Genomic DNA, 144,179 nt, shown 5'->3' with positions numbered 1-144,179 from the left:
TCTATAATAGATGGATCGAACTCGCCAAATTCACGAACGTGCTGCAAAGAAACACGTCTTGTCCGTCGCACAGCATGCTTGCATTGATTACAAGGACATAAGACCCTCGTTGAGAGATAGGTGTTTCGGTTGGACGGTCCCACATCCTCGTCGCTACTCATAATGAGGATAAAAAACTTATAACCTGGACAACAAATTTAATATTCTATTGGCATTCTTCGTCTTATCTCTCTCTCTCTCTCTCTCTCTCTCTCTCTCTCTCTCTCTCTCTCTCTCTCTCTCTCTTTACCTCACATTCTCTAGTCATGTCCAATCCTCGCACACCTCGGTCTAGAGGTGCATGGAGATCAGAACCACCGGGTTATAATCTCGTCTTTATTGGTCAATACCTATATTTGTGGGTACAAGAAATCTACACACCCACGTCTACATGATACTGCATGTAGTGGACAAAACCCCTTTGCCTCTTCTCTAGCTGTAGCACTTCACAGCATCTTAACATCTTTTCACGGTAGATCTTTTCACTGTTCGTCTAACTCTAAACCCTAAACCGTAAGTAATTCTTGCTTCTACTCGATCTAACGTAAATAAGCGTAAATCTAAATAAACGTAAATCTAACTAAAAATAAACCTAAATCTAATTTAACGTAAGTCTACATCTAACCTAATCTTTAACGTCTTTTGGGATAGTTTCCTACGACGTTAAAACTCTCTTCTTCTTGTGTGTGTGTGTGTGTGTGTGTGTGTGTGTGTGTGTGTGTGTGTGTGTGTGTGTAAACCTAAATAAACCTAAGTCTAATCTAATATAACATAAATCTAAATCTAACGTAAATATCTTATGTTATATTAAAAACAAAGAACTAAACTAACAGAGATTATAAGAACCTTAAAACTGATTTAACACATAATTTTTCACATAACTCGGCAAGAGTTGGCATTCTCATCACTAAAGATATGAGAGTTAAGTTCCGGCGGTGACGCTGCCTCATCTCCATCCACATCTGATGACAGCAATTGGCCCTTTAGACCGTTCTTGCTCTTGTTACTAACTTTGAAGTTGCTGTTGAATGACTAGAGGTTGTCTAGATGGTCATTGTGTCGGGGATGTAGTGACTCTTGCCGCCCTGAAGATCCACCTTCTTCCCTATCTTCTGAAGACATTTCACCAGTACTTTTGGATCGACGGAGCCCACCATGAGTGAAGGCAACAATACCCTATATTCCATTGAGGGCTTTCTTCACCCGCTTCAAGCAGGCATCGCAGTCTATGGAGACCTAAATCTAATTTAATATAACGTAAATCTAAATCTAGCGTAAATAAACGTAAATCTAGTTAAAAATAAACTTAAATCTAATTTAATGTAAGTCTACATATAACCTAATCTTTAACGTCTTTTAAGATAGTTTCCTACGACGTTATAACTCTCTTCTTCTTGTGTGCGTGCGCGTGTGTGGATGTGTGTGCCAATAAAAAGAGATAAATGGTATAACCTTTCTATCACCCATGCCAAGTATGATAGATTGATTATGCCATTTCCCTCTTGAATAATAGGTCTTGAGTTCAACTCCTCGTCGGCTAGATCTTTAGTTCTTTTAATTTTAATTAGTTTCCTACGACGTTAAATTAGTTTCTCTCTCTTTCTCTCTCAATGTGTGTGCGTTTTTTTGGATTATATGCATGTTTTCTCTCTCTTTTCCTCTCTCAATGTGTGCGTTTTTTGTTTATGCATGTTCTCTCTCTCTTTTCCTCTCTCAATGCGTGCGTTTTTTGTTTATGCATGCTCTCTCTCTCTCTTTTTCTCTCTCAATGTGTGTGTGCATTCTTTGTTTATGTATGTGTGTGTGCGTTTTTGTTTTTGTTTGTACTCTCTCTCTCTCTCTCTCTCTCTCTCTCTCTCTCTCTCTCTCTCTCAAAAACACTATGTGTGTGTGTGAGAGAGAGAGAGAGTGAGAGAGAAAGAGGGGAAGGGAACATGAGAATGAGGAGAGGGAAGGAGCATACCTGGCTCTCCTTCCTCTCCTCGTGTGTGTGTGTGTGTGTGTGTGGAGAAGAAAAAGAGAGAGAGAGAGAGAGGGAGAGAGAAAGAGGGGAAGGGAACATGAGAATGAGGAGAGGGAAGGAGCATACCTGGCTCTCCTTCCTCTCCTCGTGTGTGTGTGTGTGTGTGGAGAAGAAAAAGAGAGAGAGAGAGAGAGAGAGAGAGAGAGAGGGAGAGCATTACCTGCTCCTTGCTTGAGGGCGCCGAAAAACTCAGATCTGAGATCTGAGTTTTTGGGCGCGCTCGGTTATTTTTTTAGCCCAACCGGCGTCGCTATGAGCGTCGCAAATTTACAAAGAAATTTGAGACGCTCATAGCGATGCTGGGAATGTTTTTTTTGAGCGTCGCTGTGTGAACGTCACTAATATGAATAGCCTCTTGTAGTGTGTGGAACCATAGGTTTATGTGCGAACCTAATCTATGTGTGAAGAAAAAGCTTAGAGATAGTATTTTTAGGAAAGAAAGAAAGGTGAGTCAAAATTAGGATACTTCTTTCTTTATCTCTTTCAAAATAGAATGGGAACTTGTAAGTATAGAGCTTTTTAGAATCGCGCATAGGATTCGTGTACCCAATATATATATATATATATATATATATATAGAGTTGCAACGACGCGCGAGCTTTTCCTTCTCCTATTCTTGAAACCTCTTAGTATTCTTAGCACCCCCCTAGAACCTATATAAAGGACCCTTCTCCTCTCACTTTGAACACACACATCTACACAAGCGGAAGCTCTCTTGCAACGACGCGCTGGAGGAAGCCTCTCTCCCTTAACCTCTCACCTTCAAACCATCTCCATCTCCAATCTTCGACGTGCCTTCACCCGATTTGTGAACACTCTCTCTCTCTCTCTCCAACAATGCGTTTTTCTTTTCTCCATTCCGTAGCTATGGCTCTGAAGCGTGTAACGCGAAGTTCTAAGGACGCCCATGCCGTTGCACCACCAAGGAAGGTGGGAAGAAAGGTGTCTACTCCGAACGTATTTCATGCGGAAGCATCAACCGAAGAAGAAGTCGAAGCCGTCCAACCTCCAGCACAGGAGTTAGCTGCACGCGCTCCAAATCTGGTATGACAAATTTATAATTATGCATAGTTGACCGATAAGATGAATTTAGACCTTACTTTAAACCGACCGGAAACGTGATTGTTCAATCACATAAAACAAGCATATGTTTTCATAGATTAGTGAAAGAACTGTTTATATAAATTGTCACTGTTGTTGGATTGTTATTGTTTAATCAATTGTTATTGTTTGATAAACGGTTTTTGATTGATAAGAAGAATTGGTTGATCATGTTTGATGAATCATTAATGAGAAGAATTATTGAAAGAATATATTTTGTTCTCGTGGGTAGCGAGATGATTCCGCGGATAGCGGAGATTAAGCTGAGGTTATCGTCTCTCTTTGTTCCTCGCGAGTAGCGGGATGCCTCGCGGTTAGCGAGATGCCTCGTGGGTAGCGGGATGCCTGGCAGTTAGCAAGATGCCTCGCGATTAGCGAGATGGGAAGGTTGCACAATTCGCAGTTAGTAAATAAATCCTTTGCAAAGGCTCTGTTGGTTAAACAGAGAAAGTCCGCGGGTAGCGGCAAAATCATGAGAAATTGAAAAAGTTGTTTTTTTTTAATAATAGGGTTGCTTTCATTAGCATTGTTTGAATTGTTTTGGTATTGTTTGAAGGGCTGTATAAAAGAACCTGTGTTTGGAATTAATTAAGGAACACTGTTTGTATATGTAAAACATTGTGGAAAAAAGTGTGCGTGTGGGGTGGAAAGTGGGGACTAGCTCAGGTTGCCAGTCAAGGATGGGTGGACTCGATTAGTCGAGTACTTTTCACTTTGTCTTAGTTAGTTAGAGATTTATCCCATGTCATATTTTGGATTTAAGGATGGCGGTCGTGCCTCTTAATCGCGGGAAAAAAGGTGTTGTTTTTGGATCCTTAATATGTGAAAGGGATTTTCTTCTCTTATAATGTAAGATCTAAAGTCCATAGAACCTTTAACCTCATCGACCTGGCTTGTGGCGTAGGGTCTTGCAACTACGAACCCAATAGGTGGAAGTCTTCTTCTCTTTCGTTGCTCGTGTCCTTGCTTCGCATTATCGGAGTAGGGTGTCGTCAACGGATTTAGAGGATAAAGAAGACTATCTTCCAAGTGGCCCCGATCTTTTAGGACGAGGACCTTACAGTTGGATGGCTTCTATGCAATCAGAATATGATGCGCTTATAGAAAATGACACATGGACTTTATGTGATTTGCCTCCTGGAAAAAAGGCCATTGGTACAAAGTGGGTTTACAAGTTGAAACACAAGCCAAATGGTGAGGTTGATCGCTATAAGGCTCAACTTGTTGTAAAAGGCTATGCACAACAGAACGACATAGATTATGAAGAGACTTTTACTCCCACTTGTCGCAATACTGTGTGTTTTCTATGTGTAGTAGCAGCACATTTTGGATGGGATGTACATCAATCAGACATTGTTACTGTTTTCTTGAATGGTGACATATTTGAGGATGTTTATGTAATGCAACCTCGCGGTTTTGTTAAGAAAGGGCAAGAGGATAAAGTGTGCAAATGTAAGAAAGCTTTGTATGGGTTGAAGCAGTCTCCTCGAGCTTGGTATGAGAAAGTTGATACTCATTTAGTCAAACGAGGCTTTTGTAACAGTCCAACAGAAAGCACTTTGTATGTAAAGCATGAGGGTGATGTACTTCTCATTGTTGTTCTATATGTGGATGATTTGTTGATCACTGGTCCGAATGAGACACACATCGTTGAATTTAAGACTGATTTGAAAGCTACCTTTAAGATGAAAGATTTAGGAATGTTGCATCAATACTTGGGCATACAGTTTAAGTAGTGTGATGGTAGTATTGCCTCGTGTCAAACAAGTTATATAGAGATATTTCTCTGTAAGTTTGGACTTGAGGTTTGTAAACCTATTGCCACTCCCATGGTGGAAACAGGTTTGACATTGAGTCTTCATGATAGTAGTGATCCTGTTAATGTCACTCTTTACCAAATTGCGATTGGATGCCTTATTTATGTATGCAATACGAGGCCGGATATTCAGTTTGCACTCTGACAATGAGTAATTCTTTTTTTCCATTAGCATGAAGAATAGAAGTTTACCTTGTGTCACCAATATATGGAATTATTGCGTCCCTTAATGACTAATTACTCAGAATAGGCAAAATATGATCTATCCACCAAAAATTGTTTGCCTTTCATTATGTTAGCTGTATTCGTTATTGTCAAAATTTTGATGAGATTTTCACCTTAATTATATTGGCACATTTTCTCGTCCATATATTTTTTTCCATGAGAATGAGAGTAAAGTACCTCACTATGTAGCATATATCATAGCAACTAATACATCTCACTTGTTTTCCCATATCAAGGCAAAGCTTTAGGCTTTATTGATTTAAAAGAGCTTGTATAACTAACCGATTGAAAAAAAGCTACAATATGTCATCAATCTTACTCAGGGCAGTGGATCATGGCATTGGCATTAAAGCCTTACAAGAAGCAATCTATTTGTGTGACGACATGTCCAATGGGTTAAAGGTCTTGTGGTTAGCATGCCAACAAATTGCCCTTGGTCGTGCTCAAAAATTCTACATTGCTCTCCTAGGCTCTATGGTTTGCCCATATTTGTCAGGCAATGGCATAATTTATGTCTACATGTTCCACAGACAAGGGTGGACCCTCTTGATACACAAAAAGAGATGTAATTTCTAAAGGAGTTGTATGACACATCATAGGAATCTTGTTCTAATGAAGGAGTAATGGCATTTTTCAGGGTTTTTTGTTCAAGTTTGATCCACTAAATAGTGGATTATTATGGATTTTTATGTGTAACCCACTAAATAATGGAGTTCTGATGATGGATTATTGAGATCATGTTTTCCTTTTATAAAGACCTTGATAATCCGTATAGAAAGAGAATTGCAAGAACTTACTTTTTTAACAACTTAAAGTTTCTAGGCAATGACACATTGGCAGGCGCCCCAGCCATTGGTTATTTCTTTTAAAGGAACACTCTATTTTTGGATGTAGCTAGAGAGTGACTCTAGGCCTTTTCGAAGACATAAATAACATAGAGCACAAAGGTGCGTCCGTTATTGGCACTAATAATACTAGCAAGGCATAGCCACCCTCACAAAACATCATGCCAAGGCTCTCTTTTGAGGTTCATTTATGAAAGTCACATACATATATTGGGTTGTTGGCCCTCTCTTTGAAGGGACTCGCTCATTTTTTTCTTTAATCGACCAAATTCGCTCGAGGTTTAGTAGAGCTCGCATGGTGGGACAGGGAGAAGAATACGGTCGCCTACTCTAGAGGAGATTACTTTGTGAGGCGATATGTTTTTGCAAGCTAGGACCTAGAAAAGGCCGACCATCAAGTATCCTCGGGGGCCTCAAGGTTATTTAGTTGACTTTCAATGAGATGGTTCACATCGGGCAAGCATATTATAGTATTAGTGTCAAAGTTTGGGGGAGAACCCAAAGCATTTAGGAGCAATGTTAAAAGAACATTGGTTTTTAGCTTTAGGGTTATTTTATAGGTTTTAGGCCAGATTACAAGCCTAAGAAAGAGGTTGAGAAAGGGATCTTATGTGAGAGAGAGAGGGGGGGGGGGGGGGGGGAGTGGGGGATAAAAATGCTCAGAGAGGGGCTTATGAGAGAGATAGAGCAAGGGAAAGTGGGAGCTGAGAAAGGTTTTTAGTTTAAGGGTTAGTTTATTGGTCCCAAGCCAAGCCAATAGGCTTGTGTGTGGGTGTATTTTGCGGGGGGGGGGGGGGGGGGGGGGGGGGGGGGGGTGGGGGGGGGGTGGGGGGGCAGACAGAGGGAAGCAATGGATTGTCCCTTCCATGGCTTCTCTCTTTGAGTTTCTATTCTGCCATTAGGGCCTCTTCTTCTATCATCAAAACAAGCAAGCTCTCTCACTCTTGTCATATGTGTCCATGCTCTAGCCAGGTAGCATAGGTTCCTTGGATTGAAAATTTGAGGTTATCATTTATCTTGTGTGGTTCCACTATGCTATGATTGCACAATTTCAAATCATGCAAGATCGATCAGAGGCCAACCATATCATCAACAGATCAACATTGGCACCAATAGGGGCTCCCTTATGAGCTCCTCTCAGACTTTTGGACTCAACTAGGGGTTACCCATGCTCACATGATGACTGATTTTTGATGGTTGGTTGCACAAAGTGAGATAGAGAGGAGGCTGGTAAAGCATCAACAAAATTCAATGCTTACAGACTTACGACAATGCAATAACGAGATATGAGACTCACAAGCCTGACTAGATATTTGAATTTGAAACTACAACAACGAGAGCCCAACATAGAAATCTATTTTAGTTTTCTTTTTTAGTAACGCAAATTTTGGTTTTACTAATTGGCCAAGTATATGCACACCCACTCACCCACACGATATCTCTCGTGGATTTGGCACTAAAGTTTGAAAAAGAAGTCTCCTTTTATTGAAAAATTCCCTATAATTTGGCTTGTATACTAACGGTTCTTCACATGCACTAAACACCATGTCCAACAAGTACATGTGATTCTTCAAATTGAAAAGATGTAGGATTTTTTCTAGTATTCACCATTCCAAAGTGAATAGCCAAGGCCTTAGCCACAATTTTTATAGCTCAAACTTGAATCTTAAGAAAGAAAATTAAAATTTTAAAAGAGAATAGGAAGAAGTGAAGAACAATATGATGCAGGTGGTTGATCGAGCTATACTCTCTCTTCTCCTTTGTCGACCGTCTCACGTAGGTTTAACAATTTTCCCTCACACAAATATTGCTTAGTTTCTCTCCTATGTGCTTTCTTGCAAGGTCTATAGAAGAAGGGGGAGAGATCGAGGATAATTTCTATGATTATCTCTTGTGTGTCATAGCCATAGATTGTGTGCGCATGGGGAGCTTTTGAGGAAACTTCTCAATCATTTAAGGTAGTGTCCACACGAAGGACATCTATATCAATTACTTTTTAGGACAATTGTGCCTCGTGCATGGTCACACGTGCATTGATTATCTCTGTGTTGTGTAACTATGCAAGTCTTTGCAACTATGCCAATTTCGGCATTATTGCATCACTGACATGTAATTGGTAACTATGCTTCATGCCACCACATTCTAATAGAGAAAAAATCCTTATTACCGTCCATCAATTAGGTAGCTGATAGAAATCACATCGCATGCTCACTTTAATGCTCAAGCTAAATGCTCAAGCTAAATTTCAGCAAAAAGACAACCTTCCTAGCTTATACATCCTTGAGGCTCTAATTTACCATCATGTCATGCATTTTCATGTACCATTACATTTTTATTAAGAGACTCACAATCAAGAAAACACAACTTATTTGATGCAAGGAGATGCCAAAACAAGATTTCCACCTGGCACAATCATCCTTTACCTTACAGTGTCAAGTTATCTCGAATGGAGTCCATGTCTAGTGGTAGTTGTTCCATTGTGGAAACTCACTAACTACAACCAAAACAAGACACAATCTAGAAACCACAACATGCCATCAAAAAGACCCCACCTAGCACAATAATTTCCTCAACCAAATCACCACGAATGGAGCTATTACTTGTTGACGGTTCATCAATGATGCTTGACCCACAACTTTCAAGGAATTTCAACCTACCAACTAGACCAAACCCACCATCCCTCTCTCTCTTCTCTCTCTCTCTCTCTCTCTCATACACATGCACGTGCACGACCTTGAAGATAGGACCAATAGATTTTTATATCTTATCTCTAATGGTCCTATCTTCAAGGTCATGCACGTGCGTGTGTGTGTGTGTATGTATGAGAGAGAGAGAGAGAGAGAGAGAGAGAGAGAGGGATGGTGGGTTTGCTCTCTTATCTCTATTGGTCCTATCTTCAAGGTCGTGCACGTGCATGTGTATGAGAGAGAGAGACAGAGAGATACATACATATACATACATACATACATACATACATATATATATATATATATATATATTTATTTATTAACACCTTAGGAACAGTCTTAAAAGATGTAATGCCACTTCTTTCAGACGAGTCTTGAACTCAATATGTACAACTCAGGGTGGGGAGGGTGGGACTATTGAGCACCTTCTTTTTGGGAGGGGAACTACAGTCCCAAATCATTGTTGATCATAGACAGTCTAATCCATTTGGGAGAAAAGGTATGGGTTGGATGGGATTTGACACGAGAGGAATGTCTTACCACTATTCTCCTGCACCTGATTTGTTATAAGACGGAAATAGTAGCAGTATGTTGAGAGGTTTTGGCCCACCATCGATTTTAGTTCACACCGAGTTCACTTCAAGTTTACGCAGACCACCATAATGCGATGCACATATATCTAGTTCTAAACACTGTAAATGTTTTGAAATGGTAGACCATTTGGGTCTTCTGCAAGCATTACAAACCCCAAACCCCCTTCTTTCCGCAATTTCAGAGGGGATCTATGGTTGGAGATTGCATGTTGGCAAAGATATATGGTTGAAACTCGCATGTTGGCAAAGATCACAACCATTGATCCCAAATGTGAACTTGAGGTGAAACTCAGACACCGTGAACTTTCCATGAACTTGCACCCCGCAAGCACTAATGCCCTCTCGAGTGCCACGTCTACGCAAACCAAGTAGCAAAGAGGCAAGGTAGCAACAACGTTGTATGTAGCTTGCTTCATAATTTGTGACAGTTAATGTGGCATTGTTTTTTTTTTCGACACACCAGAGGGCCCACAGGGGGAGGTGCATCACCATGGCCACCTAATTGATGCACCATGTGTTGGGAACGACGGAGAGAACTCATAGCAACCAGTTAGGAAGCTCCTCTCGTGACCCACCCCAGGAGGAGGATGCACTCAAGTGTCCAAGGGCAAGAGCCCTAGCAACGTGAGCACAAGGTGCCCCTCTACAGTGTGACCCAACGGGGGATTTGAACCCAAAACCCGTAGGTTAAGAGTCCAAAACCTTAATGTTAGACCCAACTCTTTGGAGACTTCATGTTTCAGTGTTGATATTCAATCAATTGTGAGTAAGTTCGTTGTCATCTAACATCAGCATCTAAAACGTGCTTGTTTCGCCTTTATAACACACACACACACACACATACTTTTTAGTGCACGCACACCACGCACACACATTCATCATCCATCATAACGTTCTTTGAGCCATGATAATCAACCCTCGATAAGAAATTTGTGGCATGATACTGAAAAGAGCGTGTGCGGTATTGTCATGGTTTGTGTGAGCAATCAATTACAAAACCGGGAAAATGAGTTAGGGGGACATTGCACTCTTTGAGTAAACTTGGAAATGATATTGCTTGCATCCCTCTTCCCTTTCGCATCTCACCAAAAAGACAAGTGTATAAATTGAGGATTGCCACAAGACACTATCTATGTTGAGATATCTCATCCATCATGACTACTACTTATCTGATTCCCAAGTACTGGGCTCCACAACCGTTGCTCTTTCAAGGTTCAAACGCATCATGGCAATGGTATACCCCCCACACACAGGGGGTAATTTGTAAGATGGGAAAAAATAACTATATATTGTGATGCTCACACGAGATGAAAGGTGTTATAGTTTTTAAAAAAGGGGGGGGTAGAGAGGGTGCAGTTGGCTCACCGCTATACAATGAGAATTAATTTGGACCCTTGAGAATCTCAACTTTGCATTGTAAAAAGGTAAACTTCATCTAGGTTTTCCAACTCCAGGACATTGACACCTTTGTCGATGTGTGCAGCCTTTATTTCCCTCTCTCCAAAGGATGAAAGGAAATGAATGAAACATTTGTTTATTCCAATTTGATAAGCTTTAAGATTTGATTTGCAGCTTTTGGTATTGAACATAAACTTTACATGCTCTCTCTGTTGGGATCCTCGTGAGAGGGAACTTTTTCCCACGCGTGCCGGCGGTCCCTCCTTGCCCCTAGCGCCCCCACATGGGTTGTCCCTCATGCGGCCCGGCGGTCCACGTTCCCATTTCTAACCTAACTCCCGCTAACCTAACTTCTCACCGTGGACGGCACTTGAGGGGGACCGAGGCCCGTTTGGTGAATTGCCCCTCTCCGCGGCCATGCTCCCCGCGGGCCGATTTGACGACTCGTGGACCCGTCGCTCCTGTGAACAAAACATGACTCCGGGAGCCCCCGAGAGACTCTATGCAAGTGAGAGCCCCGCTTGGGCCGTGGCCGGGTCCCCGGGGGTCCCGTGGACCAAAACGGCCCGGGACGCAACCGCGGGGCCGTTTCGGCATTTTGATCAGATTTTGGAACCGCGGCTCCTGGACGGGACCGACGGTGACTCCTTGAGAGGGATTTCTACCTCAAGGCCATGGGGCTTGGGTGGTTTGCCTGAGCGCCCCGAATTAAAGGACTTATAAGGGAGTAGTACTCCACTCTTGGTGAACCGTGCGCATCCTGCCGGGGTAGCCAAGAGGGGGCCGGTTGTTCAACCGGAGCCGGGGTGGCAGTCCTCACGTCCATAAAACCATTTACCTATTCTAGGTTGGAGTTAGGTTAACCCAGTCTTCAGAGGCGCTGGAGAGGCCTCCGTCCCTTTTGTAATCAACTTTTTGAATCAATACAAAGCGCCCGTCACGGGCTTGTTTCAACAATCTTGTCTCGCGCGTCCCTTTGAAGTACTTGCTCAACTTGTTGTGAAGTCGGCTAACTTGTGTTCAGGTGAAGGATCGGCGAACGCGCGCGGCCCCTAAGTCCCATTTACGGGCCGCTCTTCAGGGTCCCGTAACACTTGGTATCAGAGCTAGAAATTCAAAAGCTGGTCTATGCCTAACAGAGGGGGACAAAGACCCGCCGAAAGTGACTCCAGTAGCACTCCCCTACCCGCCGCAAGATTAGAAGAAATTGCAGCGGACGGTGTGATTGACTCTTGGGAGTATTCCAGGTGGATACGTTCTCAAGGGAGATTACAACGCCTAGACCCTATCAGCGAAGCCGGGCCAGAGTTTGAGTCCGCGCCTTCGTCACCCAACGAAATGAGTCACGCAGATGGAGACTCATTTCATGGGGAGAGGAACGACCCTCCCCGCAATGACAGAATGGAAAGGTGGGAGGCTATACTAGAGTCTCAAGCCGCGCTGGTTCAACAACTCGTACAGGTAAGTCTGCTGAATGCTCAGAATGCCACAGCAGACAAAGGAAAAGGGCCGGCAAGCACGTCGGGAGCTCCCGCGAGTGGGAGTGATGGGATGGGGAGTTTCAAGCCCATCAAACCCACTCCCTACTCGGGTCAACGGGACTCAATGATACTAGAGAAATGGATCCGCGACACAGAGAGCTTCTACCGCACAAGCAAAATGGAAGAACATTTATGGACATCCGTGGTGTCTCATTTCTTAGCAGAGGACGCTTACAGTTGGTTCCTCTTAGAAGAGAGGAAAAACCCCTACATGTCATGGACCCGCCTCAAGGCTGAGATGCGGGACTACTTCGTTCCGAAGAATGAAGACTTCAGACACTTAGACGAATGGAGGACCATCACCCAAGGCGAAAGCAAGCTGCAGGAGTATGTGTCCAAATACAGGCAGTCCATGCTGAAAGTGGAACAGATGACTTGGGAGAGAGTGAGACTCCATGGTTTCCTCTATGGGCTAAAAGATTGGGCCCGTAGGGAGATCGAAAAGCAGAATCCGGTCGACTACATGGCGGCGCTGGCCATGGCAGAAAGGCTGGTGGACTCAGACTTACGCCGAAAGGGGGCCACCAACTCAAAGTCTGGGGGAAGTGGGCATACCCCTTCCAACTCGAACAAAAATCAGTCTTCAGCTGGGCCCCAAAGGAGCGAGCCCGCAGGCAGCTTGTCAAACCAGCCCCGACTGTACGGGAACTTTCGCAACAATGCGCCAAGCAGCTACAGCGGCTCGTCGAGTAGCAGGAACTTCTCGGTGAACCAGCCTGGAGGGGCCCCTCAGCGGACGCTGCCTTGGAGGGCGAATCCTTCCCGCCCATGCCGTAACTGTGGGGGTCCTCACTGGGATAATGATTGTCACAAAGCTAGCTCTCAGTCTCGAGCTCACTCCGCTTGGGCCAATGAGACCAACGTTGACAGGACAGGATCTTCACAAGTGCAGATCACTGAGATCACGGAGCAAGAGTCTGAAAGTGGAAACAAAGAGTCTACCGAAGGGACGGTCCGTGTAGGAGCCATCAAAGCTTCTCTACACTGCCTAGCAGCTCGTATCAAACCGATCCCAAATATGTATGTCAAGACGGTGATCAACGGGCAGTCACAATTGGCGATGCTCGACTCGGGAGCGAGTCACAACTTCATCTCACCATCGTGTGCCAAACGCTTGGGAGTAAAGACCTGCAAGCCCGGAGGAGGACGAAGCATCTCAGTGGGCTTCGTACAAGGCGAAGACTCGAACACCGCGATGGCTTACGACGTGGCGGTCCAAGCAGGTGAATGGCGAGCCAAAGTGGACTTCATCGTCGTGCCCATGGATTCCTACGACATGATGTTTGGCTTGGCCTGGTATGACTCCTACGTGATGGGGTTGTATGCCAAGGGCATGAATCAACTGATGCTGGACATGAATGGTAAGGGGGTGATTGTCCCGATCATCCGACCTATGGACACGCCTCCTGCCCGCAAGACTACTCAAGAAAAAGCTCCGCCGAAACCACAACCTTACGTGCCACCTCAAGCCCGAGGGCAGGTGAACGCAGCTCAAACTAAGACACCAACGCCGACAAAAACGGAAAAAGGGAAGACCCGAGTTAGCTGGGATGACCTCGTCCCAGACTCAATGTGGATCTCACCAAAGCAAGCAGAGAAGGCTCTCAAACAAGGGGCCCAGGTTCACTGCTGTGTGATGAAAGTAACACTAGCAGATTCAGATGAGGAGTGCACTATCGGGGATAGTCGTATCATCAAAGTGATTGAAGAATTCAAGGACGTGGTACCGCCGCAGCTTCCAGCTGGGCTCCCACCTAAGCGAGCAGTGGATCACAAGATCGAACTAGTGCCTGGCCATTCGCCGCCAGCCCGTCCACCCTATCGAATGGATGCCACACAACTACAAGAACTGAAGAAGCAACTAGGAGAACTACTTGAAGCAGGTTTTATCAGGCCCAGCAAGTCCCCTTACGGGGCCCCGGTGCTTTTTGTCACAAAGAAGGACGGCTCATCCAGGCTCTGCGTCGACTACAGAGCCCTGAATAAAATAACCATCCGGAACAGGTACCCTCTGCCGCACATGGATGATCTAACAGACAGGCTGGCAGGGGCAAAATACTTCACTAAGGTCGATCTGCGATCAGGATACCACCAGATTCGGATTGTGGATGAAGATGTGCACAAGACAGCTTTCAGGTCACGGTATGGAGCTCACGAATGGCTAGTGCTTCCCTTTGGCCTCACCAATGGAGTAGCGACCTTCTCAGCTGGAATGGATACAGATTTCGGCGACATGCTGGATGAATTCCTCATTGTGTACCTGGATGACCTGCTAATCTACAGCAAAACTTTTGAGGAGCACGTGGAGCATGTGCGACAGGTGCTCCGCAGACTCAGAGAATGCAAGTGGTACGCGAAACTGGAAAAGTGCGTCTTCGCAGTACAGGAAGTGGAATTCTTGGGCTTCTTGGTCACTGCAAATGGAATTCGTGTGGATCCTAAAAAGATTGAGGCCGTGGTGAATTGGTCTGCCCCCCGAACGGTTACACAGGTACGCGAGTTCGTGGGTTTCACTCAGTATTGCCGAAAGTCCATCAAAGACTTTTCGAAGATCATGGCCCCCATAACAGACACCACCAAGGGTTCGCTAGCGTTCAAGTGGACAGATGAGGCCCAACGAGCTTTTGAGCACATCAAACAGGTGATGTGTTTCCTACCGGTACTTAAACTCCCAGAATTCGACAAGCCATTCGAGATTCACACCGATGCCTCACGCATCGCACTGGGAGGGGTACTAATGCAAGCTGAAAGACCAGTAGCCTACATTTCGAAGAAGTTTACAGACCCACAGAAGAGATGGGCTACACACGAGCAGGAGATGTATGCAGTGGTATACTGCCTTGACCAATGGCGTCACTACGTATTGGACAAGCATACTAAAGTATACACAGATAATGTTTCTCTGAAGTATTTCCAGACACAACCTAAGCTCTCTCACAAACAGAGTCGGTGGCAAGATCAGCTAGCAGAATATGACATAGAAATCATACATAAACCGGGCAAGCAGAATGCAATGCCAGATGCCCTCAGTCGCATGCCCGAGGTGAATGCAGTCAGCATAATAAGCAGTGATGAAGTACTGGACCAGATCCGCGAGGCCAGTAAGACAGACCCCGCAGTATTACAGATGATGCAGAGTTGGCGACAAGGCAAGACTTCCGTGGGGCTGTTCGACCTGGGGGATGGGCTATGGTATGCCCATAACCGCGTGTATGTACCAGATGATCCTACACTCAAAGCAAAACTACTTTGGGAAACCCACGACTGCAAAGTTGCAGGACACGGTGGGCAAAAGAGATCCTTTGACAGGCTAAGCCGTCACTTTTTCTGGCCAAAGATGCAGGAAGATGTGGTGGAATATGTAAGAACGTGCCCAACTTGCCAGCTAGTCAAGGCACAACGAATAAAGCCAGCAGGGCTTTTGATGTCTATGCCTACACCATCTCGCCCCTGGGATGTGATAAGCATGGACTTCATTGTCGACTTACCCGAAAGCCACGGATTCACTACCATCTTCGTGATCGTGGACTACTTTTCAAAGCAGGCGCACTTCATTCCCGCAAAGCCGCCCCTCACAGCCTACCAGACGGCGCGGCTTTTCTTCGAGCATGTCTTCAAGAATCACGGACTCCCACTGGCCATTGTTTCGGATCGCGATGGGCGATTCTTAAGCGACATGTGGCGGGAGTTATTCAAGCTCCTAGGCACACAGCTCAGGTTTTCTTCGGCCTATCACCCCCAAACAGATGGGCAGACGAGCGAATCAATCAAGGCATCGAAGATTACATCCGTTGCTATGTCCAAGCAGATCAAAAGGATTGGGCAGACTTTCTGGAAGTCCTTGAGTTTCAATACAATAGCAGTGTGCACTCGGGGACAGGATACACCCCGTTTGAACTAGCCACAGGAAAAGAGGTGATTACGCCCATGGCGCTTGCATCGGGCACTATGCATGCAGAAGATCAGGATGCTGAGCAGTTTTTGACGGCTTGGCAGAAACGTTTGGATGTAGCCAGAAAGCACTTGATGAAGTACAAAGATAAGTATGTAGCCAGACATAACGAAAAAGCACGAACAGAGTTCTTTCAGAAGGGTGATTTGGTGCTGGTAAGTGCCCAGAACATCAACCTTCCCGAAAACTTAACACCCAAATTCAACCACCGCTTCTATGGCCCATACCGGGTACTGCAAGATTTCAACAACGTCTCCTACAAGCTGGAGCTACCTTCCAACGTCAAGATCCACAATGTTTTTCACATCAGCTTGCTCAAACGATTTCAGGTTGATGGGAAATATGGCCGCCATGTCCCCCTACTAGACAAAGGAGTAAACCCCTTTGAGCCAGAAATTATCATCAAACACCGTTTCAGGCGCAACAACCTAGAGTTCTATGTCAAGTGGAGAGGGCGGCCAATGTCAGATTGCACTTGGGTACCAGAAGATCGAGTAATTGCAATGGATAAACAGTTGTTGCTTCGGTACTACAGGATTCCGGACCTCAAACACATGCCTAGGGCATAGAAGACCACAACCATGTACAGCAAGTAGTATAGGATGCAGTAGTTTGTCAGTACAGTTATGCTCAGTTTTTCAGCAGAATAAAGATGCGTTATGCGACAATTATGCGATGTATGCACTATGTGGTCAAATGCTTTACAATCTTGACGAGGACGTCAAGTTCCTTGAGGGGGGGGAGAATGTTGGGATCCTCGTGAGAGGGAACTTTTTCCCACGCGTGCCGGCGGTCCCTCCTTGCCCCTAGCGCCCCCACATGGGCTGTCCCTCATGCGGCCCGGCGGTCCACGTTCCCATTTCTAACCTAACTCCCGCTAACCTAACTTCTCACCGTGGACGGCACTTGAGGGGGACCGAGGCCCGTTTGGTGAATTGCCCCTCTCCGCGGCCATGCTCCCCGCGGGCCGATTTGACGACTCGTGGACCCGTCGCTCCTGTGAACAAAACATGACTCCGGGAGCCCCCGAGAGACTCTATGCAAGTAAGAGCCCCGCTTGGGCCGTGGCCGGGTCCCCGGGGGTCCCGTGGACCAAAACGGCCCGGGACGCAACCGCGGGGCCGTTTCGGCATTTTGATCAGATTTTGGAACCGCGGCTCCTGGACGGGACCGACGGTGACTCCTTGAGAGGGATTTCTACCTCAAGGCCATGGGGCTTGGGTGGTTTGCCTGAGCGCCCCGAATTAAAGGACTTATAAGGGAGTAGTACTCCACTCTTGGTGAACCGTGCGCATCCTGCCGGGGTAGCCAAGAGGGGGCCGGTTGTTCAACCGGAGCCGGGGTGGCAATCCTCACGTCCATAAAACCATTTACCCATTTTAGGTTGGAGTTAGGTTAACCCAGTCTTCAGAGGCGCTGGAGAGGCCTCCGTCCCTTTTGTAATCAACTTTTTGAATCAATACAAAGCGCCCGTCACGGGCTTGTTTCAACAATCTTGTCTCGCGCGTCCCTTTGAAGTACTTGCTCAACTTGTTGTGAAGTCGGCTAACTTGTGTTCAAGTGAAGGATCGGCGAACGCGCGCGGCCCCTAAGTCCCATTTACGGGCCGCTCTTCAGGGTCCCGTAACACTCTCAACCTCTCTCTCTCTCTCTCTCTCTCTCTCTCTACCCCCGCACATTCACAAACTACATATTTTATTTTTTTTATTGTTCAACTTTCTACGCGTGGCTGCAACCAATTTGGTAGCTCCAATTCTCTTTAGTTATGAGAGGGGAAACAAATTCTAATGGATAACGGGGTTACCCCTCTCCTGTGGGCCCCCTCAATGACACTACGATATCTGAAACTCTCTGTTCACGTTGCCTCCTTAGCGGTCTGGGTTTCAAGAGCTTCTATAATGCTTTGCAACCACCTATATTACAAAACCAACCATGCACATTACTCCGCTTATAAAATAAGTCTCGTAAGCACACAAGCCTGGAGAAAGAGAGGGAAAGAGAAGAGAACTTTTAACATCATAGGTTCAATCCCAAGAGACATCAATCATCTATCCAACGATTCTCAAAATAAAAAATACTGTTACTCAAGAGGAGGGAAATCGGATAATTGATCTACCCCACACACTTTTCTCTTTTTGTTTTTTCGGGGGTTGGGGGGGGGGGGAGAGACCCATCAATGCCTGGACTCGGTGGATAAAAAACTCTTTTGAAGCCAACCTTTTGTGCTGCCACGACAGACATTTGTCCAATACAAGGTGCAGCACCCAACCATGTTGACAAATCGACCACATCCACCCAAGCCCTGTGCGCGATTTTGACGAAACATGTGTATACTTAACATTCTGTCTTGTTCTCTACCTTACAGCAGAGGGAGAAGATAATGCGACCACTGGAGCTGAAAGTGCAAGAGCCAGAATGGAAGGGTCTATTGACTTCACTGTTTCCTTCATATGATAACATAAACCTTCATCATAAGTCCGAAAGATCACGAGGACAAAAATCGAAAGTCGCACTGAAGCGGAGTAAGTGTTCAGCTGAACTACTTGAAACCCTCGTGCGAAAAGCCCCATCTCTACGAATGCAACCCACCACCCAAATATTCTTAAATTCCTCCATGCTCCTTAGAGCCAAATGGAAAGGAAAGAGTGAAGAGAAACGAAATAAAAGCAATTTAGGGCAAAATCTCTTAACAACTTGTTTAGTGCATGGTTATCGTAGCTTACATCCACATTTAATTTAATAAACATTACTAAAAGCATTGTTATCGTAGCTGCCCTGTCATCTGAATGGGCTTCCTGATGTCCATCTTTGTACATGACAATCAAAAGCTAGACTCGTCATGGTACATGCAAGAAACTGCATGACCGCATGCATGCCCAGATCAACAGTTCTCATACAAAATTGAAACTCTCTTCACATAATGTTGATGGAGTCCACGATAATCACAACTTAAAACAAAACAGACATTCATGATGCCACTACAACAGTAGGGGCCAAGAGAGGAGGCTTATTTTTTTACAGCATGTTCAGAGAATGCCAAGTGATCATGGCCCTTGCTCTAGTTCATCAAGCAGTCATAACATTAGTCCACACTACATGAACTCAAAACACTTCATTTATAGTAGTAGCATCCTTTAGTAGTATCATCTATCTAAGGTTAACTCCCATACATCATAGTATTATAAGGAACAAAGTTGACGCTAGCGGAGGAATAGGTTACACCAACCACCATCAATGGCAGGTTAAAACCCTCGTTCAGCTGACTACGTTATCTTTCCACTAAGCAAACGTTTTTAATATTAGAGGAAGCTTGAAATAAGTAGCTACTTGACTTTATCATCTCCTGTTTGTACCAGTGTATGGTCCAATATCTCTGGGAAGCGTGAGAACTTTTTTGTGGCTACAAGTTAGGCAGAAACACAGTCCTATATGGGTTCAGTGGCCTGTAATCTTTCTATGTGAAGAGCTGGTATGTTTGAAAATTACCAGAGTTGCAAGGAATATCCCTAGGGTGTACCTATTTAAGCCCCGTTTTTCACTGGGAGAGGCAGAGGTCGGATCACACTAAGCTAGTACAAGAAAGTTACAAAAAGAATTCTAGCAATATCCTTGCAGATACTCATTTTTCCCTTCTTGGCTTTCTGGCAGCCTTGTCTTCCTGCTTACAAGTAGGAGACTGCAAAGGAAAAATGTCCCAGTTCTCCAACACTCCCTTGATTGAACCATTCCATTCTTTGTTCCAAAGTTGGCTAAGACTCACTTGAGTAGACTATCCTCTTGCCAAACCGTTTCTTTTATGAAACTAGTTTCATCCGACTCATCATCTCCACCAGTCGACTTCCAATAAGCAACCTACGCAGGAGTCATCATTCCCTGTATTGTCTGTTTTAGGCAGTACCTCTTCAATTCAAGAGGCAATCCACAACAATCTCTCTCCATCTACCCATCCAAGTTAACATCCAAAAAGGAAGCTACTCATAAAAATGTACCCCAAAAACCTTTGGTTGTACGATTGAAGAGTACCTCTTTTTTTGAACCTGAGGGGGTTACAAGCAGTCAAAATATCTACCTCATACGTTGGGGACTTGGGGCCAACCATAGGAAAGCAAGCAACTATTTGAATCCCACAGATGTCCTTAGTGCCTGTCAACAACCACCACTGTAGAACAGGAAGGAAGATGCTTTTCTAAATCGAGGCTTCAATAAAGTTGCCTCTGGAGAAAGCTAATCCAAACTGCCAAATAAAAGCAAGCAATTTCTTCTCATCTCGAGGTCCTAAAAAAGTGTCGAACTTGATGCTATTGCCCCCTTCTTTGTAATCCTTTTAACCCTTCATAGGAGTCAACAGATCATATGCATTAGGTCCTAGAAGTGTGTTGCAAAGCTGAAAGTGTGTTTCCTTCAATTATGAAGGCATCCCTCCTCCATACCTGCCCACGATCCCACCTTGGTAGAATCCATAAGGGTATCCCTGCATGCGAGGCATCGTGTTGTACATCCCTCCAAGCAAGAGCCCTCGCAACGTGAGCACAAGGTGCCCCTCTACAGTGTGACCCAACGGGGGATTTGATCCCAAAACCCGTAGGTTGAGAGGCCAAAACCTTAACATTAGACCAACTCTTTGGAGACTTAATGTGGCAATGTTGATATTTAATCAAGTGTGAGTCATTTCATTGTAATCTAGCATCAACATCTAAAACGTGCTTGTTTCCCCTTTATAAAATACTAGTGGATGAACCCATCTTCCAGAAGGAAGAGAAGAAGAAGAGACATCTTCAATCGCAAGAAACATTTCCAGGACAGAGAAAGCCAAGGGCATGCTTTGAAGATAAAGCAATAGATGCAAGTTATGAGATCGTATATGCAGATAACTTTATCTCATGGATAGAGGAAAGCTAAGTAAAACATGACACAAACCACCATGATTCATGCTTTCTAGATATTGCTTCCTGGCCCTTTGCTGCTCTTATTGACTACATCCTACACTTGAAACCCTCTCAGTGCAATTGTTGAAAACAACACAATGCTATGGTTGAGACAAACCCTCGCTCAGCATTTGCTAAAAAGAGTTTATTGCTTCCTGCACCTTTTCCTCTTAGGCATATCTTGCTACAAAAAATTGACCATGCTGCCTTGAACATGCATGCCCTCACTATACCCCCAATCACACCAAAAAAAATCCTATGTCAACCTCTCACGTAGTGCAGCATGCATTCAATATGTAATCATAGGTGTTTGCGTTTGGAGAGAAGAAAATGCTTCACATCCAATAAAAACAGCCATAGCTTCCTCACCCTACCCTTTGCTAGACATATTGTCCAATCAATGCATTCCAAGAGACTACGACTTGAAGAGGGAGCTCTCATGCATTTTGTAGAAACCTTGTTATATGGGATGCTCTCTTGTAGCACTTTTAATTTTGTACTTTTGCCAAGTATAGGAAATCTTTTCTCTAGAGTGAAAAGAGACCACTGCGTCATAATTTGTTATTCTTGGGTGACATCTTGAATCAAACACTCTCTGTTTCATTGAATATATCCTCTGATGAAGGTATTCCAAAAATTGGCATCTCAAACGGGAAGCTCATAAAAGAAAATCGTGCTTTGATTAATACTAAACCAAAACATGGCCACATCTAGAGTAAAACTGCAAATCTGCATTTGTTGAAAATGGTGCAATACTTCTCCTCTTTGCATCTAGAAGAAACTATTGCTTTAAATTCATTAAGAAGCATGAATATGTTGTTGTACATTAATGTCTCAAATAATGCCACAGGCCTTAAAAACATAGAGCAAAAAAACATTTTACAATAGGTCCTCAAGGACGATCATAGCATGAAAATGCACGCTTGCATCAAAGGTGTGCATAATGCCACATGCTTTCAAGATTGCAAGGATAGAGGATTCAGCCAGCTCAAGAGAAGATCTTGCTTCCTATTCAATAAAACAATCAAGAGATTCCTCACCCTTTTCTTGCTCTACAAGAGATACAAACAAAATGAATGAAATTAAAATGCTCAATCTCGATGACACTAAAAAGAATTTGAGTCTAAATAGAGAACTGAAATAATGACAACTCTACATTTGAGATTGAGAGAGAGAGAGAGAGAGAGAGAGAGAGAGAGATGAAATGAAATGTTATATTAACGTCTTCAAAAGGCCAAAGTGACCTATGAGACCAAAAAGTTACAATGTGGTGGATCTGATACAAAGTCAGAGTAACAAAATGACAAAATGACAAAAAAAATATACTATGGAATCCTAGACTGCTAGGCGTGAACGGGGCAGAGCAGCTAGCTGGGGTAGCTAAATCACAAGAGATCCAGCATCGGTCGCTGGCGGATCTCATCAATCTCCTCCATGGTCAGTAGTCTGACCGGGCGTCGTGCATGTCGTGCCAAAGTGATCTAAATCCTCTGATGCAACCTCCGTCGGTGTTGTGTAGTCCTCCGCGGTCGTGGGCGTCTGGATCTCCCCAGCTCAGTCGATCAATGTACCTCTGGTGTAAGGCGACGAGCTCTGTTGTGGTAGTAGCTCCTCCGGGTGTCCAGTGTCTGCTCTAAAGAAGTCTGTGATGTGTCTCTGAGACTGGCTAGCCTCTCCTCTCATCAGGCTCTATATGTGTGGGCGCAGCTCGAGTAGAAACAAACCCAAGCATCTCTGATCCTCGTACTGTATGACTCTGGAGAGTGGTCCAAAGCCCTCTCTAAACAAGCACTGGAAGCGGCCTCGTATCTCGTAGTAGACGGGGCAGTGGCATGTGTAGGCATGAGTAGAAACAAACCCAAGCATCTCTGATCCTCGTACTGCATGACTCTGGAGAGTGGTCCAAAGCCCTCTCTAAACAAGAAGTGGAAGCGACCTCGTATCTCGTATTGCATGACTCTGGAGAGTGGTCCAAAGCCCTCTCTAAACAAGCAGTGGAAGCGGCCTCATATCTCGTAGTAGACGGGGCAGTGGCATGTGTAGTGCAACTCTGTCTCTGGCTCCATGCTGCACAGGGGGCATGTCCTGGCCTCTGCTGGTACTCCACTGTATCTCCCAGTCTCGATCCGTAGCTGGTGTGAAGATGTGCGTATCTGGCAAATAGCACATCATATCCCATGAGACAAGTGAGTGTCCATGTATCTAGGCCTCGTCACAAAACCGTCCTCTATAAGCTAGAGAAGATGCTCTCTGTAGAAAGCCATCTTCGTGCCCACCTCCTGTGCTGGCTGTATCCATGTCCTCCTCATGGCTGGTTGAGCCAGGTCCTGTCGGATGAGCCTTGTGATCTCAGACTGTGTAAGAGTCAAAGAGGGTGTCTCTAATGAGTACTAGAAGGGGGACAATCTCTCTATGTTGAACCCATGCGCCTGAAACCATGATGTCATTTCACCATACCAGCATGTTGTATCTCCCTGCATGGCTAACTGTCGAGAGGGATCAAGTGCAAGGCGGGCATATCTGTCTCTAGGAAGTTCCCACATGCGGTGTATGAAGGAGACAGATCTGGTAAGCGCCTCGACTACCAATGGGGGAGCAACTAGCTCTGCTCGGATACTGGCACGTGGTACTGAAGCCTTGGCTCTAGTGAGCCGCGAGATCATAGAGACCAGAGGCTTCTCCATGTCCCCCCACCCATCAGTGCAACCTGTCCTCTGTGATGATCCAATGAAGGTCTCCATATCTCAGCTCCATAGAGCAATGCAAACGCCACTAAAGCGTCAAATAGCCAGAGCTTCGTCCGAGGCTCCTGAAACTGAACCTATGAACACATCCTCTCCAATCTGCCCAATGCTGCATGGGCTCTGGTCAGTCTAGTCTCTACTGCTCTTCTTAGTGAAAATGTTGGTCCACTAAAAACCACTCCAAGGTAAGTGTAAGCATCTGTATACTCCACTGTCTCCTGGCCGTATGTCAATGCGGGTGCTGACCTCCTCATCCACTGTGGGGTGGTATTAAATACCATGACCTTGGTTTTACCAAGGTTAACAGACAAACCACTTTCGTGGGCAAATCTATGCAGAGCATCGAACTGACGTTGCATCCCCTATGGAGAAACGGAGATCAACACAATATCATCAGCATAGAGCAATAGTGGAATCCATGTCCCTGCCAGCTGTGCACCTCTATCACCATCTCTCTCAATGTAGTCAGCAACCTCATCCACATACATACCAAATAGAGTAGGAGAGAGCGGGCAGCCCTGCTTCACACCAATAGTGGAGTGAACAAGTGCAGACAAACCCTCTAAGGTGCCCCACTAGTGACCTGTACAAAGCCATGATCCCCCAAATGAGCTCTGTGGGTACTCCCATCTCTTGTAATTTGCGCATCAATCTAGCTCTGGGTACTGTGTCAAATGCTTTGCGAAAGTCCACAAAGCTACAATAGATCCGTCTCCCATGTGATCTGCCCTCCTCAATGATGGCTCTAAGTGTCGAGATATGGTCAAGAGTAGAAAAGCCTCTCCTGAAGCCTTCCTGCCCAGCTGCACGTATCCCTTCCCTCTCTACCCATCTACTCAGCTGCTGCTCAAGAATGGATGCTAACAACCATGCCAATGTGTGTCCAATCATGATAGTGCGATAATTCCCAGGCTCCATAGGGTCTACTGACTTGAAGATGGGTACAATCGTAGAAAGGCTCCAAGTATCAGGTAAGCCCTCACACATGGCATGGTTAAACATAACTGCTAGAAGCTCTGCTAGTAGATCTCTGGCATGCACGAAATGATCAACCACTAAGCCATCATGATCATATGCTCTCCCAATCCTCATCCTGTCAATGGCCTTCCTCACCATCTCAACGGTGAAAAAAGCACATGTGTGTGGGCATGGATTGGGGGGTTGGGGAGGGGCGGCTGTCCAGAAACTGTGTACAGAGATGATGCCTACTGGCCCCAAGTCTCTGTAGAGGTAATGGCAGGCGGGGACTGCTCATGAAAGAGCCGCCACGCCTCACGCGAGTCCTGACTCAAGAATAGCTGGTAAAGATCAAGCCTGCTCTAGTCGAGCCAAAAATGCCCTTTTCTTCCGCCACACTAGGCGTCGGAAGTCATTCTGTGTCTACCTGTGAGTGAAGTCTCCCAAAAGCACCTCCCTCTGAAGTCTAGCTCTAGTCTCGCGGCATTCCGCATAATAACAGCTATTCTAGGGCATGCTCCCAGAACGGCGTGTCTGCTCAAGCTGAGTGTGTGGGTATGCCTCTGCTACTGCATCATGTAATGTATGTGTCAGTGTAGTAGTAAGCTCCTCCAGAGGTCGTCCTGGCTCCTCAATGCACAAGCGTCTGTATATCCCATCTATGTATACAGAGTCCGTCTCCCGCGGATAATCATCACCAACTTGAGGTAGCTAATACCTCTACAAATCCTTGAGCAAGAGAGAGCTACCGTAGATGACGCTAAAATGAACGTGAAAATAAGCATTCTCAACATGTAGATGACCTTCCTCATAAGTAGATGATGCATTGATCACCTTTAGTGACAAAGGTAGTTTCAAACTGTCAGTTGCAATTTCCTTCTTGAATGCCAAAGACAGATTCAACTCTGGTGCTGAAAGGGGCTTTGAGACCACTTTCCTGGCATATCAGGTCATCCAAAATAAGGACAATTCTTAGGTCTCTTAGGGAGCTTGATTTTGTGTATGAGTTGGTGGTCAATGTGAAGTATAAACCAGAGAAGTGTTGTGCATTTGTTGAATTGGTGAATGATCGTCTTTTCAAGGCTTCACTGAGATTGTACGCAAAGGATAAAGCAATATTTCATGGCTTTGGGTGTTGAAGAGGGCCTTGTTCCATTTTCTAGGGCTGAAAGGCAATGCTCTTTTTCCGAAAGGGCTACTCAAAATAGGGTGGAACAGCAGACAATGAAAGCGATTCTGATTTTTCATAGGATGTGTGCACAAAAACCTAGGCATCTTTATTTGACTAAATTAATGACCATCAAGCAGGGGCAGCACATAGCACAGGCATGAGCAAAACATTGTGCAGAGAGAGAGAGAGAGAGAGAGAGACCCTTGATGAAGCCTGCTTTTCGTCGTCGATCTCTTTGCGCAGAGAGAGAGCGGTTCCATTTCTTAATTTGATCATTTATGGTTTTACAGATGGCACCCACGTGGCGCTTTCTCGGAAACGCTCTCAATAGTTAGACACACACACACACACACACGTTCAGCATCCATCGTAACGTTCTTTGAGCCGTGATAATCAACCCTCGATAAGAAAATTGTGGCTTGATACTGAAAAGAGCGTGTGCGGTATTGGCATAGTTTGTGTGAGCAATAAATTACAAAACTCGGAAAATGAGTTAGGGGGACATTGCACTCTTTGAGTAAACTTGGAAACGATACTGCTTGCATCCCTCTTCCCTTTCGAAGTGTATAAATTGAGGATTGCCACAGGACACTATCTCTGTTGAAATATCTCATCCATCATGATTACTTCTTATCCGATTCCCAAGTACTAGGCTCCACAGTCGTTGCTCTTTCAAGGTTCAAACGCATCATGGCAATGGCACTACGATATCCGAAACTCGCCGTTCACGCTGCCTCCTTAGCGGTCTGGGTTTCAAGAGCTTCTATAATGCTTTGCAACCACCTATATTACAAAACCAACCATGCACATTACTCCGCTTATAAAATAAGTCTTGCAAGCACACAAGCCTGGAGAAAGAGAGGGAAAGAGAAGAGAACTTTTAACGTCATAGGTTCAATCCCAAGAGACATCAAAATAGTTACTCAAGAGGGAAATCGGATAATTGATCTACCCCACACTTGTTTCTTTATTTTTCGGGGGGGGGGGGGGGGGGGGGGGAGAGAGAGAGAGAGACCCATCAATGCCTGGACTCTGTGGATAAAAAACTCTTTTGAAGCCAGCCTTTTCTGCTGCCAGGGCAGACGTTTGTCCAATACAAGCTGCAGCACCCAACCATGTCGACAAATCGACCACATCCACCCAAGCCCTGCATGCGATTTTGACGAAAGATTACTGGCAATTTGACATGTGTATACTTAACATTCTGTTTTGTTCTTTACCTTACTGCAGAGGGAGAAGCTAATGCGACCACTGGAGCTGAAACTGCAAGAGCCAGAATGGAAGGGTCTATTGACTTCACTGTTTCCTGCATATGATAACATAAACCTTCATCATAAGTCCGAAAGATCACGAGGACAAAAATCGAAAGTCGCACCGAAGCCGCAATGTTCTTACAGTGGAGTAAGTGTTCAGCCGAACTACTTCAAACCCTCGTGCGGAAAGCCCCATCTCTGCGAATGCAACCACCACCCAATTATTCTTAAATTCCTCCATGCTCCTTATAGCCAAATGGAAAGGAAAGAGTGAAGAGAAACGAAATAAAAGCAATTTAGGGCAAAATCTCTTAACAACTTGTTTAGTGCATGGTTATCGTAGCTGCCCTGTCATCTGAATGGGCTTCCTGGTGTCCATCTTTGTACATGACAATCAAAAGCTAGACTCGTCATGGTACATGCAAGAAACTGACTATGGACCCATGACCACATGCATGCCCAGATCAACAGTTCTCATACAAAATTGAAACTCCCTTCACACGTAGCCAAGCAACCACAATGTTGATGGAGTCCGAAAACTTTGTTGCTTTCATGGTTGATTAGTGCAGTTTTGGATCAGAATAATCTGAGAAGAACAATCAACTGGTTTTCTGATACCACTGTAACCGGCAAATCACCTGACAAGGTGGGAAAAGCACTGCAACAACACTGTATTGAAGTGTAAAGAACAAACTGAACTTGAAATAAATTGTGGTCAAGACACACAAAGCGCAGGAGTTCCACTCTTAGAAATACAGGCCCCTCAACAAGGGGCCCTGGCGGTATTTTTTATTATATTAATTAACTGTTGAGGTTTCAACTGTTTGGTGTAAGCCAAGTCGCATCTCTAAGTGCTAATGGCACCCTGTCCTCTTATTTATAGGCACTTGGCCCCAGGAGCCCCAAAAGCAACTTAGAACCATATGTTATTTAATTGTGCTTAGAAGCACTTAAAACATCTGGTTTTCAAATTAATGCCGCCCACAAAAGCAACCCACTTACAAATTCACGGCAGTAGCCTACAGCCAATCGTGTCAGTTGCCATACAGAGGCGAAAATTGCACTCAATTTTTCGGGTGGTTATACAGCATTCCATCCCTTCTACTCTGCTCTCTATCCTCTCCGCTGACCTGTTTAGATGGTGGACACTAGCCACTTATTATTTTGTGACAATGATCCCCAAAGGCAATAATGTCAACACTAAACCTGCAATCGGTGAAGGTGGTAACAACTATTCTAGAAGAAAAACGTTTCACAACCTGGGCATAGGCCAGCCAGCATCTGCTACCATCAACAGCCATAGGTCACAAGCAAGGAGCATAAAGAATTGATGACGAAGATGAGAGATAAGAAGCTCCAGAAAATGCCAAGAGCCCTCCAACCAATCTCGTAATGATGAAGCACCAATAGCTCTAAGAAACAAACCAGGAGGAATTCTCATTCATTGATACATGTAGACAGGGCAAAAAATAGGAAGCTCAAGAGGATAAAGACCCAATAACATGACTACACAAAATCTGCCCAAGTCAAACTATAGCCCTAGACCCTCACCCAGGCCAGATAAATCCGTGCCTTGTCTCCAATAGCTGAAAGATCTGCTTCAATCCAAAGGGCTCTATGCCAATAACCCATCTTCCTGGTCTGATGTCTCAAAACGAGCTCTAAAGTAACCTCTTTCCGATGGAGAGATATCTACAATCTTGATGTGAGTCCTAGAATGAAAGGCTGCCTAGAGATAGTCTCTAAGCTCTAAGGTAGACGGCCTAATCCCAACAAGCTTGAAGACCAAACCATAAGGCTCCAATGATGTCACTGAATCATGGATCGCACGAACAATATCTGTAGAAAATCTGACCTTGACAACAGAATCCATGACTAACGGGGAGGAAAAGATATACCATAAAGCCTCTTATGCCGCTCAGTAATCCCTGGCTGAACACCAATAGCCCTCTAGCACCTCTCTGCAAAGATTATCTCTGAATATGAACATAAAAATATTACGTAAGGTACAAAGTAGAATGTTTTTTTTTTTCCTTTTTTTGCGAGAAAAGAGATCCTTTTATTAGGTGATGAAAACTGCCCGAAGGCTACAAACTACCTCTACAAGAGAGGGCTACAACAGAAACATGGGGAGACGCTCCTAGTGAGTAAAAATATGTACAATGGAGGCTAAATCACGAGATGGGAGGAGGAAAAATCCACGCTGGTGGCCTGTAGTGCCATCTAGGCACACCATGAACCATGGTGAAGAAAGGCCCTGGGTGCCATAGTTGCAAGAAAGCCTTTCAGCGCTCCCGCATGCGGTCGGAGCTCCCCTGAAGTCTCCCAAACTGACCCGTGAGTGTGTGTATCAGCTCCAGCCAGATGTCCCAAACAGTCTCTGCCAGTGGAGCAGGTCGAGCCTCGAACATGCAGAAGCAGCGGGCCCGCCAAATGAACCAGTGTCAAGCCTGCACCACTTCTGAGGGATGAGCTCTGTGGCAAGCTGTAGTGTAGGGGGACCCTCCTAGATCAATATCATCCTGCTGGTGGAAGCCAAATCAAAGTGGAGTGCTGGGCCTGTGAGAGGGGACCAAGCTCAGCACCCCAGGCTGTAGAGAGGGCTGGCATCAGCCGGAGAACTCGAAGCCAAACCTGTTGTGCCATGGGGCAGCCATGGGGCAGTCCCACAAACAATGTAGCTGACTCTCCACAGGATGGCCACAGGCTTCACATGCTGCCGAGAAGCCACTGTGTACCAACCAACTCCCAACTGTTGTAGCCTGGTGCGCTACCAACAACTGAAACATGGTAACTCTCCTCGGCTGCCTGCTGTCCCACAACCGCTCCCAGAAAACTGACAAGAACTTAGCCGTGAGACCCTCCTCCTGCCAGTAGAGTGCAACAGTTGGGTGAGCCTCTCTCTGCGCTGTTAGTATGTGTCACCCCAAACGAGCTATGTACTGGAAAAAGGGAGTCCCTAGGTGGTCGGCTGAGGAGAAAGGATCCCACCAGAACCACTCTCCTGGGTCCCACTGCAGTCGTGACAGAGGGCGGCTCTCCCAAGCCCAAAGCCGCCAGTGTCCTGACTCAATATCTGTTGGATCACGATCAATGACACAAGTCCTCCCACAACTCTAATCCTTTGAAAAAAGCACTCTGCAACCTATGGCGCCTCTACTGAGACTCCGTGAAGGCGGCCCTCCCCCTGAATCTCGAAAAACATGGGGGGTACCGTCTCCGAGCAAGCCCTAACTGCAATGAGGACCTCCAACGCATGAAAGGCCCCCATCCACCTCGGAGCTGCGGCCTCTAGAGGGGTGTGCCACTCAACTCGGATGGCCTTCGTGATATCTTGACATAACTGGATGCTTTGGACCTCCTCGGGAAAGTCTAAAAATTGTATCTAGTCACTGAACGTGAAAGCTGGACCCTCTGCCATGGGACCCCAAGAAACATGAGGCCTGCTGCCCCCCAAGTGGTTGTGCTAACCATGGGGTTCCAAACAAGTGGCTGCCTCAAGCTCTCCTCCTTGCAAGTGGGTTGGATCTGCTCCAAGCCACTCCTCAGCTGCTCCCAGGACCTAAGCAGACTCGCGGAGAAGCGGTCCTCCCAACTCCTGCTCAGGCCGACCCGGCGCATCTCTGTAAAAATCCACCTGATGGACGAGCTTCAAGGGCCGTCAGTATGAGGAACTCGAGCACGAATCCGCTGTAGCTACTAGCAACTCCTTCCAGGGCTCCTTCCCGGGAAGAAGTCCTCTGACCACCAGTTTCCCAAGGAGGGCTCTGCTCTCCCGTCCTGGGTCGATGATCCCTAGCCCTCCCCGAGAACATGGTAAGGTAACGACCTGCCAGGACACTTTGGCCTTGGCTGGCTGAGTGTCGCGCCCTGACCACAAAAAAATCCTGATCAGCCTCTCCAACTGGCTGATACAGGAACTCGAGAAGATCCAACAAGACGGGATGCACCACATAGTAGCCAACAGCACCTGATTGGCCACTACCACTCTACCAGCCAAAGAGAGCCGTGCAGAACTCCAATGTAGCAGCTTCCTCCTAATGGATAGGAGGAGGGGAGCAGTCTGCTGCTTTGGAGACAAATCCAGGCCAACCTCTGACATCCCAAATATCATACAACAGTCCTTGGGGGTATCCACCAGAAGCCCTCGCCTGGCGACCAATCAGGTGTAGGAGCACTGCCAACCAAAAAAGCCATAGTCTTTCTCCAGTTTATCAGTGCCCCTGATGCACGACAAAACACCTCAAGAGCCAGCTCATACCTGTGCAAATTGGCCTCATGGACCTTCAAGTACAAGCCCGAGTCGTCAGCAAACTCAACATCGAGCAACTTGTCTCCCCTAATAGGGAGCTCTAGACCACACAAACCAACCTCCTGTGAGGTCAAAAATTTGCTCATCGCCTCAACATAGAACAGAAAGAGCAGGAGGGCAAGAGGGCAACCATGTCTAACTAAACACGTGAGCATGAAACATTCCCCTCTATCCCCTTCCAAAAGCACCCGACTATGCGCACATCTATAGAGAGCTGACACCCCTCTGATCCAAGCATCTGAGAAGCCCATCCTACAAAGGGTGCCCTCCAAGAAATCCCAATCAACTCTGTCATAAGCCTTCTCAAAGTCGAGGAGGAGTATCACAAGATCCTCTCCTCGGAAACATGCGAGGGCCGACGCCTCCTAGCAGATAAAGTTGTTGTCAAGGATACTATGCTCCCTGACAAAACTTGTTTGAGTCTCATGTATAATGCTCTCAAGAGTGGCTGAACTCTCAAACTCAAAGCCTTCGCTAAGATTTTGCAGGCTGAGTTGAGAATAGTGATAGGTCGCCACAATCAAATCTCATCCAAGGTGCCCCCTCCTTGGGAATAAGGTAAATTGGCCCCACTCAAGCTATCAATAGGCATCTCACCACTGTGCAAGATGTGTTGATAGGCGTTGCATAGATCCGAACCCTCCGTGAATGCCTCCAGGCCCAAAAGCAGCTGACAAAAAAGTTTCATAGTGGCCACGCGGAATCTGACCACATTGCCGAATGCGGCTATCACAAAGATGATGCTTTTGAAGCATAAAAAATATCAATCATACCACCCACAAGGCATCACTGAATCTCCTGTCGCAAGCGGCCCCTCTGGCGCTGAAACTGGGGCCAACCTAAACCCTGTACATTCCATGAGACGACCCTCGTGGGATCAGAGAGAAAAGACCGATGTTGCAACAGCAGCCAATCTCACTATCTTCGAGGCCGCTTTCGATGGGGAGTAATCCACATCCGAGCAACCTCTAGACAAACACGTCTAAAGTGACTGTCCCACTCAGGCCCAAGCAGAGCGTGCAGTCTGTACAAATACATAGCAAGGGGGACAATGAGTGTCAACAAACAAGTGCACCACAAATGTGCCTACATCCTGCTGCATCCGTGTGGTGTGAGAACTCAACAACCTCGACCTGAAGCCAGTCAAGAACTGTGTGCAAGGTCCGCACAACAGAAAGGAGAAAACTACCGCTGTATCCAGAGCCTCAGTGCCTCGGGCTGCTAGAAAGAGGACGTGAACTCGAAAGCAAGCTGCCTCCAAGTCAGGAGAAGGGTCACCAAGAAAGCACGTGAAACTAAAGTCGAAAAAGTCTCATCATCTGCCAATATCAAAACTAGTCAACCCACCGGGGACAGTTGGAAAGGGATAGGTCTGAAACAGAAGTGGCATCCTCAAGTGGAGTTGTCTCTCTTGAGCCAGGCGACTCGTAGCGAAAGCACTACCAAAAGAGCGTCTAGCTGCGGATGTGTGTCCAGTCCCCTCCATCTAAGGAGGAGTGTGGGACAGGTGGAGTGATGAGGCTTGGGTTCCCACAAGGGGAAGAGGAGGAGCAGGAGGTGGAGGTCGAGGAGGGGGAGAGGGGAAATGTAATGTGCAGCGGAAGAGAATGATGGTGTATGCTCAAGATGAGTGATCAGTGAGTGCTCAAGGTTCCTTTTACTTAGAGGAAGGGAGAGCCTTCCTTAGCTTAATGAGAGAATGTGCAATGACCAAAACAAAATTAGTGGAAAGTATGAGAGAATAATGTTGAGAGTGCTAGAGAGAGAGAGAGAGAGAGAAGAGACGACACCAGATGGGATCCCAAACCCCCCTCCAAGGGCCCCCCTCTATTGCTAGAGAGGTATTTGCTTTAGATTGCACAAAGTCTGGTACAACGGTTCTAGATGATGTGGTACTTGACGACGACGATGATGACGATGGTGTTGGCGACGAGGTCGAGGCTAAGGGCTGAAATCTGAAACACTAGTGATGCTGATGAGATCTGGATCATGCGGCGAAGCTAATGGGCTGAATTGTCGTCGGTGACGATGACGATGGCTGAAAACTGAAAAACACTGGCTGAACTGAGGACTGAAAGCTGAAAACGCTGTCCTTGTCGCGAAGGGAAGATCAACCGCGATGAGGGAAACGCTCATCTGTAGGGATAGTGCGGTGGGAATCTGGGAAACCACGCACTGCTTCTGGCTGAAACGCTGATGCCAAAAACGATGGTCCTGTGAGAAAACGCTATAGAGGATGGGTACTCCAAGTCTGCTGCTGAGTGCTACTACTCCTCTGTGTCTTATGCTTCTTCTAGCGCCCCATGGGCTCCTTATACAGTAAAGCTAACCCAATTGCAGATACGATCAATCACGCAGGACTGATCTTGGCTCTCAAGTCGAGGTCCAAGTACCCATTCAGGAAGTATCTTTTGTTCGCATGATTAGTCAATATGCATTGTTTGTGTCTCTCATTCATGATGGTCTCTTGTATTATTGTCACCGTCTTTGTGTGTTACCTTTTCATAAGAAAGCCATAATCCATGATGCACATGGGTCACTCACAGATGAGCACAGATGCATGAAGATCACTCTAGACAAGATAAAGAGTTTGCATTCGAGAAATTCATTGTCAGTTATGCATTCCATCCACAGTCATTTAGGAAGAATAGTCTTTTTCCAGTCTCTCGACAAGGAACAGATGTGTCTATGATATTGTGTTTGAAGTGGTTTCAAGGATATTCATCAAAGGCAATTCTTGAAGAAGATGAACTTGAGATCATAGACGAAGTTGAAGCATTGAAACTTTATAATCACTGAACTTTGATCGAGAGAGAGAGAGAGAGAGAGAGAGAGAGAGAGTCGACACGGCCCGACGGAATTCCGTGCCTAGAGGTATTGGTCCCAAAGTCGGGCATTCCTTTCGGTATTTCTTTTTCATTAATAATTGCGAAGTACAACTCCCGAAGAACCTCTGCTCTCACACTATGCGTCCAGATGCTCTGAAGAGTGAGGCCCTTAGGGCTCTTTTATTCTTACAAGGGACGCCAAAAGCAGAGCCCCAAAAGCAGTAACACTCAAAAGCAATGAGTTCCAAAAGCAACTAACTCAAAAAATTTGCCAACAAAAGCTCTCAACGCAAAAAGCGGATTTCCGTACAGGCTGCCACTTCAGCACCTGTCAGCGCAAAACGCGAAAATCTGTATTGTCTGCCACGTCAGCATGTCAGTGAAGATTACGAAAATCCATACTATACCACGTCAGCATCCGTATTGTCTGCCATGTCCACGAGTTGTGAAGCCACGTCATCAATCCGGGTGGTCCTGCCACGTCATCACTTTGTGACATACCCCCCTCTTGAAAGAATTGTAAACGCCCTCGATTACGCTTGCAAAACAGACAGAGGCCATAAACCAGTTCAGTAGACACTGACTCTAAGTACCGACGCGCTAGACACGACACATCTAGCACTTGTACAAAGATGACACTCACATCACTGCACATCACATCACATGACAAATCAATCACAAAAAAATTCATTTCAAATCTTCAGACCATGACTGTCAGATCCATCCTCGACCTCACTAATGTCGGATTAACTAATCCCATATTGCGATCACGTCTATAGAGATTTTCAACTCAAGCATTGTCCTGTGCAAGTAGTCATTCGCCTCAAGCACTATCGTGTGCGAGAATCGTTCGCCTCAAGCACTATCGTGAGTGAGAATATGTCGCCTCAAGCACTGTCGTGTGCGAGACCAGTTCATACTGAATAGAGTGGTTTAATCATTCATTCGATTGAATCAGTCATCATCCATGATTCGTTATCAGGTTCATTCAAGAGTTGTCATTGCTCCAAAATCATCACCATCATCTCATTCTCAATCCTATTGTCTGTTTACAAATTGAAGGTTCTTACATATTGATTTCATTCAAAATTCACGATACTTATCGGATTCATTCTGGAGCGGTCATTGCTCCCCATTGCATTCATCATCATCGATTTTACTTGTTATTTGCACACAACTAGCAAGTTCTTTCAAACAACATTAATCTCATACACAAATCAGAATCATCTTCGGAAGTTCCTATTTCAAAGTCTTGATGCTTCTGGTCATCTCATTCGTCAAGAAGTGTTGATGCACCTAGATCCTTGTGTAGCCATCTCATCCCGCAGGAACTCTTGATGCACTCACCACACTATCTAGTCATCTCATTCATATGGGAATCTTGATGCACTAGAATTATTCAACATGCATGATCATTCGTTCATTCAAATTCATCATTCTTATCCCGAATCGGAAGGATATCCGATTCGTTCCTGAGCTTCCGTCGCTCTCGATGTCACCATCTCATCCTCGATTTCACCTGCAAAACAGGCAAGGAGATGGCTCACCTCGTTGCAAAAGAGTGTATGTCCAGCTCCATGCTTCCTTACGAGTTCCTCGCTCCTATTTCTAGTTATCTGTCACAAACAACCAGATTGGCAGTTCATCACCATCCCTTTCAGTGTCCTTTTTAGTATTTGGTTCATCTTCTAGTCAACAGCTTTGTCCAATCCGTTCTTTCAGTTTTTCTCACTCATCTGTTCTTTCAGCTTTCCTCACGTCCTGAGAGGAGATTCAATGGCTTCACGCCATCTCCAATGAATCTCATCAATCAGGTGATCCTTCAGGTGTTTTGCAAATCTTGGATCTCTGGAGTACTTGATCAACCTTTTCACACCCTTCTCAGCCTGCAGTTGACGCTTGGACTTCGCGTTGGCAAACTTTTCCGCCAAAAAATTTGCCTAAATCTTCATTCTTTTCTTCAGTTCCCGCGCATGATTTCAACTGCGAGGTGTTATCTTTGTCAGAGTCTCCATGAGAACCCATGTGTAATCTGGGATTCTTTATGACTTTATGCCATATAAGACAAAGCGATGAAGACAAGAGCGCACCCAATACGTGATGTACGCAGGGTGGGAGTGGCTAATAAGTCTGGGGTCGGGACACGAAGATTATTTTACAGAAACTTACGTGTGCTGCAAAAAGGATCGGTGTCACAAACTGACGACGTGGCTGCCAAAAACCCTAATTCTGATGAACCGTAACCCTAAAACCAGAAACCCTAATTCTGTTGAAACCCTAACCCTAAAACCATAAACCCTAATTTTGCCCTAAACCCTAACCCTAATTTGCTGACGTGGCGGGCTGACATGTGGCCTACTGTACGGACATCAGCGTGATTTACAGAAAGCTGGGCAGCTTTTTGGCGTTGCTTTTTCTACGCAAATTGCTGAGTTTGCTTTATTTTAGTAAGAGAGGGAAAGAGAAAACCTCTCTGCTTTATTTATTAAAAGAAAGAGAGAGGAAGAACTTTTGCTTTATTTTCAAAGCTTTTACTTGAAGCTTTTGATTTCATCTTTTGGGGCTCTGCTTATGGCAACCCTTGTAACTTTAAATATGTGAGCAGACCTCTCACAACTCAGAGCATCTGGACGCTGTCAAGAAGTGCGCAGTGCGACTAGGAAAGCGTCGGGCCTCTGACTGTGAGGATTCGTAGCAAAATCAAGCAAGGCGTAGACGATTTGAAGCCAAAACACAGTAAAAAAGAACAAAACTCCAGCCATGAAAGCTCCACTTTGAAAAAGAACCAATACTAACTCAAAACTCTTGTGTGTGTTAAGATAAGGTGTAGCCTCGCTCCCAATTGCACAGATGCAGTGCTCATTCTTCCTGTTAAAAACCCTAAATTTACGCTTCGATTCTTCGTCGTGACCATTTCATGGAAGCTTCAGTACTTCATTGAAGAAGCCCAAGTAGTTATTTGAGGAGGAGAAACTCTAATTGGAGGCCTCACAGCCTCAACCATGTAGTGGAAGCAGCACGGGACTGCACCTGCACCCTGTAAAGGAATGGTTGTATCTCCTTGCTCATATGCCCAAATGAGCTCATTCTTGGCTCTAAAACTTCCCACACAACTTAGGCAACGACGGCACCGCTGTTAATGTGGCATTTTGAGCTATTTTCAGGCTATTTTTTACCATTATAAGGCCATTTTTTGCCCAAAAATGCCCTTTTTTGTCCGTAAAAAGCCCAAACGAACTAGGAAAAATCCTTAAAATTTTGGAAAAATACCATTGGGCTCAAATTTCATGTTGAACCTCATTTTTCCACTTGGTAAGCACTTTGGACACGTCTTTTACGTCCGCACATGAAACCTGCTATTTTTTGCCAGCATCGCCCGCATTGAACTTTCTAGGCAAAACGAACGTGCCACTTCGAAACACTTGACATTTGTACATTCCTAAAGCAAATTAGGCATATTTTATGTGAAAAAGCATTCCATAGCGCAAGGTGTAGGGCCTCGCCCGCCCAGCAAGGTATGTACACGACTGCAACCGTGGCATTCATTTTCGCATATATCACACTATGTACATTATAGCATTTGGTCCCACATATCATAAACATTAAGAGTGAGGTAGATATTTTAATTTCACATTATGAATGAGCCATGGCACAACATCCATCCCCTCTAAACTTGCACATCCTCCGGCATGTGCCACAGATATCTTTTGCAGGTTCAGTCTTCATTTAAGTCCACATACATGTCGATTTCATCATTGCTTTCAACAAAATCTAACGCATCATCCTCTTGTTCTTCATCCACATCCATACCATTTTCATCAGAGCCTTCATTCTGACCTTCCTGAATCAAAGGGATCTGTATCACCTCTTCTTTTGAATAACTTGATTCTTTTCCCTGCAATGGGAATCTTCATTTTTGTCCCATCTAATTCATGCAAGGTATAAGTTGTATTCCCATGTACATGCTGAACCACATAAGAACAACACCATCTCTTTGAAAGCTTTCTTATTGTTGAATGTTGGTTTTCAAAACTACTGTCATACACCAACACCCAATCACCTTCCTCAATAGCTTTAGGTCTAAGCCTATGCCTCTTATCAAATTTGTCTTTATTCTTTAACCTTGCATCTTTCAATCGTGCTACTGCATTCTCAATATCTTGAGGCCTTCTTTCTAACTGTTGTATGCGCAAAGCAAGAAGGTCTTCCCTACTCATTCCATCTTCCCAAGGTAATACATTCCATGTGGGAATTACATCCTTAATTGGCATTATAGGTTTCTGACCATACATCAACTCAAAAGGCATATAACCAGTAATTGAGCTATGAGTTGTACGATCAGCCCACAGAGCATAAGGCAATAACCTAAGCCACTCTCCCATTTTACCTTTACAGGCCTTAGCCAAAGCTTTAATGATAGGAGGATGCCCACGCTCTCATTTTCCATTTCCCACAGGATTATATGCGGTAGTGAGAGCAAGTTTAATGCCCAATCTAGAGAAAAACTCCCTTGCTTTGTCAGCATCCAACTCGCCCCTATGCGCTGTTATTTTTCCAACACAGCCATAACGGCTAATTACATCATCCAAGAGAAACTTACATATCCCTTCTGTGCTTTTTGTTCTTAGAGCACGACCTTCAACTTGGTTGGTTAAATCTTCCCGTGCAAGCACTATGTATCTCATTTGCCATAAGCCCAATGGCATTGTAACAAGATCTACTACCCACTTATAGTGCATGGCCAATGGATAAGTAGGGTGCAACCCATCACGATGACGTACATTTGAATACATTTGACAGGTTTCACAGGACTCCACAAAGTGAGATACATCTTTATACATACCTTTCCACCAATACCTCTCTTTCATTGTAGTAAAGGTGGCCCATACACCTCTTTGTCCAACATAAAGACTCACAAAACTTTTTCATAAGCTCATTTTGAGCGTCCTTATCATTCACGACTCTCATCGGCATTCCATTTCTTTGTTTTGGACGCTTCCATAAGTACCATCTTTCAAAAAGTATCCATAGGCCTTTCTCTGTATTCTTTGAACTCTTGATCAATCTACCCTTCTTGCTTTGTCAAAGTGCTCAGATAGCGTCCAATGAGCAACCAGTCACCTTGATATAGGTCCTCTGTAAATGACTCAAGTGCATTTGACAGGCAAACATGATCACCCTTGGCATGAGACATACTATAGAACTGTGTGCCTACATCATCGCCCTCGACAACCATGTGTTCTTCATTTTCATATCTTGCTCTTGAAAGCATATCCGCAACTGGATTATCTTTCCCTGCAATATGCTTAAATTCTGGATTCAAGGACTTTATGTAGACAATCCATCTCAACATAGCAATGTCGAGAGTTGAGCAGCTTGTGATCATTCCAAGAAGGGGTAGACAATCAGTCTCCACTATTACAAATACTCTTTGTCACATTGCAAAGCTGTGACTACTCCCCATAACTCTCTTTTTACATGTGCATAGTTGCATTTACGAGCACTTATAACTTTCGCTCCAAATCTCACTACATATCGCTTGCCATCATCATTATCTTGCCCAATCGCCCATCCAATTCCTGTGGGGCTAGTATCCACTGCTACAATTACATATCTTCCACATTCATAGTTTGCTTTCCTCAAAGTTGGAGACATAAGCAACAACTTCTTTAATTTCCTCATGGCATGTGTATACATTTCTTCCTATTGAAACTTTTGGTTCTTTCTCAAAAGTTGATACAAAGGTTCTGCCACATGCGCATAATGTGGAATCCAGATAACATAGAACACAAATGCACCCAAGAACCTTCGAACCTCAGTTACATTAATACATGTCTCTTTCATTCTTTGACTTACATCAATCTTTGCAGGACAAGGCCTTCTACCATATGGCCCGCACATCTCTCCCACAATAAGAACTTCATTCACATTAAACACTGACTTTTGGCCAGACAAGGTAAGGTTAACCTCTTCCAACCTCGACAAGATATTATCACAATCATTGATATGGTTTGCCACGTACTTGCGGCCACCCCTCGAGTCCAGAGCCATATCTATATCACTTACATCACATTCTTTGATTGGCACATCATCAAGGAAAGGCACTGTAGTTTGAGGTATGAAGTCACGTAGGACTTTGTTCATATCATTCATCACATGCACAACTGAATTAGTTGCTCCTTGAGGTAAGGTACACATCCTTACCAAGCCCAAAGGTGTCCTCATGGTAGTCAGGTCCCTGCTTTCCATTGCTAGTTGGAACTAATCATACCCTCAGTACAAATATCCCATAGAATATATTGCCCTTCCTCCAAATGCCTCTGCAAACTCATCGACAATTGGCCCTATACCCACATTTCTGATTCTCACCTTATTTACAGGTTGCATATCCTGAATAAAGCATAAAGAACCATTTTTCTTTGGAACTGTGAACCACCTGTTTGAATACGGAGCACAAGAAAGCTCCAAGATACCCATCTTGATCTTTTCATTAAGCAATTCAATGAATTTTGGCAAATGGGCCTTTGGAACCGGAATAGGCCTCAAGTTCCAAGGTACATGAGGGATAGTGAAGATCACCATAGGAGCAACAATGGATGGATCAACACACCCTATCTCAAGCGGCTCAAATGCAAAAGCTTTTCCGTGTTTGGCAAGCATGTCTTCAAAGCATATCTTTTCAGCTTTTGTCAAACTTTCCTCGCAACCAACCTTTAACTCCTTCAAAGAATCCTATGTGAACTTGTGTCCAATCTTGCTTGGTTCACGAAAGCTAGGTTGCAAAGCAGCTTGTTCCATCTTATTTGTGCAATCTTTTGGTAGAGGTAATGCCACTGGTTTCACTTTCTTTGCCACGGACTTATACTTAGTCTCCACTCGTACATCAACACCTTGAGCATTTTTGAAATCCTCAATGACCTTGTACATTTCTATTGAGCATACTTTCACGACCTCACTTCCCATACGCAAATTGCAATCCACTAAAGACTCCAAATCTTGCATAGTATCCACAAACGAACACTCATCAAACACACCTGCAATGCATTCATCATATTCTAGCAAACCATTCATCTTCAAACCTCTTTGTACAGTATTTACATGTTGTCGTTCACCCCTCTTTAAGTCATCACACTTTGTAAAAGCAATAGATCCATAGGTTGTTAATCCTACAAAACCTGTAGAAAATTTTTCCTTTGTATATACATCATGCGAGAACTTTTCTCTTCTTGTACCACTGCAATCCCGCACAAGGATAAGAGGGTATGTAGACATCTCCTGCACAAAGAAATTTCGGTCATCTTTCACATCCCCTATAGTCACCTTAACATTTGGACAAGCTCCGTTCAGCTCCCCTGATGAGTTGTTTGCTGCACGAATCATCCATCCATGATTTATATCAATTGGCCATTTTCCTTTTCGGCAAAGACTCTTTGACATGAGGTTAATTTTCGACCCATGATCTATCAACGCAATGTATGGCTCTTCTAAGTCTCCCACTTTTACCAGGGTCTCAGTAGTTGCTCTTGCCCAGTGACCCTTCAAGTAGTAGCTCTTGTGAGTGGTGTCCACTTCATCTTCATCATCCACGAAGCGAACGTGTTTTGCTCCTCCCCTAGACTTGTAGCATCCAACAACAAATTCTCACCTTGCTCGCCATAGACCTGTACACCCTGTGCATTTAAAGTCTCTTCTTCACCCTGTACATGGATAGATTCAGTAAGAGACGCCGCTTCCTCTTTATGAGATCAATTATTTCTTCGTGGAATTCCCGCTTTGCTATACCAAGGACCTCACCCAAGGTAAATTCCACCTTACTGTTTAGACTCCTCTCTTCCAAAACCTTTTTGAGATCCGTTGCTGCCTCTATATCGGATTGGAGTTTGTAGGCCGGACCCTTTGCTTTGGATTTTGTTGCATCCTTCTTCTTTTCTTTAGAGGCTTCTTGCATAGGCACTTCGGGGACAGACATCTGTTGCGGGGAAGGTGATCTAGGAGGCACTGTGTCATTTCTACCTCCACTCCTCGTAGCCCGCTTTGAAGGCCCGCTTTGAAGGCCCTTCATCCCCATTCTCGCACCTAAGTTTCTCTTCAACAATGGCCTCATTTGCTTGACATTTGGCAATGTATGCATGCACTGACAAAGAGTCCACGGGGTCATTCCAACCAGTTTCAAGCCGAATACAATCTCCAGCTTCATGTAAAACCTCTGTAGTCATTTTACTCTTCATAGCAGACTCTATAGCACATGGCCATAGCTCTCTGATACCATTAGATTCCTCTTCTCCAACTTTGACTAATTCTTTTTTCTTAATAGGATCCACCTTCAACCCATAGGCGGCTGCCTCAACCATTGAGATGGATGTCCTAAACTAGCTTCTTCATCTCGCCTTTTCCAAAGTTCGTCCCCAAGAGCTTACCTGTTTCACTTAAGTGAATTTTTCCATCTTTAAAGAAAACAAGCTCCTTTGTCAAAGCGTCTTTAAAACTTTCACAATCCCTCCTTCCATGTTCAGTACTATTGCACCATATGCATCTATTTACATAGCCTTCTCTGTTTTGAGGTCTTTGCCCTATAGATTGTCCTGATGGTTGCCCCTTTTCTTCTAGCCTTGTAAGCTTTAACTTGAGCTCTTGCATTCCCTTGACAATATCATCTAGAATGAACTTGTCACTCTTTGGAACCACAATAACAAGCTTTATCGGACCTCTCGGAAACACTTGGGACTTGAGTAGGGTTGACTATCATCTTGTCTCTTCGTCGTTGTCGCTTAGCTAGCAGTGAAATGGCGTCTTCGACCTCATTCCAATTGGTCTTCAAACCCTGTTCCGCATCCTCATCCTCGAGTAGTAGCTCTTACTTCTCTTGAATCTCTTTACCTGCGCCCTGCAAAAAGAGCTCTGTCTTCTCCGAGTTTAGGGTAGCCTTTTCAGTCCTTGAAAGTTGATCATAACGGCGTTCGAATTCCCTTAGCAGTTCAGTAGGCGAAAGCCCCTCTTTTGGCCGAACTACCCACTCTAAAAAAGTCCTCTTTGTTACCCTTTCGGAGTCCTCCATGAAATACTCTTCCTTCAAGGCTAATTTGAATGCTTCCCAAGTTGCCCCATGCTCATTTCTAATTCCCCTTACATGTTCTTTCATCTCGGGAACCACAGCAAGTTTAAAACTTTGCACCATCTTTGCTTCGGGCACTCGATGAAGCTCCATCTCCTTTACATATCCACAAAGATACTTTGTTACATCTTTACCTTTAAATTGGTCCATTTTTTCACCATAGATTGAAGTGCTTTGGTTGAGGAGAGCTCCCTCCTTTCTGCAGCTTGCTGCTGCTGCATAAACACAGCAAAAGCTTGAAACATTTGCATTGTGACTAGATCAAACCGAACCCCCCTATTGCTCTTGTTGCTCCATAGCTTTAAACCTTTGTTTTGAGACCTTCAATGAAGCTTTTGAACCCTCACCCCACCCTAGCCTACTTCGCGTCGGGTTCACCAAAAATGTGTCAAGAAGTGCGCAGTGCGACTAGGAAAGCGTCGGGCCTCTGACTGTGAGGATTCGTAGCAAAATCAAGCAAGGCATAGACGATTTGAAGCCAAAAACACAGTAAAAAAGAAAAAAATTCCAGCCATGAAAGCTCCACATTGAAAAAGAACCAATACTAACTCAAAACTCTTGTGTTTGTGAAGATTAGGTGTAGCCTCGCTCCCAATTGCACAGATGCAATGCTTATTCTTCCTATTAAAAACCCTAAATTTACGCTTCGATTTTTCGTCATGACCATTTCATGGAAGCTTCAGTACTTCATTGGAGAAGCCCAAGTAGTTACTTGAGGAGGGGAAACCCTAATTGGAGGCCTCACAGCCTCAACCATGTAGTGGAAGCAGCACGGGACTGCACCTGCACCCTATAAAGGAATGGCTGTATCTCCTTGCTCATATGCCCACATGAACTCATTCTTGGCTCTAAAACTTCCCACACAACTTAGGCAACGACGGCACCGTCGTTGACGTGGCATTTTGAGCTATATTATTTTTAGGCTATTTTTAACCATTTTAAGGCCATTGCCAGCCATTTTTTGCCCAAAAATGCCCTTTTTTGTCCATAAAAAAGCCCAACGAGCCCGAAAAATCCCTAAAGTTGTGGAAAAATCCCATTGCGCTCAAATTTCATGTTGAACCTCATTTTTCCACTTGGTAAGCACTATGGACACGTCTTTTACGTCCGCGCATCAAACCTACTATTTTTGTCTAACATCGCCCGCATTGAACTTTCTAGGCAAAACGAGCGTGCCACTTCGAAACTTTATGCAAAGAAGAAGAATTTTTACAAAGCCAACCAATATGATTTTCTGGAAGACAAAAGCAAGAAGGTCCGAGAGCTAGACAGTCAATTAAATTTGACACGTTTTCAGGATATAGAGATGCTTCGAAGGCTTTGTCTTTTGTACAGCAGTTTGACATCGCTTCGCGGGAGGACGTTACTCAAAGCACTCTAAGGTTCGGAGAGTTGCCTCTTACTTTAAGGGGAATGCTCGAACTTGGTGGTCCACGCTTCTATTAAGCAAGACTGCGCCAGTTAAATGGCTGAAATTCAAGAGGCTTTTTATTTCTTCTTGGTTGACGTGAGAGTATGAACGTGATATACGAATTGCTTGGAACCATCTTCGGATGACGAAGAAAGATACAGTGGACGCTTATTGCGAGAGATTTTGGAGCTCCTTTCTACCCGCCTCATCATTCAAGAAGATCTCGTTCAAGGAACAAATTGAGCGGTTTACCTTGGATCTACCTATACAGATCCAAGATCACTGCTTGGAACAGAAGTCAACGTCTATTCAAGAGTTGATGAGTCATGCGAAACGGGGTTTTGCCATCCATCCAGGTAGTCTCACTTACCCTACCGATGAGATCATGACACAAAGAGCTGAACACACTTCGACAAATGAAAGTAGAAAGAGAAAGAGCAACTCAGAAAAGAAAGATGCACGACCCAAGCTTACTCCTCAGGAGAGAGCTCGCTTCATCAGGGAGGGGAAGTGCTTTGAATGCGGGGAAACTGGGCATATCTCCGCGAAGTGCCCTAGCAAGGCACCGAATGAACAGGATGAAGAAACACCAGAAAGTTCTAAAGCAGTTAAGAGACGTGGCAGAAAAGGCAGATTGAAAGCAGAACTGGCACCAGATTGCGTGGGGCCTGAACCGAATCAAATGAATGAAAGTACAAACTTTGCCGCTTTTGGGGCAAAGTGAAAGACCAGGAAGCTCTTTTGAAGGAGCCAAGGCCAACTTCTTGAATTGGCGGCTCGATTTGGAATACGCCCGATAGGCTGAGGCCACAAGCGGAGGTAGTTCGAGTGGCACCCGGACGGGATGTTGCCATTACACCAAGCATTGGCAAACTTCGTTTGCAATGACAGGGGTGTTTAGGGCACGAGGAGTTTTATGTATTTGCATTGGGAGGTTGTGACATTCTACTCAAAATCCCTTCGTACCACAACAACAATGCCGTGGGTGATTACCGGGCCGAGAAAGCAACTTTGACTATTGAAGGGCTCAGAGATTGTACTTGATGAACTTCAGTTTCTTTACTCACTTTTTTTGGGAGAGAACTGAACGATAGCTAAGATCGAATATGTCTTAACTTGATAAAGAAGCCAATATTTTCTCCACTCTCATGCCGATTGCTTCTTAGAGGGCCTGCCAGGTGAGTTACCACCTGCTCGTCCTGAAGATCATACCATTGATCGGATTCCTGGAAGCACACCACCGAACCGGCCACCTTACCGTGTGAGCCGAGCACAGAACGAAGAGATTATGAACCAATTGAAAGACCTCTTGGAAAAGGTCTTGTCCAGCCTAGTACTTCACCGTATTGCTCTCTAGTGTTGTTGATTTTGAAGAAAGACGGATCTTGGAGAATGTGCATCGAATATAGAGCTCTCAACAAAATCACCATCAAGGACAGATTTTCGATCGATGATATACTCGACAGATTACAGGGATCCTCGTGCTTTAGCAAGATTGATTTGAAGAGTGGATATCATCAGATCCAAATCGCGTCGGGAGACGTCTACAAGACAACCTTCCGAACGACTTTTTGGTTATTTGACTTTTTGGTGATGCCTTTTGGCTTACTTAATGCTCCTGCGACATTTAACCAAATGATGGATAGGATTTTTTCGAGAGTACAAGCTATTGTTGGCACTTTCTTTGACGATATCATTGTTTTCTCCAAGAAATGAGACAGAACATAGATATCATCTGTTTCAGGTCTTTCAAGCATTACGAGATCACAAGTTTGTGATTAATGCGAAGAAAAGTGAATTTTTCCTACCAGAGATACACTTTTTGGGACACATTGTGTCAGCAGCAGGAGTGCAAATGGATCCGGCCAAGATAGAGACTATCCGTAATTGTTCCGATTTGAAGAATGTCCATGAAGTTAGAAGCTTCTTGGGATTGTGTTCGTACTATAGGCAATTCATTCGAAAGTTTGCAGAGGTTGCTTCCCCTTTGCATATCTTGACACAAGGAGTCCCTTTCTCGTGGGGACCCACAGAGGTGACTGCCTTTCAGACTTTGAAAGAGAAATTGACTACGGGACCAGTTTTGACTTTACCGGACTTGCAGAAGTCATTTGAAGTATTTTGTGATGCTTATGGTCGTAGTCTAGGTGCGGTCTTGATGCAAGAAGGCCATGTCATAGCTTACGAGAGCCGTTTGTTCTCTAGGCCGGAGATGACAGCACATATTTATCAGAAAGAGTTTTGGCGGTTATCCATGCTCTTATGCAATGGCAACATTACCTACTCGGAGCCGATTTTATGGTTTTCACAGATGATGGGAGTTTACGCTACTTCTTGTCACGGAAGCAGCTATCGGAAAAAAAGCAGATGCGGTGGGCAAAACTTCTTGTCACGGTTTACTTCCGGATTGTCCATGTGCAGGGACAGAAGAAATTGGTGGCAAATACTTTGTTCCGAAAGCCGTTGGTTCTAGCTATTTTAACGATACATCATAGAAACTTCGAGGATATGGTCGGTCAATATGCCACAGATATAGATTTTGCGGATGTATTCAGTTGAATACAGAAAAGGGGAGATGGTAGCGGACTATTCCATTCGGGATAGCTACTTGATAAAGAAAACCATATTGTGCATTACACAGCCGTTGAGGGAAAAGGTTCTAACAGAATGCCACTGTCCGTTTTTTACGGGTGACTGCGGCATTGCTACCACCTTGAAAGGGGTAGAGAGATACGTCTTTTGCATAGTCACAGGGGACGCCCTTTTTCGGGCTACCCGTCCCCACTTGCCGTCCCGCCCTCTTTTTTACACTAAAAATCCATTTGAGCCCCGTCCCGCGTCCCCCGTTCCCCGTCCCGGAATGCGTCCCTTGTGACTATGGTCTTTTGGCCGAGACTCTAGAAGGATGTGGACGAGTTTGTGCGCAGTTGCTTGGTATGCTAGAAGGTCAAGTTTGACAGGCATAAAGCACAGGGATTCTTACAGCCTTTTACCCATATCCACCCGCCCTCGGAAAGTATTGCAATGGATTTCATCTCTCGAGAACACAACGTGGGCACGATTGTTTATTGCCCAAGTCTTCAGATTACGTGGCATGCCTGAGACGATTGTCTCCGACTGGGACCCCAGGTTCACAAGTTTGTTTTGGACGGATATTTGGGAGAACATAGGCACGCGATTGCAGTTCTCGTTCCACCCACAAAAAAACGAGCAATCAGACATTGCTAATACAGTGGTACTGGATTTGTTGAAGTCTTCTTGGTTGGATCAGAAGACTACTTGGGAAAGGTTTCTACCTTTGGTTGAATATGCCTACAGAAACAAGATTAACTCTTTGATGGGGAAGGTGCCATTTAAGATTTTTGAATTTGCTATGAAGATTCTACCCTTCCTTAGCGTGAAAGATAAGATTTTTCTTTGAAGCCGACCAGTTCACGAGGGACTTGGTCCGGAAGGCTTTACAGAAATTTCAGGAAAGATAGAAAAAGGCAGCACATCGCAATTGTTGTGATTTGAAATTGAAGGAGAAGAATTGGGTGCTCTTACATTATGGGAAGGCACAACCGAGAAAGAAAACAAAAGGGAAAGGAGCAGCTTCTTTGTAAGCTTAACATGACAGTGTGCACCTTTCCAGGTTTTCCGAAAAGATCAATGATATCTCCTTTGGACTCTCTTAAAGCCTTTTGAAGGCGGTGTGCCCGATGATGGGAAGCTAGAGGTGCAACCCGAATTGGACGAAAACGAGCAGATACTCGTTCCAGAACAGAAATTGGCACAGAAAGAAAGAAAGAAGGTAAAGCGAACTGACGGTTCTTGGTTAAATTCAAGACCTACTTTGCATTGGATGCGAAGCGAATGGAGGAGGAAGACCTAGCAGATATTCCTCGGAATGTGAATCTTTACCTTGAAGCTTTTGGTTTAGCATAGTCTACTCCAAATGGAACCTTGAATTCAGCTTGGCCGGAGATCTGGTGCAGTGGGTTTGCACAAGAGGGGAGTTACTCCGCTCCTTTGTCAACAGATGCCTCGATTTTTGAACACTAGAGTCACTGATGTCTCTTTGAGCTTCAGGGATACTAAGAGCTGACAGTATTTTGTTGGATGACTTTATAAATGGAATTCCGGAAAAATATGAAACTAACTTGTTCTCGACTTGTTTTTAAGTCCTGGAACTGATAGACGAAATGAATGCAGCATTTTGGTCTAATTGATCTCGAATAGACATGGTTGCAATAGAGTTAAGTCAATCGGGCATCGATGAGGTCTCGACTGGATCTAGATGCGATTGCTAGCTACATTGCCGATAAATCATGGTCTAAGATCTAAATGAATGTTGAATGTCATGTGATCTCCTGTGATGTCGTGTGATGTGACTGTCGATTGGTACATGTGCTAGATATGCATTCCTAGTACGTAAGTACTAACAGTCAGTGTCTGCTAAGACGGTTTATGGCCTCTGTCTGTTTTGCAGGCGTAATCGAGGGCGATTACAATGCTTTCAAGAGGGGGGTATATCACATAGTGATGACGTGGCTGCCAAAAACCCTAATTCTGCTAAAACCCTAACCCTAAAACCAAAAACCCTAATTCTGCTAAAACCCTAACCCTAAAACCAAAAACCCTAATTCTGTTGAAACCCTAACCCTAAAACCAAAAACCCTAATTTTGCTTAAACCCTTATCCTAAACCCTATTCCTTTGAAAACCCTAACCCTAAAATCAAAAACCCTATTTTTGCCCTAACCCTAACCCTGATTTGCTGACGTGGCGGGCTGACACGTGGCCTGCTGTACGAACATCAACGTGATTTACAAAAAGCTGGGCAGCTTTTTGGCGTTGCTTTTTCTACGCAAATTGCTGAGAAAGAGAGAGAACCCTCTTTGCGTTATTTTAGCAAGAGAGAAAGAGAAAGCCTCTCTGCTTTATTTATTAAAAGAAAGAGAGAGGAAGAACTTTTGATTTATTTTCAAAGCTTTTACTTGAAGCTTTTGATTTCGGCTTTTGGGGCTCTGCTTTTAGCAACCCTTGTAACTTTAAATATGTGAGCAGGCCTCTCACAACTCAAAGCATCTAGACGGAGAGTCTGAGTGTGAGCGCCTGCTCGCACTCTTGTACTTTGAACTCAGATTAATAGAAAAGGAAATACCGAAAGGGGCGCCAGTCTTTGGGGCCAATATCTCTAGGCACAGAACTCCGCCGGGCCAAGTGTCGAATAAATTGTGAGCTATGAACTGTTTTGAAGTGGTTATTTGGTGTTGTCGCGGTAGATTCTTGACTTGGAGTATCCAAGTCTGTTACAATCGGATCTTGCGTAGAAGAAGAATCTTTCTGTGCTCTGATACCACTGTAACAGGCTTGGACACTCCAAGCGAGAAATCAATAGCAACACACGAACAAAAACTTTATAATCACTGAACTTTAACAGGAAGAGAGAAAGAGAGAGAGAGAGAGAGAGAGAGAGAGAGAGAGAGAGAGTCGACACGGCCCAACGAAGTTCCGTGCCCAGAGGTATTGGCCCCAAAGTCTAGCGCCCCTTTCGGTATTTCATTTTCATTAATAATTGCGAAGTACAACTCCCGAGGGACCTCTGCTCTCAGACTCTGCGTCCAGATGCTCTGAAGAGTGAGGCCCTTAGGGCTCTTTTATTCTTACGAGGGATGCCAAAAGCAGAGCCCCTAAAGCAGTTAAACTCAAAAGCAACGAGTTCCAAAAGCAACTAACTCAAAAATCTGCCAGTAAAACCTCTCAGCGCAAAAAGCATATTTCGGTAAAATCTGCCACGTCAGCACCTGTCAGCACAAAACGCAGAAATCCGTATTGTCTGCCATGTCCGTGGGTGGTCCTGCCATGTTGTCACTTTGTGACGGGGGGGATGGGGTGGGGGGGGGGGGGGGGGGGGGGGGGGCAGTGCAGCGAGCTCTATAGTTTTAACAGATTATCTCAACGTATTCGAATATTTGTTATTTTAGCCTAGAGTCTAGTCTAAACATGAGGGAAAGAACTTACCGAGGAAAAGGGCTAAAAGGGCTAGAGTACGAAAAGGCCAAAAAAGCAGCCCACAATGTTCACAAATGATCATTTTGGCCGGTCTATAGAGGCCCCAACACTGGCCTGAAAGCTGTCAACAAGTCCGAACAAAACATACTAGAGAACAGAATGCAGTCCCATACGTCAACCATGAACAGCCTTGAGCTGTACTAGCTATGTAGAGGAGCATATAATCGTAGAGAGGAACTATCTACTCTTGTGAGCCAATTTTCACTACCAGCTATGTAAGATGCAGTAAGAGCGGCATCTGGCAACAAATATCATGCTAGAGTACATGGGCGAAAATGACCTATGATTTTGTTTCGTCTTGCAATGTTTGGACAATCCCCTGCAAGTTAAACTCAAAGGCCTACACTACCCGCATGCCCGGGAATTTTGTAACTTCTCTACCTGCTCAACATACAGCAAATCAGTCTCCCATACAATCCCTACATAATGACAGTGCATATTGATTTGATTGGTGCAGTTCAACTTGTTGGCCATTCCTTGAAAGATTTAACTATTCATAAACTATAAGTTGTCTGTATTATCATAAAACAGTGTCACGTCCAAAGTCTTGTCCAGAATCATGTGATAGGCTGCAAGAACAAGCTAAATTATCTCCGATTCTCCTATCTCCTCTACTTCCCTGTGACTCCCACGACAAAGCCGCTGTTTGTTATGCTTGTTTCGCCACCTTATTCAATACTAGCACAGCTGAAAAAAAAAAAGCCACTTGAGGGTCGACAATTGCTTTTCCTAATCTGAATGGATGTATCTAAAAACGTCATGGCTCTGTACGTGAAAAGGTGAACCTTTATTTTGGTGATTTGATTAGCTCATACAAGGTTCCAGAATATGAGATGGTTTTTGAGAGGAGAGATTATGCCCTGTTGCCAAGATGACAACGGTGAGGGCAAAAATTTCTTTGGCTGCTAAAAAAGGTTTGAGTTTTGAAGCAAACTCGATGCCAACATGCCTCTCTAACAGTGAAATCTTTCTTTTTTTCAATGTAAGGTCAAAAACGTTACATGCCAAAAAATAGAATGAGTATGTCCGGAATCAATGTGAGAGAGGATTATGATTATTTCCAATCTACCAAGAAAAGACAACAAGATGGCTCCAATTTCTGGTTGATGTAAGGTGATTTTACAAGAGATCCGGTGGTTTGTGCTGATAAGGGAAAATCTAACATTAGAACTAATCTGCACCTGCAAATCAAATACATCGGACTCTAAACACTCTGCATACTTGGTAAAACATTCAATCAGCAATTTCCTTTCAGAAAATAAACTTCCATGACTGGGATCAGAATCTTCGTTCACTGGAAGAGAAAATGGACAATTTGATCGTTTGAAAAGACCTAGTGTATGCTTTAGTTCGATGGCCCTTTTTAAAAATACATACACCTTTTGTTATGTTCTTTTTCACTCTTTTTCAAGTTTCAACCACTAAAATTTATGTCTCTCACCATGAGTATGTTCGAACATTTACATACAAACATGTCACGTAAGTGTTATATGTAAATTCTTTAGTGTTCGATCTGTTCACAAATGTTGGCAAATATGTTCAGAGACACAAGTAGTCTCTGTCTCTTTTCTACAAATGTACACAACATGCTTTTGTGTTATATTGAGCACAAAAAAGGCAGAGATGCAAAAATCTATGGGTGCAAATACTTACCAAGTTCATGGCTAGCCTTAGCAGATGCAGGGTAAAGCACCTTTCCTCTTTCACTTGATAGCTTTGGAAGCTCCTCCGCAAGATTTTTTGCATTAGCTTTAGCAAAGAAAACAAGACACTAATTCACATTAACTTTACACAAAAAGCCTTCATAATGTTCGGAACCCCAGGGTAAAAAATTTAACAGATAACAACCTTCTAAAAATATAAAAGCTTAGGTGCAGAGAAAAATTTGGTGCCATGACGACCAAAATAGGGAACAATCCACTAAAGTTCTTCCTCCTTTACTGTGCAAATTAAAGAAAACAACTGAATTACACAGCTTACCTTTTGAAGGTACAAAGTCAACTGAAAGATTTGCATTCTTGAACCCAACCTTTTCAAAGATTTGCCCTGTTCCAACACCCACAACTGCAAGCCTTGCCTTTGGGAAATCAGCTAATCTGCAGTAACACGTTGTGTTGAATGAAGTGCAGCCAATCAAAAAATTTGGATCCCCACCTTAAAACAGAACAACAAGAGCCACTGAATTCGTACACCTTACAAGGTCACTGAATACATACACCTTACAAGATCAGAAGGACATGAACCTACAAACTATAAGAAGGATTGAATCAGTTGCACGGAATCCACAATCAAGAGAGACAAACATACCTATAAAAGAAGGACGAATCCAATTTTCATGGCACACGTGCTCTTTTTGGCGAGAAAAACAGAGCTTGAGACCCTGCATGAGTGCCAACAGAGTCCCCCCCACCCAAAAAAAAAGCCAACACCATTTTCCCCTTTTGCCACTGTTGTACCTGTCTCCCCTAGTCAGGTCCCACATCCTATCCATCCCACCCACCTCCCACATTTCACTTGCTTTTGCTGAGGTTGATGTCAGCTGATCATCAGTCACAGCTCACTCAAAACCGAAGCGGAAGGTGTGGTCACACGGGGGTGGGGGTGTTTTTTTTTTTTTTGTGTGTGTGTGGGGGGGGGGGAGGGGTTTTATATTCGATATACATGTGTGTGTGTGTGTGTGTGTAATTAGATGCAAACACAAATCATTTCTGCATCTTATGGGATACAGGTATTCCCCGCCTACTGGTATTTAGGTAAATTCAGGGGATCCTTTGGTGAGCAAACGACCTTTTAAACTGAAATGGGGTAAATTTGCCAATTCATGCTTTCGTTGTGGTAAGTTCGGACATATGCAATCCGAATGCCCTGAGCCGAATTTACAGCTTCCTCCTTCAGTGGTTCCAACCTCGCAATCCATCCTGCTTGCAAAGTCGCCACCTGTGCATAGATCTCTTGGAACGGCCGTTTTTACATCACCTTCATCGGCAGATAAAGGGAAAGGGAAGCAATCTACGACTATCGCCACTATATCAAAAGAGAAAGATAAAGGGAAAGCTATCAACACTGATGCATGGATGGTCCCTAAGAAACCTGTTAAACTTCAAACTCCGGCTTCTTCACCTAATTATGTACCGCAGCCAAAGATTGTGGGTCAACGCAAACTTCCTTGTAATAACAATAAATCTTTGGCAAACGCATGGGATAAAGTAGTTCACTCCTATAAAGATGTAGTTACAGGTGAAGCTTCTGGCTCGGATCCGCATCCTGGGCCAAGTCAGCCTTTAACTTCCCCTTTGCACAGAATGGATGAAGACGTGTCCATGGACATGTCGACTTAGCTGATACCTTCTTCGCCCTTTACATATGTGGTGTGATGAATAGCAATATAGTATGCATCTCATATAATGTGCGAGGCTTATGCAACCTCGACAAGTGAAGGCTAACCTGGCACTTTATACATACATGTAAGGCAGATGTTGTGGTTTTACAGGAACATAATCAGCATGATTTTACCGGACAATGCTCTTATTTTGCGGGTTATTGGATAGCTTATGCTGGCTTGGCTGGCTTTTCGGGTGTTCTGATGCTAGCTCGTCATGAACTACAGCCGGTTCTTGCTTACAATGATCCGGGTGGTCGATGGATGGTGATACAATGTATGTCGCATGATCAAGTGTATGAGGTGGGTGGCGTTTATGCACATACGGCATCTGGGCACAGGGTTGTCTGTGGCAAGATATTAGCTCTTACTCATGGACTTCGAATGCATTACTTTGTGGGGATTTCAATAACGCACCGAATATCTCTGACAATACTATTGGTCATTCCCATATGCTACGAGCTGAGAGGCAAGCTTGGGATAACCTTAGTGCTTCTATGTACATGCAAGATCTTGGACGTGTTTACATCCTGATGTTTCGGGCTTCACTTTTCAGCATAATGCGCGCTCTTCTTACCATGCACGATTGGACCGCTGGTATTTAATGAATTCACAACAGTAGATGACTTTGTCTGTGAGATGAGAATTGATCATGCATTGATGTTATCTGATCATGCTCCAATTATTTTGACCTTGCAATTCGGCCCACCAGCGTGTGATCAGCCTCTTCCTCGGAAGCGTCTTCTGCAGATGAATAATGCTTACCTTTCTCATGACCGCTTTCGAGATATGGTTAAGGAGGTCATTCCTCCACTCTGCGATCAGATGCATTATGACCCGGATACTGCATGGTATCGTTTTGTCATACGTCTCCAATGCGTTATCCGGGATTATGGTAAGCAGTACATGCGCCAGCTGCACGGGGATGTTCATGAGGCAAAGTTGGTTTGTCAAAGTCTTCAAGAGTTGGCTGACTCAAGACCCTTATCGGCTTCACAAGAGGCCGCTCTTTGTCAAGCTCGTCTATGCCTACGTCAGAATGATCAGCGCAAAATTAATAAATGGCAAACTCACGTTCGCAAACGGGCTCTTATGGATAAAGGGTGTGCCTCTAAGCAATTCTTCAAACACCTGCATCATACTAGACAAATTCAAAGTATTAAGCGGTTATACTCCCCTCAGGCTCTTAGACTTCTACCAAACAGGAGCTTGTTGATGCTATGGTTTCTCACTACAATTCTGTGTTTGCTGCTCCTCCCTCCGCCTCTACTGAGGCTCACCCAGCACGGCAATTATTGTTATCTCGAGTGCAACCAATCCTTTCACCAGAGGCAGCTAATTTCCTTGAGGCAACATTTACGCTGGATGAGTTACACTTGGCCTTACTTGCTCTTGGTAGATGGCGTTCACCTGGCTAGGATGGTCTCACAATTGAATTCTTCATCTTGTTCTGGGATTCTCTCAAGGAGCCCTTGCTTCTCATGTTGAATGCCGCTTGGGACACTCACCATCTGCCAAAATCTTGGAAAGAGGGTCTTCTTGTATTGCTACTTAAACACAAACTCTGCGAGCATTTTTCCCATTGGCAGCCTATTACCCTTATGCCCGTCATTTATAAGATTTTGGCCAAAATGACAGTACTTCGCGTCAAAGATTATCTTTTTGCAGGTCTTCATCAGGCGTAGTACGGATTTGTCCTCTGTCGCCAAATAATGGACAATGTGGCCAATATCCTGGTGGATATGGAATTTGCTAAGTATACTCAACAGGATGTGCTAGTGATGCAAGTTGACATAGATAAGGCTTTTGACACTGTCCTCTGGGATTATATTGCGGATGTCATGCAGTGTCTCGGATTTGGCCCAAAGCTAGCGCATATTGTGTATTTTTTATACGCTCGTAGTACGACCTCACGGATCCTTGCAAGCGAAGTGTCAGATTCTTGGTCTCTTGGATGCTCAGTTCGACAAGGCTGCCCGCTTAGTACCTTGTTATTTGCCACTGCTACCCACCCTCTACTCTTACACTTGGATCACTTGATCTCCCAAGGCCGCCTTCATGGATTACATTTGCCTTCATGCCAGAATTTTATTGGGCAGGCCTATGCGGATGACTCCTTGTTCATGCCCAAGAATACTCTAGAGGACATGCGCGAAATTATGCATGCGCTGGACTTATTTGGTCTTGCGGCTAGTCTTAAAGTTAACTTCTACAAGTCTAATCTCTTGCCTCTTCATGCACAAGCTTGGCATCAGCTTTTGTGGCCTCAAAAGATTGTGCCTCCGTATGAAATTACCCGACATTTGGGATATCCTATTGGCTGGCAGGTTACTGGCAAGAAGCAGATTGAATGGGTTATGCATCGTCTCAATATCAAACTCCAATATTGGAAATTGTCTACTTGGCCACTCCATGTCAGGCTCCGCATTGTACAGAGCATCATGATGGCATATGTTCAGTTCTATTTGCCCTTGTTGCCTTGGCCCCAACACCGACTTACCTCTCTTCAGTCGGCTATATTGTCGCATTTACGGCATACAAAGGCTAACAAATGTGGTTTGTGCTTGATGTCCATGGGCAGGTTTGCAGTCCAAAGCGCTTTGGTGGCCTTAACATCTTGGATTTGCGCAGACATGCTCTTGCTCGGAAAGCATCGCTTTTGCCCACGCTTGTTGAGCAGCGACAACCATGGGCAGTGATGGTTGCTTTCTTATGTGGATATGTGGTTACCTCCTCATTTGGCCATTGGCATTCATCTCTTTGGAAGTTTGTGTTCAGGAAACTTGATGGACATATTCCTGGCTGTCCTCTCATCTCTGCTTTGATATCGGACTGGAAACAGGTCACCTTGCATTTGACCTGGGCTGGTCGCACCGAGCATGAAGGTAACTCTTTGAGGTTGGAAAGCATTCATTGGAGAAGGGCTGCCTGCTGACTTTGGTGGACAGCTTTCGACGCCAGGCTTACTTTCTTTCTCGTCGTGGGCTGCGTATGCTTGCTGATGTTGTGAATTCAGAAGGGAATGTGCTTCGTTTTCACAAGATGGCACGCACTTTTGGTTTAGGCATGCATTATCGACCTCTCTCGCGGCAATTGCACCTCATGCTGGCTGACCTACTCCCCATTCTACCTCTGGCTGTTGGAGGCCGTATCATGAATTGGCGACTGCATCAATTCAACTTCGCCACAATTTCTGCTCGCCAGGTTTACAACATTTTGTTGCCCGATCCGTGGCTTGCGGACCACAGCAATGCCCTATGGTCACTACAGCGTTCCACCCGTTGGTGGCAGAAACCCCTTACTGCCATTTGGAAGAGCCATTTGCCTCTTAAGGAACGTCTATTTCTGTGGCGTTGTGTCACCAGCGTGTGACTACTATCTATCCTTATTGTTGATTTCTTTCTTATTATCTATTTACTTTCACTTTTTGGAAACACCCCTCGGGAAATCTAACTGCCCTACATTGCATAGCTAGTGTGGAACTGTCCAGAGGGAGTCCAGGCCTGAGGGCAAGAGAGCACTAAGGTTGGACAAGGACTATGGTTAGCAAAAGTGGGATCATTGACTAGCCAAAGTGAATCCTTTGCTACAGAGGCTACATTTCAGTTCTTGGTGTGGCTGCAGTGTACAAAGGGGGTCGGATGACCTAGAAAGATACAATGGCAGCATCTCCTAAAATTTAGGGAACTGCTATTTTGGGACCTGAAAATGTGTTTGCGTCATTACCTCCGGAATGACAAGGAGAACATTTTCTTACTCTGCCGTGAAGTCAACTGGGCGACCGGTTGGGAGATTTTTAGGCGGCAACCCCGAAACGGGAAAATGCTTGTAAATGCGCCAAGTGGCACATTCTGGTGCACTTTCCTCATGCAAGAGAAGGTGGCGCTGAATTTTAAGCCGGGAGAGGCTCATTTTCAGATTTTGTCACAGGTTAAGAGCTATGGAGTGCTTGCTTTCCCTCCTATGTACAGTGCGGTGCCAGGAGTGATGCCGTGCACGCTACACACTGCCCTCTCTCTCCCCTATGGCAGTATGTTATGCCCCTCTAGTGGGCTTTTCATTTGACCAATGTACATTTGTGTGGGTTCATGCGCGATTGCCGAGGCAAGAGCCTCTTGCACAGGTACTGGATTAGCTAGCGGCTAATCCCCCGCAGGTACAGGTGAATTCGGAGAGGTTTCACGCCAGAAATCTCGTCCGATTCAAAGGGCAAGTAGCCCTATAGGTGCGGGAGCTCGAGGACTTGCTACGGATGCGACCGGCACGTGAAATGGAGCCCGAAACAGTAAATTACAGCCTGCTGTGTATTTTTGCAGGTTTAGGGTTTTGGCCCTAAACGGTCCCTAATACCCCCAGGAGGTTCGGGGACGCGAGGGGACCGCTGTACAGGTGATCTAACGCATTTTCGGGGCTGAAAACAGAGAATTCCGCGTGCTGCAGATTCTCGCCAGGTTTTGCAAAGTTCTCGTATGCGTCGGGAAAGTTAGTCAATGCGTGGGAATACTGACTGTGAAGGGTCCTAGTACAGTTATGCTGCCGAAATCGGGCCGGAACAATTGAAATTCAGCCAAGTTTGTGCGGGGCAGCTTGTAGGGAACCACAACGTTTATTCCTCTTTTGAACAATAAAGAAATACCGAAAGGGGCGCCTAAGTTAGGGGCCAATCTGGTGTCGGTCTACTCATACAGGTGCAATCTAGCAACCTGTGTCCCTCTCCCCTTTGTTGTGTCTTGAAAGTACAGGTAAAGTGGACGACTAATTAAATGGGTGAAAGCAAATAAGGTTTAAGTTTAAAGTCTACCGCCCTTTTTGGATTGAACAGGCCGGTTTCATGGTTCCATCGTCGGGATTAAATCACTTTTTCCCATAGAAGTGAGCCTTGGTCAGTTTGGACTTGAAGACAGAGGGGATTATAGACCAGACACAGGGAATTGCAATTATGGCTGACAGACCAGATGATGTGACTGAAGAGGTTTCCTCTTCACAGGGTCAACAGACACATGAAGTGGTGAGTCCTCAAGACCACCACAGACGGATGATGATATATTCAGGACCCAGTTGGCTACTGCTGTGGCTATGTTCACACAAGTAATGCAGAATCCAAGGTTTTTAGCCTTTCTGCAACCTCCTGTTCCGTCTCAGCAAGTTGGGTCACTGGATCATATTCAAAAGCCCGTTAAGGCTCAAGCACAGGTGATTCATATTGCACAGTCAATTGAAACACCTGTACACTTGACGGAGAACATGCAGTCTCCACAACCTCTGCCTAAGGTGCAAGAACAGGTGGTTGAGATGCCAGTCTTTCAAGCTGTACCAGTTCAGTCCGCCACTTTTCAGCAGCCTATAGCTGGTTCTAATGGGCAAGGAAGTAACCCACAGGCTATGCAACAAGTCTTCCCACCACCTTCAGTACACCCTGGCTATTTTGGAGGTGGATCGGTATTCCAGAGCATGGCTGGTCATGCACCTAGAAATCAATTTTACACGCCAGGAACAGTGTTTGGGGGTGCTCAAACAATGATGCCTAACCCCATGTATGGTGTCATGGGCATGCTACCGGGGTTTCAAAGCACTCAGAGCCAATTTGGGATGCCACAGGCAAATTTTGGTATGGCTGGAATTACAAATCAGCAGCCAAATATGGCATTTCTAGGTCAACTTAATTGCGGTCAGGGAACACAAATGAACCCTAACAGTGTTCCCATGTTTCAGTCACTTCCATATGACAATTTAACACCACTGGAGAGGCCAACTCCGTACAAAGAAGGTGGCAAAGGTGTGACATTCACGACCTTTATAGGGTTTGATGACAAGAATTAAGGCTCTCTCATTCCTCCAACAGTTTGACAAGGCCTATGCAGGGCGAAACTTTACAGAGGCTTCAAACGTCCGCAAGGCAGCCACTTTCTTGACAGGGAATGCGGGACAATGGTGGACAACTTTATTGCTTCAAGGGCAAGCTCCGTCCACATGGATTTACTTCAAGCAGATTTTTGCAGCAACATGGTTATCGGATGACTTTGAAGCAGATGTCATGACAGAATGGCACCAGCTTAATGTTGCTACTTGCAAGAATCTGGATGACTACAATCGGAAGTTTTGGAAAGCTCTACTTCCAGTAACTTCCTATAGGTTTGTGCCATTGACAGAACAAATTGAAAAATATTGTTGTGGCCTACCCAAAGGATTGAGAAAATACTGCACGAAGACCAAAGTCACTACTTTGACGCAGCTCATTGAGGTAGCAAACACTGGCAATGGTTTGCTCAAGGGAGAAGACTATGAATTCAATACTGGCGTCAAGGAAGGATCAGCCAAGAAAAATTCAGCGAAGAAGCACGTTCCCAATGAGGCTCCAAAAGGGACTCAGGAGCCAGCCAACGCAGGGAAAGGCAAAGCTTCGGCTGAATCAGAAAAGGGACCAGCCAAGAAATGGAAAAGACGTTTTCCTCGCAAGTCTGAAGAGCAAAAGAAGGTCCTAAGGTCAGAGAACAAATGCTTCATCTGTGAGCAGCCTGGCCACATTGCTTACAACTGTCCTACAAAGAAAAGGCCAGCTGATTCTGAAGACAAGGAGGACAGGAAAGGAAAGAAGCCCATGGCTGGTCTAGTGCCAGATATGGTGGGCGACAAGCCAAATTCACATGCAAGTGCGCTTTGCAGAGCATGGGGAAAGGTCAGGGATCAAACAGTGCTTATTTTCTTTGATCCAGGTGCCAAAGCCAACTTCATTTCCCCAGAATTGGCTTCAAAGTTGGGAATCAGACCTGAAGAGATGGGGTATACAGCAGAGGCAGGTTTGGCATGTCCTGGCCATACAGAGGCTGTGACACCCATCATTGGAAAGTTGCGCCTACATATCCAGTCCTATGTAGATGCTAAAGAATTTTACATCATGCCACTGGACGGATGTGATGTGTTGTTAGGTATTCCTTGGTTGTTTCGTGTACACGGAATCATGGATGCCTACAACAAAAAGATCACTGTACAGAGCAGGGGAAAGACTCACATTCTGGATGTAAAGCTTAAAGGGGAGTCTATTCCCACTGTATCAGCTTCTGCTATTACTTCTGTAATGAAAAAGCATCTTTCTGCGTACTTGGTTTTTGCACGTGAAGTGTCATATTGTGATGAATCAAATTTATCTGTGCTAGACAAAGAAAGGTCAATGTTTTTACAACAATATAGTGACTGCTTTTCCGATTCACTACCGTCTCAATTACCGCCAGAGAGACCCCAGGACCATGCGATAGATTTGGTGCCAGGCAGTAGCCCACCAAATAAGCCTCCGTACAGGGTTAGTGCGGCTCAGCAGAAAGAGATAATGGGCCAAGTACAGGAGCTGTTAGAAAAGGGGCTGATTCAGCCCAGTTCATCTCCATTCTGTTCTCCAGTGTTGTTGGTGCAGAAAAAGGATGGCTCATGGCATATGTGCATAGACTACCGTGCACTGAACAAGAATACCATCAAGAATAGGTTCCCTATACCTAGAATTGATGATATTATGGACAAATTAGAAGGAGCAGCTATGTTTAGCAGGATAGATCTAAAGAGTGGGTACCATCAGAAACGCATTAGTTCAGAGGATGTGCACAAGATTGCTTTTAGAACAACGTTTGGCCTTTACGAATTTTTAGTGATGCTCTTTGGTCTCACAAATGCTCCTGCTACATTCAATAGGATGATGGACAGAATTTTCCGTCCACACCAGCAGTTTGTTGGTACATTCTTTGATGACATGATAGTCTACTCAAAGAATGAAGAGGAGCATAGGCATCACTTGGCCATTGTGTTCAAAGCGCTACGCAGTCATAGGTTGCTCATCAATGCAAAGAAAAGTGAGTTTTTTCTGGAAGAGATTCACTTTCTGGGACACATTGTCTCAAAGGATGGTGTCAAAATGGATCCTGCAAAAGTTGAAGCGATCAAGTCATGGCCAGATTTGAAGACGGTGCACGATGTCAGAAGTTTCTTGGGACTATGCTCCTATTACAGAAGGTTTATCCGAAATTTCGTTGAGATTGCTTCACCTTTACATACTCTTCAAAAGAAGGCAATCACCTTTAGATGGACACAGAAAGAGATTTCAGCTTTTAATCTCTTAAAGGAAAAGATGACTTCAGATCCAATCATTGTGTTGCCAGATCTTAGGAAGTCATTTGTGGTCCAATGTGACGCCTGTGGTAGTAGCATTGGTGCAATGCTAATGCAAAATGGCAAGGTAGTAGCCTATGAGAGCAGAATTTTGCAAGGGCCAGAGATGACCATGCAGGTCTATGAGAAAGAGCTACTGGCTGTGATTCATGCGCTCTTAAGTTGGAAACACTACCTGCTAGGTGCAGATTTCGTTGTCCAAACGGACCATCAGACCTTGCGATACTTCTTGACACAGACAAAGTTATCTGAGAAGCATATGCGATGGGCAAATATCTTGTCCATGTTCCACTTTCACATTGTGCATGTGGAAGGCAAGAAGAACGTTGTGGCTGATGCCTTGTCAAGGAAGCCACAAATTTCAGCTGTGTCGATTCCTTATCATCATGCATTTGATGATATGAGGGAACAGTATGAAAATGACGAAGATTTTGCAAGGGTCTTCGAGCACCTAATGGATGGACAACGTCATGAACACTATCTTCTCAAAGATGGATTCATGATGATGCATGGCAGATTGTGTGTCACAAAGCCATTGCGACGCAAAGTTATGGAAGAGAGTCATGTCCCACCGTATGCAGGGCATCGTGGTAATGATGCTACAGTTAAAGCGGTTGAGACATTCTTCTATTGGCCTACATTGAGAAGAGATGTGGATGCCTTTGTGCGAGAATGCCTAATTTGCCAGAAGGTCAAGTTTGACAGGCAAAAGGCACCAGGGTTATTGCAACCACTACCTATTCCAGATAAACCATGGGAAAGTATTGCTATGGATTTTATCTTTGATCTTCCGAGAACGCAGACAGGAAACAATGGTATTTGGACCATTATTTGCAGATTTAGCAAACAGGCTCATTTTATTCCAGTCAGGAAGACGATAAAGCCAGATCAGATGGCACGCTTGTTTATGAGCAATATTTTCAAGTATCATGGCATGCCACAGTCGATTGTTAGCGACCGTGATCCACTATGACAAGTTTGTTCTGGAGAGGCTTGTTTGAGAATATGGGCGCAACGCTCAAATTCTCTTCGTCATTTCATCCTCAAACAGATGGGCAGTCAGAAGAGGCAAATTCTACTGTCCTAGATCTGCTGAAGTGTTATGTGTCAGAGCATAAAGGAAAGTGGGAGCAATATTTGCCATTGGTGGAGTATGCATACAATAATACAGTGCATTTATCAACTGGCAAGGCACCTTTTGAGATAGTTGAAGGTGACAAGAAAGTTCCTCCCGTACTGCATACAAAGGACAAGATATTTGAAGCAGACAAGTATGTTCAGGACATGGATGAAATGTACAAGAAGGTCAAAGTGGCCTTAGAAAAGACTCAAGCAAAGCAAAAGAAAGAAGGTGATCGTCACCGTCGTGAAGTAGTATATTCACTTGGTGATTGGGTGCTTCTACGCTTTGAAAAGGCAAGGTTAAAGAAGATGAAGGGCAAGGAAAGATTGTTTCCAAAGCTCAGCATGCGTTACTATGGGCCTTTTCAAGTCTGCGACATAATCAGTGATGTTGCATATAGGCTGAAATTGCTTGACAGTTGGAAGATTCACAATGCGTTTCATGTGAGTCTTCTCAGACCCTATGTGGGTGATATGCCACAAGATATGCCAGCTGAAGATCAGCCGGAAGTCGAGGAACTTGACGAGATCTTGGTCCCGGGTTTCTACACTCATGCGTCTCCGTTTTCCCGTAGCGGTCTTTCAGAAGAAATTCTGGCTTTTTGGATTCATGTCGCTAGCGTTAACCTTTCGCTACTTTCTTCATATGGGTCAGATATTGGGCCTTCTGGAGTATTTGACGCCAACACAACTCCCGCATGTTTGACCACATTGATCTGGACCCTTTCCCCTACTTTAAGATGTCTCTTCGGCAATCCTTGCGTTTTGCCCTCACTGCTGGGGATATATCCCCTGACCTTTATCAGCTCTCTTATGTTTGTTTCTAGAACATTTTCATACTTGAACACATTGGTGTTCACCATGATGTATCGACTTCTTGTTGTGGGTTTTCCTTCTTTGAAGGTTTCCCACTTGTAAATTAATCAAATGCACTTACTACAAAAAAAGGTGTGTATTATTTTATATGTGTGTGTGTGTATCACTGTTTTACTTATATAATAAGACATAGAGAGATAAACATATATACATATACATAAATAAATAGATATATGTATATATATATATATATATATATATATATATATATATATATATATATATATATATATATATATATATATATATATATATATAGATATATAGATATACATATATATAGATATATACATATACATACATAAATAGATATATATATATACATATACAATATACATACATATATAGATATATATATACATATACATAGATATAGATATACATATACATATACATACATATATATACATATATATATGTATATATATAGATATGTATATATACATATACATAGATATAGATATACATATACATACATACATACATATATATATATATATATATATATATATATATATATATATATATATATATATATATATATATATATATATATATATATATATATATATACACACACACACACACACACACACATATATATATAGAAAATTATAAAAGAAATTTGTACACACTAGCCAAATGTCATAAAAACCAAAATAAGCTAATTGACAATACTGACAAAGCAGCATCAGAAAATCCTGAAGAAGTTATCACTGAATCAATCGACTAGAACTAAAGCAGACCAGTTAGAACCAAGATGGGATATACCCAATGCAAAATATAAATTAGGTATTAAACATCATGAAGCTGTATTTCATGGAGACCTGAATTAGTTTGATTATTTTTATGAAGAAACAGTGTACAATGGCCTCCAAGAAGAATACTCAACTTTCATCTCCCCCTTATGACTACAATTTCGGCATAGAAGATGACACCAATAAAAGTGAAATTGATTATTCACAGGTGCATATCCCTCTAGTACCCTTTCATATGGAGAAAGATGAGCCCATGGAAGAAGCCTCTACGAGTGCTTCAGTCATTCCAACTCCCCGATTTGTGCAAGGAATAAGAAAGATAAATGGCATCACATTCTACAACATTGACAACATGGAACAAGGGGAAATCATCCTTGTTCTAGAATATACGCACAATTAAATTTACCAACAAATACTTTTTGGAAGAATGAGGCAACAAACTATTGTGGAAGCAGCAATCAACGGATTTATTGGCATACTAAAGGCTTTGTGAGAAATGCTTCCCCAAGGAATTAATAATTCTATCTTATGACCTCTTAATGACAAACCTCCAATGCTCGTATTGATCAAAGGCATCTACAAGGAGTTCATTGGACATCAATAAAATCGAATAAACCTGGCTCTTCAAGCTTTTCATGAAACCCAGATATGCAACATCTCCTCAATTTAAAGATTTCTACATTTACTACAGAAATCAACTTTATAAGGTAGGCAAATATCACTCTGGAAAAATAAAAGCAGAATTTGTCCATAAATTTACTTCTGAAAAAATTAGAAAACCAAACGCTTGGAGATATTATTCAAATAGTAATACAAGAATTTTGTATCCAGAAGCAAGCGCAGAAGGAGTTAAAGGAATCAAAACCTCTGCAAACAGAACTACTACTCCAAAGACATTGGTTGTGCAAACACCAAAAAGAAATGCTCCTCCAGGAACTCGAAAAAGAGCAAAAAGGAAAAGAAATTTGCAAGACAATCAAAAGCATCCCTTTGTCAGAAAATGTACGTCTACTTCTTCTAAAAATGAAAATAAATGTTTTATCTCTGGCAAAACAGGTCAGAAAATGTACGTCTCTTAACGCCCTAAGAAGAAAAAATCAGTGGCATTCAAAAACATTATTTGGAAGATGGCTATAGCTACTCTGACCTCTTCTCCGATAAAATCTCAAACTTTGAATTCAGCATTACCCAGTTTAAAAGCGAAATCTCTTCCTCAACAAAAGACTCTTCAAGCATAGATTCAGAATTGGAAGATTGCCTTTTAGCTCTCAGTGTTATGAGTATAGAAGATTTCATGCCAACTCCCTTCAATCCTCAACAATGGAACCCTCGCGCGCCAAAGTAAACCCCTCGGGCTGCTTGCCGTTTGAGTAGGAAATCAACCCATTGGCCTACATCCTGAGCCGTAGGCATCCTACCCGGGAAAAAAAGAATCACCCCGTTAAGAGCATATTGAGCAATAGCATCCATAAGCTCCTGTCTAGGGATGCACACTTCCATAACGGGAGCCGATCCTTCCCACGCTTGACATGCATCCTCGAAGTCCTCATGCAAACATTCTTTGATAAGGCTTAAAGCATCCATATCCGAAGATTCCATGGCTTTCCGGTGCTTGTATATACACTGATCAATCGAATCCATGTGAACATGCATGCATTTGTGTGCACAGCATGTTAACTATCTTGCGCCTTATCTGACCCCTGCTGCCCTCTTTCGCCCTTTCCACCCTGGCTCTTCTCCCTTACTCAAATCTTCCCATGCACCCTTGCAGCCAGCTCTCAAGCCAACAATTTGCAATGGCAATGTGCCACGCCAGAAAACATTGCAGAATAGTAGTATAGATAGCACATCTGCATGTTCACAAAGCAAGGCCAAACATCTCTACTGTCCTCCCTTCTAGAACCACCATGTGGTATGCTAAGTATAAGCAGTGAGAACTAGGAAAATATGCAACGAGTAGATGTGGTACTTATTTTTACTGTGGTGTACCAGAACAAACCTCATTCTGGAGTTTTAGCAGCTCTTGCACTCATTTTCTGTCCTTCATATTTTGTTACAGCTCACTGTGAATAAATAACAGCAATGCTGTTTGTGTTTATGGAAGGCATCATGCAATCATATAGGGCTCCCAAGAGTTTTGCAAGAAGTCACAATCATAGCTCGTTGCTGGTGATTACCTTCAATGACTGTTTCAAACCCTTGCTTTGGACAAGTCCCTATGAGAAGATAACTCCTGCAGCCTATGTTAGTTTTCAAACATTGCAACATCCGCATGCATAAAGTTGGATAAGCAAAGGAAGTCTTTGCCTCTACTTAAAGCAGATAAAAATTCGACAAAATTCGCATGCAATGATGGTTGAGGAACACCTCAGTACACATTATCAATAAGGTTTACTGGAAAAGCAGACCAGCATTTGAATATCCAATTTTCTACAACATCTTCTTGCTGCCCCAACCCTTCATTGTCTGATACTAATTTCCCTTCAGCAAACTACAGAAGCTCAGTAGATCTGGCATTGTGGGTTGTACAATAGCGCGATCTAGTTACCAGCTTGCAAACTCTGAGGATGCAGTAAATAGACACAATAGACATTCTTTTAACTTAATAATTTGAGAAGTAAGTCAGTAGACCTAGCATTGTGGCATGTACAATGACACTATCTGGGTACCAGATTGCCAACTTTGAGGATGCAGTAAATAGACACAATAGACATGCTTTTAACTTAATAATATGAGAAGTAAGTCAAATGACTATCCTCCGTGTTATTTAATGTGTGTGTTTGGCTGATATCCTGTCACGTGTGCAGGAGGGATCCTAGGGGAGCACTATCATTGGTATTAGAGGAACATCCTGCTCTCTTAACAAGACATGGCAACATGCACAAAACAACTGCCATGAAGGAATGCTAGCACCTCTTGATGTCAACGTGGCTGGGAGTATCGATGGCAAAAATCATCATTCCCTCCATGACCGCTCATTTACCTTCAAGAATAAGTATCACAAGCTTGTAGGCTAAATCCTCTTATGAGAGTATGATGGGCAAGAGAGCCCAGTAGGGTGGTACCTCTGGCCAGCCAGACCCTGGAGCATATTGGTTTAAATCTTGAAGTTGCAATTGCATTTACTTCATGTCTCTGGTCAGCCTGTCAGCCACATAGCAAGTTCCACCTGTGAGGATGCCCATTGATGAGCATTCCAATTTCCACCAAGCCCAGGCAGTGTCTCTTAGCACCCCAGCAGGTCATATGTGCAGGCCCTTCATGGCTGCAGAGGGGGGATCAGCCGGTCATTTCCGCTGGCTATGTACACTAAACCCATTGGTGGCTGGGGCAACACAATCAGCTATTCCACACTACACAAGCCATTACCAACTGCAGAGCCAAAAGGAGGCCAATCAGGCCATTTCTACAAGTGACTCGCCACTCAATGATCTGCCGGAGTAGGTGCTCAGCAATCAGATGGTGACTAAGTGGGGGGCCCAAAGTCGGGTTAAAAGGTCCTACGCAATTGTTTCATGAATTTCTCCCATAGCCATGGCCAATCAAGGTAATTTTACTTCACTCTAAAGGGTTGTCCAACTGCTGTTCTTCTTCCTTCTTCTCAATTCCCACGAGGCATATCCGTCGCAAACCTTTTGTAGTGGCTCAAACATTACCTTCAAAGCATTTCTGCGATCTGGCCACGCCCCTTTGGCAGCCTCCTTCTGAAGCACACATGGATGGCTCAAGAACTTTGTCCGTCTATGGGAGGCTCTAACTTGGAAGATACTAAAGTACCTGATCGAGTGGAAACATAGTCACGAGTCAGCTCGACTTGAGACCACGAAGATTGGGAACAACAAACACATCCCCAGATATTAGGATGGTATCAGCCAGTGTGAATTGGGCCCTTCAGTGACAGTCAAGGTGGTTCCAAACGTATTGAACGTGGCTGATTTGTACGTATTGTACGTTGTTTGGTACACCAAATATTTTTAGGTACGTCAAAATATGTACTCTAGTAAAAAAACCTCGATTCACTAAACTTTCTAGGACATTTCCAATTAAAAACAAGAGAAAAGGCAACAACTTTTAAAGACATTTAAAGACATGTTTTACAAGACATCTACATATTGTGGAACTATTGCAAGAGACTTCAGATGACATTGATGATTGAACAGACATATTGTTAGGTGCAGCGGAATGATTGTTTGCACTTTGCTCAAGATGAGTGCTCCGAACTGTGCTCAAGGTTCCTTTTAGTTCTTATGGAAGGGAGAGCCTTCCGTTCTAAATGGAAAGTGCTATGATCACAACAAAGTGAATGGACACTGTGCGTGCAAGTGTATGAAACTGAGAGATAGAGAGAGAAGAGAGATACGACACTAGAGACGCAAAACACTCCTCCGAAGGCCCCACTCTCGTCGGCGAGAGTGGTCTACTTATTGATTGCACAAAGTGGTACAATGACGATGCAATGGACTGATGCAACCTGGGACTATGCCGATGATGACGACGGTGATGACAACGACGACCTTAGGGCTGAAATCTGTGGTCTTCTATCTGCTGAATTTCGGGGCTGTTTCGGTGGCTGAAAATGACTGTTTTGGCTGCGTTTTCGAGGGCTGAAAATGGGGATCTTCGGCAACCAACTAGGGCTGAAATCTATTGTCGTGTGGAATGCTGAAAAACATTGAACATCTGTAGCAAAGGGGGCTGAAAATGAAAACGCTGATCTGCCCTGCTAGCTTTAGTGAAACACGTTGGTGGTTCTGGGTCTGCTGGCGATCATGGGATGGCTGAAAACGCCAGGGCTGTGGGGGTGCTGAGGATATGCAAAAACGCCAGGGCTAGGTGTTGGTGGAGAACAAAACGCTAGGGCTGATTGTCTGTGGCGATGAAGCAAGGCTGAAATCTGGGACTGTCGGTGATGATCAAGGCTGAAATCGCCAATGCTAGCTGGGGATGTTGATGGAAACCAAAACGCTAGGCTAATGGTTGACGATGATGAAGACCAAAAACGTTGGGGGTACTGATGGGGGTTCCTGCTGAGAAGGTGCTTGTTGAGCGGGAAGCTCCTGCTGCCTCTTCTGCCATTTAGTGCTAACTTGGGTTTGCTTATATATTTTCTTAGCAAAATTGCCCTACCTACTTTTGTTGGGAAGTCACTTAAAAATAGTAACTGAAAAATACCAAAAATAGGGAAAATAGGCTAAATGCACTGGAAAATTCCCCTGATGGAATCTGATGGATTCTGAAGGGAATACTCATGATCATGCTGTGTGCAACCAAAGGATATGCATCTACACTCAGTGATTGGGCATGCACGGTCTACGAATAGACTCACAAAAGTGCGAGATCACTTCTAATCTCGACTTGACTGGACTGACTGAACCCTGATCATGCTGTAGCTTGTCCACGGACTTGTCCACAGACACACAGGGTTGGATGTGTCACGTGACATCCCCTCCTTTTCAAAGTGAGGTACTGGTACCAAACTGTATGGCATCGAGGGAGATCGCCAATAGCATCCGAAATCTTGGAAGGGACTCTTCGCCGGCCCACCCTGATGTGTGGGTCGTGCAGTACTTGAACTTCATAAAGGTCTGTACCGCTTGCTTTTTTGGGCCGTGCCGAAAGCGACACAAAGTCTTCTGTGGCTCCTTCAATGCTTCAACTTCGTTGAGAGTCATGCTTCCTTCTTCTTCAAGAATCTCCATGGCTGAAAATTCATGAAACCATTTCCAACACAAAACCATGAACATATCTATTCCATGTAAAGTGAGTGGAAAAAATCTTGTCTTCCTCAAAGACTGTGCATGCAATGTAGATGAATTAATAGACGAAGTGTCAAACCGTTCACCACACACACGCAAACAATGAGATCGAATCTTTTTCTTCTGATCTAAAGCAATCAACTGTGGCAATTCACAACGGAAATGCCCATGCTTGGTGCTCATACTTTCATGTGCTCATTCTACGAATGTGTCATGCCAAGGAAGAGACATGGGATGTGACTTCCTTACATACATACTTTTCACCTTTTCATGAGAAATCCGCATACATTCGTGCTCATCCATGAGAGAAACGTGCTCAACATACAATATGTCATGCTTAGGAAAAGGGATCACATAAAGATGCTCACTAAAATATAAGAAACGATCACGAATGAAACACTCGAACAATGCGTACGTATCAATCATGCGAACACATAATACTTCCTGTGAGGGTTCTTTGGACCTATGCTCGAGAGCCAAGATCGGTTCTTCCTGAATGATCGAATCGTCCTGTGGGAGTTCTTTGGACCTGGACTCGAAAGCCAAGATCGGTTCTTCGTGATTGATCGAATCTACAACGAGGTTACCTTCGCTAGAAAAAGCATCCACTAACACATCATCCTTGTGAACAATCACATCAGCTTCATGCAACTCATCATGCTTGTGAGAAATAACATCTTGATCATGCAAATCATCATGCTTGTCATTGTCATTCAAATCATCATGCAAATCATTATCAATCAAATCATCATGCAAATCATGTGTATCTTGCTTTGGAGAAGAAGAGACTGAGACAGTCTCCTTTTCCCGATCCTGTTGATTCTGTGCCTACATTTGACAAAAGAGTCGCAACATCTCTTGCATTCTTGCTTTGGTCTCGCGGTCATATTCTGCTTGTCTTGCTTTGTTCTCGCGATGTATGGCTGCCACTCTTTCTGTGTATTGACGCTCTATGGCTGCCATCTTTTCTTCGTGTTCACGCTCTATTTCTGCTTTTCAGTCTAACTTCTTGTCCATAAACAACTGCGGCAGCTCCTTCATAGGAATTAGTGCAATCCTTGACGTAGGTGGGGAAGGGTCAGAAAAACCTCCTGGTGGAGAAAATTCTTCTTCGCCTCTCTCATGCTCATCACCTCCAAGCGAAGTATCCATTCCGCTTCGAGTGATGATCATTCTGAAGTCGTGGTTCTTGTGGGTTCTTGTGGTCTTGGGTCCTTAAGTTCACTAGAAACTTGGGTTCTTGAGGGTCTTGGGTTCTTGGGTTCTTGAGGGTCTTGAGGTTTCCTTTTGATTGCAAATCACGTTTGAGAAGGATCTTCTCTTCACCCGAGTTCTACTCTTTTCCGCGGGCGCACCCCTTCGCGGCCTTGCGCTCACACCAAGGTTGCTTTTTCCACCTCACGTCTATTGGCCGGCCGCTAATTGCGCAGTCCGCTCTCAATGAGTGAAAAGAGACACAAGGGGAGGCTGGACAAACCCTTCTTTCCTGGGATTCCTGTCACTCTTCAACAAAACACGATTAGGAATCGACACGCCCAAGCGACCTTGGGTTCGTGCGACCTCAACAAGCAAAAAAAATTATGTGGTTCTTGTGGTTCTTTCCTTGAGTGATACAGAACAGTGCCAAAGCTCTGATACCAATGTTAGGTGCAGCGGAATGATTGTTTGCGCTTTGCTCAAGATGAGTGCTCCAAACTATGCTCAAGGTTCCTTTTAGTTCTTATGGAAGGGAGAGCCTTCCGTTCTAAATGGAAAGTGCTATGATCGCAACAAAGTGAATGGACACTGTGCGTGCAAGTGTATGAGACTGAGAAATAGAGAGAGAAGAGAGATACGACACCAGAGACGACGTAAAACCCTCCTCCGAAGGCCTCACTCTCGTCGGCGAGAGTGGTCTACTTATTGATTGCACAAAGTGGTACAATGACGATGCAATGGACTGATGCAACCTGGGACTATGCCAATGACGACGACGACCTTAGGGCTGAAATCTGTGGTCTTCTATCTGCTGAATTTCGGGGCTGTTTCTGTGGCTGAAAATGACTGTTTTGGCTGCCTTTTCGAGGGCTGAAAATGGGGATCTTCTGCAACCAACTAGGGCTGAAATCTATTGTCGTGTGGAATGCTGAAAAACATTGAACATCTGCAGCAAAGGGGGCTGAAAATGAAAACGCTGATCTGCCCTGCTAGCTTTAGTGAAAAACGCTGGTGGTTCTGGGACTGCTGGCGATCATGGGATGGCTGAAAATGCCAGGGTTGTGGGGGTGCTGAGGATATGCAAAAACGCCAGGGCTAGGTGTTGGTGGAGAACAAAACGCTAGGGCTGATTGTCTGTGGCGATGAAGCAAGGCTGAAATCTGGGACTGTCGGTGATGATCAAGGCTGAAATCGCCAATGCTAGCTGGGGATGCTGATGGAAACCAAAACGCTAGGCTAATGGTTGACGATGATGAAGACCAAAAACGTTGGGGGTACTGATGGGGGTTCCTGCTGAGAAGGTGCTTGTTGAGCGGGAAGCTCCTGCTGCCTCTTCTGCCATTTAGTGCTAACTTCGGTTTGCTTATATATTTTCTTAGCAAAATTGCCCTACCTACTTTTGTTGGGAAGTCACTTAAAAATAGTAACTGAAAAATACCAAAAATAGGGAAAATAGGCTAAATACACTGAAAAATTCCCCTGATGGATTCTGAACGGAATTCTGATGATTATGTTGTGTGCAACCAGAGGAATGCATCTACACTCAGTGACTGGGCATGCACGGTCTACGAATAGACTCACAAAAGTGCCAGATCACTTCTAATCTAGACTTGACTGGACTGACTGAACCCTGATCATGCTGTAGCTTGTCCACGGACACATAGGGTTGGATGTGTCACGTGACACATATCAAAGCTCAAATGAGATCTGAAATAACACATCAATACTAAAAACATCAAAGTACCAAAAGTGTACGGAATGGTTCGAAAACCCTCACACTCAATTAGGTGGCCTTATCTCCCAAATTTTATTTTCTTTTAAATTGCCTTGTACCAATCGATCCATACCATTCGGATCCGTATAGTACAACCGTCTAATACAGCTAAGATTGATACGTACGTGTTGAATCAACCTTGAGGTGTTAATAGAGTGGTAGTGCTTGCCCAGAGTCCAGATACACCACCCAGCGTACAAGCTTGCAGCATGGGATACCAATCCTTGAGGTATGGTGCAAGGCCACAATTGTTACAAGTTCCCACACTTAGTCAAACTCTATGGATTTAAGGTGAGTCAGATGGCTATTTTATGTCTAATTTCAGTGTCTATTTGGCTTGTGTCATGTCACGAGTCATAGAGAAGCAGTGTCAGATGCTTAGACCTCAAGAGATTATACGACCTCTAAGCACCTTCAAGTGCCAAAAGAAGCAATTTTTTGAGAATAAACGTAGTGTTTGCACATAATTCGTAGAACAACCGTGCATGACACGTGTATCAAAACTACATAACTGAATTCTATAATGGCTCGTCTTGAAAGAAAGGGACCCAAGCATAAAAAACAAAAACCATGAGCATGGCAGCTGAAAAGTGCTTACATGCTTTAATAAATGAAGTTGCAAAGTTAGACAATAAGTGTATACAAAAGTTTCATAAACCATTCATCAAGAGCATAATTCAAATAGGAAGCTTACTTACTTCCAACCTTCTAAAAAGACAGAAGCCGCTTCTGGCGAAGTGATCACTATCCAATCAAAAGTCTTTTCTGCAGCTACAAAATCAAACTCGTTCAACCAAGACAAATGTGACACTCCAAGCTTCTAAAAAGAACTATGTTTAACCTTGGATTACGGAAGGCAGCATGTCCAAATCAGGCCCTTCTTTGTGCTCGATAAGTGGAAGTTCTAAATTGGAAATCCCATGTGAATCCTGCGCAGGTATAATCGTAGAGTTAATCAATCTAGTTTTTATCAATATATCTGCTGAGATACTGGAGTAGAGGAGAAAAGAAGGAAGGAGGGGGAGCCGCTGGTGTGATGCACATAGTCTATACTTAAACCTATCAACATTCTTAAAGACAATCATAGATGAACATATCATCTGAGAGCTTAGCCTGTAAATGTGCCAGATTATAAGGTCGATTTGTCAACACAAGGTAAAAAGTTTCAAATGAGTTGAAGTCCAAATCCACTAGCAAGCAAAAGATACTAATGAGTACAACATAACCATTGTTTGAGTGCCCAGTTATTATTACTGAAAGAAACAACAACAATAACTGGGTAATCAACAAAGATTCTTTACCTATGTGTGTGTGGACATGCAATAACTCCTACCTCTAGGACATAGGACACCTTAGGAAGTGTTTTGGCAGCCTTGTGAGCCTCTCAGAGGACCTGCATGCCCAAGCAGTTAGTTAGGATGCATACCCTCTGATTGCACATGAGCACCTTCTTGCGTGTGCTAGGTGTAGGCACAAGGAAGTGTGCACAGTTTAGGACTTTAATCTTTAGAACTTAGCCTAGGTAGTTAGAGCATGTGAAGCACCTATTATTCATGATAACTCTATTAAGAAGTGACAATTTAAGTGGAATCGTGGGAGCAAATATATTGCTTGACCTCCACTTCAGAACCGTATAAACATGAGCCCTTGGCTCACCCTTCAATCGTCAGAGAATCCAGAATGCACAAGACGGGTAACCAAGACTCGTAGCACCCAGCACATCGCAACGCTTCTAGTCAGCCATCTGCCTCATCGTCCAGTGTTTTTAGCACCCTCAGCCATTAGCGTTTTTGGCAACAACATTTTCATTCTAAGCATCTCCTCAGCCTCAGCACCCTCAGCATCAGCGTTTTCAGCATCCGCACCAACATCCCTGCATTTTGCAGATCTCTTGCCCGTGCCCCTTGGGTTTTCACCTTTCAGCGCTTCGGTGCCTCTGTACTATGAAAACCCAGCCTTCCAACGCATGATTCCATCAGCATCCAGCATCATTATACCATCATTTTTGCAATCTAAAGCAAATACAACTCGAGCAATAGAGTGGGGGCCCCTTGGAGGGCGGTTTAAACTTTGGGACTCCATTTGGTGTCCTCTCTCTCTCTCTCTCTCTCTCTCTCTCTCTCTCTCTCTCTCTCTCTCTCTCTCTCTCGTGCTGCTCCCTACTCTGCACCCTCACGCTGCCCCCCCTCTACTCCCTCGCGCTACCCCCCCTTTGCACCCTCGTTGCCTCACGCTCTCTCTCTCTCGCTTTCTCTCCCTCTCTCTCCCACTCCCCTGCTTTCCTGCTCCCGTTTCAGGTTCTCTCTCTCTCTCGCTCCCCTGCCCCCTGCTGTGCACCCTCCCGCTGCCCCCCCTCTCCACCCGCGCTACCTCACGCACTCTCTCCAGCTCCCCTGCTCCCTCACGCCTCTGCACTCCCCCCCCCCCCCCACCCCACCCTCGCTGCCTCACACTCTCTCTCGCGCTCTCTCCAGCTCCCCTGCTCCCTCACTACCCCCTACTCTGCACCCTCGTGCTGCCCCCCCTCTGCACCCTCGCTCTTTCTCCCTCGCTTCCCTGCTCCCTCGTTGTCCCCCCTCCCCCCCGCTCTCCCTGCAACCCCAAACCTTTGCGCTCCAACCCCCTGTGGGCCCGTGCGTACAGAGAGAATAGGGAGGGAAAATAAGCGTAGAGAGAGAGAGAGGTCCCCTACGTAGAGAGAGAAGTGGGAGGGTTTTTTAAGCGTAGGGAAAGAGAGATAAAAAGCGTAGAGAGAGAAAGTGTAGAGAGTTTCTGTCCGCGTAGAGAGAGAAAACCTACGCGCGTAGAGAAAGAGAGGGTTTGATTTTAAAATTATTATTAAAAAAAAGGAGCGTAAAGAGAGAAATTAGGGCGCGTAGCGAGAGAGAGAGAGAGAGAGAGAGAGAGAGAGAGAGAGAGAGAGAGAGAGAGTATGCAAAGTGTGGAAACACATGTGCGCATATGCTCTCGTTTTGGCGGCTATTAAGCATGAGAAAGCAAAACGACCCCTTATAGGATGCTATCCAAAAATGCAAAGAAGAAATGACGAAAACCATTAGCAAGATGAACCGCAACTTATTGGGCGCAATAAAAATGCTCGAAGGACGCGTGTTGATCCAAGAAAGTAAGATAAATGCACTAGAAGATCGTGTGATGGCTCAGGACGAAGAGATTGCGTCACTCAGGAAGGATCTCACTGAAGCACGATCAAGAAACACACTTGAGGAGGGAGAATTGCAACCCTCACTAATAGAAGAACTCAACACGATCAAGGAGCAAGTAAGGGCCATCAAAGAAGAAGAAGAGCACCACAAAAAAATGACGACGTCTTGATGGATGTTATTACGAAGACTCAACAGAAGGCAGATGAAGCCGAGAAATGGATCAAGGTTGCCAAGAAAGGAAAAGGCGTGGGTCAAGACTTGGATCCAGATGATTGAAAATAAAGGCACCTTGCGATAAAGAGGCTTCTCCTGTAACAACTTCCTTGTAAGAGCGAACCACCTTGTCCCAAGCTTCAACCAAAGAAGTGTTGTCATTACAAGGGAGTTTTTTCTGAGCAACATTCTTTAAAGGGAGCACATAATTACGAGAAGATGTCGAAATACGGGTTGTAGCAGCTTTAGCGGGTTTCTTGGGCACTATCCAAGTTTGAGAGGTCGAAACATGTCCTTTTTCTTTGTCTTTAATATTTGGAGAAGCAGAAAGTGCAGACAATTGTAATTGTTTCCCTTTGCCTTTATACGCCACAGTTGTTTGGGAGGAGATTGAAGATTTCAGAGGTGAGCAAGGTTGAGGAGTAGGGACAGCCGAAGGAGGTGGTTGCAAATTTGGTTCCAGACATTCGAACTGCATATGACCAAATTTGCCACAGCGGAAGCAAGAGTTTGCAAACTTACCCCATTAAAGCTTAAATGGACGCTTTCCAACCACTACATCTCCATAATCGATCGAAATGCTTGCTGGTGTGGGGATATCTGTGTCCCAACACAAAAACGGTTTGTGTTTGCGTCCAGCTTAGGAGGGCAAATGACTTTGCCCAGCTGAGCAGCCAACAAAGGAAGAAAGTGACGCCAAGTGCGAGCAAAGTCGACTACCTCAACCCAAACGGGACACTTGTGACGAATGAGACTCTGATAGTCCTTGGTGAGAGCCCAGGGCAATACATGAGTCATCTGCGTATTGAAAAAAAGAGGAGACATTTCAAGCACAGCATCCTGAGCATCCGTGTCGGCCAGCAAGACTTCATAGAACCCTCGCGCGCTGCTCATCCATAGCCTGCTCATCCCTACTCTCAATCTCACCCACATAAACCAAGCCTCTGTGTCTCTGCTCTCAATCTCACCCACATGTACCTAGCCTGCTCATCCCTACGGGCTATATGTATCAATGGCCGGAACTTCTCTCTGAATAACACTGCCAATCCCCTTGATCCCCGCCCTCTGTGCTCTGATCGTGTCTCCTGTCTGCATGCTGTCTCCCATTTGTATCCACTGATGTGAGGCATAGATTTCCCAGGGGCCTGATGTGTCTCAGAGTAGAAGATGATGTCTCTTCCAGTAAAACTATCCTCAAAAGCACCCAGATCAAGGCACATGGATCCATTACACTTCCAGGTAGCAACTTTGAGTGTGGTATTATTCGTCTCGCATCGTCATGTGGAGTGTCGCTCCAGTATTACCACTCTGCCATCTCGGTAAAAGGCAATCTTGCCTTTTTCCCTTGCCGCTCTAATCTCCGGCATTACTTCTTGCATATGAGCAATCTGCGAGAGGGTGAGATCATCTCCGAGAAAGATGTCCGTCTTCTTCAGAGTTTGCCTTTTCTTTAAAAAGTCCTTTGCTTCCATGGAGGGAAAACGAAGGATGCGTGCCCCCTCTTTCGAGGTTTCCCCATTCTCTCTACACTTTCTCTCTCTACGCTTTTTATCTCTCCTCTCTCTCTACGCTTAAAAAACCCTCCCACTTTCTCTCTACGTACGGGACCTCTCTCTCTACACTTATTTTCCCTCCCTATTCTCTCTCTACTCACGGGCCCGCAACAAGGGGTGGGAGCACGAGGGTTTGGGGTTGCAGAGAGAGCGCGGGGGGGGGGGGGGGGGGAGAAAGAGCGAGGCTGTAGAGGGGGGGCAGCCCGAGGGAGCGGCGCGAGGGTGCAGAGCAGGGGCAGCGCGAGCGTGTAGAGCAGGGCGCAACGAGAGAGAGAGAGAGAGAGAGAGAGAGAGAGAGAGAGAGAGAGAGAGGGTGCAGAGGGGGAGCAGCGCGAGGGTGCAGAGCAAAGAGAAAGGGGGGGGGGGGGGGGGGGCACCGCGCGGGGGCAGAGGGAGGGGCAGCGCGAGGGAGCAGGAGAGAGAGAGAGAGAGAGAGAGAGAGAGAGAGAGTTCAAACCCCCCCCCCCCCCCAACTCTATTGCTCGAGTGGTATTTCCTTTAGATTGCAAAAATGTTGGTATAATGATGCTCGATGCTAATGGAATCATGCGCTAGAAGGCTGGGTATTGATGGTACAGAGGCACTGAAGTGCTGAAGTGTGAAAACGCAAGGGGCACGGGCAAGAGATCTGCAAAATACAGGGATGTTGGTGCAGATGCTGAAAACGCTGATGCTGAGGGTGTTGAGGCTGAAAATGCTAATGCTGAAGAGATGCTCAGAATGAAAATGCGGTTGCCAAAACCGCTGATGGCTGAGGGTGCTAAAAACACTAGACGATGAGGTTGATGGCTGATTAGAAACGCTATGATGTGCTGGGTGCTATGAGTGTTGGATACCTATCTTGTGCATTCTGAATTCTCTGATGATCGAAGGGTGGGCCAAGGGCTCATGTTTATACGGTTCTGAAGTGGAGGTCGAGCAATATATTTGCTCCCACGATTCCACTTAAATTGTCACTTCTTAATAGAGTTATCATGAATAATAGGTGCTTCACATGCTCTAACTACCTAGGCTAAGTTCTAAAGATTAAAGTCCTAAACTGTGCACACTTCCTTGTGCCTACACCTAGCACGCGCAAGAAGGTGCTCATGTGCAATCAGAGGGTATGCATCCTAACTAACTGCTTGGGCATGCAGGTCCTCTGAGAGGCTCACAAGGCTGCCAAAACACTTCCTAAGGTGTCCTATGTCCTAGAGGTAGGAGTTATTGCATGTCCACACACACATAGGTAAAGAATCTTTGTTGATTACCCAGTTATTGTTGTTGTTTCTTTCAGTAACAATAACTGGGCACTTAAACAATGGTTATGTTGTACTCATTAGTATCTTTTGCTTGCTAGTGGATTTGGACTTCAACTCATTTGAAACTTTTTACCTTGTGTTGACAAATCGACCTTATAATCTGGCACATTTACAGGCTAAGCTCTCAGATGATATGTTCATCTATGATTGTCTTTAAGAATGTTGATAGGTTTAAGTATAGACTATGTGCATCACACCAGCGGCTCCCCCTCCTTCCTTCTTTTCTCCTCTACTCCAGTATCTCAGCAGATATATTGATAAAAACTAGATTGATTAACTCTGCGATTATACCTGCGCAGGATTCACATGGAATTTCCAATTTAGAACTTCCACTTATCGAGCACAAAGAAGGGCCTGATTTGGACATGCTGCCTTCCGTAATCCAAGGTTAAACATAGTTCTTTTTAGAAGCTTGGAGTGTCACATTTGTCTTGGTTGAACGAGTTTGATTTTGTAGCTGCAGAAAAGACTTTTGATTGGATAGTGATCACTTCGCCAGAAGCGGCTTCTGTCTTTTTAGAAGGTTGGAAGTAAGTAAGCTTCCTATTTGAATTATGCTCTTGATGAATGGTTTATGAAACTTTTGTATACACTTATTGTCTAATTTTGCAACTTCATTTATTAAAGCATGTAAGCACTTTTCAGCTGCCATGCTGATGGTTTTTGTTTTTTATGCTTGGGTCCCTTTCTTTCAAGACGAGCCATTATAGAATTCAGTTATATAGTTTTGATACACGTGTCATGCACGGTTGTTCTACGAATTATGTGCAAACACTACGTTTATTCTCAAAAAATTGCTTCTTTTGGCACTTGAAGGTGCTTAGAGGTCGTATAATCTCTTGAGGTCTAAGCATCTGGCACTGCTTCTCTATGACTCGTGACATGACACAAGCCAAATAGACACTTAAAATTAGACATAAAATAGCCGTCTGACTCACCTTAAATCCATAGAGTTTGACTAAGTGTGGGAACTTGTAACAATTGTGGCCTTGCACCATACCTCAAGGATTGGTATCCCATGCTGCAAGCTTGTACGCTGGGTGGTGTATCTGGACTCTGGGTAAGCACTACCACTCTATTAACACCTCAAGGTTGATTCAACACGTACGTATCAATCTTAGCTGTATTAGACGGTTGTACTATACGGATCCGAATGGTACAGATCGATTGGTACAAGGCAATTTAAAAGAAAATAAAATTTGGGAGATAAGGCCACCTAATTGAGTGTGAGGGTTTTCGAACCATTCCATACACTTTTGGGCACACACCTATGGTACTTTAATGTTTTTAGTATTGATGTGTTATTTCAAATCTCATTTGAGCTTTGATATGCCTGTTCAATCATCAATGTCATCTTAAGTCTCTTGCCATAGTTACACAATATGTAGATGTCTTGTAAAACATGTCTTTAAATGTCTCTAAAAGTTGTTGCCTTTTCTCTTGTTTTTTATTGGAAATGTCCTAGAAAGTTTAGTGAATTAAGGTTTTTTACAAGAGTACATATTTTTACGTACATCAAAATATTTGGTGTACCAAACAACGTACAGTACGTGCAAATCAGCCACCTTCAGTACGTTTGGAACCACCTTGACTGTCACTGAAGGGCCCAATTCACACTGGCCGATACCCATCCTAATATCTGGGGATGTGTTTGTTGTTCCCAATTTTCTTGGTCTCAAGTCGAGCTGACTCGTGACTATGTTTCCACTCGATCAGGTACTTTAGTATCTTCCAAGTTAGGGATCTCCTTAATGGGAACAACTTGCCAATCGTTCCTTTAAATGGCTAACATGGAATGCTTGGGCACCCCACTTAGTCACCATCTGACTGTTGAGCAGCTACTCCGACAGATCATTGAGCGGCGAGTCACTTGTAGAAATGGCCTGATTGGCCTTCTTTTGGCTCTGCAGTTCGTAATGGCTTGTGTAGTGTGGAATAGCTGAATCGTGTTGCCCCAGCCACCAATGGATTTAGTGTACATAGCCAGCGGAATTGACTGGCTGATCCCCCCTCTGCAGCCATGAAGGGCCTGCACATATGACCTGCTGGGGTGCTAAGAGACACTGTCTGGGCTTAGTGGAACTTGGAATGATCATCAATGGGCATCCTCACCGGTGGAACTTGCTGTGTGGCTGACAGGATGACCAGAGACATAAAATAACTGCAATTGCAACTTCAAGATTTAAACCAATATGCTCCAGGGTCTGGCTGGCCAGAGGTACCACCCTACTGGGCTCTCTTGCCCATCATACTCTCATAAGAGGACTTAGCCTACAAGCTTGTGATACTTGTTCTTGAAGGTAAATGAGCGGTCATGGAGGGAATCATGATTTTTGCAATCGATACTCCCAGCCACGTTGACATCAAAACGTGCTAGCATTCCTTCATGGCAACATGTCACTGCTTCTGCGAGTGTCACGCGACTCTTGCCAACATCAACCACCACAATTTATGGAATAGAAAGAGATACCATAGACTTTCTAGTAGCATCCCATATCACCATATCCGGGAATAGAGTGAATTTGTTGAGCCGCACCATGAGCTGCAGTTGTTTTGTGCATGTTTCCATGTCTTGTTAAGAGAGCATGATGTTCCTCTAATACCAATGATAGTGCTCCCCTAGGATCCCTCCTGCACACGTGACAGGATAGAAGCCAAAAACACACATTAAATAACACGGAGGATAGTCATCTGACTTACTTCTCATATTATTAAGTTAAAAGCATGTCTATTGTGTCTATTTACTGCATCCTCAAAGTTTGCAAGCTGGTACCCAGATAGTGTCATTGTACAGGCCACAATGCCAGATCTACTGACTTACTTCTCAAATTATTAAGTTAAAAGCATGTCTATTGTGTCTATTTACTGCATCCTCAGAGTTTGCAAGTTGGTGACTAGATCGCGCTATTGTACAGCCCACAATGCCAGATCTACTAAGCTTCTGTAGTTTGCTGAAGGGAAATTAGTATCACACAATGAAGGGTTGGGGCAGCAAGAAGATGTTGGAGAAAATTGGATATTCAAATGCTGGTCTGCTTTTCTAGTAAACCTTATTGATAATGTGTACCAAAGTGTTCCTCAACCATCATTGCATGCGAATTTTGTCGAAGTTTTATCTGCCCTAAGTAGAGGCAAAGACTTCCTTTGCTTATCCAGCTTTATGCATACGGATGTTGCAATGTTTGAAAACTAACATAGGCTGCAGGAGTTATCTTCTCATAGGGACTTGTCCAAAGCAAGGGTTTGAAACAGTCATTGAAGGTAATCACCAGCATCGAGCTATGATTGTCACTTCTTGCACAACTCTTGGGAGCCCTATATAATTGCATGATGCCTTCCAATAAACACAAACAGCATTGCTGTTATATACTCACAGTGAATTGATCAGTCTGCTCTTTTTATTTCTTGTTAGAGAGTGAGAGAATTTGTTAAAAAATTAAGTCAATGTTATAAGGCCAATGGGTTGATTTCCTACTCAAACGGAAAGCAGCCCGAGGGGTTTACTTTGGCGCGCGAGGGTTCTATGAAGTCTTGTTGGCCGACATGGATGCCCGGGATGCTCTGGTTGAAATGTCTCCTCTTTTTTTTAATACGCAGATGACTCATGTACTGCCCTGGGCTCTCACAAAAGGACTACCAGAGTCTCATTCATCACAAGTATCCCGTCTGGTTGAGGTGGTCGACTTTCCTCGCACTTGGCGTCACTTTCTTCCTTTGTGGGCTGCTCAGCTGGGAAAAGTCATTTGCCCTCCTAAACTGGACGCAAACACAAACCGTTTTTGTATTGGGACACAGACATCCCCACACCAGCAAGCATTTCGTTTGATTCTGGAGATGCAGTGGTTGGAAAGCGTCCATTTAAGCTTAAATGGGGCAAGCTTGCAAACTCTTGCTTCCGTTGTGGCAAATTTGGTCATATGCAGTCCGAATGTCCGGAACCAAATCTGCAACCACCTCCTTCGGCCATCCCTACTCAACCTCGCTCACCTCTGAAAACTTCAACCTCCGCCCCGACAATTGGGGTAAATAAAGGCAAAGGGAAACAATTACAATTGTCTACAGTTTCTGCTTCTCCAAATATTAAAGACAAAGCAAAAGCACAGGTTTCGACCTCTCAAACTTGGATAGTGTCCAAGAAACCCGCTAAAGCTGCTACAACCCGTATCTTCTCGTAATTATATATATATATATATATATATATATATATATATATATATATATATATATATATATATATGTATGTATGTATGTTGCGGTTTTTATGACAACAAGCAATAGTGTAGAGATCTCTTTTATCCTCCGACAAGCTGCTATGCAGCTTGTAATAAAACCGCTCCGCGGCTTCCCAATCTTTGCTGCAAAATTAAGCATAAAGAAATTTTGACTATTTCTTTTGGGAAGAGTCTTCATTCTCCGCATATATCTCAACAATTTTCCCGGATTCCTCACTTCCAAAAATGCATAGTTCTGGTATTACTACCTGTAAGGCTTGCGATTTTTATGACAACAAGCAACAGTGTAGAGATCTCTTTAATCCTCTGACAAGCTGCATAGCAAACTACGCACGCTAAACAATTGCAAGCGGAAGCTGTGTATTATGAAGCAAAAAGATTACAAAGAAAATACACTATGTGTGCAAGGGATCTATATACAAGGCTAAGTAAGACTTGAGAGACTCAATTGAGATGACTTGAGCTCACACTTGAGATGATTTACAATGAAGGGACACTCTCCTTTTATAGAGAGGTGAGGTGCCTTTCCAAGATAGGTAACTTGTCGTGCATACTCAATTATTAGTGGAGAGGGAATCACTTTTGTAAAGTGACTTGACAAGTGGAGAGGAATAAAGTGGCTTTACAATTGGAGAGGGAATAAAGTGGCTTTAGCTATTAGGTAGAATCTTTAGGGACACGCCACTATAAATTAGATGCTCACGCTTTTTTTCAATCACTATGTGTTGGCATAACCGTGGCATCTTTCATGACCTAAGTGATGATGCCATTCCACCCCGCCTGTGGAATGAGTCGACTTAGGATGTCAACAAGGACATTTTTGGAGCCTTTGACGTGTTCGTACTTGTAGTACCACTAAGCAAACCAGGAGGCTTGTCAGAACAATCGTTTGTCGTTGTTGGTAGGAATGTGCATCCCCTATCCAGATAGGGATCTGTTTGTGTTAGGGTTGCAACTTCAGTTTGGGTGGCCGCTTGTGTTGGGTTAAACTCATTGAGATAGACATTTGGCCATTCATGTGAAGGAATGGTATACTGAATCTGATGAGGATAGTTGTATTATGAACCTTTTCCTTCCATCTAAATTTGAAATACTTGTTGTCGAAGGTGATAGGCTGCAATCTGTCGAAAATATCATTGCCAATGATAATATCATAACTTGGCTGAAAACAAAGATAGGCAAAGATAGATATTCTGGCTTTTCCAAGCAGTAATCATAATTTGACTTGATTTTTTATCAATTCTTCGGATTTGTTAGCACATTTAATAAAAAAATGGTTCATCTAGTTTCTCCCATTAATTTTTAGAAACAAACCTTTCGTTAAGGAGAGTCAAGCTAGCTCCTGTATCTAATATAGCATTGAGAGAATTCTGAAATTTTGTATTCAGAATTATAGTAATGGAGACTCCTTTTAGTGGTGAAAGATTGTTATCTCCATTTAGTGGTTCTTGAATTTCTTCTTGCTGTGAGGAGATAAACTCCTTTACCTGTTTGGCGATCTTTGTAAGGCTTTGATGATTATTGATAATCAATCTTGTGTTGTCACATATGTTGGTTCGGATGTCATCGATATCTTCTAGAAGTTTGTTAATTTCAGATGGAACCAAACTCGTATTGTTAGAGGTTTCTGGTTGGGCGTTTGTTGGGTAAAACCATTCTTCTTCTGGTTGCTTATCTTTTTCCTTGCCCTGTATAGATGATTCTTCTCAGATCTTTTCATGGGTCTGCTTATCATCTATTGTTTGAGCAAAGACTTGAAGCTTTGTAGGATCATCGATCCATTGCTGAATTTGTCTGTCGATTGGATTGAACCATGCTTTCTTTATAGCTTCAAGTTTAATTGGCTTGATTTGTTCAGCATCCAATTGCTTCGGAGGGTCAGCTTCTTCAGAGATTTCTGCTTCTGAATCAAAGTTTGCATAGTTATCATAAAACTTTCTTGAGTCTCTGTACCATGATGATCTAAGTACTGCCACTTTGGTATTGATCCATTTGGCCTTATTTTTATCAGTATGAGGTTCGAGAGGGTATTCTAGATCTACCATAGTTTCTTCTTTCTTATGGGAGTAATAGATAGAGGAGTCTACCTTTTCTACATGAGTTAGAAATGGTAGATCTTCTGCAGGAATACCATCAATACTGATTGCTAGAGATTCCAAGATATCTTGTCTCTATGCTTCATTAATTTTGGACTCTTTACCTTTATTTGATGAAGAGCTTGATCCTGACTCTCTGGATGAAGAAGCTGGGTGTGATTTTCTTTTGAAAGGGACTTTGCCAATTACCATGATATACGCCTTTAGGCCTGTCTAGACTGTCACAGGATGTGGAACATAATGAGTATCGACGACACTTGATAGACATGGGAAGTGCACATGGCATGCCATCTTGAATGGCCTACAAAGATTTCCTGCTGCGGGAGGTTTTACATGCTTTCCTCACATACATGGATCCAGCACAGTGGATTATGTCATGGCACAGCCAAGTGTCATCTCTAGTATCCAGGATCTCACGATTGGGCCCAGACCTGTTGAGGTGGCAATGGATCATGTCCTTCTGTCGATGACCATCTCTTTTCAGTTTAATGTAGCACACAGTCCACGGGCAGCAGCACCTACTCGCTACACCTTCACGCGAGAGACGGACTCTGTATATATAGATGGGATCTACAGACGGCTATGCACTGAGGAGCCAAGGCGACCTCTGGAGGAGCTTACTAATATACTGACACATACATTACATGAGGCCGCAACAAAGGCTACCCACACACTCAACCTGAGCAACGACGCCGTTCTAGGAGCATGCCACATACAGTTGGTATGATGTGTTGGGGTATAGGCGCCTGTGCCTTGCCCGGCCGCCCAGAGTCTGGGCGCCCACTGACTTGTATACCTTATACATAGCATAAGTGTATAGGGGGCTGCTCACTCTTTGAGTCTCCCCACCCACATCGTGTGTGTGTCTCCTTCTCTCTCTCTCACTCTCCGTCTGTGGTGCTCCCCGATCCCCTTCAATTGGTATCAGAGCTATGGTGACCGCGGAGAGCACGACGGCTTTGAGAGCTTCGAGGCGATAGCTCGCTCGCTCTCGACAGTGGAGTTCGATCGCGGAGTTTCACGGAGAGCGATTTTAGCTTGAGGAGCATTGTCTTTGGAGCTGAGGAGCTTGGTGTGGTCAAGCTTGGTCGAGGAGGCGGTTGCGGCTTCCTTGGTGAGAGGAGCTTTTGAGCTTAGTGGAGCTCGTTAGAGAAGTGCTCGGCGGAGGAGAGCTTGACATTCTAGTGCTTGGATGCTGTTGTGGCAGAGCTCTTGTGTTGGAGCTTGCATTGAGAGGACATTGCATTACGCAAAGTGGAGCAGGAGCAGGTTCAAGACTGTGTGCAGCTCGTTTTTGCCATTTTCGGGCTCTAAAACGCAGTTTTTTGCGTAGCTCCGTCATACAGAGTCAGATCTACATGATCCAGGAGTCTAGGTCAGGGTTTTGGCACGCTCCGGACGCGATGGTGATGTCTATTTGCTGAAATTATGCTTTGAATTACAGCAGGTACAGCAGCAAGTTTATTTGTGCACTTTCGGGTCTCAAAAACACTGTTTTTGGCATAGCTTTCACACCCGGACTCGGATACATATGATCCAGGAGTCTACCTTGGGGTTTTGGCACGCTCCGGATGCACTCGTCATATCAGAATTGTAAAATTCTGAATGCTGAATTTTCTGCAGCAGCAGTTGTTTATTGTGTGTCGAGGATTCCACACATGGTTTGCTTTCAGATGTGAGAGTGATATTTGCTGCAAGTTTCCTCACAGGTGGGAGGATACGATGTATGCCTTATGTGGTTTGATGCTCAGGGAGACTAATGTGATTGCATTTTGAGCTCGGCAATGTATGCCTCGAGCATGTTTTTTGGCAGTCACAGGTAGAGCAGATATTTGTGTACTAGATTTGCAGGTGTTTGCAATGATGTATGCAAAATGTGGAGATTGGTGCATGCATTTGGAGTGTGATTTGACGCGCTTTGGTTGCTCATGGTTTTGAGCGTGCAGTCAGTTTGGTTACTGGTTTTGTAGCCGTTTTACTGACGAAACTCTGGCGAAATTTTCCCAGGAGTTTTATGCGCATCATTTATGCGATCTAGGTAGAGATTGCGGGTTGCACTCAACATTTGCGTGCGGTGTTCTCTGCAGGTGGGAGATTTGTGCGTGTGTATGCATCGATACCGCACAGTGTGGGCTTGGTGATTAGCTCACGGGTTTGACAGGCGTACAGTTATCTTGGCACACTCACAGGAGTGAGTATTGTGATGTATGCTTGTGTGGCTACGAGCTAGGTAGCCGGATTCGAGCACTAATGGCTTGAGGTTTTTCAGCAGGTTTCAGCTACAGGTTTACAAGTTTACAGGCAGGTTTGAGGGCTTATTTGGGCGCTGAATTTTCAGCCATTGTTTCCTCTTTGCAGGTGTCCATGTATGGCAGCTAATCTGGGACACATTTGTGACTTGTTTATGCAGCTGTTTAAGAGCTGAATTTTGGGGCTGTTTTGGGGCTGATTTGCAGCCATATCTTACAGCCATATTTGTAGACTTTTGTTGATGCAATTCGAGCCAGTTTAGGGCTGATTTGGTTGACATTTGCTACTCATTGTTGGTTGCTCTTTTGCGAGCATTATGGCTGATTTTTCATTTGACTTCCAGCGTTATGGTCTGACACAGTTTGATGGTGCAGATTTTGTTGCTTGGAAGGAGCATATGCTTGTTGCATTGGCGGATTTGGGGCAGGATAAACCCTTGCGTGGTTTATCGGCGAAGCCCAATTCTATGCGTGATGATGATTGACAGGATCTTGATGAGTTAGCAATGTCTACGATTCGTTTGCATCTGGTTGAGTCTGTTGACTGGCAGGTCTCGAGGGAGACTACAACTCATGCTTTATGGCAGAGTTTACATGCTATGTACGCGACATCCATGTCTACAGGGAAGTCTAGTCCCACTTCTATGTCCATGGGAGAGATTGGTCCCACACGCAAGTCTCGACGGCATAGAGACTTGACATGTTGGCATTGTGGACATAGAGGGCACATTAGGCGTCGATGTTTCAGGCGTTTGAGAAAACGGAGGCGACAGATGCGTGATGCAGATTTGGGCATGACAGATGCTAGTGAGATCAGTACGGTGGTTACTGAGTATGCTTGTGACGGCGATGTCACATTTACATCTAGCTTGTCTTCAGACAATCTTATGTCTACGGATTGCATATCGGATTGCACATTGTCTTCACATTGGTTACTAGATTCAGATGCTACATTCCATGTCACGTCGCATCGTGAGTGGTTTAGCACGTTTTCTAGTGGGAGACTTGGTTGTGTGCACATGGCTGATGGTGTTGTGTATGACATTGAGGGTGCAGGAGACGTATGTTTGTCCTTGCCCAGTGGTATGAGATTTACCCTGCGTCATGTGCGCTATGTGCCAGATCTGAGACGGGATTTGATCTCAGTCAGACAGTTACGGGATAGTGGATGTCAGATTTCGCTACGAGAGCGAGATTTTGTGATGCATTTGGGTTCGCTAGTGATTGCGAGAGGTGCCAGGAGTGGTACAGGTTACCCATTGCATGTGGATCACGCGAGAAACGGTGTTGTCTCTGTGATCACGCAGCCAGGTAGAGAGTGAGAGAGCAGGCGAGTCTCTTTTGCTTGTGGGTTGCAGGATGCTTTGCATGGAGTGCAGAGCAGTGACCTTGTTGTGCAGGTTGCGTCTACGGATGCACAGGTAGAGCGGGACAGCTCTAGTGAGTCACAGCAGGATGAGTCATCAAAGGTGATGACAGAGATGACTCACATGGATGTTGAGATGTCGACTATTGTGGAGTCATTTCTTCATATGCTTATGCCAGAGCTTGATGCAGATTCAGGACATATGGATACACTTGGTACACATGTGATATGTGGTGGGCACGAGGAGTCACTCCAGAGCTTGGAGTCAGAGTGCCATGGTCTCTATGATAGGGGACAGGATTGCCATGTGTTGAGTTCTGAGTTGGAGGTGGCAGAGGTTGCAAGGGTTGCATCAACGTTCGGTGTCCTTATGTACGAGATGCTGATCTCGAGGCCCGACATAGCAGCTGCAGTGGGAGCATTTGCAGCAGGGTTGATCAGTCGTTCGATGACTGATCTTGGCATAGCGCATGAGGGAGATATGCAGGTATTGCGTACATACTTGCAGTACGTGTGCGGTACGTCTGGTGGTGTATGGACTTACACGGAAGCAGGACAACCGGATGCACACGATCACAGCCAACCAGTGGGCATCGGTTGAGAGTGGTTTTCTCTCACCTTTTGTAGTCTTTAGACTATGTTCCCTTGCTTAAAGGCACAGTTGCCTTTAAGTGGGAGGTTGTTGGGGTATAGGCGCCTGTGCCTTGCTCGGCCGCCCAGAGTCTGGGCGCCCACTAACTTGTATAGCTTATACATAGCATAAATGTATAGGGGGCTGCTCACTCTTTGAGTCTCCCCACCCACATCGTGTGTGTCTCCTTCTCTCTCTCTCACTCTCCGTCTGTGGTGCTCCCCGATCCCCTTCATGATGCGGAATGCCGCGAGACTAGAGCCAGACTTAAGAGGGAGGTGCTTTTGAGGGACATCGCTCACAGACAGTCACAGATTGACTTACGACGCCTAGTGCGGCGGAAGAAGAGGGCATTTTTGCCCCAACTAGAACGGGATCTATGCCAGCTATTCTTGCGTCAGAACTCACGAGAGGCATGGCGGCTCTTTCATGAGCACTCTCCCCCCCCCTGCCTTTACCTCTACAGAGGCCTGGGGCCAGTACGCCTCATCTTTGTACACAGTTCCTGGACAGCCGCCCCTTCCCGACCCCCCCGATCCATGCCCACAAGCATGAGCTTTTTTCACCGCTGAGATGGTGAAGAAGGCCATTGACAGGATCACGACTGGGAGAGCATATGATCATGATGGCTTAGTGGCTGAGCATTTCATGCATGCCAGAGATATACTAGCAGAGCTTCTAGCAGTTATGTTTAACCGTGCCATGTGTGAAGGCTTGCCTGATACTTCGAGCCTATCTACTATTGTATTTATCTTCAAGTCAGGAGACCCTATGGAGCCTGGGAATTATTGCACGATCATGATTGGACACACACTGGCACGGTTGTACGCATCCATTCTTGAGCAGCAACTCAGTAGATGGCCAGAGAGGAAGACGATACGCGCAGCCGGGCAGGCACGGTTCAGGAGAGGCTTTTCTACTCTTGACCATTTCTTGACACTCGGAGCCATCATTGAGGATGGCAGATCACATGGGAGACAGATCTATTGTAGCTTTGTGGACTTCGGAACGGCATTTGACACAGTACCCAGAGCTAGATTGATACGCACACTACAGGAGATGGAAGTACCCATAGAGCTCATTTGGGGGAATCATGGAATTATACAGGTCAGTAGTGGCCTCACAGGGTCTATCTACACCGGTTCACTCCACTATTGGGGTGAAGCAGGGCTGCCCGCTCTCTCCTACTCTATTCGGTATGTATGTGGATGAGGTTGCTAACTACATTGAGAGCGATGGTGATAGAGGTGCACAGCTGGCAGGGACATGGATTCCATTATTGTTATATGCTGATGATATTGTGTTGATCTCCGACTCCCGGGAGGGAATGCAACGTCGTCTGGATGTTTTGCATAGGTTTGCCCACAAAAGTGGTTTGTCTGTCAACCTTGGTAAAACCCTGGTTATGGTGTTTTAATACCACCCCACAGTGGATCAGAAAATCAGCACCTACATTCACATACGAACAGGAGACAGTGGAGTATACAAATGCTTACACTTACCTTGAAGTGGTTTTTAGCAGACCAGCAGTTTCATTAAGGAGGGCAATAGAGACCAGATTGACTAGAGCCCAGGCTGCATTGGGTAGATTGGAGAGGATGTGTTCGCAGGTTCAGTTTCAGGAGCCTCGGACGAAGCTTTGGCTCTTTGACACTTTGGTGGCTTCTGCATTGCTCTATGGAGCTGAGATATGGGGACCTTCATTGGATCATCACGAGAGGTCGGGTCACACTGATGGATGGGGGGACATTCAATTAAATTTGACACGTTTTCCGGTTATAGAGATGCTTCGAAGGCTCTCGAACTTGGTGGTCCACGCTTCCTTTAAACAAGACTGCGCCAGTTAAATGGCTGAAATTCAAGAGGCTTTTTATTTCTTCTTGGTTGACTCGAGAGTATGAACGTGATATACGAACTACTTGGAACCATCTTCAGATGACCAAGAACGATACAATGGATGCTTATTGTGAGAGATTTTGGAGCTCTTTTCTACCCGCCTCATCATTTAAGAAGATCTCGTTCAAGGAACAGATTGAGCGGTTTACCTTGGGTCTACCTACAGAGATCCGAGACCACTGCTTGGAACAGAAGTCAGCTTCCATTCAGGAGTTGATGAGTCATGTGAAACGAGGTTTGGCCATTCACTCTGTCAGTCTAACCTATCCCACCGATGAGATCATGACACAAAGAGCCGAATAGACTTCGACAAATGAAAGTGGAAAGAGAAAGAGTAACCCAAAAAACAAGGATGCACGACCCAAGCTTACTCCTCAGGAGCAGGCTCGCTTCATCAAGGAAGGGAAGTGCTTTCGATGCAGGAAAACTGGACATATCTCCGCAAAGTGCCCTAATAAGGCACAGAAAGAACAGAACGACAAGGACGACGAAAGGCCTGAGAGTTCGAGAGCAGCTAAGGAACGTGGAAGAAAAGGCAAGATGAAAATAGGACTAGTTCCAGATTGCGTGGGTACCGATCCCAGCACGTTGGACGAGAGTACAGAACTTTGCCGAGCTTGGGGCAAAGTGAAAGACCAAGAGGCCCTGATCTTCTTTGATGGAGGAGCCAAGGCCAACTTCATTTCACCGGAATTGGCGGTGCGACTCGAGATCACTCCTGATCGGATGGGACCACTTGCGGAGGCAGTTCTAGAGGCACCTGCCAGGGACGTAGCCATTACACCTATCATTAGCAAACTTCGGTTGCATTGTCAGGGGTAATTGGGGCATGAGGACTTTTACATAATGCCTTTGGAAGGTTGTGATGTTCTCTTGAAAATTCCCTGGTACCACAAGAACAACGCCGTGGTCGACTATCGGGCGAGAAAAGGGACATTTACTATAGAGAAGGGCAGAACCATTGTACTTGACATTAAACTTCAGGGCGAGTCTTTCGCTATTGTATCGGCTTCGGCCATTTCAAAATGAAATCCAGTCTGTTTGTTTACTCGATCTTTATGAAAGAATTGAGTGATGAGGATAGGACAAATATGTCTGAACTTGATAAAGAACGCCAAGATTTTCTCCACTCTCATGTCGATTGCTTCTCATAGGGCCTCCCAGGCGAGTTACCACATGCTCGTCTTGAAGATCATACCATTGATCTGATACCTGGGAGCACACCACCGAACCGGCCACCTTACCATGTGAGCCGAGCACAGAACGAAGAGATTATGAACCAAGTGAAAGACCTCTTGGAAAAGGGTCTTGTCCAACCTAGTACTTCATCGTATTGCTCTCCAGTGTTGTTGGTTTTGAAGAAAGACGGATCTTGGAGAATGTGCATCGATTATAGAGCTCTCAACAAAATCACCATCAAGAACAGATTTTTGATTCCTAGGATTGATCATATACTCGACAGATTAGAGGGATCCTCGTGTTTTAGTAGGATTGATTTGAAGAGTGGATACCATCAGATCCGAATCGCGTCGAAAGACGTCTGCAAGACAGCCTTTCGGATGACTTTTGGGTTATTTGAGTTTTTGGTGATGCCTTTTGGCTTAGCCAATGCTCCTGCGACATTTAACCGGATGATGGAGGATTTTTCAAGAGTACAAGCTATTTGTTGGCACTTTCTTTGATGGTATCATTGTTTTCTCCAAGAATGAGGCAGAATATAGAGATCATCTACTTCAGGTCTTTCAGGCATTATGAGATCACAAGTTAGTGATTAATGTGAAGAAAAGTGAATTTTTCCTACCAGAGATACACTTTTTGGGACACATTGTGTCAGCAGCAAGAGTGCAAATGGATCCGGCCAAGATGGAGACTATCCGTGATTGGCCCGATTTGAAGAATGTCCATGAAGTTAGAAGCTTCTTGGGACTGTGTTCATACTACAGGCGGTTCATTCGAAAGTTTGCAGAGGTTGCTTCCCCTTTGCATATCTTGACTCAGAAAGGAGTCCCTTTCTCGTGGGGACCCATAGAGGTGACTGCCTTTCAGACTTTGAAAGAGAAATTGACTACGGACTAGTTTTGACTGTGCCGGACTTGTAGAAGTCATTTGAAGTATATTGGGATGCTTGTGGTCGTAGTTTGGGTGCGGTCTTAATGCAAGAAGGCCATGTCATTGCTTACGAGAGCCGATTGTTCTCGTGGCCGGAATTGACAGCACGGATCTATGAGAAAGAGCTTTTGGCAGTTATCCATGCTCTTACTCAATGGCGGCACTACCTACACGAAGCGGATTTTAGTGTCTTTACAAACCATCAGAGTTTACGCTACTTCTTGTCACAGAAGCAGCTATCGGAAAAGCAGATGCGCCGGGCGAACATCTTGTCACAGTTTCACTTCCAGATTGTCCATGTTTAGGGACAGTAAAATTTGGTGGCAGATGCTTTGTCTCGGAAACCGTTGGTTCTGGCTATTTCAGTGACACATCATAGGAGCTTCAAGGATATGGTCGACCAGTATGCCACAGATCCGGATTTTTGGAAGACAACTCTTCTAATCTCCTCAACCCTCTCTGGTTTAGAATGATATTTGGATTCATTAAAGTGAACATCATTGCTGCGGACAACCTTTCTGGATTCGGGATCCCAAAGTCTGTACCCCATCTCACCAGAATTACCATAGCCTAGAAAGATGCACTTTCTACTCTTTGGCTCAAGTTTGTTCCTAAATTCCTTTGGAACGTGAGTATATGCCTCACAGCCAAAGACTCTCAGATGCTTGTATGAGGGTATTTTGCCTGACCATACCATCTCTAGCACTGAATCCTTCTGCAAAACCTTGCTAGGAGATCTATTTACAAGATGAACAGCTGTTGATACAGCTTCAATCCAAAAGCCATTTAGCAGTTGTGCATTAGACAACATACTTCTGACCTTCTCTTGTATGGTCCTATTCATCCTCTCAGCAACACCATTTTGAGGAGGATTGTAAGGAGCAGTAAGTTCACGTTTTATACCTTTTGACTCACAAAAGTCCTGAAAGGCCTTTGAAACATACTCTCCACCATTGTCAATGCGTAAGCATTTAAGCTTCTTGCCACTCTGATTCTCCACAAGTGTCACAAACGTTTTGAAAACACTAAACGCTTCATCCTTGTGCTTGAGAAAGTAAACCCATACTTTCCTCGAGTAATCATCTATAAATGTCATAAAGTAAGAAGCTCCCCCTAGAGATAGGTTAGGCATAGGTCCACACAAATCACTATGAACAAGTGCCAACTGTGTATCTCTTCTACTGCTTCTATGCTTATGTGGCTGCTGTGTTTGCTTACCATACACACAATGTTCACCGAATTCAAAATCATTAAATGAAAAGCCAGGCAAATAACCAGAACGAGACAAGATTTCCATTCCCTTCTTGGACATATGTCCTGACCGGCTATGCCACAAAGAAACGTTCGGCTGCTCGGTTACATTGATTACATTTTTAGAGACATTTGATACATAAATCATGTAAAGTCCTCCAGACTTTACTCCATGTGCTACTGTCATAGAACCCTTGGATATCTTCCACATGTTCTGTCCAAAAGTGGTGACGTAGCCAGCATCATCAAGTAAACCTGTGCTGATCAAGCTCTTTGTAATTGCGGGAACATGTCTCACATTCTTCAGCGTGAAAGAAGAACCATTCTGAAACTTCAATTGAACATCTCCAACACCTAAGATCTCACATGTCTGCCCATTGCCTAGCCGAACATGATCTTTAGTGGTCACATAAGAGGTAAACCACTCCTTGTTTGGAGACACATGAAGTGATGCCCCTGAGTCTATAATCCAGTCACTCAGTGCATTTCCATCAGATGCTGTAAGAAGAGCTGAGTCCATTGTATTCTTCAAGAAGTAGATGTCTCCTGACACTAGACTGTCATCCTCTGCAATAGTGTTTGTCACATTTATTTCTTGAATCTTCACTGAGGACTTGTTCTTCTCACCATGGTCTTCAGCTTTCTCTTTGCCTTTTTTTGCTTTCCATTCTCTGCAGTCTCTTTTCATGTGACCCTTCTTGCCACAATGGTAGCATTCTATGTCACTCTTGCCTTTAGCACTGCGGGACTTGCTACGAGACTGATTCCTCTTTCCACCTTTGTACTTTTCTTTGGTCCTTCCCCTGACAACTAAGGCTGTTCCTTTGTCTTTGTCCATTGTCTTTCTATTGGTTTCTTCAGTAAGCAGACTTCCTTCTACACCTGCTATGTTCAAACCATCTGGAGGTGCAAAATTACTCAAAGCTGTGCGAAAAGTGTCCCAACTTTCCGGCAATGTGATCAACAGGAACATAGCTCTAACAGGTTCATCAAACTTGACACCTTGAGCTGACAATTGACTGTAGATTGTGTTGAATTCATTCAGATGATTGGACATAGGTGTCCCTTCTTTCATCTTCAAGTCAACAAGCTTCTTAAGCCAGTATACCTGTGAAGTTGCACTCTGCTTCTCATAAAGATCACTCAGCTTTAACCATGCTTGATAAGCCGACATCTCGTGTGCTACATTGAAGTAAACGCTTTCTGCCAAAGTCAGCATAATGGTAGAAAGTGTCAATTCATCCATTTCGCTCCATTCATCTTCGTCCATATCTTCTGGTTTTATCCCCTTGAGCTTTATAGGTTTTATATGCTTCTTTTGTACCAACACGTGCCAAATTTGCTTCTTCCACAATGGAAAATTGGTTCCATCCAGCTTCTTGATATTGTAAAGAGCAGTGTCCTGTGATCCAGCCATAGCTACGCTTCACAGTAGTTTACTTTCCTGGGAAAAATTCGGCAGAATTTCCCCTGTAAACTGACCTCTGAACCAATATCAACCTGTCAAATGAACCAAGAAAGCTTCAGATTCTGCATAAATTTCGGCAAAGTCTCCTTTGTAAAATGGCTCTGGTGTACTCAAAAACAGACCAAAAAACAGCTCAAAAAACCATTGTCTCTCTAACACTGTAAGCTGTGGGTAAACCTGTCCTGCACCTGTACTGTCTCTCACTGTCCTGTCACTATCCTGTAAGCATAGACTGCGACAATGCCTCGACGGCAGTAAATCAAAGATGCAATCCCAACTGTCTAACTCACAGTCAATACATCCTAGCTGCCTATCTAAGGGTGCTCGAGGGATCGCTCCAAGACCTGTATCACCGAAAGAATCTCAACATTCGAGAATCCCCCAGCTCAATAAAACCTCACTCAATCCTCAACAAAGGTTGCAGTAAATCTGACAGTACATAGACTTTCCACAAAGTCATACATCCACAAATTTCCCACTATATGCTGTAACCGCTGCGGCGGTTGTTTGCTGCGTGACTCACAGCCAGCAAACCCTCAACAGACATACATCATCTCTGACAATACATCCCATGTGGAAGTACCTGCAATGTCAGGATGAAATCTAGAATATTAAGCAGCAAACACAAGCTACCTGACGAACTAGTGAATGTCGCCTACAGTCTCTGTGTAGATGCGCCCGTGTCGTATGTGACACGCCTCCAAGAACTGTGAGCCGTCATTCGATGTGTAGACAGCCACAAATCAACACTCTGGGAGTGCCGATATCCTCAGCACCTATAGTCGTAGGCCGAAACCCCAAATTTGCAGAGCCGGATCTGCACCCGCTGAGACCACGTAGTCCAAAATCGCCTGCGCAGAACTTTGTCGAAGCCGAACGGTGGCCGAGATGACCTCAGAATGAAATTCTGAGAACATCGAGCATTTGGGGCCGTGTCTTCGCCTGTCGAATCTCACTCCATTCTGAGCAGGTGACTCTGGCTACCTGCAAATGCTGCCTCGAGCTTCGACCTGAGCTCTGATACCAGTTCAAGGAGAACGAGCGGAAGTGTGACGCGAGAGAGAGTGCGAGAAGAAGAGCACGACGATATGGTGAACTCGCTCTACTGTAATGTGTAGAGCATAGTGAGTTCTTATTAGGTTTTTACAAAAGAATATGTGTACATACCTCGCGGCCCGCCCACTTACCTGGGCGACCACATTGGGCTTTATACCCCAACAGGAATCAGCAACCCTTGGCGTTTTTGGACAGCAATACAAAAGGTTTTCGAAGCACTCAGTTTTCAGCCATACACTCGGTCCCGTCATCACCACTGTCGACATCAACATAGCCCATTAGACTTGCATCAGTTAGCATCCACCTACTCTTGTACCAGATTGTGCAATCAATAGTAGACCACTCTCGCCATCGAGAGTGGGGCCTTCGGAGGAGGGTTTTACAACTCCTTGGTGTCGTATTCTCTTCTCTCTCTATCTCTCAGTCTCATGCACTTTCACACACAGTGTCCATTCACTTTGTTTGTGTCCATTGCACTCCCTCATTAAAGAACGGAAGGCTCTCCCTTCCATAAGAAAAAAAGGAACTTTGAGCACGATCGGATCACTCATCTTGAGCAAAGTTCAACATTCACTTCCGTTGCACCTTACATCATAGATGGCAAGGACGTCGAATAGAGACTCGCAACCTATGAGACACCATACACAAGAGAGACACATGGTGGTATGGAACTCCAATGGTCCCCCATGGACATATTTAGGGTGTCTTGAGGAGGTGATGGCCAATGAGGCATTATCTTACTTACAAAGATACACGAGATCCCCGAAAGGGTGGGAGCCACTCAGCTAATCAGTGCATGGTTGCAGAATTGCAGTGACTCTGTGGCAGTTGTACTCTATGACTTATCAAGATAAAAAGAAATACTGAAAGGGGCACTAGACTTTGGGGCCAATGCATCTAGAAGTGGAACTTCACCACTTCGAGTCTAGACTACAATTTTCTCAAGTTCAGGTGTTATCTACTTTCAGTTTTGTTGGTGTGTCTTGTGGATTTACCACCTCATCAGTGCCTTGTCGGTTACACCCAACCATCCAGAGAAAGGGACGCCACAAGAAGAAAGGTTTTAAAAAAAGACCAGAATGAGAGCATGTCGAGATCAAATCCAAGACTGTTGAGAATAACATGCAACCAAAGCACCACTAGGGAGTGCCGGTGGCACCAAAACCCTCACCAGCCCTCCTGAGCAAGAAGTTTCGCAAAGCACTGTATCACCTCTCTCTAAGCAGGCGAAGTTGCATCCTCTCAACCTTTGCAATCCGAGCATGAAACCCTCTACATATATAAAATTCATCAACGATAAACTGTGCATCCACAGAGCAATAGCATATCCATTGAGAGAATGATACAGCATGCTGTTATCATTTAGCCATAGATGATGATATGGTCACCTATATGGTCGGCTCTTTGGTCATCTATATGGTGGGCTCTCAATGTGATCCTCTGTTGTTTTTTCTTGGTTTACTACTCCTTCAGTGGTTGATCCCATAATGAAGATGTGGGGCTCCTACCACATGATTCCCTTTTTCTCTTGCTCCTCTGGCTATTATCCCGGGAGCAGCTTCATCCTTGACCTCTTCAATGGTCACCCCATTTACCCTGGTGATCACCTTACCCTGTGAGGCTTCCTGATGTTCCTTTTCTTTCCACACAGAAGTGGCATTTTCCCATCTCAAATGTGTTAGTTGTCTGCCTCTTGGCAGAGCTCACCACCCCTCTGTTTCTCTCTTCCCTTACTGTACTATGTTGTTCTAGAGTGGCAAATTGGGTTTTTTATAGCTCCCTTGGAGCTGATGCCCCATCCTTTGACTAGTTCATAACTTGTTTGCCTTCCCCTATTCCATGGCTTGCTTCTATTTGTTTCAATCTCTCCCGTAACTGATTAAGTTGCTGGGTTCTATCAGCCGCCATGTATCAATGCTCTGCCAAATCCTGTGCCTCCTGGGGTGCTCCTCTGCATGTTTCATGCCATGGTTTTGTCCCACTAGTTGAGGCCTTAGTGAGGCCTTGATCTGGACTTCATGCTCGATTGCCACTTGCTTGGCAAATTTTTGTGCAATATTATTGTGCCTATGCCACCTATTGCCTGATTCTGAAATTGAACTTTTCGTCACACTGGTTGGTTTGGAACTCTAGCTGTCACTTGCTGGCCTTAGTTTGGCTTGAGCTCTAGTTACTGCAGCCACTTAGGTCCCACAAATTGTATGGCTGGTGGTACTGGTGGTATGTTTGCAGAGTCTGATTTGGAGGGTCTGGACAATCTCTAGAAAAATGTCCTCCTTACCACAATTGTAGCACTTGCTACCTGTCTAAATGGTGACCTATTGCCTTGGTATCCTCTCCCTTGATTTCTGTAACAACCATTTTGTACTACTTGGGTGCTACTCCACCTCTCCCATCCTGTCCAATCAATAGGTGCCCTCTCGCCCAACTCACGCCCCTCAGAATCACAAACATAAACTAGAGGCTGATGCTCAAAGTCCTCTCTTGTCCTGGGCATCTATCTCATAAGCTTTTCCTTATGCCCACCCATACCCTCAAAAGACAACAAATAAAAGGTGGAAACTGACACAAAAAGACAAAGGAGCACCTGTGAAGTTAAACTGTGAAGAGCGCCAGCAACCTGTACCTAGCGCACCATATCTAAGAACGATGCTCGCCGCAGCACTTTGTAGAAAGATATCCCAAGGCTCATTGCGTGGAGGAGACCACAAACAATAAGCTTGGAAAGAAGGGTACAACTCTACATCTCTTGATCAATAATCCAGAAACCTCCCTCTGATCGAAGCATAATGCATGTGCACCATGCTACTTTGGCCGTAGTATTTATGGTTCCGTCCAAGTCTCCAAAAAGGAAGTTCCTAGTAAGGCAACATAGTCTAGACAAACTCTCTGAATACACTATCCAATAAGATGCAGTAAGCCCCATTGGTGTGGTAAAAACCTGTTGTTCAATGGACAATTTTCAAAGGGTATGGCGGCGAGAAACAGGCTGATAGTCATACCCTTTGAAAATAGACCACTGAACGGCAGGTTTGTAGGGCAGAGCACTGCTGCTATAGGGGACGAGATATAGTAGAGCAATCCCGTGCCATATGCCCAAACTGTTACAGAGACACTGATCCAGTCAACTAGTAACCAGCAGCTGCAGAGTACAAACCTGTCCATCCCACTCGATCTCAAATGTATGTGGCTAGTGGGGAAAACCTGGAACATAGACTTGGAAACATATGGTGCCCAAGTTATACGTGGTAGATCTTGGATTGATAATGCCTTAGTGCCGTATGAAGTCCTGTCCCAAGTGTCAAAGCTCACATAGTATGTCAAGTAAGGAAAAAGCTTGGTGGCACATAGATCCTCCACGGAGAAGCCTAGATGCCAAGGAGTAAGAACCTTCGGATGGGAGACCGAAACTATAGGTGAACGCTCCAGGAGAGACTCCGTTGTCTGAGCATCAAAGAGATGGACCATTGCAAAAACCCATCCAAGAAAAGACAACTACTGAAAATGACCTGACACAATAGACGAGTGGGCCCTCTGGTGCGTCGGAGGAAAAAAACTGTGATTTTAATATGCCCTTTTCGTTTCATGTAATGAAAAGCAGTAGAGCATTGATTTCAGTTGTATCAAGGTACATACATTTGTTATATATCTCTTTGCATTATTATACCATAAGCTGCTTTCGAACTCTCTGATGAGGTAGCTGAACTAGACTTCAATCAACAATACCACAGAAACGTACCAGAAGATCAATGAGCTTCTGGTTTTTCCCCTTCTCCCGGGTAACAACCACTGATGGGAACGAGCTCACAGCTTGGATTCTAATTTCTTGCAGGGTTTTTCCTGGCATTCATGAAAATCCACTCCCGTTCTCCATCTCTCTCAGCAAGAAAAGTAGATTAGGAAAGTACGCACACTGCCCATACCTGGTGAGTATAACCGTGAGAGTGAAGAAGTACCTAGCCTGCCACTCCAAGCGACCCGTGCGCTCCCAAGAGAGGATAGTGTAGTAGCGTTTATGATTCGAACCTCCATAGCAGATCAGTTGAGCTCACGTGAGGTAGAAAGAAGGCTTGTAAATTCGAGGCTTGTAAATTCTCACCCTCCGTTTTGAACCCACTAACTTCCCCTAGCGCACAAGCTTATTGACGCCCGGAGGGAGAGGCGGGACCCGTCTCTCTCTCTCTCTCTCTCTCTCTGCAGGGAGCACTGTCGAACGAAGGAGCTAGTGATACGTGTCAGAGAGGGAGGGAAGGCGGGGAGGGGGGGATCCCTCCTTTTATAATAGAATAAATTTGTATGTGTAGTTCTTCGCTAACACAATTGTACTCTGACTAACACAAGAGTGTAAGTAATGCCAAGATCTCCCACTAAGCGAGCTAACCATACAACTTCTTTGTTAGTATCAGAAACTTTGCCTGTGTGGTGGAAAATGACATACAATTTTGGAGACATGATCTCCATGAGACGACTGCTCCGGCAAATAAACATAACCTGTAAGAAATGCGGAATACAATAAGGATCTAGTAGCAAGAAGAGTAGAGAGAGATATGATGCAAAGTAAATTAGTGGCAAATCAAAAATTTTAGATTAACACACTATTACAAAGTGATGGAATCATCCATCCATGCGTTCTCAAGGTAGAGCTTAGATGGCGATTTAAACACCTAGAGCAAGTAGGAAATACAAAGGGCTAACAATCCTTCAACAAAGATGTGTGTGTGTCAAGTGTGCACACCTCTAGTGTATAGTGCTGAAAATACTCATGGAGAAGGCCTCCTTATATAGATGTCATGCCAAACATTACTTAGTTGCCTCTTTCACCAGACTTTGAGCCCATCTACTATCTGAATATATTGTTGTTGATCAACACGCTCAGCGTGAGGTGGATAGAGAGCTGGAAAGAAGTGAGGTAACTCGGCTTCTTTAGATCGTATGGCATATAAGATTGCTGGAGAATCGGGTAAAAATTCTAGGAAGTCCAAAATCATTTGATTCTCCTACTACATCATTTTTTGGAAATTCGCACCGAGTGATATAAGGTTTTCAAGTGCCACTCCTGTTCACTAAGAGTCATCCTGGTTTTAGGCCCCCAACTGCTCATAGCATTATTCTCTAGCAGCATTTTGATCCGTTGATCGAGAATTCCCCTGGCAGTTTGCGTTCGGATGAGCATTTCCTTTATCTACTGACATATATCCTTCCTGCACTTATAGGTTGGCATGTTACCTAGCAGCATCTCTACCTGAATTCCCAATGACTTAAGATCTGTTGTTATTAAGTCTTTGGTCATTGGGTTGACAACTCTATCATCATTCGTTAGTTTTCATTCTGGAGTTATTTCTAATACCTGGACACGGCTAGGATGTGGAGGCAACCAACAGACTATCTCATCGTGATAATTGGCTAACTTCCATGTGGAGACCATGCGTTTGGCTTCGACAGAGAGCATCTAATATCTTTCCAGATCCAAATATACTGACTCATCATCTAAGAACTTTTGGATTTGAAGATGTTTCCATTTTTGCAGGCTCTTATTTAGTGTCAACAGCTCATTGGAGTAAGTGTGGTTAGACTCATCGTCAGTTTCCAACAAAATGGCTTTACCCTTATTCTGTCTATGGTTTGGATGTCCGCCACTTTGTTGATAAGGTGGATTCTGTTTGTCCCAAGTAGGTGATGTCTAATCCTCAATTGACCTGTCACTAGCATGATTTGGAGGTTTACTCCTAGTGGTTGTTGAGCCACCTGCGGCTTACCTTGTACTGTGTCCACCTTGACCATCATTGTCATCATCATCATCATCCTTCTTTTGAGTCCTCGGGTCCCGAGTTTGATCATCATTATCTTCTTCCTCATCTTCATGGTCTTCCTCTTGGTTCTTCTGGCTTTCTAGACATTCCATGAGTGCTTGATTTGCCAACGCTGTAGTAAATTGAGCTGCCTTTCCTTGGAGATTAGACTGAGTTGTCTCAATAAAATTCTCCAAATAACTCACATCGAGGGTCAAATCACCTTTCTTATCAACAATATGTACTAGTTCATGATAAATATACTTTTGCATGATTGCATCCTTCATGAGGTTGTGTTTTTGATATAGCTCCTTGTAGTCTAATCCTTTGGCCTCAAGCAAGGTTTCGAAGCGATCATCTTCTCTTTGGGCTTCAACCTTCATTCCAGACATGGCCTTGTTTTCCTCAGTGAGCTTGTTGGTTTTCTTTTGTAGTTTGTTAATCTCTTTTTCATGATGTTGTTGTTGCATTTGTAATTTCAAAAGTTGGGCTGGCCATCCCTCATTCCCTTTGCGCAATCTTTCCAACTCAGCATTGGCATGATGGAGTTCTTCCTTGAGCCTTGATGTGTCTAAGTTGGAACTGAAAGCTTGAACTTCCACCATGTGGATGATGGCATTGAGAATGGTATTCCAGCCAGATTGGATGGCTACAACACATCCTTGGGTGATGACATCCGGATCAGTTTGGCCTATCTCATATACAGTCATGGGAAAAGGATAGGGTAAGACAAACCGATCTGGTTTCCTTATGACCAGCCTTCCTTTGAGAGGGTCTTTTTGAAGTCATTGCAACCTGACCAGCTTTACCATGGTTAAATTGTTGATCTCAGACATTGCACCACTGCCAGATGCCTCATGCCCCTCTCCTCCAGTGCTACCATCAGTTTGTTGTTGCTCCATGGTAGTGGTTGCTTGCTAAACAGGCTTTTCCTATTGATGTTGTTCATTAGTGTTTTGTGTTGTCTTTGGTGTGGTGTCACTGATAGCTGGTTTTTATGTTCTGGCCTTAAATTGTTTCAGCAATTCAGTAGTCTTTTGCTTCTTGCTGGTTGATCCAGATCTTGTCTCAGTGAGAGATCTTTTCTCTCGGATCTTCTCTTTCCCTTTGCTTTGATTTTTAGAGGGCTTAGTTGCACTGTCTTTGGTCTGTGAACCAGTCTTATCTGACTTGTCATTGTCAATGACTTCAAAAAAACTCCAAATCGATATTGGGCGCCCTGGATTTAGTGACCTGATCCCCAGATTATCTGAACATTTGGATGCGTTGGAATCAAATCTGCCCAATATAAAAATTCCCACACATACCAAGCTTCAAACATATTTTTGAAGTTGGCTTTGACAATCTGTTGTATCACACTATTGTACAAAAACTAGCTAATGTTGATGTTGGCGTCTGGATTCTAAATCTTTGCAAGCAATGTACTAAATAGTTTCTCAAACAAGTAGGTAGGGTTATTCTTTAGATTGATGGTCTCGACAATAAATATGTATACATCAATATGTTATAGTGCAGCCACTGGAATGCCCTGAGCCCCATCCTTGTGTTTCTTTCTGGCTTGTTTGTCTTCTTTCAAGAACTGCTGACTTCACTAGCAGTAGCTGGTGTAGTTCTCTGTTCGTTCAAAATCTTGAACACGCTGACTAGCTCTCCTAGCATCAGATCTAGTGTTTTGCCATTAACCATTGCTATACTCTTGTCTGCCTGATATGACGTCAACACTTGCTGTGTGATCTAAGAATTGAATGGAATCGCGACAGCTTCTACCACAACTTCCAAACCCCATAGTTGGAGCAATTCTTGCTCTCTTTCTTAGAACACATAACTAGCTATCTTACTGCGTTGGACCCCACTAAGGGCTTCTGTGAAAGATGCCTTTAAGATTTATGTGTCTGTTGTCATCGTGTCAAGCGTCGCTTGCATGTGTTGCGAGGTAGACTTCCTTCCCATACAAGATTCAAACGAGGATGTTTCAAGGGAAGATGACTTACTTGTAGTTGTTGTTGTGAACAAGCCGTAGAGGGAGTATCGAGGTGTCTCAAGAATGGTGACTTTCAAAGGTGTTGGTGTATGCAGAGAAGGAGCAGTCGGTTGTGAACTCAAAGGGTTTTTTTTGCAAAAGTATGCGCACAAAGTGTGGGTGGGTAAACCTTTTGCATAGTTATACGTATTTGTGCCATGAATGCTCCACTCTCTACCCACCTCAGATTTTTGTGCACCGCCTGTGATGTGGGGCACATGCATTCTTTGGTTGGATTCATAATTACTGACAAGATTCTCTTTATCATTTCCTCATTAATTTTCCCCACATGGTCATTGTTAGATATTGGCTTCTCATGCATCTAGATCTGGACTGGTCATACTATTGGTATTCGAGTTGAGTGTTGCTTGTGGTGTTGATCTGATCTTGGTGCTGGTGTTTCCATTGGTGCAAGTGTTGCCATTGGTACCGGTCTGGTGCTGGCTTGACAAAGAAAAAGTTGAGTGGCTCTTCTTCAGCATCTGGTATTGGATCAACTAGAAGCTCCTCTTTTCTGGAATAGTATAGCTTAATTTTGGTCCCTTTGTAGACTCCAAGCAACAGTAAACCCGACAAGTCTCTGAGTCTTACTGTCCCATTAGAGAACACCCAATCCAATTCATAGGGTCCTGACCAAGCTATCTTTAAATTTGGCTTCTTTGGTCCCAATTTAGATTGATATAATAGTACCCAATCATCCCTCTCGAACTCTCTCACCTTGACTCTACTGTCATGCCAATGTTTTCTCCACTATTGGACAACTTCTTGTTCCAGCATTGCTCTTTGCCTGATTTCATCCAACCGTAGCAACTCATCCAATCGTTACCTCAAATTTCAATTAAAGTCTAGTCCATCTCAATTGCCACTCATGATAGACTCCATTGGCACCATTGCTTTAGTACCATAGACCAGCTTGAATGGTGTCATCCCAGTGGTTACCTTACGAGCAGTGTGGCATGTCCATAATGCTATTTGAAGTTTTGTATCCCAGTGATGCGATTGCTTTTGCAGAATTTTGGTCAGAATGGTCTTGATTGTCTTATTGCTTCTCTTTGCTTGACCATTACATCAGGGATAGTATGGCATTGATTTCCTATGCTTTATTGAAAACAGATCCATCAGGATTTCAATCGTGTCATTGATGAAATGAGTGCCCTGATTTCACACTATTTCAATAGGACAACCATATCAACATATGATATTCTCATAGATGAACACGGTAGTAGATTTTGGAGTGTTTTCTAGAAGCGCCTTAGCGTCTACCCACTTAGTGACATAACATGTAGCCATGATGATATATCGGTTCTTTCAAGGAGTTACCTTCTTGAATGGACCTATGAAATCCAGTCCCCATTTCATGAATACTCCTAATGGTTGTACTGGTGTTAGAGGTGTCATTTTTGCTCATGTACCCATTCTATGGGAGATGTCACAAGTTTTGCAGAAAGCTTTGATATCAGCCATCATTGTTTGCCACCATAATCCTGCCTGAAGAATCTTCTTATAAGTGATGTCAGTTGAGAAATGACCTCCTGCGTCTCCATTATGGGCCTCTGTTATAACTTGCATTCTTCCCTTCATTGGCACATCTTTGAAGTACAACATCAATGCCCAACTGATAAAGTGCTCTTGCAATGATGGTGAACTTCAAGCTTTTAATAATCAGTGCCTTCTTCTTGTTTAGAGACCAGTCATCTGGAAATTTAACTATCTAAATAAATTCATACATCTCTTGCCATTTTGGATCCGGTACTTCTTCAATTGTGCTTTGAAATAATTCAACATCTATTGGTTCGTCCCTTAGAGAGGTTGTTAAACAGCCTTTCGTACTTCCGAAAAGGAAATTAGCTCCACAATGTGTTTTCCATAGCTTGTGGAAAATCTTGAATTCGAATTCCATAAGAAACATCATCCATCTTATTAGTCTTTCTTGTATAATTACTTCAGAAACAATAAAGCCTGATGATTGACATAAAAGTGATTTAGCTTGCCCAATAGATAGTTTCTGAATTTTGTAGCACTGAATACCATTCCTAGTGCCTCTCTTTCCATAGTTGAATAGCCATGTTCAACTGTACTGAACCTGGAACTCGCGAAGTAGACTGGGTAGTCTGTCTTCCCATCAGGCTGGTGGCCAATATAGCCCCCATCGCTATGCCTGAAACATCAACATGTACATGAAAAAAAACATCCTAGTTTGGCTGACAAAGAATTGGCTTCCTGCTAATCGCATCCTTTAGGCACTGGAAATTGCATTCACATTCCTCATTCTAGATGAATTGATCCCTTTCTTTGTCACTTCATATAGGGGTAATTCCTTGGTCGCAAACATATGAACGAATCTGCGATAGAAATTTATGTACCCCAAAAATGAACTCAGTTCTGACATAGTAGTGGGTGCTCTTGCCTGTTGAATGCTCTTGATCTTCAAGAGTCTTCAGCCATCTCAATGCCATTCCTTGATAGAACATGGCCCAATAGCTAGCCCTTCCAGACCATAAATACTGATTTGAATGGATTTAAGTAGATTCTCATCTCCTTACACCTTTTTGAAGAGAATTTCTAGACATAGTAAGTGCATTTCTTTCATAGAAAAGACTATGAAATTGTCCACAAAGATGGCCAAAAACTTATGTAAAAATCCAATGAAAATCTCCATTATGCATCTTTGAAAAGTCGTTGGAGCATTGCAAAGCCCGAATGGTATTACCAAGTACATAAACGCTTCTCATTCAGTGATAAAGGTTGTTTTGGCCCTATCTTTTGATGCAATCTTTAACCAATTGTAGCCACTATAGCCATCCATAAAGCTATACATTTTGTGGCTTGCAATCTCATCTAGCATCATGTACGTGAATGGTAATGAAAAGGATCCTTAATGGTTTGGGCATTCAACTTTCTATAGTCAACACACACTCTGAGTTTTCCATTCTTATTAGGGACTACTACTATGGAAAACAGCCAGTCATTGCTTGCTACCTTTGTAATGAACCGGTTTTGAGAAGGTTGTCAATTTCTTCCTTAACCTTTTTAGCATAGTTGGGATTCATTCTGTACCTTTACAATCTTAGTGGTCTGGTGTCTGGCTTTAGTGGTATCGGATGTTGGCAAACTTTTGGATCAACTCCTTTTAGGTCCGTATGTTCCCATGCAAATACGTCTAACAATGCCTTGGCCTTTTCTTTGATGTCCGACTTCATATGCTTGTTGATCTTGATCATTTTGGCATTGTCCTTTGAGCCGAGATTCTAGTCCTCCAATTCTTGATCATCTGGAAGTAGCCACATGATCAAGAACTGGAGGTAGACAGTTTGGCCCACCTCCCTTTCTTTTGCCATTAACTTTGCTTCTTTTTCGATTTGACTGCCTGAAACATAATCGTTGAAAGGGCTAATAATTTCTAGAAGATCATTATGAACATCCAGTGCTACTGGATTTTCCTCTTCATAGTTCACTATATTGGTTTTTTCCTCTTGTCGTAAGACGAACTTCTCTAATGTTGACTGTTTTGGTAGGCAACCATCAATCTAAACTATGTGCTCTCTAGAGTTCATCTCAATGAATTGCTCTGGATACTTCCGCTTCTATCATTCACGTGCTCTTTATCCATTAGCACCACACTTAGATCAATTTTTGTTAACGGAAAGATGTTCATGGATGCGAGCATTCTTTCAATCTTTTAGTCCCATATTTCTTACATAATTATTTTGGTCTTAGCGCCTTTCTCCAGCTTCTGGGATTATCTGCCTTAATTTGAATGCTTTTGATGGATCCTTGAATTGTCACGGTTTGATTTGCATAGTCATGAAGCGCTCCAAAAATCCCGAGCCAAGGCCTTCCTAGAAACATGTCATAGGCTCCTTGTACATCCATAATACCAGAAAGATGGTTTTGAACTTTTCTTTTCCAACTCTTAATGCATGTTTCCAATAAGCCCAATAGCTTGCACTACTCTATGGTCGGCCATCCTTACTCTAAAGAGATATGGCTTCATCTCCATTATTCCTAGCTTTTGCCTTAGATGCTTGTCGAGAAGATTGACTCCGTCTTGTGGCTGACTGGCTCTGTGATGAATCCGCTCGATCCTTCATCAGACCATTGACTCCAGCCTCAATAAAGTCTGCTCTGACTTTCCTTGTCTCATTTACCAAACTCTCCACCACAACAATCATAGACTCCCCTCGAGGCTATCTGTTGCCTTCTCCTTCATAGGTTGCGAAGACTGAGTTTGTAGCTTTTGAATGGTTCAAGCTTCAGAACATTATGGTTGTTTTGGTAGTTTTGACAAATTCTCAATGGTTTTTGCTGCTAGCTCCCTCTATTCCTGCCATTCATCTACAACCTTCTCTTTTCCCTTAGCCTTCCATACCTTTCTTTGATGTTTTCACTTTTTGGCTTTAGTAGTCTGATTATGTTCTTCATCTAGAAGCTCTTCAATCACCACCCCCTTACTTCTAGTGACTACCCTCACTAGTATTGGTTCTTGTGTTTTCTGGTTAGTCACCTCTGGCTTGGGTGAATCTGGACATTGAGCTACAAAATGGTCATACTTGCCACACTGGTAACAGTTCAGATTTTGCTTTGAAAAAATTACCTTGCCTCTACCCCTGTTGGTGCCGTTCTGGTACCATCCTCGACGAGCCCCTGTACTTGTGATGGCTTCATTCTCTTTAGACCCACTAGCTCTACTTGCTTTAGACGCTTCACGATCGGTGAGTGCAATCATCGACATATCCTTTCCTTTCTTTAATGGTAAATTATGATTCCACAATTATTCCAAACATGTCCAAAAGCCTTACAATATGTGCATTAAGAGCATTCATTGGACATGTGATCCTTTGAACGACATTTGAAACACCAGATTTTTTATTTCTTTACTGAGGGTCCAGTTTTTGCTATCTCAGCAATCTGTCTGGACATTTCTTCGATCTTCCTGGTACAAGACTCCTTTTCCTTACCTTTACTTTGGTCATCAAATTCACTATCAGATGAACTGGAGCTGGAAGTGAACCCAAAGCTTTCTTCAGTAGAAGGCTCACTGTTACTGGATTGTCTTCTCTTATGGCCCCTTTCCTTCTTAGCCTGCTCCACTTTTAGTGCCCTTTGTACCAAATCATTAAATTTCCTAGTGAAGTCGCGGAGCGGAGCGTGGGTCGACTCTCTCTCACACACACACAGTGAGCTTACACAGTACAGTACGCAGAGAACTGTTAGAAGGGTTATCTCCCAATACCTTAGTATTCACAAAGTATAAGTTAGTATATACAAAGAGTTAGAGGGAAGTGAGTTAGGCGGGCGGCCAGCCATATCTGCATAAGAGGCCACTTGGGCTTTAATCCCAACAACCTCCCACTTAAAGTCCAATGTGGCACTTTAAGTAACTGTAAATCTATGAACATAAATGTACAAAGATTTACATGGCTGCCATCTATCCAATGCCCAATAACTCACGACAATGCACAAAGCCCTCTCCTGGAAGTCCCTTTGTGAGTAGATCAGCAGGATTGTCCTTGGTGTGGATCTTCAGCAGTTGTATCTGCTTGTCTTCAAGTACTTCCCTAATGAAGTGATATTTGACATCAATATGCTTAGTCTTCGAATGGAACACTGGATTCTTTGCCAATTGTATAGCACTTTGACTATCACAATATAACTCTGGCATATCTACTTTGATTCCCAAGTCTGCAACCAATCTACCAAGCCAAATAGCTTCTTTGCATGCCTCATTTGCTGCAACATACTCGGCTTCTGTAGTAGACTGCGTAACACAATCTTGTAATCGAGATCGCCATGATATGGCACCTCCAGCCAATGTAAAGACATAGCCTGATGTAGATCTCCTCTTATCCAAGTCTCCTGCATAATCTGAGTCAGTGTATCCTCTGACACTCAAATCCTGACTACCATAGCATATGCGCATACTCTTTGTATGTTTTAAGTATCTCATGATACCTTTCACTGCCTCCCAATGTTTCTTGCCGGGATTTGACATATATCTGCTAACCACTCCCACTGCAAATGCAATATCCGGACGTGTAGCAATCATTGCATACATCAAACTACCCACTGCAGACGCATATGGAATCTTATCCATTTCAGCCTTTTCTTCCTCAGACACAGGACAATCTTGTTTGCTAAGTTTCACATATGGTGGCAATGGAACACTCAATGCCTTTCCCTTCTCCATATTGAAACGTTGCAAAACCTTGTCAATATACTCTGTTTGAGATAACCAAATCAACTTCTTTGATCTGTCTCTCTCAATGCGCATACCAAGTATATGACTTGCCTCACCCATGTCTTTCATGTCAAACGATTTTGCCATCTTTGACTTCAAAGCTGAAATTTCTTCCAAGTGTTTGCCAGCAATCAACATGTCATCCACATACAAAATAAGGATCAACCAACTGCCATCCTTATCCTTCTTTGTATATAGACAGTGATCGAACTCACTACGTTTGTAGCCTTGAGAAAGCATAAACTGGTGGAACTTATGGTACCATGCCCTCGGTGATTGTTTTAAGTCATAAAGACTCTTTAACAACTGGCATACCAAATGTTCCATGCCTTTCTCAACAAACCCTTCTGGCTGCTGCATGTAAATTTCCACATCTAAATCACCATGCAAGAACGCTGTCTTGACATCCATTTGGTGCAACACCAAATCCAATATAGCAACCAATGCAAGAAAGCATCTCAATGTAGTCATCTTGACCACTGGAGAGAAGACTTCATCAAAGTCAATGCCTTGTTCTTGCTTAAAGCCCTTGGCAACAAGCCTTGCTTTGTACTTTGGTTGACTATCATGAGCGGTGATCTTATACCTGTAAACCCATTTACAAGGTAGAGCCTTTTTGCCCTGTGGTAATTTAACCAACTTCCATGTCTGGTTTTTATGCAGAGCTGTCATCTCTGACTGCATGGCCAACTGCCATTTTTTTGAGTCAACCACTTGTAATGCTTCCTTGTAACAAGACGGTTCTCCGCAATCTGTGAGCATGACATAATTTAGAGATGGGACATAACGATCAGGTGGTTTGGAGACACGCTCAGAACGTCTCACCACAACTGATTCTGCCTCTCTAGCCACTATAGGCTGTTCCTGAGCCTGACCATGCTGTCTTGATGTGCTAGCACTAGGTCCATCTTCCCTGAAGACAACTCTTCTGATCTCCTCTGTTTTCTCTGGCTTAGTGTGAAACTTGGCTTCATTGAAATGCACATCATTGCTACGAATAAGCTTTCTGGACTCAGGATCCCAAAGCCGGTAACCCATCTCGCCCGATTCTCCGTAGCCAAGAAATATACACTTCTTGCTCTTTGGTTCTAACTTATTTCTGAACTCCTTAGGAATATGGCTATAAGCTTCACAACCAAAGACTCTGAGATGCTTATACGAAGGTGCCTTGCCTGTCCATAGCATCTCGGCCACTGCACTCTTATCCAGAACCCTACTAGGAGACCTGTTGATCAAATGGACTGATGTAGCCACTGCTTCCGCCCAAAATCCATCAGGCAACTCAGCATTTGACAACATGCTTCTGACCTTCTCTTGTATGGTCCTATTCATACGTTCTGCAACCCAATTCTGTGAAGGATTATATGGTGCAGTAATCCTTTTTGCTTCACAAAAGTCTTGAAAAGCTTTGGAAACGTACTCTCCACCATTGTCAGTTCTCAAGCACTTCAGCTTCTGACCACTCTGATTCTCCACCAGCTGCAAGAATGTCTTAAAGACCTTGAGCACCTCATCCTTGTGCTTCAAGAAGTAAACCCATACTTTGCGAGAATAGTCATCTATGAATGTACAAAAGTACGTTGCTCCCCCTAGTGACAAACTAGGCATTGGTCCGCATAGATCACTGTGTACAAGAGCTAACCGTTCGTCCCTACGATTCCTCTTTGATCTGTGCGGTTCCTGTGTTTGCTTACCATAAACACAATGCTCACAAAACTCAAAATCTTGAAATGAAAAGCCAGGCAAATAACCATAATGAGAAAATATTTCCATTCCTCTTTTTGACATATGTCCCAACCTACGATGCCACAGTGACACACTTGGGTTCTCAATCACATTAATTACATGGTTTTTAACCTCTGAAACATGTAAAGTGTACAGAGTTCCTGACTTGCTGCCATGTGCTACAGTCATCGAACCTTTGGAGATCTTCCAAGCGTTGTTCCCAAAAACTGTCACATAACCCGCATCATCCAACTTCCCTGTACTAATCAAGCTCTTTCGGATTGCTGGAACATGTCTGACATTCTTGAGCCATAAAGAAGAGCCATTCTGAAACTTCAACTGCACATCTCCCACTCCAAGTATGTCACAAACCTGCTCATTGCCAAGTCTGACATAATCTTTAGTAGCCACATATGATGTAAACCACTCTTTGTGCGGAGAAACATGTAAAGATGCCCCTGAGTCGATAATCCAATCACTCATAGCATGTCCATCCTCTGCAGTCAAGAAAACAGAATCAAGATTGCTTGTAAGGAAGATGTCACCAGCTGCTATACCAGAATCACTGTCTGAACCAGATCCTGTGACATTCACCTCTTCAATCTTCACTGAACTCTTCTTTTCATCTTGCTCAGAACTCTTTGTTTTTCCTTTTTCTTGTTTCCACTTCGTACAGTCTCGCTTCATGTGACCCTTCTTGCCACAATGGTAGCATTCTATGTCATCCTTTGACTTCGAATCACGAGACTTACTTCGGTTTTGTGCCTTCTTACCCTTCTTCTCTTTAAACTGTTGTCTCCCTCGAACGACCAAAGCACTATTGCCTTTGCCTTTGTCAATGTTCTTCCTGTTCACTTCCTCTGTGAGCAAGCTGCCTTCTACATTGGCACTTGTAAGACCTTCTTGCGCGACAGAATTACTTAACGCTGTACGAAAAGTATCCCAACTGTCTGGCAAAGTGATTAAGAGAAACATAGCCTTCACTGAATCTGGAAAGACTATCTCCTGTGCTGTTAACTGGCTGAAAATTGTGTGAAATTCATTCAGATGATTTGACATGGCTGTCCCTTCCTTCATCTTCAAATCCACCAATTTCTTGAGCCAGTAAATATGAGAAGCAGCACTTTGTTTCTCGTACATACCACATAGCTTTTGCCTTACGCCATACGCTGTAGTCTCTTCTGCTACGTTGAAGTAAACATTTTCTGCCAGTGTCAGCATGATTGTGGAACAAGCTAACTCGTCAAGCTCTTCCCACTCATCTTCAGCCATACCTTCTGGTCTCTCCCCTTTGAGCTTCAGTGGCTTCACTTGTTTTTTCTGCACCAAAACCTGCCAAATCTGCTTCTTCCAGAATGGAAAGTTTGTGCCATCCAGCTTCTTTATGTTGTAAAGAGTCTCACTTTGAGAAGATGCCATATCTGCCAAACTGTTTACTCCTGAGAAAAATCCGGCAGAGTTTCCCCTGTAAACTGGCCTCTGTACACAGTAAACAAGCTGTAATCAACAAGCTGAACACCTCTCCTCAGGAACTATCAGTATTTTGAAAATTTTTGACAGAGTCTCCCCTGTAAACTGAGCTCTGGGAACCAAAAGATAGCTCAAAAAACAATCATAAATAGCTGACCAGTGACAAATCTAAAAAATATCTGTAATATGTTGTCCTGTAAGCATACACTGTCTCCTCTCTGGGCGATGACAGAACCTATATCTGTCTCAAGACTGAACCCTGAACAATGCCTCAACGGCCTGACGCATAAGATGCAATCCAGTGTCTACACAAAGTCATACATCCTAAGGGATAAAAGTCGCCGAAGAGGATGCGTGTAGAGGGGAACTCCAGCAACCTAATCCACCTCACACTGGGTAACCCAGCCCCCAGTGCTTGGCTTCAAAAAACCTCACACACGACCCTCTCAGATGGCTCAGCAAACTGCCCAGAACTAGCATACATCCTATAATAGACCAATCACTGTCCTATGACCGCTGCGGCGGTCTGTCTGCTAGCGTGACTCACAACTAGCAGACCCACAATCAGAGTACATCAATCTGCAATACATGCCAGTGGTGTCAAGCCGTCGTATGGCCACACCTCCCCTGGAACCTGGCAAGCACAAGAAGTAGCAATGCAGACTAATAAGTGATGTATGTCGATGCCGATATTGATGTCGACCACCTCCTGCTTGCCAATCTACACAAGACGGATTTCTTTGCGGCTGAAATCTATCTTCTGCTGTAGTGCTCAGAACGAAATTCTGAGGGCATAAACGGCTTCGAAAGGGGGGTAAAACCTCAGGTCGCCTTTTGGAAACGCTCCCGGAACGCCGAGTGTGAATTTTCGAACTCCGGATCCAGAATCTGCCGGAAAAGTGCGCGCACGCGATTGCGCAAATCCGCACTGAACCAAGGCTCTGATACCAATTGAAGTCGCGGAGCGGAGCGTGGGTTGACTCTCTCTCACACACACACAGTGAGCTTACACAGTACAGTATGCAGAGAACTGTTAGAAGGGTTATCTCCCAATACCTTAGTATTCACAAAGTATAAGTTAGTATATACAAAGAGTTAGAGGGAAGTGAGTTAGGCGGGCGGCCAGCCATATCTGCATAAGAGGCCACTTGGGCTTTAATCCCAACACCTAGTTGTGGCACTGGTACTTCCTGCTATATCAATTTCTTACTCCGAAAGCCATTCAAGAACCAGGCTCACAGTCGTTTCTCTGAGGGAGGTTCTTGTAGTTTTCGGGTCAGCTCCTTGATTTTTTCCCCACAGCTCCTGACTGGACAACTTCCCTTGCTTGATCTTATCAAGCTCGCCGTTACGAAATAGGACGTAGCTAAATAGATATTTGAGTAGCTTACTGAATGGAGAGAGACAAATTTTCACACACGAGAGATTATAGAGTAGAGAGAGAGAGAGAGAGAGAGAGAGAGAGAGAGAGAGAGAGAGAGAGAGAGAGAGAGAGAGAGAGAGAGAGAGCACATGATATACATGGTTCACCCAATGTGGACTATATCTACGGGAAAGCATCCACTCAATGGCTTTAGTACTTCAAACAAGAAGTAGGTTACAAAGGGATTATACCCTTAATAGAGTTCTTGCCTTGCTTCACTCTCACCACCTCACACCCACCTTGTTGCATCAACTTCACACTCCAAAATGTGTGTAGAAATGGCCTCCTTTTATAGGCCAAAAGGGCTACCCTCTCTCACGAGAGGGAGTCGTGTGTAGCCGCCCTTGTGTAGACAAGTCCAAATTGGATTCTCCAATCCACCCACGTGTGGCCGCCCTCGAGAAGACAAGTCCACGTTTGAAATCAGCCACCGGCCATTGACTTCCCACCACTGGCCACCGGCCATTGATTACCGGCCACCGGCCAAATGACCGGCCGTTTTTCAACCACTTTTCGATCGCCTTCCGGCCATAATATTCCGGTGAAAAGGAATATTTCGGCATCGTGAAAATTTTGATTTTCCGGTGAGTGATTTTTCTTGACGCACGATGGCTTCTCCTCATAACGAGGGCCTTACAAATGTGCGTTTTTAATAGAAAATTACAAGCGGTAAATCAGGCTCCATACTTAACACTCACACAGAATGTCTTCACCCCCCTTGTTGTCTGAATATTCCAGCTTAAAGGCCTTGATGAGCTTGTTGTATGATTTAAGTCGGCAAGCTGGGCAATGGGAGTACCATTTCCAAGCTGCTTCCTTCAATGTTTGTGGGAAGTATTTCCCCCATTCATCTTTGTCAACGTCCTTGAGCTTTGCGTATTGTTCAAAGGCTTGAATGTGTACATTAGGATCATCCCTTTTGCCACCTTTGAATACTGGAAAAGAAATCTTTAGATTGCTGAAATGTTTATTACTTCTACTAGTTTTGGTTTTGTGTACTGGCTTTTTGTCTCTGGATTTCTTCCTACTATAATGGTCAGTATCGGCATCACAGTGCTCTATCTCTGTCTCTGAAACTGTGTCTTCTATAGTCTTCTTAGCCGGCTTATGCGATGGTCGATGACTTCTTTTACTTCCTTTACTTTTATCAGTATGTTTGTGACCTTTTTGAGACCCATGAGACTTGCTCCTCCTCTCAGCCCGTTTAGCCCTCCTTCGCTTGGAATGACTTAATGATGTGAATCTCGTGATTCCTTAGCAGTGCCCCCTCTTGGAATGACATCAGTCTCATTCTCAGGTTGTTGATCAATGTCAAAGCCCGACTCCGTCTCCTCTGGAATTTGACTGTCTCAATTTGGGTTCTCCCTGAATCAAGTTGTTGGTCGTCAGCCTTGTGTGTGCCTTTTGGGTGCCATCGCTGATATGCAGTAGCTCTAATACCAGCTGGGAGGTCGTTCGTCTGTCTTAGAGCAACTGAGCTCAAACCACCATGATAACCAAAATGGAATGAGCTGGATATGTTCAGAAATCTATTCCAAGTTGGTACTTAAAGTTAATGATATCAAACTTAAGAATACTAAAAGACAAAACTGGAAATGAAATGACAAGAGACACAGAGGTTGGAACTAGAATTGTATTCATAATAATATTCAGAGTACAACTGGTAGTGACACTAGAAAGTACAAAGTATGCCAATGAATGGCTCCAGATACAATAACATGACTTTGGGATTACAAGAGATCCAAAGATCAAAGTTTTCAAGAAGAAAGAGAGCACAAGATTACAAGGTGTGACAACGTCACCAAAAAATGAATAGAGTATCCTATTTATAGATGCTTGGATTGGTGTTTGACTGATTGTGCACTGTTAGGTATTGTGGTAACTCTCTAGTTACTATTTTTGGAAGCTTTTGGTATCCGTCAGCTGCCTCTTAGAGGTTGTTCTTGCCTTCTACACAGGTTAACCTACACCTTTTGAGTAGACTAATCTATGAAAGTCAAAAAATATAATGCTCCCCCTAGAGACTTAAATCCAAACTTTCTATCCAAGGGCAAAGCGGTAATCCTAGTCAGTTTTCCGCTTATGCAATGCTCACACAAACTAAAAGCAGAATAGTCTAGTATAGGGATATAGCCAAAACGCTGTAATTGTTTCATTTCCTTTTTACTCATATGACCAAGCCGGCTATGCCACAACTCAGTAGAAGGCAGCTCGGCTATATAGATAGAGTTCTCTTTCACAAAAGAGACATACAAGTAATATAATGAGCCAAACTTTTGGCCTTTTCACATGACCAGGTTACCTTTTTTTTAATCCAAGAACCATTTCCAAACATTGTAGTGATATCCAAGATCATCAAGGTATCCTACTGGAACCAAGCTCTTAGTTAGCTTTGTTACATGTCTAACACCTCGCACCATTGCGTATACACTGTTTCACCTCTTCAATGCCAAATATCTCGAGTTGATGAAAATTACCCAGGTTAATTGAACCATGTGTAGAAGCATAATTGGAGACCCATTCCCTTGGGGAGTAACATGGAAATTGGCACCTAAGTCAACGATCAAATTCTAAGCAAAGCATTTGTCAAGATCTAACAATGCCTCTGGACTTAATTTAGAACTGCATACTAACTTACATCTGCCAGTTGTGGCACATCAAGAACAACATCAACATGTGGAGACTCGACGACATTGAGCTCCTCTATCTTCACACTGCTCTTAAGATCTGCAGGGTTTACGATAATGGCTTTACCTTTGTCTCTTTGAAATGAATGGCAATCCTTTTTAATGTGTCCTTTCTTGTGACCATGGTAGCATTCAATGTTCCTCATGTCGCATCCACATCTCTTGCTACGTGCATTCTTGCGATCTTGAGAAAGACCGTGACTGCAACTATGACCTCTCTGCCTTTTATATTTTCTCTAACTACTTCCACTAGCCATATATGCATCACCATGCCCACTAGTGTCAAGAGACTCACGTCGAATCTCTTTCATAAGCAAAGCACTTGTAACATCACTAAGAACAAGTTTTCCCTTCAGGATGGGCTTATTAATGGCATTGTTAAATGTATCCCATGATGCAGGCAAAGAACATAACAAGCAAATGGCTTAATTTAATAATTGAAATAAGCCCATTTGATGTCAATTGAGTAAACACACTGTTAAACTTGTTCGAGTGTGAATTGACATTGCTACCTTCTTTCATGTGTGAATTGACATTGTTACCTTCTTTCATGTTCAAATGCATGAGCTTTTTAATGTTTGCCATCCCAAGTTGAGCATAATGACTCTCATAATTTCTTTATGGTAGTCTTGTCCATAATTGTAAAGAAAATGGACTCACCAAGGTGCATGCAAAATATTTTCCATAGCATGAGCATCAAGCTCATCCCACTGATCATCAATGAAACATCCGCTTTACGCTCTTTCAATGGCATTGCAAAGCCCTTATTGACCAAGACATCAAGCGTGTTTTGCTTCCATAATGTGAAGTTTGTGACATCATACTTCTTGATATAATACTCTTCTTACACTAGGTAATCCGATCCCCAGTGCTCAACTTCAAAAAACCTCACACAAGGACGCTCACAAAAAGCCTATGCAGAGACAACTAGCCACAATCTCAGAAAGGGCTTTTCCGAATCGAGTTTCAAAAACAATCGAGATTGCCAAAACAAGCCAAAATCAACTCCTCAATGAGACACAATGGCAATATTTGCAACACAACATACATCCAAAACATAAAACAGTCAGTGAAAGATTGTAGGACAAGCGCTTAGACAAGTGCTTCTAAGTATGCAAGCAAAATCATAGAACCAACTCCCTACGGGGAGTAAAGCGCTTTCAGCAGAGCACAAGCACTCTCAAGTGCTAGTCATGCATAAAATACATGCCTCCAAATGCCCACTATAACTATAATGGTTGTCACTATTAGAGATGCTCATAGATCTGCTATGTCAAGAGAACCAGTGACTATCCCCGTGCGTGTAAAAATATGTCTGAGAGATGTGTCTGATCCAAGTTTTTTTGCTCAAGTTATGATATAATTGTTGATAGATTGGTTGTTGAAGCTTTAGCACCCATTTCTAAACCACCTTGCTTTGTTTCTTTGACTTTGGAATGGCCTTTGGTATCCACTTGTAAACCACCTTGGTTGGTTTCTTTGCTTTGGGCCTTTTCTATGGCAGCCACACCCACTTGATCTTAGGTGGTTGCACTTTCTTTCTTCTTTTGGGTTGCGGAGATGGTTTTGGTGGTTTTTAGGTACTTTGCTTTTCTTTTTTATTGTTCCTTGGGCACCCAAATCTGCTTAGGATTTACTCGCAGATTGTTGTGCTTGGACTCTATCGTGGCAACTTTGAAGCTCGTAGGTCTGCCTTTCACTCTTCCTTTCTATAAGCAAATGGTACTTTTAATCGTCCACCTTTGATTGTCAACTCTAAGACTTTTAATTTCCACCTTTGACTCTCAACTCTTAAACTTTTGCATCCCAATCTTGAATTGCTTTGTATATCTGCAACCATGGAACTCCTAGTACCATATCTTCATTCATGTGCTCGTCTAGAATGCATATAAACATGTGTGGGCAAGAAAATTCATGCACAAGAATGTTCAGGTTGATCATTCCCAATGTTGGACTAAATTCATTATGGCATGCTTTTAGTTTGGCTTTGCAATACTCCAATGGTTGAATTGTTGCATTTTTGTACATGGAATAGCTTACTATGTTAATCTAGGCACTTGTATCTACTAATGCCTTGACTTTGAATCCATCTTTCAGGGTTTCTATTAACCTCATGTCAAGACTATCCAATTATTCATCATATATCTCTACCTCATCTTCTAGTAATGCCCTAGTGAAATGTGGACCTAGAATCTGAAGTGTATTGACATGAATGAATTCAAGCCGCATTGTCGCTTTCCTCTTTAGAACTCAAATGCGAGCTTTCTCTTGAGATTTTTCAATGATTTTTTGGTGCTTGATTATGCGTTCTTTTGCTACATGCATTCTTTCTAGAAGATTATTGGTCAGTGGCATATTATATTTTCAGAAACGATATCCACTAATCCAGTTTTCCATGAGTTTCCCATCCAAGATGGCCAAATTTAACCAAGATTTAACCGTCCCACTGGTGAAACACTCTTGATTACAAATTGACCGTGTCCCTTCTTCTTGAACTTTAAAATGTGTTGTTTCAAGGAATAGACCAATACAAGATCTCCTTCTTTGAAGATTTTTATCTGCAAATGAGAGTCAAAGAACTATTTTTGTTTCCTTTTCTGAGCATAAATGTTGCAATAGGTGCTAGCCTTTGCTCATCTGATTGCTCAAGTTTTTCTAGTCGATCCGACAATTCATGAGTCATGACCCGTCCATTCTAGTTCACGTGCAACTTTGAGTGTTGGAAGTAAAAAATTTGTTGGCAATATCACATCAAGTCCGTAGACTAAAGTAAATAGAGTGGCATTCAAAGCTATTTTGCATGAAACTTGATAAGCCTATAAAGTTGAATGGAGATTCATTTTCTAGTTACGACATCCACAACTCTCAATCTTTGTAAGCACAAAGTTGAGATTTTGTTCATGTGCTCTACTTGGCCATTTTCTTGAGGATGATAGGGTGCCGATTTGTTATGGATAACCATAAACTCATTTAAGAAATTCTCTAACAACTCATTGAGGAGGCGTGTTCGTCTATCACTTATGAGTTTAATAGGAACTCCGTATCTTATGAATATACATTCATATAAGAATGTAGCGGTGGTTTAAGCACTATTGTTCCTAGTGTCTCTAGCTTCAGTTAGTTAGTGGATACAAAAATATTTATGCTTAAGTCTTGTAAGTAGGTGGTACAAAGTCAATACCCGTTTTAGCAAATGCTCTTGCTCCATCATTGATTGCAAAGTCATGCTATCCATTCGAGTTCGCATATTAGCTCTCTGACAAGAATCACATCTTTTGACAAATTCTTGAGCATCTACAAATGGATTTGTCCACCATATGCCAGCCATCAAAATTTCTCTTGTTATGGTCTCATGAGAGAAATGCCCCCCCACTAGACTTGCATGTGCTTGTTCCAAGATAGGAATATACGCATCTATATTAGCACAAAGTTTAAGATGTTGGCCAATTATGGTGTAATTTGCAGTCTCCATTTTTGATTGCTCTTTGTCATTGCCGCCTTTTCCATATCCTTACCAATGCTATTTTTCAAAACAATATGTTCGAGAATTTTACCTTGTCTAACCGTGAATACACACTTCTTCGGATATAAACAAATCTTATATAGACGACATTTTTCAAAGACACTCTTGAGGTGCTCAAAATGGTCTTCTCTTTTAGATGAATGCACACACAAGTCATCCATATAAACTTCTGATATTTTTTTAAGGTATTCTTTGAAAGCACGGCTCATTAGCCTTTGAATGTTGCTGGAGCATTTGTTAGCCCACAGGGCATGACCTTGTATGCAAATATTCTCCATTCCATGGTATTTTGTGCTATTATTTTAGATCAATGGCCAACTGACTATAGCCAGAGAATTTGTCCAAGAAGTTGCAAGCTTCCTTTCCAGCCACTCTCTCTAAAACATTATCAATGAAAGAAAGACGGTAGTTATCTCGTATAGTTGTAGCATTCACATTCTTGAGGTTCGCACACACTCTCAATTTACCGTTTCTTTTGTACCACCTCAATGAGGGACACCTAGTCGATGTGTTCAATTTCATAGATGAATCCTGCTTCATTGAGCTTCTCAATCTCTTCCTTGATCTTTTTTGCAAATGTCTCATTATAGGTAAAGGGTCTTTGTCTGCCTCGTTTAGCATCGTCTTGCATGGGTGTAATATGAAACATGTGAGGATCTAATCCGTTGAGATCTTTATATAAACATGAAAAAACATCTCTACATTCCTTTAAAGTCATGATGATAGTTTCTTCTTCCTCTTAGAGACAAGTTCATTGCTATCTGAGTCGATTTCAATTCCTCCCCATGACCCACCAAGTCAATCTTTTTGGCATTGTGTGGGACTTTATAGGACTTTTTGGCTCCCTAGGTTGTATTGTGGATTGCTCTACAATGATCCTTTGGTCTTGCGGAGTACACTTTTTGTAGTGTGATGGAACACTGATAGGCCCTTGCTTGTCTCTATCAGATTCCATCTCTGTGGTCCATACCTCTCTCAAGGTTCTTTTTATTTTACTATATTTAGCTTTTCTGAGTCAAGGATAATTTTTTTCTTTTGCTTTGTTGACTTTTTGAGGTTTTCATTTCATCTCATTTAATTTGTTGTTTTGTGTTCTTTTCTTTTTTTGAGATGGGATATTTGCTGAAGATTTTAGATTTCATGCAATCCTTTGCACCAAACATCATAAAAAATTGCATCTTCCTTTGATTTTTGGCACTACTTGATTTCCGAGATTGGAATGGAGCGAGTTTTTTTCAGATATTGCTCAACTGACTAAATCTTAAAAAAAACTCACTCCGAGAAGAGTTTTTGGAGCGAGCTTCCTCTCTCTCTCTCTCTCTCTCTCTCTCTCTCCCCTTTTGTCTCTCGCTACCTCTCCCTATCTCTATTTATCTCTATCTTCTACTCCGTCAATCTCTCTCAACCTCTCTCTCTCTCTCTCTCTCTCTCTCTCTACCTCTATCCCCTCTCCCTTCTTATATACCTCCCTCTCTCTCTCTCTCTCTCTCTCTCTCTCTCTCTCTCTCTCTCTCTCTTCCCCTTCTCTCTATCTCTCTCAGCTCTCCCTTGTTTTTCTATCTCTCCCTTCCTCCCTCTCTTGCTCTCTATCTCCCTCTCTTGGCCTCCCCCTTCTCTCTCTATCTCTCTCTTCTCTCTCTAAATAAATAAATAAATAAATAAATATATATATATATGAAAAATTACCAAAATATCTCTATAAGTTGTGGAAATTTATGTACCCTTGCATCGTTTTGGGATGGATTTGCCCCAATTTTTGCTTAATCTAATGTTTATGGCGATTGAGATCTATCTTTTCGCATCTTAGACAAAACTATTTTCCAAAAATAAGCTAAAAAATAGAGGCATCTGTGTTTAGGGGTGATGAATAATTTCATCTAAAGAGCCCTTGCTACCATCTAAATTCTAGTTCTATCATGATCTATTGAGAGGGCAACCGATCTTCCTATGAAAAGTGTAGTTTTCAGCGATGTTTGTGAGATTAATTAGGAGTATTTTGAAAAAATTAAAGGGCATTTTGGGAAATTTTGGCCAAATATGAGGGGTATTTTGGGAATTTTTATAAATTACAGGGGTACTTTGGTAATTTTCCCATCTCTCTCTCTCTCTCTCTCTCTCTCGGACACCAAAGGGAAACATTAAGAAAACGCAAAGGTAATGACAACAAAGGGAAACACCAAAGAGGCTGTTTATCTAGGCCAAGTTGTTTTTACCTTTGTTGGTGCCACATGTGACATCACTAAGGCGCGTTGAACCACCTCACCAATTGAGCTATGCTTCTTGGGTTAGATCTAATTAAGTGAATCCACTTTTTTTTCAAAAATTCACCATGGTAAGGCAGTAGTAGTAGGAACCGACATGTAGAGGAGGTGAAGTGCATTTAGTGAGCAATGTGGCAAGAGCTGCCACGTGTAAAAGCACTACAGACTCAAATGGCACCGTTGTAGTGTAACAAGGATTGCAATGGAGATTTGATATACTCTCTCTCTCTCTCTCTCTCTCACGCTCGAGGGAGTCCTCAAAATATAATGGAGAGAGAGAGAGAGAGAGAGAGAGAGAGAGAGAGAGAGAGAGAGAGAGAGAGAGAGAGAGAGAGAGAGAGAGTACATCAAGTCTCCATAATAGTGACCAAAGAAACTTGTTGTTCATTCAATGGCACAATAGTTACCATTTAATTTGGAACAATGTCTTAGCTTTCTTTATCACAGAACAAGGTAGCCGTAGACTCATTGACACAAACGTCCATGGTAGCCAAAATTTGAGTCTACTTAAATGGATTAAACAAATATTTAGGAAGAGGTTCAAGTATGTAATTGACATCATTTACTTCCTGATCCAAGATGCAACCTTATCGTCATAAACTTCCATTCTCTAAAGCTCCACACATCCAAATAAGAGTGTCTTTATTCAACCATGATGGTAATTTAGTTTCATCTAATGTTCTAGAGTCAAACTCTCGGATACATGTTTTTAGGACATCCTTGTAAGAGTGATCTTTGGGTTAATTGAATTGACTTGTTTCACTTATAGAAAATCATTCTAGTCTTGGATTGATTATATTTATCTCATGATTGGTTGTCCCTAAATTATCTTATAATTTAGTTTCGTTCCAAAATCTACAATGGAAAATGTATGCTGGTAGTTAATTCCAAATGAGGTGACTGTCACATTTTCTAACAATCCCATTGGTCTTTCAGCGTGTCCATCTACCAATTGTAATTTCATTCTTGTTTGCCTAATTGCTGGTCTACCCAGGCTTCCCAAAATTCTTTTGTTGCTATGGAAATGCATGCCACAATGTCTAGTACATCCATGGTTTTTACATCGTTATATTCCACTAGAAGATTTGTGCTTCCTTCGTTTCCCTCGTGGTAATCTCCCACTTTGATCACATGAATGAATTTGACAAATTTACCTCAAGATTCTTTTAAGCACAACTCTTTGGCTTTCTATTTCATTAATCCTTTAATACTCCCTTTTTCCAAAGTGTTTTGCAGATCTTTCCATAGATGCGGTTTGATCTTCAAAAACTTAACCAATGTTATGATGCATTGAATAGGTATTGACATGATTCATTGCAGGTTCTTTATATCTAAAGTCTGCTTTGTGTGTTTTAGCTTCGTGTTCTTCATGTTCTTGCATACCAATGATGTTTCTTCATTTTCTCCCGAGTATGAGGGTAAGTTTTTGAGTGTGTGGGATTTTTAAAAACTTAACCCCTTTGATCTGCAATCTCCATACACAGATTGTCCATCTAACTCCCATGGGTGGTTGGTCTAGCCAAACTTCTTTGATTGGAGTTGATTTCAAAGTCAAGTGATTCAGCCAATTGTCCTCCACTAAGGGGATTCCATCTAGACCATCCTCACCATTTGTACTATCAATTTAGGTTTGTCATTTTTAACTTCTTAATCCCTCAATTCTTAGTGTTCTTTGTTTTCATTGGTTTGGTCATATTTTTTCCTTTGCTGGATTCTCAATGGTTGCCATTTTTTTTTCCTTCCAACATTGTATGATTTGCACTACGTTCTGGTAAGATTTCACCTTCGCTGCTCCATATCATGTGTTGTATCATGAGTTGGGTACTTTATCCGTTTTGTGCCCATTGTCTAACTTGCTTTCAAACCTTTTGAAAAGATTTCAAGGCCGCATTGATGGGTTCCTAAATTTTATTTATCAGTAGTGATCCTCCTGATTTTGACTTTGGTTCCTTGAATTTAGTCAACACTGACTTCGTTGGAACCATAGGTTCACTGCTTGAGGAGCTAACAAGCATGACATGTACTATTTTGATGGTAGTTTTCCTTTTATTTGCGGGGCTCTTAGGAATATCCTCAGGATAGTGTCTACCTTTTCTGCCACATTGCATACTATAAGCTTAAATTGGCCTAGCATTATTGTAAGATTCTTGACAATCATATTCCCAATGATCATGAGATCCACAATTATGGTAATTGCTCTTAGTTTTGGCATTTGTTTCACCATTGGCCTAGATTCCTTTTTTGCAATGAAGTAAAGAGGTAATCTGGCTCTGGAGGTGCCTGATAAACTGGTTCTACCATGGTAGTTTACAGTTGAGTGTACCATTCATTCTCTGCTACCATAATTGATGAACTAGCCTCATTATAGGGTGTGATCGATACTATGGCTTTCTCTTCCACTTGTCCTTTAGGATGCATATACTCGACAAGTACTTCATTGTTTCTTGGCAGGGTGATTCCTGCTAGTGTTGGCTATGGTGTCTATTTGCCCCATGTTAGGTGGATACCTATACAAGGTTGTGCATGTTGTCTCATTAGCACATATTGAACATTTCCATCATATTTTGGTCGATAATAGCACTCACTGGTCTTATGGTTTGTCCATGTTCCTTCAAGGGCACACCACTTAGATGGCCTCATTTGCCCCATGGATTGCCCTTGTGGAGGACCTTGTCTTAGCCCTCTCATTGGCATCCTCTGTGTATTGCACATCATGTCATTCATGTGCTTGAGCATATCCTCTATGGCATTCATTAAAGGTGCCATAGTGGGTCCTATCTGTGCTGGCATGGTAGATGTGGTTTGCTCACTCTGTGTATCTTTGATGGTGCTTTCTTCACTAAAGATTTTGCAATTTTCCACCAAGTCTATAGCATCCAAAATGCATGCTTCTAGGATGATGTGTTTCTTGCTATACATTGTAGCATGTAACTCTTTGTTGAGTAAGCCTTCCAAGAACAACAAGATGAGTCTCTCCTCGTCCCAGAGGATTCACTCTATATACAAAATGGGATGCCACTTGCAAGCGGACAACTTTGAGAAAACCCCTATATACGACTCATATTAGGGAATATGACTCCCCTTCCTACGCTTATACGACAATCGATGAAGAAAACTATCATACCCCTATCTTACATATATAATTTAGGTCTCACATGATCTAGCTGAGAAAAACTAGTCAAAGAGTTTGTAGCATAGTGACTGGCAACGTACTAAGGAACCACTTTTGTTGATAACTAGATGTACCCTCAATGTGTCTTAGTTCGACTTTCAAACTATGTGTCCGATTAGCTTGCACTCTGGCTACTCGTCCAATTATGACCCATCCAAAGCTGGTGCAAATCAACCCCTGACCTGCTCCAAATAAACCCTTATCTATGACCGGTTTGATGCAAAATTTGAAGTGTGACCTTTTTAAAAAACTTCCCCAAAATTCATCCGAGTTATAGTGCACACCAATGAGCAATCATTACAAGTAATCAACCTGGGTCAGTTCCCCCCCCCGCCCCCCTAAATATGATACCCCCTCCCTTATTTCTAAGCTTGGGAGATAAATTATTGGGGGCCTGTCCCTAACTTATACGCTTATGTAACTTGTAAAAAAAAACCACCCCTCCCTTGCACTTATGTGGTGCGGTAAGTTTTCCATGGTGAATCCCCCGGGCTCCTCGGTTGGAATTTTCAACTTTGGATATTTGTCAATGTACTATCTCATTCTACTTACGCAATCCCTTACAGACTCCCCTTGTTTTTTATTGAAGTTGTTGCTTTATTTCCATCTTAGAACAAGCAACAACAACTATTTTAGCCAAAGTAGATTTGTAATAGATCCATAGGGTATGGTCTAAAACCATGTCAAAGCTTTATCTTCTAGGATCATTTCAAATCCTTCAAATTGAGTATAGAAGTTTGATATCCTTTTCGTTCTCAGCACTTGCCTAAAGCTCGCTAAATGGTCATATGGATCCTCAAATTATTGGGGAATTCTTTTTGGCAAACGCTTTTTTGGAATCCGAGCAGATTCCAAAAAGATTCTTTGTCTCTCTCAACTCTTGATAGTTGAGGATCCTCTCTTTTTTCCTCTCTCCTCATCCTCATCCTCATCCTCTCTCTCTCTCTCTCTCTCTCTCTCTCTCTCACACACACACACACACACACACACACACACACACACACACTTATGGCTAGTTCTGGCTTGATTGAAATTTCCTTAATATTTATTTTGTTGGCACTATTAGCCGGGGGTGCCCTGGGTTTACTATCCACTCAGTTAAATTTTTCCTTTTGGGACCTTATGGTATCTATACCTTGTGTAAAAATTGGGTGGACCTTTTGCTCTGCTAGGATAAGCTTTGAGCATTAGCAAATAAAGGCTTGGATTTACTAAGGTGGGACCTTACCGATACCTAACCTTGTAGTTAATAGAGGCTATGTGAGTGTGGTGGGTTTCATGACTTTGCATTACCTGTCTTATTCTGCTTTAACCACGGTGGCTCCCTCCTAGAAGGTCAGTGCTAATATCTCATCCCCCTTTTCTCTCTCGCACTCTCCCCCTTCTATGTGCAGGCAATGCGAGTTAACTCTACTTCTAGTGAATGGGCCTATACTACACCGGCGGTTGGTTTCCACTTTCTCCAAAGCCCCCCTCTTTCTCTCTCTCCCCCCTTCTCCCTCTATACCTAGTGGCGCGCTACTGCCCTAGTCACCTAATGATGTCGGGCCCGCTTTAGAGCCATGAAGAGGATGCTAACTACTCCTAAACCCTATAAAAGGTGAGATGTTCTAGCTCACTTAGCATTGGTAGTGTATACGTGTGTACTTGGTGTATTAGTCTGCATATTAGGACTATATATGACCTACCCTACTAAGTGGTATTGTTAAGTATTGGATCTATGGAAAAGGGCAAGGAGAAGCAGGCCATTGTGGAGTTGGCCGCTCCAACTCAATCTCAGGTGAATGTTGGCATTAAACTGGACTCCTGTCCGGCAGTATAATGGTGTTAGTCTCTAATTGGTTTTCTCATGCACATAGAGGACTTGTATGGCAACTTATGCTAAATCTTTTCAATATTCACTATTGTCCAAATGGTAAGGTTTGATTAACTTGAAGTTATGGTGCTATTCCTCATACTTAGTTTGAAATGTCACCTATGCTGAGCCTTTTATGTAAATGGCTTGGTCGGTTTATGCTCCTGTAAGAAAGCTTTCAATTGATTGTTAAAACATTAAGATACAAAGCTATATCTGCGGCCTTGGTTGTGTTTCCCTTTCATAAGTACAAGGTTTTCTATCAATACAGATATTCGGTCCTATCCTTGGCTTGGGTGGTTTTAACATAAGTGGGGGGATTCCAGCCTGTTATGCTGGGTGTTTGGAGCCTTATAAAAGCTTAATAATAGGAGTGATGATCTTCATAACACTTGGTGATGGAACACATATGGTAATGTGGACCTACTTGTTTGGTGTGTAACTTTGGCCTGCTGGCAGAGTTATGCCCCAGTTAAGGGCTTGGTTTTTTAATAAGGTATCCTCTTGCAATACTAGAGCTTGTTACCTTGGGCCTTTGTTTAAGTTAAAATATGATGAGTGATGTCATTAACACTTAGGGAAGGAAACTACTTGAAGTGGTTGACCCTCTGGAGGGTTGAATACCGTTACCTGTTAGTTTGCGTGTTCTGAATAAATGATACAGCATGTATTCCGCTATTGATATGTTTGTGGTTGGATGCCGCCCTCACTATGCTTGCTCTAATAGTCGATGCCGTCTGTGTACGGTGGTCTCTTGAAAAAACCACTCAATTTGGCTGCTCTAGGTAGGTGCTCCGTGGTTGATTATGAGCTTACTAGTCTTGCTCAATTAGGACTTTGATGCCTGAGGACGGTGCTCCATTTGATAGCTACTCAAATTGGCCGTATATACTTTGAACTACTGGCCTTGAGCTGTCCCTTCTTGCTCAATTGAGATCAAAGCAGGCTTAGGTTTTTAATCTCATGTATTATTGCTCTACTTGGGCATACATGGTTAAATATTTGGTTGGGGACTAGGTTTTATTAACTATGGCCGAATATGTTTGAGGGTATGGTTGTATAAAGGTATGGATTATGGTAGATAATGGCAATCAGCGGCCTATGGAACTATAAGTAGTTTGTCAGTACATCAAAGGTATGGGCCATGGTGACTAGTCTCCTAGTTGGGGATGATATTTAGTACCACCAAATATTCCTGTTATATGTTGCATGGCTTTAGGATTATCTCTTATACCTACTACCATATACATGTTGCAACAGTGTTTAGGAACGTGTAGAACTTACTAACATATTTTTTTGTAACAGGTGACTCCAAAGTATAGATTGATTGCACGTATGTGTATGTCACTGACCTTGAAAAAATAGCACAATTAATGCCAAACTCTGTAAAGTCAAAAAACAAGGATATGTGGCACAATTTGGGGCTAAATTGCATCATAAAACTTATCTCAGTCTTTATCTTATGAGACCTTGCAAAGTAAAAGGAGCTCCAATTGGGTTTAGCTTTGTAAATGATATGATACCATCTCTGAATAACTGAGTAGCCTCATATTTTGTATTATTATCTTTGAAAGCATTTTAGTTGGGTGACATCTATAACATGTGGGATACCCATGAAACACTGCATACGGTGCCAATGCTAAACTGAAAGTTGTGTGGTTTCCATGGGTGCAAGTGAGGGTTATCTTCTCAACTATGGTTTTCTAAGATCCCTGGCTTGAAGATGGCGGATTTATCATTCTTTTCGCTCTTAAATCCCTTAGACTTGTGTATAAAGTCTGTTCTGTACTATGAATGGGAGTTATACCACCTTTTTATTGACATAGTGTCTAGTGTCTTTCGTAATTTGAAAGAATTCTTTGGTGTTTATGTTATATTGGTTACTGGAACACACACACCTAACACCAAGAGTAGTTGTGATACTATTCAAAGACCTAGTTACTATATTTTATTCCTCGGTGTCTGCCCTAGATAAAATTTACTAGGCTCAACCCCTATGGGATGGGGCTCTCTTCACATGGCCCTTATGGGTTCTCCTGGTGGGTTGAAGGTTGAAGAGGCTACCAATGCATACAATTATTCTTATATTTCTCTTATTAACACCTTGTTTCACAATGCAGAGCTTAGCACTATCTCACGGATTAGAGCTTCCTATTGAGCCTCTTTCTAAAGCCTTGCTTCAAGTTCTTAGATGCACTCACGACCCTTTGGCATCTGAATTGATAGTAGGAGCTTCTACTCAGCTAGCCAATTACTTGGTTTAAACTATGTCATTTGATAAGTGTGTTCAAACCCTTGCCCAACTTGTCAACAACTCTACAGATGGGGTATCATATTTTTCTGAATTCATAGAGAACATCCCCTCTCTTACTCTTGCTCACAAAGAAGAGTTAGCCAAATTCTCCTCCGAAGGTGCCAAACTGACCAGCTACTTGTGCAAATTATGTGGTCTTACCCCTGGGTTTGTTTCAGCTCCTTCAATTCTGATACAAATTGTATCCAACAATCTATCCTGTAGGGACCCCTTGGCGCTAGATGATGTCAAAGCCTTTCAGAAAGAGATGTGCTCTCTCAATGAAACCTCACTTATGGAAATGGTACCTAAAGTTTCTTGGGTGTTTCCTTTCTTACCAAGGGCTTGATGGAGTTTCTCAAAAGTAACTCTAAGTACTACATTTACAAGCCTTATGTCAAATGTGCTTGTAGGTTTCTTGGCCCTAAGGCTTCTTGCAAATCAAGAATTATCTATTTTGATAATGCTATATGGTATGCCCTCAATAACTTGGATCTCATGTTTTTGAACACTCCTTTTGCTTACTACATCTCCCTTTTTTGCTCTTGGCTTGGAGTCCAGGCTAAGGAACTTGTGCTAGCTCAGATGGCTTTTATTCTGTTTTGCAGTCTTATGCTCTCTCTTCTCAAAGAATTGGCGGTAAAAAATCCTGGGCTTCTTTTGACTACGTATTGTAACTATCTTGGTATTAAAGCCCTTCTTGGCTTGCTAAAACCTAATACGGATGCTGAAGATTCTCGTACTCTTAAAAGACCCAATTCTCTTATATCCCCCACTTCTTTGTACACATCTTTTTTGACTCCAGGTTCTTCTTCTTCTGAGTCTTATAGAGGGAGGGGGAAAGCAAGAAGCATGAGAAGAGGGAGAGGCAGAGGGTATCCTATCAAACACTTGTTGGATTTGTAATGCAGGTACTATGTAATGGGGTGGGCAAAATGCATTCTATATCTCGTGAAGAAAATGGGCACGGAATTTTTGTCCGTTGTTTCTTTGCCAACAAAATTTTAGATTTCTTTTCACCTCGCTTTATATTTAACAAATGCTTTCTCTCTACCTTTGGTAATTTGGATCTATTAAACCAAGTTAGGATAGGTTGGAGAATTACTGAACCTTTACTACATCTGGTTTACTCTAATGAGTTTCTTAGGAAAAGGAAACCCTTAGCATGTGATTCTTATTTATGGGATGGGTTTACATTGGATTTTGGCATTCTTGAAAAGCATGTATGTACCACGGACCTTTCCATTATCGAGAATAGCTCTGTTAGATGTCTCCTTTCCAAAGGCCTCAATCACATACCCCCTCTACCACTTAATCCTCACAGTGCTTTAAAAGCATTTATTGAATGCCTGGCCGACTTGGTTAGTAAACTCCAATTAGAGTTATCAATTCAACATGAATTGAACAAATCATTGGTGGTAGTCTTTATTGGACTAGTTTCACAACTCCCACATGAGTAGTTACACGCCGAGTCTACATGGGTTTCCACTAATCTCTCTCTAGCCTTTCACAAGCTTAAAACAAAATGGTACATTGTTGGGTTAGATAAAGCTTCTAGCACGGAATCTGTTATCTACAAAAGGCTTACCTTTGAAGCAGCTAAAAACCGCCTTAAAAGTGGTGAGTTCTTCTGCTACATTTAAGAAGACCTGGATATTATTATCAAGAGGACATGCAAAAGTATGATTGAAATAGGATTTCAAGTGGATAATACCAAACTTCCCATCCTATTTCCAGCTTTTAAAAGTCATAAAAATAAATTTCGTTGGATCTCAGATGCTTCGAATTGCCTTTTCTCCGATATTACAAAATATGTCACTGACGGACTCAATTTAATTTATGATGAGCTCAGAAGCATATGTGCTATTAAAAGAAGAGATGTTAAACGCTTCTCAAAGATGGACATCCAACCTTCTTGGGCAATTGGTAACACGATTGATGTAATCATAAACCTCCCATCTTCCATTTATTTAGTATATACGGAGGATATTACTCAATGTTACAAAAATATCCCTCTAGTAGGTGAAATTGGTCTCATCAATGTATTGAAATTTCTCATAGATTTGGCCTTTTCCAATAAAGCCAAAGACGGGTTTTTTGGCTTGTCCTTTGCTACAACTAGGTGGGTAAGAAAGTAAGCAAGGCCTCTCCTCTTCACATGAATAGTATGCACTTTCAAATTATCATTCAATGGGTCCTGAACCACTGCTATGTTGTACTTGGTGACTGCTGCTTTCGACAAATTTGTGGCATTCCTATGGGATTCTCTTGCTCTCCTGCTATGTGTAACCTTTATTTACTATATTTCGAATATAAATGGATGATTAGGCATACTTCCCATGCGGATGGGCTATCAGAGCTTATAAATTGAAATCACACTTTTAGATTCATGGATAACATATTAAGTATCAATAATCCCAACTTTGCCCAATATGTGTTGGATATCTCTATCCTCCTTGTTTAATGATTGAATAGACCTTTTTAGAACAAGAAACTGTCAATGGTATTCCCTTCACCATACACACTAACTATCTACCCATTGAACTGACTATTGACTCTTACTCCCATGGTAATTTTTTCACTAGATTTTGTTTGGAAACGGGATCACCTTAAGCTTACTACTGCTCAGTTTTTTATGAAAAAAAGCAACATGCCATTCAAAGTTGCTCTTCATACTTGTTTAAGCATTCTTTATTTAATTATGTCTTCTTTCTCTAATGTGTTTGCAGCCCTGGAAGAAACCGGGGTCCTTATTAGGAAGTTTCAAACTAATGGCTTCCACAAAAGAGTCTTGATTTCTACCATAACTGCGACTCTGGGTAGAAAAGAATGGCCCAGAGTCAAGTTTGATGTAGCATTACTTATTCTTTTACTGAGGAAGTAGGCCCATATCTAATGAGACTACTAGACTCATTGATTATGGTGCCTGGGTTAGGGTGGGCACGCACGCGCACGCGCGTGCGCACGCACGCACGCACACACACACACACACACACACACACACACACACAAACACACTCTTAAAGCTAGTTATGGCTTGATTGAAATTTCCTTGATATTTATTTTGCTGGGACTATTAGCCGAGGGTGCCCTGGGTGTACTATCAGCTCGATTAAAAAGTTTTTTTCGGTATCTTATGGTATCTATACCTTGTCTAAAAATTGGGCAGACCTTTTGCCCTGCTAGGATAAGCTTGAACATTAGGAAATAAAGGCTTGAATTTACTAAGGTGAGACCTTACCGATACCCAACCTTGTAGTTAATAGAGGTTATGTGATTGTGGCGGGTTTCATGACTCTGCATTACCTGTCTTTTTCTGCGTTAACCATGGTGGCTCCCTCCTGAAAGGTCTGTGCTAATATCTCATCCCCCTTTTCTCTCGCGCGCTCTCCCCCTTCTATGTACAGGCAACGCATGTTAACTCTACTTCTAGTGAATGGGCTTGCTGTACTGCACTGGCGGTTGACTGCCACTTGCTCCAAACCCCCTCTCTTTCTCTCTCCCCCCTTCACCCTCTATACCTGGAGGCGGGTTGCTGCTCCAGTCACCTAATGAGGTCGGGCCCATTTTACAACCATGAAGAGGATGCTACCTGCTCCTAAACCCTATAAAAGGTCAACTTTTCTAGCTCACTTAGCATTGGTAGTGTATGCGTGTGTACTTGGTATATTAGTTTGCATATTAGGACTATATATGACCTACCCTACTAAGTGGTATTGTTAAGTATTGGATCTATGGAAAAGGGCAAGGAGAAGCAGGCCATTGTGGAGTTGGCCGCTCCAACTCAATCTCAGGTGAATGTTGGCATTAAACTGGACTCCTGTCCGGCAGTATAATGGTGTTAGTCTCTAGTTGGTTTTCTCATGCACATAGAGGACTTGTATGGCAACTTATGCTAAATCTTTTCAATATTCACTATTGTCCAAATGGTAAGGTTTGATTAACTTGAAGTTATGGTGCTATTCCTCATACTTAGTTTGAAATGTCACCTATGCTGAGCCTTTTATGTAAATGGCTTGGTCGGTTTATGCTCCTGTAAGAAAGCTTTCAATTGATTGTTAAAACATTAAGATACAAAGCTATATCTGCGGCCTTGGTTGTGTTTCCCTTTCATAAGTACAAGGTTTTCTATCAATACAGATATTCGGTCCTATCCTTGGCTTGGGTGGTTTTAACATAAGTGGGGGGATTCCAGCCTGTTATGCTGGGTGTTTGGCACCTTATAAAAGCTTAATAATAGGAGTGATGATTTTCATAACACTTGGTGATGGAACACATATGGTAATCTGGACCTACTGGCTTGGTGTGTAACTTCGGCTTCTGGCATAGTTATCCCTCAGTCATGGGCTTTGTTTTTTATAAGGTATCCTCTTGCAATACTGGAGGTTGTTACCTTGGGCATTTTTTAAAGTTAAAATATGATGAGTGATGTCATTAACACTTAGGGAAGGAAACTACTTGAAGTGGTTGACCCTCTGGAGGGTTGAATACCATTACCTATTAGTTTACGTGTTCGGAAGAAATGATGCAATAGGTATTCCGCTATTGATATGTTTGTGGGTTGGATGCCGCACTCACTATGCTTGCTCTAATATAGTCGATGCCGTCTGTGTATGGTGGTCTCTTGAAAAAACTGCTCAATTTGGACGCTTTAGGTAGGTGCTTCATGGTTGAATATGAGCTTACTAGTTTTGCTCTATTAGGACTTTGATGTCTGAGGACTAAGCTCCCTTTAGTAGCTACTCAAATTGGCTGTATATACTTTTCACTATTGGCCTTGAGCCGTCTCTTCTTGCTCAATTAAGGTCGAAGCTGGCTTAGGTTTGTAATCCCGTGTATTATTGCTCTACTTGGGCGTACATGGTTAAATATTTGGTTGGGGACTAGGTTTTATTAACTCTCGCCGAATATGTTTGAGGGTATGGTTGTATAAAGGTATGGATTATGGTAGATAATGGCAATCAGCTGCCCATGAAACTATAAGTAGTTGGTCACTACATCAAAGGTATGGGCCATGGTGACTAGTCTCCTAGTTGGGGATGATATTTGGTACCACCGAATATTCTTGTTATATGTTGCTTGGCTTTATGATTATATCTCTTATACCTACTACCGTATATGTGCTGCAACAGTGTCTAGGAATGTGTAGAACTTACTAACATCTTTTTTTGTAACAGGTGACTCCAAAGTATAGATTGACTGCACGTATGAGTACTGTCACTGACCCTGAAAAAATAGAGGTAATTAATGCCAAACTCTGTAAAGTCAAGAAAACAGGGATATGTGGCACACTTCGGGGCTAAATTGCCTCATAAAACTTGTCTCCGTCCTTATCTTATGAGAGCTTGCAAAGTAAAAGGAGCTCCAATTGGGTTTAGCCTTGTAAATGATACCATCTCTGAATAATTGAGTAGATTCACATTTTGTATTATTATCTTTGAAAACATTTTAGTTGGGTGACATCTATAACATGTGGGATACCCATGCATCACCTGCATGCGGTGCCAATGCTAACTAAAAGTTGTGTGGTTTCCATTGGTGCAGGTGAGGGTTACCTTCTCAACTATGGTTTTCAAAGTTCCCTGGCTTGAAGATGGCAGACTTATCGTTCTTCTGGATCTTAATCTCTTAGACTTGTGTTTAAATTGTGTTTTATACTATGAATGGGAGTTATACCACCTTTCTATTGACATAGTGTCTAGTGTCTTTTGTAATTTGAAAGAATTCTTTGGTGTTTATGTTATATTGGTTACTAGAACACACACACTCAATCAAGACTACTTTTTGGCTCCATAAGCACCTTTCACGGATGGTCTACATCAACGAGGACTCCAAGATGTTGGGGAACCACTCCAATAGTACCAATTTCTACCATGTCCACGTTCGAGTGTGCCAAATTGCCTCACATCCAAAATGTGATCAATTGTTGGGAACCAATTTCATTTAAACATCATGCATTGACTTCTAGTTGTGTTTTTTAGTGGAAAGGAAGCAAGTGGTTTGGAAGACCTTGTTGAAAGTGGATGACTGCTCTTGCTTTGCCTAGTAGTGATGGATGTGGTACGCATTGAACCCTCTAGATCTCAAACCACGAGATGGACTCAACCTATGTGATTTCGAGCATAGCTTGGAGTCACCCTGCTTAGAAATTAAACCTCCACCTTGTCGTTTGATCCTTTCAATATGCTCCTCTTCCAAATTTCCTCAAATTCTTTAATGACTACTTGTCCTCTCTTCTTTCCACAATGGTCCTCCAACTACCATTTTTGGACTTGGTGGATGTCCGTTGACTGTGCTAGGAGAAAGGGTATCAAGAAGTTGATTGACCCTTCCGCTTTTGCCCTTCTCCCTACCCTTCTTGTGTAATGTTGCAAGTTAAAAAAAATAGTGAGGACACTATACAAAACCAAATACCACGTCGGTTATATAAGGAGAAGATACATTATCATTGTAAGCTTCGGCTTTGTTTTTGAGGAACCCACCATCCACATAGTCCAAGAACCATGGGCAGTGTCTCCATGTATCCTTTACCATGGAGTTTGTCTATCCACTCATTAGGATAGATTCCTCTCTCCTCTCTCTCAGACTCCACCCACGCATCGCTGGGATGCTCGAGGTATAGACTACATTAACCTTTCTTGATGGCACCCAACCACCATCTACAAATTACAATTATGACTTCATTAATTAAAACATACAATATGAATCATATACTCCAATAAAACTCTATAATTGAATGCAGGTATAGTAGGTGGCACACAATACATGCAAAGTGCCACTGTGCCTCTCCATTGTGTGTGGCTTATATGGTTGTCTTCCATTGTACAAAAGCCTTATCGAAGTGCTCTTGTCGAAAATCCTGCAATCCTTCTCCAAGAGATAAACCATAATCCCATATGGCACATGCATGGAGCCATTGATTTCTCGGCCTCCATCTTCTCTGTCAAGCTCGATATACCCCTACACTTCAAGAATTAGCAACATTGTATTAATAAATATGATCCCGTACTCTAGTGTCACTACACCCACCTTTCCAACTGCCACCACTAAACGTGCATTCTTAACCACTGCAAGAATGGTTTCTCTTGAGTTGAAATAGATGTTGGAATTAGGGTTGCAGAGAAACACACATAGCTTGAAGAAGACGAAGGAAGCTCAAGGCACACAATAGAGAGTGTGTTACTTAGTGTGCAATGGAAAGATAGATAGCCCTAGAGTGATGGGCGTATATACAATGCACGGGGGAAAAAACCTCCTAAAGAGGGAAAAAATGCCCAGGCGGTCCTAGTGTGTTCACACACATCACTACCACATGTATATGGTAACAAATCCCCCCTGGAGTGATGCGGTGAACGAAAGGTGGCACATGAGTAAAGGGAAGTGCCATGCCCTGAGGACAGAATCAGTCCACAAAGGGGAGTAAGCCCAAAGCTTTGCGGAAAGCTTCAAGCTTCTCATGAGACAATGCCTTTGTGAAAAGATCTGCAAGGTTGTCTTGTGTTGGCACATAAGCCAAGATGATCTCTCTTGCTGAGAGCCTCTCCCTGAAATAGTGGTAATGCACCTCAATGTGCTTTGCGCGAGCATAAAAAACTGGGTTCCTCGCAACTGCCAATGCACTCTGACTGTCAGTGTAGATAGTGTTGGCAGTGTCCTGTCCAACACCCAAATCAGCCATAAGGCGTCTGAGCCATACACACTCAACCATAGCTGTGAAGACTGCCCTGTACTCAGCCTCACAACTCGAAGTGGCCACAGTAGGTTGCTTCTTGCTCAACCATGATATACATGAATTGCCAAGCATGAAACAAAAACCACTTGTGGAAACTCGCGTGTCAAAACAACCAGCCCAATATGAGTCCGAAAAAGCATGTAAGTCTGGCGGCAATGATCCCCCCTTGGGATAAAACAAGCCAAGATGTAAAGTGCCACTAAGGTAGCAGAAAATCCTCTTGACAGCCTGCCAATGCTTAGACCCTGGGCTATGCATAAATCTGCTAACCTGTGAGACTGCACACTGAATATCTGGCCTCGTGTTGCATACATAAATGAGGCAGCCAACTGCAATTTGGTAAAGAGTGACATCAACAGGATCACCAGCATCATGTAGACTCAACTTCAAACCTGTTTCCATTGGAGTGGAAATAGGTTTGCAATCCTCAAGTCCAAACTTACATAGCAATGTCTCTATGTAACTTTTCTGACACAAGGCAATACCACCATCACACTGCTTAAACTGTATACCCAAGTAATGATGCAACAGCCCCAAATCTTTCATCTTAAAAGTAGCATTCAAATCATCCTTAAATTCAGCAATATGTCTCTCATTTGGTCCAGTGATCAGCAAATCATCGACATAAAGAACCACAATGAGAAGTACATCACCCTCACGCTTTACATACAATGTGCTTTCTGTTGGACTGTTACGAAAGCCTCGTTTAACCAAATGAGTGTCAGCTTTCTCATACCAAGCACGAGGAGATTGCTTCAACCCACACAAAGCCTTCTTACATCTGCACACTTGTCCTCTCGTCCTTTTATGACAAAACCGTGAGGCTGCATTACATAAACTTCCTCAAATATGTCACCATTCAAGAAAGCAGTAACAATGTCTGATTGATGTACATCCCAACCAAAATGAGCTGCCAAGGCACATAAAAAACACACAGTAGTCATAGGACAAGTGGGAGCAAAGGTCTCTTCATAATCTATGCCTTTTTGCTATGCATAACCCTTTGCAACAAGTCGAGCCTTATGGCGATCGATCTCACCATCCGGCTTGCGTTTCAACTTGTAAACCCACTTTGTACCAATGGCCTTTTTGCCGGGAGGCAAATCACATAAAGTCCATGTGTCATTTTCTATAAGTGCATCATATTCTGATTGCATATGGCAGCCATCCAATTTTTTGAATTCTGTGCTTCATCAAAAGACAGAGGCTCCTCAACATCATGTAAGCTAGACACAGCCAAAGCATAACAATCTGATGCATAAGATGCATGGCAAGAGCCTGAACGAGTACAACTAGACAGAGGTGCATCCAATTTACTGTCACGCAAAGTGTGCACCAGCCATTTTGGCATACCTCTAGCCTGCTCATTTTCAGCCCTTTCCTCATCAAGTACATCCTGTACATCTGCATCAGTAATAGGCTGATCTAAAACATTTTCAGAAACCCCCATAGGCTGTACATTTTCCTCATTGGAACTTACATTTGTATTTCCACCAGTGAAAAGAGGCAACAAAGTGTCATAAATGGCATGTGAGCTTACATTACTGTCTCTATAGTACATGACAGCAAGGGCTGAACAGAATCTTCCACAAACACTACATCCCGAGAAACCAGAATACGTTTTGTTTGCGGATGATACAACCTGTAACCTTTGCTTTCAGCACTATAACCAACAAAAATACATTTGACAGCCTTATCATCCAATTTTCTTCGCTGCATTTGTGGCACCAAAGCATATGCCAAACAGCCAAAAACACGCATGTGCTCAATAGAAGGTTTTCTATCATTGCCATGCTTCATATGGAGTAATAGACTACAAAGCTTTCGTAGGACACCTGTTAAGTACATAAGTGGCACACATAATGGCCTCAAGCCAAAAAGAATGCGGCAAAGCTTGACTTTTGACCATACATCGTGCCATTTCCGTCAGTGATCTGTTTTTCCTCTCAGCAACACCATTTTGCTGAGGTGTATAAGGCACTGTACATTGGTGTTTTATCCCACGACTAGCCAGAAATGCATTAAATTCATGAGACATATACTCCCCCCCTGGATCGGAACGGAGGGTGCCCATAGTACATTTCGAGACATTTTCAGCCATAGCCAGAAATTGTTTGAAGCACATAAAAACTTCGGACTTCGCTTTAAGCGAAAATACCCATGCATGCCTGGAGTAATCATCAATGAAAGTCACGAAGTACAGGTAATTGCCCAAGGACGGGGTTTGCATGGGCCCACAAACATCACTATGCACAAGCTGCAACCTGCATGTGGCCCCTATTGAACCATCCTTTGGAAATTTAGAACGCTGCATCTTACCCAAAATACAGCCTTCACAAACATGTTTGACAGGTGCTTCAAGAGGTGGCAAAGATTCAACCATATCAGATTTTTGCAAACGCAGCAAACTGGCAAAATTCAGATGACCAAAACGTGCATGCCAAAGTTTTGCATCGGAAATAGCCCTTGAATCTGCAATAACATTTGCAAAATTTTGTCCACACTTGTCATACAAAGTGAGCTTATACAACCCATGGCACAAAATCCCAGATGCAACAATTTCATCTTCGAAACTAAGATCATGAACTGTACATCTGTCATCCACAAATTTGACTACAAGTCCAAGTCTAGCAAGTGCGGATACAGACAAGAGATTCTTCTTGATCCCAGGTACATAAAGTGCATCAACAAGTGTGAAGTAACTGCCATTAGCAGCAGTGAGCACAATCTTTCCAACTCCCTGAAGTGGATAAGAGGCGTTGTTGGCACAAGTGACTGAATTCCCATGAGGGACTGACTCGAGAGAGGTAAAGAATTCACGATGTGAGGTAATGTGCTTTGTAGCACCACTGTCGAAATACCACACATGTGAATCTGCAGCAACTGACAAGCATGCATCATGGACAGCAGGATTGTAAGTGCACTCTGCGCTAAAAGCCCATTCTGCATCAACATCAGCAACACAGTCTTCTTTCATAGAAGACTCAACAATGGATGCATTTGTAGTGGAACCAGCATTTGTAGTGGAACCACCCTCTTTCTTGTTAGCCTCTTTGGCCTTCAACTTAGGACACGACTTGATCAAGTGATCATTAGCTTTACAATAATGGCAACACATCTTCTTTTTGCCCTTATCAACAGAATTGCCAGACGAAGTGCTGCTAGCAGAAGCATTAGGAACAGAATTTTTGCCACTCGCAGCAGAACCATAAGAAGTGGTTGCATTACTGTTACCACCCTTTCTTTGAGAAGCAATAAAAGCCTGTTCAACTGCACGCTGCCTAGTCCCGTTTTTTCTAGAAAGTGACTCTTGCAACAGCAATGTGCATAATGCATCAAACTTGACAACTTCAGGATTTCCTTGGGTCATCAGTCTCCAAGTACTAGCAAAAGTCTGGTAG

General features: G+C 43.5%; 4 protein-coding genes across 5 annotated transcripts; 2 read left to right on the top strand and 2 right to left on the bottom strand.

Annotated features, from left to right (window-relative positions):
• The first annotated feature begins 11,855 nt into the window (after window positions 1-11,855).
• LOC147440251 (uncharacterized) lies at window positions 11,856-13,971 on the top strand. The gene is made up of 2 exons (XM_086483494.1): window positions 11,856-13,808; window positions 13,924-13,971. Exons 1-2 carry the CDS (start codon window positions 11,856-11,858, stop codon window positions 13,969-13,971), a joined length of 2,001 nt encoding a protein of 666 aa, XP_086339620.1.
• Window positions 13,972-16,195: 2,224 nt separating this feature from the next.
• Window positions 16,196-16,652, top strand: LOC147440250 (uncharacterized). Its single transcript, XM_086483493.1, has 2 exons — window positions 16,196-16,423; window positions 16,626-16,652. The coding sequence occupies exons 1-2, from the start codon at window positions 16,196-16,198 to the stop codon at window positions 16,650-16,652; spliced, it is 255 nt and encodes an 84-aa protein (XP_086339619.1).
• Window positions 16,653-18,075: 1,423 nt separating this feature from the next.
• LOC147440249 (uroporphyrinogen-III synthase, chloroplastic-like) lies at window positions 18,076-18,790 on the bottom strand. Its single transcript, XM_086483278.1, has 4 exons — window positions 18,734-18,790; window positions 18,579-18,664; window positions 18,391-18,522; window positions 18,076-18,133 (listed from the first exon to the last, which is right to left on the bottom strand). The coding sequence occupies exons 1-4, from the start codon at window positions 18,788-18,790 to the stop codon at window positions 18,076-18,078; spliced, it is 333 nt and encodes a 110-aa protein (XP_086339404.1).
• A 7,461-nt stretch (window positions 18,791-26,251) lies between these two features.
• On the bottom strand, window positions 26,252-102,836 carry LOC147440248 (uroporphyrinogen-III synthase, chloroplastic-like). 2 transcript variants are annotated; one of them, XM_086530038.1, is made up of 10 exons: window positions 102,514-102,836; window positions 102,330-102,430; window positions 74,847-74,934; window positions 74,704-74,776; window positions 52,970-53,085; window positions 52,643-52,738; window positions 27,413-27,468; window positions 27,238-27,323; window positions 27,033-27,164; window positions 26,252-26,800 (listed from the first exon to the last, which is right to left on the bottom strand). In XM_086530038.1, the coding sequence occupies exons 1-10, from the start codon at window positions 102,620-102,622 to the stop codon at window positions 26,743-26,745; spliced, it is 915 nt and encodes a 304-aa protein (XP_086386164.1). In that variant the 5' UTR covers window positions 102,623-102,836; the 3' UTR covers window positions 26,252-26,742. The 2 variants fall into 2 exon arrangements, with proteins under 2 accessions (XP_086386164.1, XP_086386165.1); XM_086530039.1 differs by having other exon boundaries at window positions 74,704-74,770; window positions 102,514-102,834.
• Window positions 102,837-144,179: the final 41,343 nt, after the last annotated feature.

The sequence above is a fragment of the Adiantum capillus-veneris genome, chromosome 15 (assembly GCF_014529385.1).
Source record: "Adiantum capillus-veneris isolate H3 chromosome 15, ASM1452938v2, whole genome shotgun sequence".
In the NCBI taxonomy this organism is placed as follows: Eukaryota; Viridiplantae; Streptophyta; class Polypodiopsida; order Polypodiales; family Pteridaceae; genus Adiantum; species Adiantum capillus-veneris.
This window is presented reverse-complemented; position numbering and strand designations above follow the sequence as displayed.

What these genes read in the sequence shown, in the direction of transcription:
- LOC147440248 (XM_086530038.1), bottom strand. Translation starts at nt 102,622, where the DNA reads ATGGAGGTTCGAATCATAAACGCTACTACACTATCCTCTCTTGGGAGC. An exon ending in CTCACGGTTATACTCACCAG is followed by an intron (nt 102,431 to 102,513) that starts GTATGGGCAGTG and finishes CATGAATGCCAG; the next exon opens with GAAAAACCCTGCAAGAAATT. An exon ending in GCTGCCTTCCGTAATCCAAG is followed by an intron (nt 74,777 to 74,846) that starts GTTAAACATAGT and finishes TTGATTTTGTAG; the next exon opens with CTGCAGAAAAGACTTTTGAT.
- LOC147440251 (XM_086483494.1), top strand. Translation starts at nt 11,856, where the DNA reads ATGCCTAACAGAGGGGGACAAAGACCCGCCGAAAGTGACTCCAGTAGC. An exon ending in CGGAAAAAGGGAAGACCCGA is followed by an intron (nt 13,809 to 13,923) that starts GTTAGCTGGGAT and finishes TAACACTAGCAG; the next exon opens with ATTCAGATGAGGAGTGCACT.
- LOC147440249 (XM_086483278.1), bottom strand. Translation starts at nt 18,790, where the DNA reads ATGGGGCTTTTCGCACGAGGGTTTCAAGTAGTTCAGCTGAACACTTAC. An exon ending in TGAACACTTACTCCGCTTCA is followed by an intron (nt 18,665 to 18,733) that starts GTGCGACTTTCG and finishes TATCATATGAAG; the next exon opens with GAAACAGTGAAGTCAATAGA. An exon ending in TCTTCTCCCTCTGCTGTAAG is followed by an intron (nt 18,523 to 18,578) that starts GTAGAGAACAAG and finishes AATCGCGCACAG; the next exon opens with GGCTTGGGTGGATGTGGTCG.
- LOC147440250 (XM_086483493.1), top strand. Translation starts at nt 16,196, where the DNA reads ATGGCGCTTGCATCGGGCACTATGCATGCAGAAGATCAGGATGCTGAG. An exon ending in AAAACTTAACACCCAAATTC is followed by an intron (nt 16,424 to 16,625) that starts AACCACCGCTTC and finishes AAATTATCATCA; the next exon opens with AACACCGTTTCAGGCGCAAC.